The following is a 102,069-nucleotide window of genomic DNA, read 5'->3' as shown; positions in this document are numbered from 1 at the left end:
AGGGCCCGGGGTCAGTAGGGGGCCCCATGAAATGCCCCTGGTACCTTTTATAGGCTTTTTTGGGTGTTCTTTGAGTGTGGGCAAGGACACAGGGGCCCCATGATCCCCTATTGCCCAGGGGCCCCATGACTTGTCAGTCCACCCCTGGCGTACACAACTTAAGACATCAGATTCAGACTTTGCGAAGGAAAATTTACAAAAAGGACAAACTTCAAATATTTTTTCGTCCTTGAATAGAACTAATGATTTTCATGTAATGTGTACTGTGTACGGTTTTCATACAAGAAAAATCAGTCACAAAAGACTGCGCATGCGCATCAGAAATAAAAAACGGAGAAAAAAACCCGCTTTGTCATACAAGAATTTTCAGACATTAGTTCCATCCTTGGTTTCAACTTGCTTGTGAAACATCAAGGAAAACCGGACAATCGTTCACCTGACTTTCTTATAGTCTGTACCCACCATTAGACCAGGCCCTTTCTGAGTATTTTTTGCTGGAAAATTAATTAGAACCCCCAAATATTATAGATTTTTTGAAAGCGGAGGCTCTAGAGCAGGGGTCTCCAAACTTCTCAAACAAAGGGCCAGCATACTGTGCTTCAGACTTTAGGAGGGGAGGGGGGGGATTGTGGCCAGTGGGGGTAGAAAATGTCCCTGGCCCATCATCAATGAGAATAAACATGGCCCCAGGGTTGGTGGTCATAGGAGAATAAGTAATGTCCCATCATTAGTATTAGTGGAAGGAATAATACCGCATCATTGGTATCATCTGCTACTAGTCATCCGCAGTCGCTGAGAGTTCCCGTTGCTCCACTGCTAGAATTAGCCGGCCGCTGCGTCCTCAGCCAGCCTGCATCCTGGTCATATAGACTACCCACCCTCCAGCTAGCACTGCAGACCTGCCAGGCACTCGTGCCACTCCTAGCTCTCGTGCTCCCTGTCTGCTCTACCAGGGCACCGAGCAGGAGGTGTAAGAGGACGTCTTTATCTCCACGTCAGGCTCAACCACCAGGTACGTGACATAGAGGTACAGACAAGGCAGACGACAGGGTACCTAGAATATTCATCCAATCATCAGACACCTTCAGAGGGGACCAGAGAGCTTGCGCACCTGCTGCCACGTTCTGTGCCTACACTGGGGGAACAGAGGACAGAGAGACTGAGCCACTGGAAAGGGAAACCAGAGAGTGACCTGAATGCTGACAGATTGAACCTCTCTATGGATACAGATTTGCTGAGCTCAGGACTGGAGTTGCCCCAGGAGCAGACATCTGATCAGAGGGGCTATTGCTGCTTGTGTCACTGTGGGGCATTGCTGCTATTAATTTATTGCTGCTAGAAGAGACTGAGCTCATAGTGACCAACCACATATCTAGCAGCCTTATCAACTGCATGCAGGCTTTACTGGGACTGTACGTAAGTGCACCACCATAAACACTGGGCCTCAACACTAGCAGACTGAAGAATTAAAGCAAAGGATGGCCCCCTCAGCTGTCTCATAAGAACTTTACTTTTCCAGAGTAATAAGTACCTCTGTAGGAAGGTCTGAGATAGCATAACAAGTCATACAGAGTGCACGCTAAGCAACATAGTATATTGGTTGCAGGGAAGGCATTGAAGTATTGATTCCAGTTGCTATTACCATTTATCTATACCATTGTTTATTGCTGATTGCAAGTTATCAGGTATAGATCAATTAGACCATATAGATCTAAACTGTTATAAAATAATGGTCACATTATCTAGTGCAGCGGTATTGAATTAAAATTCAAGGAGGTCCGGTCACTAAAATTTTCTTCCAAATCCCAAGTTTCTGCTATGACTCAGAAAGATTGTAGTCTGAATAGCTGCATCAATAAAAAGGACATCCATATTTCAAGTAAAAGAAAACAGCACCTTCTGACTTAATTAACTAAAGGCATCAATTCGAAAAAGTGCACAAATTATCCTCTGTTTTTTTCCCGTGCAAAAACTTCTACCTTCCCTGGCTATTATTATTATACAGTTATTTATACAGTTTGCGCAGTGCTTTACAATATAATGGGAGACAATACAGTTCAATACAAGAGGGATAGGAGGGCCCTGCTCCTCAGAGCTTACAATCTAGGAGGGAGGGGCTAGTGGTACAAAAGGTAGTAACTGTGGGGGATGGACTGGTAGGAAGAGTAGAAGATTCCATTATTAGCTGAGGGTAGGATAGGCTTCCATGAAGAGATAGGTTTTCAGAGATCACCTAAAAGTGAGCAGAGTAGGCGATAGTCTGATAAATTGGGGTAGAGAATTCCAGAGGATGGGGGAAGCTCTGGAGAAGTCCTGGAGATGAGCATGGGAGAAGGAGACAAGGGAGCTTGAGAGCAGGAGGTTGTGCAAGGATCGGAGAGTACGGTTTGGGCGATATTTGGAGACAAGATTGGTGATGTAATTTGGGGCGGAGTTATAAATGGCTTTATACGCTATTGTTAATGTTTTGAATTGTATCTGTTGGGCAATGGGAAGCCAGTGGAGGGAATTGTCAGAGAGGGGTGGCTGACATGGAATGGTTAGTAAGGTGGATGAGTCTGGCAGCAGCATTCATCACAGACTGAAGAGGGGATAGCCTGCGATTAGGTAGGCCAATGAGGAGGGAGTTACAATAGTCAAGGCGATAGATAACAAGGGAGTGAATAAGTTGCTTAGTAGTTTCTGGGGTTAGGAACGGGCGTATCTTGGAGATGTTGTGGAGGTGAAGTCTACAAGATTTAGACAGCGATTGGATTTGGGGCTGAAAGGACAGATGGGAGTCTAGGATTACACCTAGCACCCTGGTATGAGGGGAGGGACTGATGATTGTGTTATTGATCGTGATGGAGAAGTCAGGGGACGGGGCACGGGCTGGAGGGAATACTAAGAGCTCAGTTTTGGAAAGATTGAGTTTGAGGAAGTGGAATGACATCCATGCCGATATGTCACTTAGTAGGTTAGTAATGCTAGAGGAGACTGAAGGGGTGAGGTGAGGGGTAGAAAGATAGATTTGTGTGTCATCAGCATAGAGATGGTACTTAAAGCCTTGGGAGTTTATCAAGTGACCAAGGGAGGAGGTGTAGATGGAGAAGACGAACGGAACCTTGAGGGACCCCTACAGAAAGAGGAAGTGCAGAGGAGGAGCCAGAGTTATAGGTAACGCTGAAGGAGCGCTGTGATAGGTAGGAGAAGAACCAGGAGAGAGCAGAGTCTCGGAGGCCAAGAGAGTGGAGTTTTTTGAGAAGGAGGGGTTGGTCAACCGTATCAAAAGCCGCAGAGAGGTCACGTAGTAAGAGGATAGAATAGTGGCCATTGGTTTTAGCTGTTAGTAGATCATTAGTGAGTTTTAGTAGGGCAGTTTCAGTGGAGTGTAGTGAGCAAAAGCCGGACTGTAAAGGGTCAAGAAGGTTGTTGTCAGTGAGGTAGGAGCACAGGCGATTGTAGACTAAGCGTTCTAAGAGTTCAGAGGTAAATGGCAGCAGGGAGATGGGTCTTAAGTTGTTCGGGTTGGTGGGATCCAGGGAGGGCTTTTTAAGTATGGGAGTGATGTGTGCATGCTTTAGAGGGGAGGGGAAGGCACCAGTAGAGAGGGAGAGATTGAAGATGTGAGTGAGGGAGCATAGGATGGAAGAAGAGAGTGACCGTAGTTAGAGAAATGGGCTTTTGATTGTCATGCCAGTAGTTTAAATCTTGGCTTAAATTGAGTTACTGCCATCCTCATGCATATACAGTTGTGTTCAAAATAATAGCAGTGTGTTGAAAAAAGTGAATAAAGCTCAAAATCCTTCTAATAGCTTTTATTTCCATACACACAAATGCATTGGGAACACTACACATTCTATTCCAAATCAAAACATGAAGAAAAATATATCAAATTTGTGTTGTTCCTCTAAAAAAAATTGAAGAAAAGTGAATATTAGACTGTTAAAAAAATAGCAGTGTTTGTATTCTTCTTTACAAACTCAAACATTCACTATATAAACTGAAAAATGTTTGAAGATTTTGCTTTCCTTTGAATCACTTAATTAATATTTAGTTGTATAAGCACTGTTTCTGAGAACTGCTGTACATCTGTGTTGCATGGAGTCACCCAACTTCTGGCACCTGTGAACAGGTATTCCAGCCCAGGGTGATTGGACTACATTCCACAGTTCTTTTCTATTTCTTGGTTTTGCCTCAGAAACTGCATTTTTGATGTCACCCCACAAGTTTTCTATTGGATTAAGATCTGGGGATTGGGCTGGCCACTCCATAACGTCAATCTTGTTGGTCTGGAACCAAGATGTTGCACGTTTACTGGTGTGTTTGGGGTCGTTGTCTTGTTGGAACACCCATTTCAAGGGTATTTCCTCTTCAGCATAAGGCAGCATGACCTCTACAAGTATTCTGATGTATTCAAACTGATCCATGATCCCTGGTATGCGATAAATAGGCCCAACACCGTAGTATGAGAAACATCCCCATATCATGATGCTTGCGCAACCATGCTTCACTGTCTTCACAGTGTACTGTGGCTTTAATTCAGTGTTTGGGGGTCGTCTGACAAACTGTCTCCGGCCACTAGACCCAAAAAGAACAATCTTACTTTCATCAGTCCACAAAATGTTGCGCCATTTCTCTTTAGGCCAGTCAATGTGCTCTTTGGCAAATTGTAACCTCTTCAGCACATGTCTTTTTTTCAACAGTGGGACTTTGCGGGGGCTTCTTGCAGATAGCTTGGCTTCACATAGGCGTCTAATTGTAACAGTACTCACAGGTAACTTTAGACCTTATTTGTTCTTCCTGGAGCTGATTGTTGGCTGACTCCTTGCCATTTTGGCTATTCTTCTATACATTTGAATGGTAGTTTTTCACTTTCTTCCACGTCTTTCAGGTTTTAGTTGCCATTTTAAAGCATTTGCGATCATTTTAGCTGAGCAGCCTATCATTTTCTGCACTTATTTATATGTTTTCCCCTCTCCAATCAACTTTTTAATCAAGTTACGCTGTTCTTCTGAACAATGTCTGGAACGACCCATTTTCCTCAGAGAGAAATGCACTGTAACCAGCATGTACAACATTTGCTGCCTTCCTTCCTTAAATAAGGGCAATAATTGCCACGTGTTTTTCAAATAATGAATGACCTCACTAATAGAACTCCACACTGCTATTATTTTGAACATGCCCCTTTAAATTAGTGATTCAATTACACAGAATCAGCAGCATGCATGTCATGACTGTTGGGTCTGTTGGATTTCTATTACTCTACTACACCTGCTAGTAAATTATTTGCCATGTAGAAATATCATTTCTACCAAAAACAGTGATTGATCAGGTTAGTGATGTCTGACTGCTAATATTTTGAACACAACTGTATGTAGGTGCTCATTGGTGAGCCTGGAAAGTTACTTAGTTTTAATAACGTTCAGAGTGGAGAAGGCTGACTCACAGCTGTACATAGATCCAAACATTTTGCTTTCTGACTTTTGGGTTGTACTAAGAAAGCTGTACTTCTTTTCAAATGGACCAAAAGTGTCCCAATACACTGCCTTTATTCAGCCATCTAATGTTGTGCAGTGAAAGGTCATTTGCATTTGCCTCAAAGATGTTGATGGGATGAGGATACCCTGAGGAAGTTGGGGAGTTTCACCATTTTGTCCATTATATCTGCAAACATTTCTGATTGAATGGCACATAAGACAGTCTGGTGAATGATGCAGTGATAAGCTTTAAGGTCAGGGTTGTCCTCTTTCAGCCGTGCCACAGCTCCACTCTCCTTTCCTACCATGGCAGGGGCACAATTTCTGGAGACTAAGACCACCTTTTTGTGATCTATCCTCTTTCTCAGAATCTCCTTATTAATGGCCTCATATACTGTATGTCTTGTCCTCTTGTATGTGTCCGAAGTGATGTTACACCTAACAGGTCCTCACAGACTTCTTTTGTTTGTGAAAAAGTCTTAAATACACCAAAATCTGGGCATTATCAGTTATATCTGTTGATTCATCAATGGCTAAAGAAAAGTATACTGCGCTCTGAATAGCTGCATCAAGCTGTGTCAATACATCCTCTCCTAATATTTCAGTCTTTTTTGTTGCTGTTGAAGATGACAATGGGATTTGGTTGATGTTTTCACACAGCTCATCTTATTGTTTACCCTCAAGTAAAGTTTCAGCAACGGCATTCAAGCACTCCTTTACAAACGTATCATTGGTAAATGGTCTTTCGTGTTGCCCCAAAATCCATGCTACTTTAAGTGAACATTCATTTGCATGCTGCTGGGCTGTAAATGAATGTGAAAGGACTTTAGTGGATATATCATACTGGGCTCTCAGTTCAGTTATTTTACGTGCCCTCACCTCAGAATGCTGCAGATATGTTTGCCCAAATGAACCATGTTTTGTTTCATGGTGGTCACTTCACATTGCTACTTTTTTTTATCGCCACAGTTTCACACCATATGAGACAAACTGGTTTTAAATGTCCCGTAGGAAGAATGAACATATATTGGTCTGTCCATTCATCTTTGAAGGCTTAGTTTTCAACATCTACTTTCCTTTTTTTTGGCGCAAGCCATGCACTCTGGTGCTTTTGTTAGTGTTTCCTCTACACAATCTGGTAAATGTAAATGTGTTCTCCCTTACATCAGGTGCCCCTACTATAGTAATTCATAACATTGGGTTCCCAATTAGATTGCCCCTTAACATAACATGTTCCCATCGGAGTGCCCCTTAAAATAAAATGTACAAATCAGTGTGCTCCCTGTAAATCTCTTTGAAGTACACACACACCATACCTTGAAGGCAGGCAGGGAGCTGCAGGGGGTGGGAGTTGCACTTAGAACCTTGCTGGAGGGGGCTGGGTGAGCCAATGAAAATAGGCGAAAACTGGTACCCGGAAGGCGATCCATTCAAAGATGACAGGGGCCAGTGGGGAGTTCTGGGACACTGCACAGCACTCTGGATAGGTGACTGTAGTTCTACTTTAATGGCACCCCCAGTCATCAGCACCCCCCGCATGGTTCTGCAGCATCATACTGTTCCATGCAGCACATTTTTAAAAAAAGAGGGTCAGGATGTCTTTCTTTTCATTTCTTGCAGGTACAGTAGCCCATTTAAATGAATGGACTGATGTACTTGTGACTTATACGCACAAACACACATGCACGTGTGGCTTAGGCTCCATTCACACCAAGCGGAATGAACAGGCACATTTTTTTTTTCACTTTTCTGTGCATTGTATTTACAGCAGCTGTCTAATTTCAGTGGGCTGCTTTATGTGCAAAAAACATACAAAAAAGGGGCATGCACCATTTAAAAAATGTCGCTGCACCAAGCTGCATGCTACTGCGGTACCATGTGTTTTGGTGTGCATATGTTTGAAAGATAAATGGGGGTGCTATTAGGAATGAATGGCACCACTGCACATCTGTAAAGGGGCAGTTCTTTCAATGCACTGGTGTGAAAAAAGCCTAAAAGTGGAATGAAGGTCCACAGTACTTCCCTCTACTCAACAGTCCAAGGTCCCTCACTGGCATCTTCTACTCAGCTTCTTCCAGATATTGGGCTGCACTGTCTTCTTTGGATGGCACGAGATGACAATCTGTGCCAGAATGCAAACTGAGCTGCACATGCCCAGTCCAGTACAATGTAAAGAGGACAGTGAGCAGGTAGGTAGGTTTGTTTTATTCATTGCAAATCTCTTCTACCATAAAGAGCCAGCCTGCCCACAGTTTAATAAACAAAAATATCTGATGAGCACCTTGATAATTCATTGAGAATTGCTACTACATCCATTGAACCAGATATTGATGCATTAGGTTGTCAAAAACTTATTGTTAGTATATTTTATGTGTGACCCAAGACAATTCCTCTTCTTCCAATGTGACCCAGGAATGTCAAAAGGTTGGACACCCTCTGATGAATACAAATGATTAATCCCAAACAACTCTCATGTAGTACTATTCCCTTAGGAGTCGCTGAGTTTTGGGCCCCCTACAGCTCTGCACAGCCAGGCAACATACATTTTCTTTCACACAGTGCATTGAGAGACAGTGAACACTCCTTGAGCTTGGTTTTGGGATTTTATTAAGGGGTTTAAAACTTGGATGGGGTTGCAGGGTGTATAAGATGCCCAAAGAAACTGCATACTTGAGAACAAACTCCTTAGCAACTATGTACAGATGTGGACAAAAATAGTCTCTCCTTTGAGTGCATTCCAGCTCCTCAGACCCCAGATGAGTCATCCTCTTCACCCAACTGTACTGAGGGTATTCCCTGGGCAAGGGGGACCAGAAACTGCCAATTTAGCACAGCAGCCACGGCTGAGAAGCTAGTTGGGTTTTCCACCTGAATGTTCTCTCCCCTTATCCAGCCCAGGGGTTGTAAGAGTACTCACACTGTCCTCTCCTGCTAGCTTAATGGATTGGAGGCTGCCTTCAGGCCTTTCACTGGGCTGACTCCCTCCCTGCTGCTCAAGATATCCTCCCTTGGAGACGGTGGTACAGTGGAAATCCTCTTGTCCAGCACCTACCTACAGGTAGGCCCCTTCTCTAGGCCCTCTTTCCAGGCTCCACACTCTATCCTCTCACTCCATCTTCCACCCGACACTCCCAGGACTGTGATTTTTAAGGGTTGCTTTGGTCACCATGCCCAGCCTCCTACCAGAGTATTGGCCAAGATCCCTTAAGCATGCAAATCTGAGCTTCCTCCCCTCCTCAAGAAAGCTCCCAGGTTTTTGGGCAGGTGGGAGGGCTCCAGAGGCGCTGACCTTAAAACCTTCCTAGCCTGTCCTGAGGTGAACTCCTGCCTCACTCACAGGCCGACGCATCTCAGGCTGCTACTCAGCCTCTGCCTGGAAAAAGAAAAAAAATGACTGCTATCTATCTAAGCTAGAGGGCGTTACACTTATATAAATTCAAATACATAACCAATTCATACATCTTATCTTGTGAAATTCTTGTGAAAACACATATGAATATGCTGCAAGTGCACAGATATGAATTTTGCTCACTGTCCCATCATTAAAGGTTCATCATGACTTTCAGGAATGTTCCTTTGATTACCTAATCATTAGTGGGGCCAAACAGATGTTCGTTTTTGACCTCAGAGGACCAGAATGAAAATGTTCTCTCCAATTAAATTTCTAACAATGTATGTGGTTTTTGTTCAGTACAGTCATTTTGCTCCAAAATTGATTAAAAGCAAACTACATAAATTTTGAAACAATTTTGAACCACATTTGTCAAGTCATCGATTGTACTGTAATGTACATTCGTAAGAACGCTGGTTCGAAAAAGGCCAGCTTAAGATAAACATTTTTTTCAAAATGTTTGTTTTTCCTTTATATAGTAAAAATTTTTAAATTTTATGGTGATTAAATGACACAAAAGAAAGCTCTAATTGTTCTTAAAATATGATATAAATGTATTTGGATAAAGTGTTGCATGACTGGGCAATTTTCAGCCAATGTATCACAGTTTTAAATACTGAAAAATGGCCTGGAAAGGAAGGGGGTTCAACATGCAGGCCTTCAAGTGCCCGCATGTTAATTGCCAAAGTGTTACACAGCACCTTTCCTCCAACCTCAGGCCTCAGTAAGGCGATTAAGCCCGTCATCTGCGCAGAGCTGCTGGCAGGTGCATCCAGCTGCACAGACACAATTGCATGTCAAAGTTTGACTTACAGGCAGGAGTGGATGCATAGATCTGAACACAGAGACCGCGATTGTGACGTGATTGTGTTCATGGAGCCGCTACATGTGCATCCACTTCTATGGGCACCTGCATTCAGCTCTGAGATTGGATGAACATGCACCTGCCATCAACTCTGCATGGAGGATGGGCCTTATTATCTGTCTGAATGAGCCTCTAAATTATTGCATTTGATTTTGTTTGTGTTTTTTTTAAGGCAGTATAAGAGAAAAGTAGCAATTAAAAAAGACACTTGTGGATTTAACCAATCATTTTAATCATTCTTCATGATCTACATAACTGGGGGCATAGCAGAGGTGTGTCCTTTGCATACAATGTGCAATAAAAGGTGTCCCTCTTTCCCACTTAATAAAGGTGGAAGGTATATCCCTGGCTATATTACGTTTTATTTATTGGTTTGAAAAAAACAAAACAAAAAACAAACTAGAAAAACGGAGTGTCCAAAAAATACATGTATATACGTATACCTTAATCACACTGAATTTGTGGTTCATCTAAAAGGAAATCTCCAATCACAGCTGATCACAATGTAAACATTATCTGCAGCACTTTCCTCACATGCTGTCACAGTGTGAGGAGCAGAGACCCCGTAACCAGCAAGTGTTACAGGGTACATTATGAGTGCAGCCCCATCATTGCCAATCAATGCTGCCTATAACTGCCCATCAGTACCACCGATCAGTGCTGCCTATCAGTGCCACCTTCAGTGCCCATCCGTACAACCTTATCACTGAAGGAGAAACAGTACTTATTTGCAAAATTTTATAACAGAAAAAAAAAAAAACTTTTTTTTTCAAAAATGTTTTTCTTGTTTAGTAAAATATAAAAACCCAGTGGTGATTAAATACCACCAAAAGAAAGCTCTATTTGTGTGAAAAAAAATTATAAAAATTTTATATGGGTATAATGTTGCATGACAGTGCAATTGGCTCTGAATATTCTTTCTACATTTTATACAAAAATGTGTGACAAATTAAATCTTCAAAAGACCCATCATGCCAGTAAAAAAATACACTTGGGTGTTTGTTTTTCATGATGTGGTAAATTTGTAGGGGTTTCTACTGTCCTCACAGACAAAATTTTTCACAGTACGCTTACCAGCTAGCCTGAAAAACACAAAACAAACCCCCCACCCAACCCCCTCACCCAAAAAAAAAAGTCTCCAAGCTGGAGCATATACAGCAGTGGATAAATTAAAATGGAACTTTACCCGTAACAACTTGTTAAAAAATAATATTCTTTAGCAAGGAACATACATTCCACATTAATAATTATGCCACCAATATTAGTGTGTGTTGTAAAGTGCCTCCACCATTGCTCCTGTATCTTCTTGCTGCAGGCTGCCATTTTGCTGAAGTCCAAAGCCTAAATTTGAGGATATGAGCATTGTAGAGTTATGCTTGTTTATTGCACATGTTTAAACAAAAACCAATAGCCCTGTGTAAAAGATAGTGTATTTATCAGAGCCTGAAGCAGCAGTAAATATTTTGTCTGTCAGCACATCGGCCTTTACATTTTGGCAGTGTAAAAAAAAAATAGAGGGCAAAGGAACATGTGCCAAGCAGGGTGAGAGTGTATTACTAGATATTAAACAGTATAGGTACTTAATTTTAAAGAAGTTTTGGATATATCTTTCTAATTATACTTACCTATGTGGATGCAGCATCAATCCGGTGCTGCATCTGTCCAGCTCTAAGGCTGAGAACTGAGCGATCAGACACCGCTGATCGCTCAGTTCTCCCTGACGCTCTGAGTAGAGAGAGGTGACTGTCAGTCACTGCCATCAGTTCTGCCCCCCTCCCCTGCAAACCCCCACACCCCAAATGCTCACTGGAGTGCTGGGCTGTGGAGGGGGCAGGAGAGGCAGGTTCAGGCTCTCAGCGGATCACTGAGAGGCTGAGGCAGGTGCTAGTACAGGCTTCTGGGTGGATCCCAACTATATGGTCGTGCTTTCTCCCCAGCCTGGACTGACTGTGACATCGGCGCACAGTGGACTTTAGCTCACCATCAGCTGAAACCGGGTCACAGAACTGCACTCCTGTGATCCATAGGAGAAGTACAGCCAAACAAGCTTTGGCTGTACTTCTTTAATGTTTTATATATCTAGACCTGCAAAAGAGGGCAGTCTGAAGTGATCTAGCAGGGCTTAATTTTCTGACTAAAGTTCCACTGCTAGGGCAGGCTTACCTGGAGGGAGCCCACTTCTCCTCAAAGGCAAAGGGAAGACCAGCAACGGCACAATAGCAGCTGAAGGCATCCAATGTGCCCCAACACCTAATCCGGCAAACAAGCTACAGAAAAGATGGCAACCACTCCAACTTATAACTAGCCTTTGCAGTAAGGTGATACTTGACATAGGTACTGTGGCTCCGAGATATATTTGCAAATGTATGCAACGAATCCCTCTGTTTGACAGAGTCAATTTGGTTTGTTGGCAGGCCAACTGGTAAGTGTTCTGGGAAATGTTTGTGTTTGTGATGTGCATTGCCCTTCCATGTGCACCTTACTGCAAAGACTAGTTAAAACTTGGAGTGGTTGCCATATTTTTGTATAGCTTATTCCCATGGTCCCAGCCCACCAGGGCCTCCAAAATTTAATAAATAGTCAGAAAATTAAATGTGTAATTTAAACCCCTAGGAAGACTGAAGGTGATTCTTGTATTTTGGACACTTATATGGAGCTATATATATGTGGTATTCCCATACTCAGGAGGAATAGAAGAATGCATTTTGGGGTGTATTCTAAGTATGTCCATGCTTAGTATCTAATTAATTTACAACATTGTGTACAAAAAAAATAATTTTAATTTTCTTTTCACATTTTCCAAAAGCTTGTGAAAAAAAAAACAAACTTCAAAAGACTCCTCATGCCTTCTAAAATGTAGTAATTTTGAGGGTGTTTCTAGTGTCCTGGCATTCCAGGGCCTCCAAACATGTAATAGGTAGCCAGATAAAAAATATCCCAAAAACTCAAAATTCATCATAAATTCAGGCCAAAATGTATTCTGCTACATGTTTTTGGTTAAAAATTCCCAATAAGTGTATATTGATTGCTTTGTGTGAAAGTTATAGCGTCTACAAACTATGGTATAGATTCTGGAATTTACACGGCTTTTACTTTCTGACTGCCTGTCACATTTATTGAGGAGCTAAAATACCAGGATAGTACAAACACCCCCAAATGACCCCTTTTTGGAAAGTAGACACCCTAAGCTATCTGCTGAGAGGCACATTGAGTTCATGGAAGATATTTTTTTTCCCACAAGTTTTTGGAAAATGACAAACTTTTTCTTTTGTTTTTTATTACACAAAGTTGTAATTTAAATTATATATTTCTCACACAAGCTATGGGTATATGTGGAATTACATCCTAAAATACATTCTGCTACTTCTACCAAGTATGGGGATACCACATGTGTGACTTTTTGGGAGCCTAGCTACATACAGTACAGGAGCCTGAAATCCAATGACCACTTTGAAAGCATGAAGGTACATAACTTCCTCATTTCACTTCCTCACTACCCATCACGGTTTCGAAGGCCCTGAAATGCCAGGATAGCACCAACCCCCCCCCCCCAAAAAAAAAAATAAATTCCCCTTTTTAGAAAGAAAACACCCCAAGGATTTTAAAAAGAGGCATGGTGAGTATTTCCTACCAGGAAATGCAAAATCGCCTATATATATACAGTTGTGGCCAAAATTATTCAACCCCCACTGAAATTGAGTGTTTTGGCCAGTTTGACATTGCTTTTGATCATTCAGTCATCTTGCTTACATTTACATTAAAGAGGCACTTGTAGGTCAGACAAATATAACATAACAGTTATAATGAAATAACCACAAATGTCTTTTCTGTGCTCACAGCATTATCAGTTTTATTCAACCCCCAAGTGACATTCAATCTTAGTACTTAGTACAGCATCCTTTTACAGTTATAACAGCTTTTAAACGTGAAGCATAGCTTGACACAAGTGTCTTGCAGCGATCTACGGGTATCTTCGCCCATTCTTCATGGGCAAAGGCCTCCAGTTCAGTCACATTCTTAGGCTTGCGCACTGCAACTGCTTTCTTTAAGTCCCACCAGAGGTTCTCAATCGGATTTAAGTCTGGTGACTGCGATGGCCACTCCAAAATGTTCCAGCCTTTCCTCTGCAACCATGCTCTAGTGGACTTGGAGGTATGCTTGGGATCATTGTCCTGTTGAAAGGTCCAACGTCTCCCAAGCCTCAGGTGTGTGACGGACTGCATCACGTTTCCATCCAATATCTCCTGGTACTGAAGAGAATTCATGGTACCTTGCACACGCTGAAGCTTCCCTGTACCTGCAGAAGCAAAACAGCCCCAAAGCATGATTGACCCTCCACCATGCTTCACAGTAGGCAAGGTGTTCTTTTCATCATAGGCCTTGTTCTTCCTCCTCCAAACATAGCGTTGATCCATGGGCCCAAACAGTTCTAATTTTGTTTCATCAGTCCACAGAACACTATCCCACAACTTTTGTGGTTTGTCCACATGGCTTTTGGCATACTGCAGTCGACTCTTCTTATTCTTTGGAGACAGCAAGGGGGTACGCCTGGGAGTTCTGGCACGGAGGCCTTCATTACGCAGTGTGCGTCTTATTGTCTGGGCTGAAACTTCTGTACCCACATCTGACAAATCTTTTCTCAGTTCCTCAGCAGTCACACGGGGACTTCTCTCCACTCTACGCTTCAGGTAGCGCACAGCAGTCGAAGTCAGCATCTTCTTTCTGCCACGACCAGGTAGCGTTTCAACAGTGCCCTTTGCCTTGAATTTGCGAATGATGCTTCCTAAGGTGTCTCTTGGTATGTTTAACATCTTTGCAATCTTCTTATAGCCATTGCCCTTCCTGTGAAGAGAAATCACCTCTTCTCTTGTCTTCCTGGACCATTCTCTTGCCTTCACCATGTTTGTAACCACACCAGTAAATGTCTAGAAGGAGCTGAGTATCACAGTCATTTTAAAGCTGCCTAATTGGTGCTTATTATGCTTGATTGCTGCTCGGTGACATCCACAGGTGTTTTCAATACCTGATGGAAAGCACCTGTATGAACCTCTGTTCTTCAGAGTGGTAGTCTTTAAGGGGTTGAATAATTGTGGCAATGAAGAAACCACATAAGAACCATTTACTACTGTATTACATAAACAATTGATGTCATTTTAGTTGCATTTGGGTAGTTACAACGTCCTTGTAGGATTTGATTCTGAATACAATTCCAAATGTACACTATAGTCCCTAAACCCCTTTACAGCATTGGGGGTTGAATAATTTTGGCCACAACTGTATATATATATATATATATATATGTGATTTTGCGCAGCGGAGCCACCCTGCCACAGTAAAAGTACTATGGGCGGGTGGTAAGCAGTTAACAGACCAAGCTGTATACAAAAAGTGGTAGTAAGGGGGTTGGGACAAACATGTTTACAATGACGTTCATGGAGCACTTTTCATTGATGCAAGCTATAGTACAGCTTTGATGAACGGAAGAGGAGGGACAGGGTGGCAATACTGAGTTGCAGAGTACAGCTATCACCCACTCACAAACTACAAAGCTTCCTGTGAATGGATGGCAGAGGGGAGGGGCAGAGCAGTTGTCAGAGTGGTGGGCAATCAGTAAAACAGTCAATAAAAGATAATGTTAGCTCTATGGGAAGAGAAATTCAGCCAGTATTGTGTACATGGTTTTTTGCAGGCTTACCTATTTTACAATAGGAGGATAAACCCAACCTAATGCTGTTAGACTGAGTGGATGTCTGCTGAACCGTTCTCAAAATTTTGAATGCTTATTCCCCCTTAAATGGTGGTAAAGTAAACATCTATGGTTGGGAAGATACTGGAGAGTTTAATAAAAGACCACATAGATGAGTTCTTGCTGGAAAAAAATATTTTAAGCAACAGACAGCATGGATTCATGAAAGACAGAAGTTGTCAAACAAATCTGATTTCTTTTTATGAGGAGGTGAGCAAAACCTTGGACAGAGGGGTGGCGGTGGACGTGGTATACTTGGATTTTGCAAAAGCGTTTGACACAGTTCCCGACACATGGCTACTGTGTAAGGCAAAGTCTACGGGCTTGGAAAAATCTGTATGTAAATGGATAAAAAACTGGCTAAAAGTTCGTACTCAAAGAGTAGTGGTTAATGAATCATACTCTGAATGGTCTGGGGTTGTCAGTGGTGTACCCCAAGGTTCAGTGTTGGGACCCTTACTTTTTAATATATTTATAAACAATATAGGGTCTGGGATTAAAAATACCATTTCAGTCTTTGCAGATGACACCAAGCTGTGCAGTGGAATAACGTCCTTACAGGATGTCTCCAATTTACAAGCTGACCTCAATGCACTGTTTAATTGGGCAACTATTTGGCAAATTAGTTTTAATATTGATAAATGTAAATTTATGCACTTGGGAGCAAAGAATATGCATGCATCATACATACTAGGGGGGGTACAACTGGGGGAATCAATGGTGGAGAAGGCTCTGGGAGTCCTGATAGATCATAAGCTTGGCTCTCAATGCCAAGCTGCAGTTTCAAAAGCGAGCAAAATCCTCTCTTGTATTAAAAGAGGTATAGACTCCAGAGAGAGAGAGAGAGAGATCATATTACCCCTGTACAAATCATTAGTAATGCCTCATCTGGAATATGCAGTTCAGTTTTGGGCACCAATTCACAAGAAGAACATTGGGGAACTAGAGAAAGTGCAGAGAAGGGCAACCAAACTGATACGAGGCATGGAGGAGATCAGTTATGAGGAACGATTAAAGAAATTGAATGTATTCTCTCTTGAGAAGAGGAGATTAAGGGGGGATATGATCAACATGTATAAATACATCAGTGGTTCATATAGTAAACTTGGTGTAGAGCTATTCACCTTGAGGTCATCACGGAGGACAAGGGGTACTCTTTACGTCTGGAGGAAAAGAAATGTAATCTCCAAATACGAAAGGTTTCTTCACTGTAAGAGCTGTGAAAATGTGGAATAGACTCGCTCAAGAGTTGGTTCTGGCTAGCTCAGTGGATTGCTTTAAAAAAAGGCCTGGATTCTTTCCTAGATACACAGAATATAAATGGATACTAACATTTATAGGTAAAGTTCATCCAGGGAATATCCGATTGCCTTTCGGGGGATCAAGAATTGTATTTTTTACCCTTCAGGAGCAAATTTGATCATGTTTTGCTGGGGGTGTTTTGCCTTCCTTTGGATCAACTGTGGGTATAGGATTATAACTTTTTTTTTTTATGGTTGAACTATATGGACTTTTGTCTTTTTTCAGCCAGACTAACTATGCAACTATGTAAAGTAGATACAGCCCCATTAGGCCCTGTTAATGTGATTTATGATAGGCTTAAAGTGGTTGTAAAGGCTCAAGGTTTTTTACCAATCCTTACCTGAGCCCCATTGTGATCCATCGATGTGCAGAACAGACTCGGCTGTCCCGAGCCTCTGCCTCCTCATTGGCTGAGACAGGAATGGGAGCCATTGAGGAGAGAGAGAGAGGGGGTGGGGCCAAGTCACGACTCTGTGTGTAAATGGACACACGGAGCAGCAGCTTGGGAACACACCTGCTCGGGTGCCCCCATAGCAAGCTGCTTGCCCGACAGAAAGGAGGAGCCAGGAGCACCGGCAAGGGACCTAAGAAGAGGAGGATCCGGGCTGCTCTGTGCAAAACCACTGCACACAGCAGGCACGTATAACATGTTCAAAATTAAAAAAAAAAATTAACCTTAAGAATCGCTTTAATGCTGGTACAAAATGTCTGACAGAAGCTGCTACAGCGACCAGGCTTTATCAAACGGGCAAGCTGGAAAATCCAGCATCCGATCAGTGCTTGAGCTATGAGCGCTGATCAGTGTTCTGGCAGGGGGGGGGTAGCTAATTCCCTTGTCAGAACACAATAGCTCAGTGGAGAACGTCACACTAACATCGCTTGCTTAGTAAGGTGACCTCTCCACAAAAGTTGTATGGCCAAAGCTTTTTGTCAGAAAAGAATGGAATTATTTGTAACATGTAAAATAATTCCAGATTGGTGAAGGATGTAAACATTGTTTGAACCTGGCCAAGTCAGGCAGTGAGAACGTCTTGTATCTGATATCTTCATTACTATTTAGGAGTTTTATATGGAGGACTGAGGATAGAACACGGGATTCTGTTGACAAATTGATGCCTTGAAACATTTAAATGCTAACATGAGGGGCGTGGCCTGCATTGGCACACTTCACTAGCCTCCTACTCGGCATCCTACACCAATCCATCCCTCAGTCACTTACTGGCACCGTACCACCTCAGCCTACTAGCCCATGTGGCACTGATCTCTGCTGCCCATCGCTTGCATGATGATCCAGGAGGAGGCCGTGGTCTCGGAGTTCAAAGATGGCACCCAACAATCCCTGCAACAGCAGCTGCAATGCAGCGTTGATAAAGCCAAGGATCCTGTTAGTAAAGCTCTCAAGTCTAATAAACAGCCAGGAAAGGAGCCGCCCCTGGACATGTTATATTTTGGCCAGAAGCTCTCTCACTCTGCTGGCCTTTGTACTCCTGAGGCGCACGAGTCCTCCCTCCTCCCTGAGCCTGCAGTGCTAGCTGAAACAATCATACTGGATGGAGCTGAAGAGCAGGCGGGGACACAGGACTCTGTCATAGAGTCCACTGATTTCACCACTGAGGACACCCCACAGCCTACTCACAGTGAGACCCTGCAGACGGTGCATAAATGTGCAGCATCTGTTGATCTGAAGGAACATTTTGGTGGGCTGCGAGAGGAGGTCTCCCTTCTGCACCAGGATTTACAAAAAACCTGGGAGTGCACCACAGCAGTTGAGGTCCATATTAGCAATCTAGAAGACCAGCTCTCCTCTCTTGCTAGAGATGCCAGAACGGCTGCCCAACAGGTCGCCACTGCTATCGACCGTGTGGATGATATTGAAAACCACCTTTTCCGTAACACCGTCCCTATAATGGGGCTGCCGCAGAAGGTAGAAGGCCGCGATCCTACCTCCTTAGTGGAGCAGTGGCTGCTAGAACCAAGCACCTCTCCTTATGGTGGAGAGGGTCCATCTTACACACCTCCAAGGCCATTACCTCCTGGAAATCAACCTAGATCTATGCTGGCCAGGCTACTGAGTTATAAAGACCACAACATTATTCTACACCTTGCCAGAGGAACAGCTAGCATTCAGTATAATGGTATGAAAGTATCCTTCTATCCTGACTTCTCGGCAGAGGTCCAACGTAAAAGGGTGAAATTTAATGATGTGAAACTCTAATATTTGATCTCACTGGAAATTGTAGGCTTGTAAGTTCTGTTTCTGATTTCTACATAGTTCTTCAACATTCTCCTTTTTTATGAAAGAATAGAAAAATTAGGAACAGCCTTTAATAGTCCCACAATGCCATATAATAAGAATTTAAAGCTGAACTTTGGTTTCAATTGCATAGTTATGTTCAACTTGGACCAAAGTAAATATTCATTCTATAGTTGTGATTTCACTGCCCTGCCTCTCCACCTTGTCCAATCAGAGAACATCTTGCATTTATTGACAAAAATACAAGATGTTCTTTGAATTGCGACCATGCTGAGCAAGCTTACACTGGTCCAAGCTGGACCAATATGTAACTATCTAATAAACACCATAGCTGGACTTCAGCTTAATGAAGAATTCCAATCTAAGTCACCAAATAAAAATATAGCCCGCAGACAATAAATATACAAGATTTACCTATTGTATTATTTTTTTGGTAAGCCTTGCTGAATAATATCTATCATATGAGTTAATAAATATTCCTTACTTTCAGAAACTTTGATATACAACCTATTCCTGAGACTGTGATCTCTAACGTGTAACATTTTGTTCAGTTTCAGTAAAAACAAAGTAATTGGTCATACACTGATAAGCTAATTTACATGCAAATACAACAGAAGGGCTAAGGTTACCTAACCTGATACAATCTCTGCATGCAGTTCATCACAGACGTGGAATGGTTTCTCAGCAGTAACATGAAGAGAAAGAAATATACACACAGAGTGAACATTTCAGCTTGCTTTAGGAGATGATATTCAATAGACTTGATTGGAGTAATGCCCCATTTAAGTCAATGGGACAATAATACACAAAACACATCTTGGCTTTAGATTCTTACTGGTTGGGGTGAATAGGTGAATAGGAAAGCCACTTGCTCTAGGGGCACTGGTGTGTGCTTGCTCCCAAGCCCTGCTCTGTGTGTAGAAGACACCCAAAGTGGGGCTCGGCTCCGCCCCCCCCTTCCAATGGCTCCTGCTGCTGTATCTGAGCCAATGAGGAGCAAGAGAGCCAAAGCGCTTGTGCACATTGCTGGATCGAGATCAGGCTCAGGTGAGAATTTATGAGGGGGCTGCAGGGGGAGCTGTATGCAGTAGGATTTAGAATGCAGTAAGGTAAAAATCCTTCAATCTTTACAACCACTTTAAAAACTGAACAAAACAATCCCAGTGTAAACCTATAACTATGCTCTAAATTGCAAATGTACTTATGAAAGAAAAACAGTTTTACTACACACAAGCATTTAAAGATTTTAATTCTTTCTTTACATTTTAATACAGACATTCACCTGTAATTCATGTTAGGTTTTACTGCCTTCATTAACAATCATAAATAAATCTTAGGTAAGTTTTCTACTATATGTGCAAAATCATTCTGCTTTAACATTAGAAGCAATATCATTCACTGATCGATCATTGTAAATGCTGACATAATCCTCCTCTTAGCATGGTTAGTCCTTTAAGCAATTAACATGCTATAAACTATTAATGTAATAGGCGATAGTGTTCTTTAAATTAAAATCTTTTACAATTCTAAAAACATCCTTAAGTCAAAATTTTATGGTAGAAAGTCAGGCTATTTAAGATCTAATCTGCTGATATCAGTTAGCCAGGATGGCAGATTTGGACATGACAGCCCTGCATCCCTGTCAGTGCATATAGTCATTGTATACTTCTTAGACTTTTAATCTGTGCAGTCTGGAAGTTCAGCTTACGCGCCAAATACACATGTATGGTCAAATCAGTGACAGAGAATGTTTAGTGTTTTTGTATACAATATCTTTGTTTGTGTTCAGTGCTCAAATAACAGTGACTGTTAATTTAGAGGAAAAAAAAAAGTTTAAAAAACTACCTTTAAAAAAAAAAAAAGAAAAAAAAAAAAGGAGTTAATATTTCTGTCACTTCCTAAGTCAAACACTGCTCTGTTCAAGTGAAATACCCAAGTGAAGTCTTTGGGGACACTTCCATGAGTGTCCATTTCCTTGGTCCCAAGTACCAAGAGGTTCCTGCTGCCACCCTCTACCTCACACTACAGGAAGTGGATGGTGGCAAGTGCCCGTTTCCCAAAAAACTTCAGCCAGGGATTTTACTTGAACAGAGCGGCAGTCGGCATCATGAGCAGAGGGAGAGCCAAGTATTCACTCTCTGCTTTTTGTGGTAGACTTCTTGGTTTTATTTTTTTACAGACTGGGTTGCATTTAAAAATAACCTCCTTTCAATATATATTTTATTTTCCTTTTAATCATACAAATATGCAATCAAATATGAATGCTCTAACCAAGAGAGTCGTCCACAGCTTGAATTTTGGCTGATTCAGCAAGAATCGGCACACATTCCAGCTGTGAACAATGAGTCCAAATTTCAAATTGAGCTATCGTGCAACAAAGTAGATGAGTAAGGACTCATGTACACGGGGGCATTTGAAAAACTCTTCTCACCACTGGAAACTGACTGCTAGAAAATATAGGTTAAAAAAAAGCCAGTTTAGCTGCGTTTGCATACCGCGTTTGCGTTTAGAAGCATTTTTAAAAGATAACCTCAGGAGACCCTCCCAAATGCCCAGAATGCACTGAAAAATAGTAAATTATTAACTATTTCAGACATTTTGATAGAAATAGAGAAAGCAGAAGCAGAGAGAGCAGTATGTGTTGGGATTACCTGTCTTTTCTGGTTGTATTCACTATGGATCCTATCGTGAGCATAATGCAGCACGTTCTATCATTTTTTCCTTCACACGAAACCTGGAACTGACTGTGCTGGTGTACTAGGTCCATTTAAATACATGTAAAATGCTCTGGACAGCATCTGGATATTGACCTGTCAAAAAAACGCACCTAAACGCAAGCACTTGTAAATACGGTTAACCGTGTTTACACTCATCTACAAGCGTTTGAAAAGCCTGTAAAATCTACTCCTGAATGCAATTTTGGTGCGTTCAAGAAAACGGCTGTAAATGACTATGTGTACATGGACACATAGGTAAACATAAAGGAGAGTTCAGAGGCTGCTGAAAAAAACACTGAACAGCTCCTGAAAGTCAGTTTAGCAGCTGCAGTGTATATGAGCCCTAAAACAAATAAAAAAGGAACTGTCTGCATATGAAAACAAAAAAAATAATCATATGCAATATTTCATACTTACCTGACTAAAATAAAATAAAAAAAATTACATACAAGTTCTTACCATAAAATAAAAAAAAATATATATACAAAACCACTACACAATCCCTTTAAATAAGGATGGAAGACTTAGAAAAGATGGACCTGTGTAGAACCTGCATATTTGTTGATGACATTTGGGATGGCAAAGACGAAGTAAATGATGTTTTACATTTTTCCTTTAGTAAATCAAGCATATCTTGTTATACCTTTATATTGATAAAACATTTCCAGCATGCTACTTCAAATATTATGTATATATGGTGGTAAAATATACACAGACGTATTTACTAGAGTAGTATAAAGTGCAGTAACTGTGCAAAGCACCCTAACTTCTGGCAACCAACGAGCTTGCAGGTTATTGTTTTAAGATGAATGAAAAGGATGTCATAGTACTAGCACATGATCTTTACAATCTGCACTACTTTTTAAACAAGGCTGGCAGTATTTATTGTCTGAATATTTTATGTCACATATTTACATCTGTACATATTGTACAATGAAATCACCATAGGAAACACATCTGAGAGAAAAAAACAGTGCTACATATACTGTACATAAACACTTGACAGAGATACTCTTCATCAACCCAATAGATAAAAGAGAAATCTACAGTATATTCAATGTTCAACAGTACCAAAAGAAACATGTTTTCACCTTTTAGTACATCTGCTATAACACAAACTAAAACTGCTCCTCTCCCTGTAATGAAAGTGGGATCATGGGAACAACAGAAGGTACCTTCCTATGTAGAGAAAAATCTTGGGAACTGAAAGTGGTCTTTAAATCACTCAAAAATAAAAGTTAACCTGACTTGAAAAATGTTAGAATTTAAGACTCATTTTGTGATTACATTTGTATTTCAAAAATACATTACTAATAAACATACAGCAGAGGATCGGTGGATAGTCTGGTGTAAAGCAGAATCTTTTTATTTCCAGCCACCTGCAAAGCAGAGCGGACTCTATCCATGTCCACTCTGCAAAAACTGAGCAGACACAGAGGTGTCATCCACCCGCTCTGCTCTCAATCTGCAGAGGATCTGATGATCGGAACAGAATCTGCCCCGTGTGAAAGGTGAAAAGTTGAATTCCAGCTAAAATGTTTCCTCTCTCAGTTTTGGTTAGTAGGGGGAAAGGGTTAAAGCGTTACTAAACCCAGGACCCTGCATTCACTCTGTTCTCCCACAGTACACAGAACGCGGTAATGCAATTATTTTAGTAAATATAAACTGCTAAATACCTTTTCTCATCAGCAGTTAGAGCAGTCTTGTGACTTCTATCAGTGTCCAGATGACCACTGGTTAAAGCTTGTAGGAGGAGTTTTCATTCTGTTGGAGGAGGATGCAGGACCCCTGACCTCTGTCTGATTGGCCCTGTGCTAATCACGTGCACTCTCCCAAGAAAAAAACACAAATATCTATATTAATACACACTAAACTGAGCATGTGCAGAGTATCTCCACATGATATCTCTTATCACAAGATAAGAGGGGGACGCTGGAAGAAGGGGAGGATCAGAGAAGTCAGGATCAAACTTTTTTTTTACACAGTGCAGAAGATTAACCCCTTAAGTTCCACAGTGAGTATAACAAGCATGCTTTACTGAATACACAGATTGATTTTAGTGTTGTGGGTTTAGTAACACCTGTACTGTATATTAAAACCTAAAACCAAATATATAATGTGTAATAAATTGCAGCCTACCAGTCATTAGATGTGCTGTCTGCATTATTATATAAGTCTTCTATATTTTTTACCTGGGGTCCCTGCCCATAACATACTTCCTGTTATAGGCTGGCAATACTCACTTGCCATACTCTGTCACCCTAGAGCAGGACAACCGTCTTCTCCATAAAAAAGGGAAAGTGTCACTTAGTGTTCAGATAGAGATGAGCTTGGGGTCCCCTGAACTGCTCTTTTCTTACTCCAGTGAGCTGAGGGACATGTCAGACCTGCCCTGCAGCTCGCCTCTTTATGTGAGCTTTGGGTGGGAATGACCCCGTCCGCTGCTCACTGCAGTACAAAGAGCATGAATTTGGAGTTCGGCTAGAGAGGAGTTCAGAGGATGCCAATTAGAGGATGATGAAAACAATGAAACTGATAAGAGCGCAGCACAGGCAGAAAGCACAAGAAGTTATTGGCTGACAAGATTTCTCGCAGAATCAAAGTATTTTTTGCAATAAAAGAAAAAAAAAAAAAAAAACAACACAAAAGGCTTTCAGTTAAAAAGATCAAAAGGGACTATATTTGAGAAGTTATTTGTGTGATTTACATTCACTTCAAAATCTCAGCGTTTTATTTCTCCTTGTGAAGACATTAAGAAAATAAAAATGTGCTAGGTTGGTGTGCCCTCTGTTACTTGTTCTTGGTTAAGGAGCTGGAACCCACTGATGTCCTTAATAACCACTGAGAATGCCTCCCTTAGTTGCCAGCATGATCAAGCTCCTCTTGTGCAGAAGAGATGCTACCACTAGAAGGGGGAGGTGGTAGACAGGGTGGGACAGCAGGGAGCATTGGCTCCCAGAACCTGAGGGGAGGAGGCGTGGGAAGGCCATATCAGATCCACAGCTGGAGCTACTGGTGAGCACCAAGGAGGCTGTGTGCTGGGCACTCTTTACACCCTCGCTGATGGTTAACGAAGCTGGCATGTACTTAATCATCTATTCACTGGTTACTAAGGACACCAGCAAGTGGCAGCTCCTTAGCAACCATCAGCGTGACCCCAAAAATGCACCCTGGGTGCATTTCTGTTACGTTTGCTATTGACTTCAATGGAAGGTACATATTTAGTGTACTATTTAAAAGCACACCAAACGTGCAGCATGAAGGACCTTTCAAACCACAGTGCAAACATAGCTCATAGGATTTAAAGGCAAATAATTTTGCACTTTTGTCCAGCTGGAAAGGTGACGGTAAACGCGCATCATTGTGAAAGGGCCCTTAAGGCTTCTATCATGGCAGTGGGGAGAAATGCTCAATGGAGTTCTCAATTTCACCGCTTTGTGCCTTACAGAACCTAATGGGTGGGGTGGCTTTTTTTGAATCTTATCCTTTAAAACCTTGTAATGAGCGGAAACAAAATAGCATATTTTGGTATTACATTAACTAGCTAGAAAATGAGGTTAAACTTGCCCAGTACAGAATATATGTATGCACCTAGTATTCCACACTAAATCCAGCTATACGTTTTTATATGTATACAATGTAAGTGTATAGAGTCATCAGTAGAAAACAAGAGATTGTATTTAGGGCTTGTTAAATTTAATTATTTTTGCTGGCGATAATCTTGCAAAAGACACTTGGAGAAATAGGTCACTGCTTGTTGGTCCCCAATAAAATGTGTACAGCGAATTTAGAAGAAAAAAAAAAGCACTCAAGCTTTGTTCAGTCAGTCTAACCAATCAAAAATACCCCACAGAGTGAAGTTAAGTGTCTGTGTCAATGGGATTGTAAAATCCGCTTGAAAGAGGTGAAGTGCAGGTAAGGAGGAGGTCAACTGCACATGTCAATGATTTCTGGATGATCTCAGAAACGTCTCAAACAGATGTTAAATTGATGTCATTGACAGAAGTCCAAAGCTTGCTGACACAGGCCCTTTGGGTTTTTAATACTACTTTGGCTTTTGGCTACTTGGTAACTAAACTGTGTTTCTTTAGTTCCACAGATCACCTTGAAGCTGGTAGAATGACTAATGCACAAGCAGACACTGTACTCCTAAAGTGAAAAAAGTGAACCCAAGATGATTTATTGCTGAAAAGAAAGGAAAAATAATCCTCCACATCCAGAAACCTAAATGACAAATACTCAACAAAAAACTGCACCCTTAGGCCTGTGGATGGGTGGGGGAGTCACTCTTGCAAAATCTGATTTATCCAATAGTCTACATTACAGAGAAGCGTTTTATACATAGAATAAAACCAGCAGCAAGTTCCCTGCACCTAATTGCTACCTTTACCCAAATTTTACATCCATTATGAAGTAGTCTCACTCTGCCTGTTTTGTGTCCTTAATTTTCATATTATATGGATTAACAGGAGTCTAACTTCTGCTGCAGCAAATGAGGAGAGACTCCACAGTGATGGAATTAATGGAGTGAAGGTCACACCAAATCTAACTGTCCTGTATTTGGAATCAAATTCCACTGGTCCTCCTCATTCAGCTCTCTTTTTAGTCTGTAATGTAAACCTCTATAAAAGTAAAAAAAAAAAACTATTTATTGATAAAACAAATGCAATAATCACCTCGTGAAACAATGACAAATAAAAGCAGCGTAACAAAATTTTTTTTTTAAATAAAACAATAGCAAAGTGAAAATATGACACACAATATAACACTTCATTAAAAAAAAACAAACCCTTTGATAAAGTTTGGTGATGAAACGTGTCAGAGTCGAGCCGAACGATGTATTCTGTAACGAGGCATCCACCTTACATCCCCCGCCGGAAGTGACGTATTGCTCGCGAGCAATGAGATATATCGGGTGGGACGCTCGCTCCATGTGATATACAGATACCCTTTATGGTTATTGTGGATATTTTGGCATGCTTTCATTTATTTTATGTGAATGCAATACTTTCTACCCAATAAATGTTTTTTAATGGATTCACACTATGAGTTTCCTTTCACATCTTTCCCGATTACGGAGTGTAATAGTTTGGAGGATGTCCCGCCATCATATCAGTCTCTAATGAAGGGCTTGTTGATTGATGATGTGTACTACGATGACACTCACAAGTGCTATTGCCTATCAGGTTTGGATGGGCTACGATATCGGATGAGTGCCACTGAATTGGGGGAGGTTTTCCTCTGGAGCACGTGGTGACATTTGAGTGCATTTTACTCAATCAATTGTCGTTATGTTGTTCACGTGGTGATCTTGGTGGATCAATAAGGACTTTGTAGGTCAACACAATTTTCATTTCTCAGTTGGTGGACTTATGTCAAATGATTTAAATATTTGTGTATATTTATTGAAGTGTTATATTTTGTGTCATATTTTCACTTTGCTATTGTGTTTTATAATTTTTTTTTTAGGCTGCTTTTATTTGTCATTGTTTCATGAGGTGATTATTGGATTATTCACTATTAGGGCAGCTGCATGCTTACACATTTTATGTACATATTTATTTAGGTGAGTGATTTATTGTGCACGTTTTCAGGTGTTCGGTTTTATATATATTCACATCACATTTGCACGGTGAATATATGGTTTATATATTGATTTTGAAGGCTATTGATAAAAAAAAGTTTATACTACACTAAGGGCTCCATTTATAAAGATTTGTAAACAAGATTTACACACCTTTCCCCCAAAACTCACATATTTTTACTTGAATCCTATAAGACAAATGAATGCACCCTGGGTGAAAGCTGTGTGAATCATGTGTGACAAAATGTAAAAACAGACTCCTAAGCCTCCATACTTCAGTGACTGCATTTGATATTTTTTAAATCTAAGTACAATAGTTGTGAAAAAAGCACATGCAGGTTTAACTTCTTCGCGCTGACAATATGCGGCCTCTCGGCAGGTGGGCCTCAACGCTGAGAGGACGCATATATGAATACCAGAATGTAAACAAAGCTGTGCTGAGAGCGTGCGCCCTGCATGCTCCCGGTACAGTTACCGGTGGTTACTAGGAAAGCTACTGATCTCTACTTGCGATTGAGAGCTTTGCGATCATGTGACCGCTGTGACAACCAATAGCAGCGGTAACATCATCAGAAACCCTGCCTCCTGGCATCAGAAACCCCTTAAAGGGCTGGGAGTTACTGGCATTACGGGATTACCCAACACTGCATCATTATTCTTAGTGGTCTGGTGTAAATAGAGGAGTGGCAGGGGTTTTGCCATTTGTCTACATATTTTTTTCTGGACAGTGTCCCTTTTTCATCTCAAAAATTTGGGAGGCATACACACCACTGAAGAATTGAATCACGAATATCGAAAAAATGCTTGGCTTGTACCTTATTCCAGAGACTGACATGATGCTTTATACCTGACAGTCTGATATCCTGCCTTACAACACCCCTCCAGGCATATCAACTTCGAAGTAGCAAAAGGACCAGTAGTGAAGTGTCCAATGTCCAGTGGACCAATTATAGGCACACAGCGGAAAATTTTAGTTTCCTTCAGGTAACGATGGTGAAGTCATACAAAAAAAAAAAAAATTCAATCTGTGTTAAAGCATTAGGGCCTATTCACACGACTGCTTTGTAGCTTGTAGTTCGAAGTTCAAAAATGCTCAACAAACAAAAAACCTATTTTCAATAGCACTTCTTCACATCTGAGCATTCTGTCGCAAGTAGCAAAATGCCTATCGCTCAAAAAAAATACATGAGCTGCTTTTCAGACACAATTGAGCGCTTTTGTCCCCATAGACTTTAATGGAGATGCCTTAAAAGCACAAAATGAGCATTTTTTAGCGTTTTTTCAACCGTTTTGTCACACGTTTTCTGCTCAAACAGCAGCTCTGCACCCCTTCTCCAGCAGCACTACAAACACCTAGTTGAAAAATTCTGCTCCAAAAAAATGCTCAAAAACACTTGAAAAAAACGCTTGAAAACGTGACGCTCAGGTGTGAATGTATCTTTACTGGAGAAACCATAAATATAGTTACAGTTTCATGTATTTGGTAATGAACTTGTTTTGCAATTAATTAAATGCATCTATCCTCATAATGTGAGCCCTGTTTTATTTACAGATTCATTCCCACAATGAAAATAGGAAAAAATACAACAAAATATGCGCAGTTAGACTTTCCCAATGTTATGAGTAATTTGTCTTCAATTGAAACACTATATAAATATTTTATAATTAGTCAAACCTCAAATATTTAGCAAGTAAAACATAGTTCCATGTATAATCATGGAAATCAGGTACATCAGTCATATTTCACAAAAATCCATAACTGCAGATAGGGCAAAGAAGTATGCAGTGATAATTCCTACTGTCATCAGTTTCTAGTCAATGTATAAGCACCTTTCTTGTGAATATTGCTCAAGTCTGCATAATGTATTTCTCAAAAGTAAGCTGCTGTGCTTTTAATGCTGACCCATAAAGAAACTCTAAAATACAAAACTGAAAAGAAAACGCATTTCAGGCAAGACATAAATGGAGCTGCAAACCTCCTATGCTAAGACCAAAGACTACAACAAGCTTGTTTACAAACTGCTGCCACCTTAAAGCGGTATTAAACCCAACATTTTTACTTTCTCCTATATTGTATTTCTTTCTGTGCCATGATGGCAGAGAATAACGTGCCATGATGGTGACTCCTGTGCACATGTGCGGGAGTGACATCCTCACAGCCCTGCCATTAAAGTGGCAGGAGAGCACTAACCTTGGAGGAAGACCAGACAAAGATGGAAGCAACAAGAGCTGTGAGAGCTCAGAGGCGGAGGGCTTGGTTTCACAGGCATGTCTGTCACAATGTGCTACATACTACCACATAATGGCAGAAACCACCTAAGGCCTTATTAAAACAAAAAAGCAGAGTTTAATACTGTTTTAAAATGGGATTATTTCAATGATAAAATGGGAACACCTACCAAAGGTGGCAGGCGAACCTGAAGCTGTTCAGTTTTATCAGTGCAGCTATATAAAGCTAGGAATACTACTGATTGCATTTGTATTTTGGAGACTACAGCCACAATGAAAAATGCAAATGAAAGTCCTGTGGTGACGTTGGACCTGTTTAAAAGTAGGCCTTAAAAAAACAGTTGACAAGCAAAAGTCCTAGAAAGGTGATCCCTATTGGTTAGCATAGTGCATACTTTTTGCTACAATGATTAGTCCTCAAAGTAATTTAGTAATTTCCGGGGCTTTCACCCAGGAGCTTGTTCTCTTTTTGGGGATTAACCTGAATATACCAGTTTAGAATGGATTGATCCCATAAAAGTCCAGCATGTTCTTTAATTAATTAGAAAACAGTCAAATTCATCAAATAGGGTTCCTAGAATCCTTACAGCTAGAATCAGTCTTGCAATTCTTTTAAGTTATAGATACAGGGACACCTAAAACAACTATGCCTAGAAGGTCACTGTTGCTTCTGGCAACATGTACCTAAAAAATGATATAAAAATATTTTGATTTGCAGAAGAAATATTTAGCAAGATTCAGGATGAGACAATATATACTATGATTAGTCTACAAAAAAAAGTGCTATTTAATAAGTTGGCTTCAGAAATTATTAGTGGAGAGCAGACCATTCCTTTAAGAATAACGGCGTTTGTAAACAAAACTTGAGCTCATCAACAAGCAAAAAATGTATAGTAAAAATATAAATAAGTACCTTTAAGCTGAAGAACACTACGAACTAGCTTGACAAAAACCTTGTCCGCAACTTCCTTTGGAATAAATTACTGACCGCTCTGGATTTTATACACAGTGGCCATGCATTCAAACACTGCTCAAACCCTGATCAGGACAATGTGACAAAACTGATCACAGACTAATTAGGACTCATTTACACTTGCTGCTGAGGATGGAAGTGTTAAAAAAAAAAAAAAAACGGCTACTGAGCAGTGGTTTTAGTGCCCCCCTCCCCCCCAAGCTGCAAAGTTAACTGGAAGGGGTATACACGAGCCAGGTTGCGATGCTTTGCTTCATGGCAAAAATTATGCCCCATCAAGGTCAGCAGTCAATACTATTGCCAAAATTGATCCATTCAAGTGAATGGGCCAACACAATTACCCTGCAATTGCATACAATGCACTTCGTGGTGGTGTGAGTATTTAGGGGTTTAAACAGAGGCAACCTATGGCCTCCCACCCACCTGTCAGCTTCCATCTGAAAAGCAATCCACCACGGAACACTTTTCAGAGAGGCGAAGAGGGTTGCCACAAATGTAAACAAGGGCTTAGTGATAGCAGTTTATATTTAAATTTTTGCTAGAAATTGTCTGCTGCACAGCTCAAGTTTATTTAAAACCTAGTTATCTTTTAAGAAAACACAATGCAAACTAGGTTGCTTTTCCCCTTACGAAAATAGTGAAATGAAGTTTGCAGTCCAGGAGTGGTTCGGACCCTAAGAAAAGAAAACAAACTGGATTTATAAATCATCCCCCTTCTCATGTTCTTAATAAACCGATTCAGTGTTGTCCCAAAGGGATGACCTGTTTACAGGAGTAACAGAATGGAGTTCAGCATACAGGGACTATCCAGCATAGACCTGTGGCTGTAATGGAGGGGGCAGACGGTCATCCTCTACATTTTCGGAATCGATAGATGCCAAGGCTTGGGTGCTAGATTTTATGTTTAGTGGGTATTTCTCCACAATGTGCTGCACTTCACGAGTTACGTCATCTGTCCAGTCAATCAGGTCCTTTTCTAACTTCTTGGCTTCTGTCACAATACGCTCCTGCCTCTCAGACAGCTGTGAGAGCAAGTCAAGGTTCCTATGCATCTGTTTCACTCCTGGGCATGTGTCTGCGTCCCAGATGTCAGAATCATGTTTTTTTGGAGAAGCTTGGCCAGACATGTACCTGCTGAACTCTTCTTCGCTTAAGTTCAATGACTGAGCATCCAGCTTCTCAATGAATGCTATTGCACAACACTAAAGAGGAGACACAACAGAGAATGAAAATGTTATTATATTTCATAACAAAGACTATAAACATTTTGGTCATACATACAGTGGTGAAAATAATTATTTGATCCCCTGAAGGTTTGCCCACTTACAAGGAAATGAAAGATCTATAATTTTTATCATAGGTGCATTTTAAATGATACAGACAAAATAACAACCAAAAATCCAGAAAAAACACAATACAAATGCTATAAATGGAGTTGCAGATTAGTGAGTAAAACAAGTATTTGTTCCCTTGCCAACCAACAATAATTCTGGCTCTCACAGACTGGCTATGTGCTCATGTGGTACACAGATTCTTCCTGGTGCTCCTAACGACGAAGTTGTTGTTAGAAGGTGCTCCTAATGACAACTCGTTATGTGTATAAAAGACACCTGTCCACAGAATCTCTTTCTTCCATTCAAACTTTATCACCATGGGAAAGACCAAAGAGCTGTCAAAGGACGTCAGGGACAGGATTATAGACTTGCACAGGGCTGGAATGGGCTACAAGACCATCAGCAAGAAACTTGGTGAGAAGGAGACTGTTGGAGTGATTATTCGCAAATGGAAAAAATACAAAATAACCATCAATCGCCCTCGGTCTAGAGCTCCATGATAGATTTCGCCTCATGGGGTAAGGATGATCATGAGAAAAGTTAGGGATCAGCCCAGAACTACACGGGAGGAGCTTGTGAATGATCTCAAGGCAGTTGGGACCACAGTCACCAAACAAATCATTGGTAACACAATATGCCGCCATGGACTGAAATCCTGCAGCGCCTGCAAGGTTCCCCTCCCCAAGAAAACACATGTAGAGGCCCATCTGAAGTTTGCCTACGAACATCTAAATGATTCAGAGAAGGATTGAGAGAAAGTAATGTGGTCAGATTAGACCAAAATTGAGCACGACTCACTGTGTTTGGAGGAAGAAAAATTCTGACTATGACCCTAAGAACATCCCTACAGTAAAACACGGAGCTGGAAACATTATTCTTTGGGGCAGTTTCTCTGCTAAAAGGTACAAGCTGACTATGCCGCATTGAGGGGCCGATGGATGGGGCAACGTATTGTAAAATCTTGTATGAGAACCTTCTTCCCCCAGAGAACACTAAAGATGGGTCGTGGATGGATCTTCCAGCATAACAATGACCCAAGGCAACAAAGAAGTGGCTCAAGAAGAAGGTCATGGAGTGGCCTAGCCAGTCTCCAGACCTTGATCCTATAGAGAATTTATGGAGACAGCTGAAACTTCGAGTTGCCAAGCGACAACCCAGATACCTTAAAGATTTAGAGAAGATCTGTACAGAAGAGTGGACCAAAATCCCCCCTGAGATGTGTGCAAACTTGGTAATCAACTATAAGAGACTTCTTACCTCTGTGCTTGCCAACAAGGGTTTCTCCAAGTCCTAAATCATGTTTTGCTTGGGTATCCAATACTTATTTAACTGCAACTCAATTTATAACATGTATCGTGTTTTTTGGGGATTTTTGGTTGATATTCTGTATCAATCATTTAAAATACACCTATGATAAAAATTAGAGACTCATATCTTTGTAAAGTGGGAAAACTTAAAAAATCTGCAGGGGATCAAATAATTATTTTCCTCACTGTATTTACCTTCCAAATGCACATACATTCCTATTTTGCCAACGTATTGTGCAGTTTTACCAGATTCTAATGTGCAAATATACAGTCAACTTTGCAAACAACCTCCAAAGTCTTTGTAGCGCCATCAGATCCTATGTGTTGTTAGAGCTGAAGCTCACAGACTACTTGTTTTGCTCTATATCAGGATTAAAGAGGAAAAAAAGGAATGCTTTCAAATAACTCCCTGCAGTCAGCTAAACCACAGAAGTACCTTGCTACGTGTAAAATGATTAAAAGATTTTATCAACTTTTTTTCCTTTAAAATTCATTGCTGTCACATGACCACAAAGGCTCTGAGTTTATACAGACAAGGCGGCTGGTGGATGCATCGGTTTCCTCCTAGCAATGTTATCTCCAGAAGTACCTAGCCAGTGGGCATAAACATTAGGGCTAGAAGGTGCTGGGCCGGGCAGAACAGGTGGGGCGGAAGCAGGGCCAGACGGAGGCATGGCTGGGCAGGACCAGGGTCAGAGCTGAGTGGGACATTGCCTACACAGACAATGGTACTAGGAAGTAAGTGCCTTTGAGCAGCCACACTGCTGTCAGTGAAGCACAGAATTGCTGAATGTCTAGATTAGACAGTTATTTCAAATCAGACAATCAGCAATTACAATAATGAATAGTATAAAAGGTTTTTATATTATGCATACTAATCAAGTGTAAATTTAATTTTTTAACTGGTGTTTCACTTTTATTCCTAAAATATTCAGAACTTTAAAGTGAATCTGTGGTCACTTAAAAAAAAGAGAAAAAAACTGCTGCAGACCACCCCTGGGACCCTAAAGAGCAGGAAATAGTGAAAAGCTCCTTTATTTACTGGTTCTAGCCAACTGGTTCGTGAGACCACTTGGAGTTGCTAACTACACTATGTAAAAGCCCTGTTTAAAGAGTAACTACAGCATCTAAGGCTGGCCAAACATTACACAATTTTCTTGAGAATTTTGCTTTAGATTTACCAAAAACCATATACTATGAGGTCAAAACAAACAAAACTTTCAATTGTACAATTAGGCAGGCCCTTGAACTACATAGTTGAAGGTAAATCTAAAGGAAATTGGGCAAAAATTGGACCGAAAATTGCATAGTGTATGGTCAGCCTAAGTAAAGATTTTTTTTTTTACTTAAGCTGCTTTCACACTAAAGTTTTTGAGGCAAAAAAAAAAAGCGCCTGAAAAGCTCAAGAAAATGCTTCCCTATTTATCTCCATGTATGTTTTCACAGTGTGGCTTTGCGTTTCCGTTGCGGTGCAAAAAATCCTGCTTGCAGCGTTTTTGGAGCATGTTTGTTCAGTTCTCCCAAAACGCCTCTTCCCATTGAAAACAATGGAAACCGCCTCAAAAATGCACTAGAGAAGCGTGTTTGGTGAAGTTTTTCAGTGACATGTTCTTTAAAAAAATGCACTGCAAGCACAGCAAAAGCGCCATAAAAATGCATATGTGTGAAAGTGCCCTAAGGGGTCTAACAAAAGAAAAAATTCTACGTTTCAACAATTTACATCAAAAAGAGGAATTATTACTTGCCAATTCCTGTATCTTGGAGCACAATACAGGACACAGGTAGAGTATTCATAAACCATGGGTTATATGAGAGTACCTTCAGGTGATTGGACACTGGCAAAGCTTCAGAGGGACATGCTCCCTGGGCGCCTCCCCTAACCTACTCCATGAGACCTCAGTTTTGCAGGCAATGGAGAGTTAACCTAGGAATGGAAGGGAGGGTGTCCTGTGTCCTGTACTATACTCCAAAATATGGACTTAATTGTACAGTACAGGGCACAGGCAAAGCATTCATACACCTCGAGACATCCTCAAGCAATGAATAGGAAGAGTAAAAATGAGGCAAGCAGAACTGTGCCAACAGGCCCAAACAAAGATTAGAAGACCCAATCTCACATAAATGGATTACAGAGGCTTGGTGCCAAAATGCTCAGGAAACTCCCACCGATCTGGTGGAATGGGCATGTAAAAGGCTCAGGAGATTTCCCTATGAAAAGTTAAACTCTTGCAATCAGATTATATATCCATCATGCGATGGTGGACCTTGAAGCAGAGTGTCCCTTGAGGGGTCCCAAGGACAGGACAAACAAGGAGTCCATCCGTCTGATTGGAGCAGTAGCCGTGAGATCTATTCTGATGACTCTATTTCCAGCAACATAGAGATTTCTTTTGAATACTTAGGAAAAGGGCATTAAGATGGTAAGACAATGAATGTCCTTGTTGAAGTGAAATACTGAAACCATCTTCAGGAGAAAATAAAAGAATCATGTTTGACTGCCAAGGCTACTTTGGAGGAGAGATCCTCTAGGGCAGTGGTGGCGAACCTATGGCACGTGTACCGCAGCAGGCACGTAGAGCCCTCTCTGTTGGCACGCTAGACAAGTTGTCCCAGCAGCTGAACATCGGATAGCGGCACACATAGGGGCCAATGCACATGCTCAGAAAGGAGTAGTGGCGCCAAGCGATGATGTCACGAGCTGCAACTCATTAGCCACAACTCGTCCAGTCAGTGTGCTGCTTGGACTGGGATCAATGGACTGCGATTTTAGCAGAAGCCCCCACAGGCCCACAAGGTAGGAAATGCAGTCAGATGCCTTTTTTAGAGCAGACCAAAACCTGGTGGTCAGTGGAACTTTACCCCCTCGTGCTGTGGTCAGTGGAACTTTGCCCCCTCGTGCTGTGGTCAGTGGAACTTTGCCCCCTCATGCTGTGGTCAGTGGAACTTTGCCCCCTTTAATTGTGCAAAAGCATGCCAAATGCAAACTTTTACCTTACAATAAAAAGCTGTTTATCACTGAAAGCTCTGTTATTGTTTTTCTTTTAAGACAAAAGATGTTAATGTAGGAGTAGTTTTTTTCTAAACTAAAATCTCAGTATTCAGGTTTAATTGCAGTGTTGGCACTTTGCAATAAATAAGTGGGTTTTGGGTTGCATTTTGGGCACTCGGTCTCTAAAAGCTTCGCCATCACTACTCTAGGGGAATATCACTGATAACTTCAAAGGGTGGTTTCTGCAGGGCAGAGAGAACCAAGTTGAGATCCCAAGGAAGCATGGGATGCAGCATGGGAAGCCTAATATGAAATATGCCTTGAAGAGAGGTCCTTACAAAAGGAGAGTGAAGCTATAGGCCTTTGAAATGGATAAGACTGAAACCTGACCTTTGAGAGAGAACTTGCTTAGTGACAAGTTCTGGTCAAGACCCGTTTACAGGAAGGCCAGAATGCAAGGTACAGAGTAATCTCCTGGATTGAAGGGCCTGTGCTTACACCAGGTAAAAAAGGATTTTCAGGTGCTGTCACAGGATTTTCAGGAGGAAGCTTTGCTTACTTTTAGCAAGGTAGGAATAACAGAATCAGAAATCCCTCCTTTAAAACATGGGTTTCAACTGTCATGCCATTAAAGCGAGTGACTGAGAAGTAGAAAAGAACAGAGGGTCTTAAGATAGCAGATATGGCCTGTTGGGAAGAGATCAGGGGCCATCTGCATAAAGTCCAAGTATACCTGTGTACCAGATTTTTCTGGGCCAGGTTGGTTAATCACTATTTTTCCCTCTTGCTCTATTTTCTTGAGCAGACGAAGTAGGATTTGCACTGGATGGAAAACATAAATTAGCCTGAACTGAGACCAGGGGATTATCAAGGCATCTGAGGCTAGAGCTACAGAATCCCTGGTTCACGCAACAAACAGAGGTAGTTTGTTGTGCCTGGAGGCTAGGATATCCATGTCCAGAATCCCCCATTTGGGACATATCAGATTGAAGACATGTGGATGAATGGCCTATTCCCCTTGATAAAGTATGGTGATTAAATTGTTATGGTGGCAGTTGTCCATTCCTCGGATGTGGATTGCAAAGACTGCAGTACAATGAGTTTCTGTCCATGAGATGATTGGGTGCCCTTTCAGAAGTGGGGTCAAGTGTTGCAGGGTCGACCTGACTGTTCTGAGCTCCAAGATGTTGGTGGGGAACTTGTTTTCCCCCTGTGACCATTTTCCTTGGACTGTTAGGGTTTGGCACACCAGTCTTGGAGACTTGTATCTGTTGTAATAAAGATAGAAAATTCCTTGCTTGGCTGGACAGGAGCATGGGTAAATTGAAAGGAGGAGCCTGCTAGTTGGAGAGGGCGCCCAAGGAATTGCCCAAAAAGGTAGCCTCGAAGAAGGCTACCATTAGGCCTAGAAATCTCATAGGGAATCTCATTGTATTTTTCTTGCATCCCAAATCCCTTGAGCATCTACTGTTAAAAAAAGCACTTTTTCTGGGAAAAAGACTTTTGCTTGGGATTTATCCAGGACCAGACCCAAGTATTCCAGGCGAAAGGGAAGGCTGGTGAGCAGATTTGTTATATTTGATCACCCAGCCAAAGGCCTGGGGCAGATTAAATTGTCTTGTGGACATTTTCTGAGAGCTGCAAGGGAGATGAATCTTTCAAAAGAAGGTGGAATAGAATGAACACCCGTGTTGGGCTTTGGTACCATAAACAGATTTGAGCAGAAGCCTTTTAACCTGTCTTGTGGCAGTAATGGCACAATGTTTCGCTTGGATAACAGGTGCTTAATGGCATTCTGCAAATCTAACAGTGCTTGGGTAGTTTTTGGTTGATTTGAAATAAAAAGAGGTGGGGTGGTAGAGTTTTGAACTCTTTTGTATACCTTTGAAACCACCTATTAAACAATCAGGTTTGGGATGTCTGTGACCCAGAGAAGGGCAAACGGCAACAAAAGTCTCCCACTCCTAGGAGTGAGGGGTACCCCTTCATTGTGAAGAGGGTATTGGGGAAGGCTTTGGGGCCTTTGTTGAAGGTGAAGCCTGATCTAAGCAAGATGTTCTGTGTTTAGTGGAGCTAGGGGCTCCTGAGGTGGGAATTCTGCTGTGTAAGTAACACCTTCCCACTTGTGATCTCTTTGATGAATTGGTCAAGTGCCTCACTGCACAGCAATCTTCCTTGGAAAGGCATACATAGGAGGCACCTCTTGCAGGCAGCTTCAGCTGTCCAAGCTTTTAGCCAAAAGTAATTTGTGCATGTATATGCAGATTAGAGCCACTTTGGAAATGTGTCTCCTGACATGTTCTATAGCATCCAGACAAAAAAAAGCAGAGCAGAATGCAATTGCTGTAATTGCTCTATAAGCGCATGATCCTGAAATACAGGGTCATTTTGGTTGTACTAGAACTATTGTATTAGTCCAATTAGCTGCAGTTTTACATACTGAAATTGCAGAAAGAACTGGCTGCAAGGCCGGTCCTGCAAGATTGAAGAAAGCCTTTGGAAGCGTCTCAAATTTATTACCCACAGAATCTTTGAAAGAAAGAACATCTTCAATAGGTACAGTGATGTTTTCTTAGGACAGAGATGGCATGATCAACCACTTTTTCCATAGGAAAGACTTTGGCAAAGATTTTTGGGAGAGTGAAAATAATTTTAGGAATGACCCAATCGTCGTAAACTGCACATTCTACCTGTTCATTAACAGATGTTAATGTTTTGTAGACTTCTGTAGGTCTCTTTATACTTGTAGAGGCACGGCAAGATGGAGGATAGTCAAGTTACACAATGCCAAGGCATTTGCAGACAGAGGCAATGAGCTAAGGCATAAGGAATAAACTATTCTATCTCAGGGAGTATAAGAAGACAAGTGGCCAAGGTGAGTGGCCAAAGCAACATTATGGGCTGTCCCCATTGTTACAGCTCCCAAGCTTTTCCTGAGAATGTGTCAATCTGGATACACTACTTCTACAGTATATTGGCATTAGAAGACAGTGAGGGTTTGATTGTAGAACCCAAAGATAAAATAATAAACTAGTTAAGCTAAGGGAAATTTTCGCAGCAAAGGAGAAAAGGTCAAATCACCTTCAAACAGTAGCATAAAACTGAGGACTCAGAGTGGGGAAGGGTTGGGGAGGCACTTGGAGACGTGTCCTCTAAAGCTTTGATAGTGTCCAATCATCTGAGGGTACACTCCTATAACCCATTGTGTATGAATTTTCTGCCTGTGTTCTGTATGATTAAGTGAAATGGTTTGCTCTTTTAACTCTGATTCCTGAATGAGACCATCTGCTTCATTATAACCACCTGGTGCACTTTCAGTGTTCAGTGAGGAAGGCAACAGTTTCTGCATCCCTGTAGAGGTGTTTAACATTTAGGGATCATCACACAGACATCTGAGAAAAGCAGTGTGGAAATCACAGAAGCAGGAAACATCATTTCTGGGGGCGTTCTGTACACCAAAAGGAGTACAGAAAGCCTCCAAGTTGCCACATTGCATTGCATTTTCTTTTTTAAAGTTTTAGAATCTTAAGACACCTTCAGATTGAAATGGAACGGTCATTTTTATCAATATTAAATTACAAAATAGCATATGTGGCAATTTTATATGCTCTATTATTTTTTTAATGAATAGGGAATTTCCCTATAAGGTGCATGGAAGGCACATCTTAAAACAAAATCATGTGAAAAGAGAATACAAGGATATCAGAAAGACAGCATACTACACTGCTCACCAGGTTTGTGAAATAGTATCCATCTTCCCCAGTCATCAGTCGACTAGGATTGCAAAATCTAGTGATATACTGAATATTTGACTGAAGACGTGGTGGGTTTGCCTTAAGCACAATGTAGATTAGAGTAGGGAGGAAGTCATCAGCAGAAGCAGGTTCATTCTTTGTAATTCTAATTGCATTAAAGATTTGTTTACTGCACCCAGTAATGCAGGCAAGCTTGTCCCGAGGAATCCGCTTTGAATCCATTTCTATGATATCTGCAGAAATTTAAAGAAAATTATTCTTAATTATAGTTTCCTAAATGCACCATAAAAATCAATAACCACTGTATGCACTGGTCTAAAACTGTCAGGACTCCCACTCTATTTTCAGCTATAAAGAATGTACAAAAGTCTCTCTATAACTGATCAATTCCACAATGCAAGCATCTTCCAAAATAGTGTTAGTCGTCTGGTGCACTGCTAATGGTGCTAGTCTCATCCCTGCATCTTCCTCATGTAGGTCCAGTGCCCTTGGCTACAGTGGATATAAAAAGTCTACACACCCCTGTTAAAAATGTCAGATTTCTATGATGTAAAAAAATGAGACAAAGTTAAATCATTTAAGAACTTTTTCCACCTTTAATGTGACCTACAAACTGTACAACTCAATTGAAAAACAACCTGAAATCTTTTAGTGGGTGGGGAGTAAACATAAAAAAATAAAATAATGTGGTTGCATAAGTGTGCACACCCTCTTATAACTGGGGATGTAGCTGTGCTCAGAATTAAGCAATCACATTCAAAATCATTTGAATAGGAATCAGTACACACCTGCCATCATTTAAAGTGCCTCTGATTAACTCCAAATAAAGTTCATCTGTTCTAGTAGGTCTTTCCTGACATTTTCTTAGTCACATCCTATAGTAAAAGCCATGGTCTGCAGACAGCTTCTAAAGCATTGCAGGGATCTCATCGTTAAAAGGTATCAGTCAGGAGAAGGGTACAAAAGAATTTCCAAGGCATTAGATATACCATGGAACACAGTGAAGACAGTCAAGTGTAGAAAATATGGCGCAACAGTGACATTACCAAGAACTGGACGTCCCTCCAAAATTGATGAAAAGACAAGAAGAAATCTGGTCTGGAAGTCTGCCAAGAGGTCCACAACAACATTAAAGGAGCTGCAGAAATATCTGCCAAGTACTAGCTGTGTGGTACTTGTGACAACAATCTTTCGTATTCATCATATGTCTGGGCTATGGAGTGGCAAGGCGAAAGCCTTTTTTTTTTTACAAAGAAAAACATCCAAGCCCGGCTAAATTTGAAAAAACACATCTGAAGTTCCCAAAAGCATGTGGGAAAATGTGTTATGGTCTGATGAAACCAAGGTTGAACCTTTTGGCCATAAGTGCAAAAACAAACAACACTGCACATCACCAAAAGAACACCATACCTACAGTGAAGCATGGTGGTAGTAGCATCATGCTTTAGGGCTGTTTTTATTCAGCTGGAACTGGGGTCTTAGTCAAGGTAGAGGGAATTAGGAAAAGTTCCAAATACCAGTCAATATTGGCACAAAACCTTAAGGCATCTGCTAGAAAGCTAAACATGAAGAGGAACTTCATCTTTTAGCATGACAACGACCCAAAGCATACATCCAAATCAACAAAAGAATGGCTTCACCAGAAGAAGATTAAAGTTTTGGAATGGCTGAGCCAGAGCCTAGACCTGAATCCGATCGAACATCTGTGGGGTGATCTGAAGAGGGCTGTGCACAGGAGATGCCCTCGCAATGTGTTTTTGCACGTAAGAGTGGGCAAATACTGCCAAGTCAAGATGCGCCATGCTGGTAGACTCATACGTAAAAAGACTGAGTGCTGGAATAAAATCAAAAGGTGCTTCAAAGTATTAGTATAAGGGCGTTCACACTTATGCAACCATATTATTTTAGTTTTTTATTTTTACTTCCCTCCACCTAAAAGATTTCAGTTTGTTGTTCAAAGGACTTGTACAGTTTATAGGTTACATTAAAAGGTGGAAAAAGTTCTGAAATGATTTTTCTTTGTCTAATTTATTTACATCACATAAAACTGACATTTTAACAGAGGTGTGTAGACTTTTTATATCCACTGTATATAAATATATATGGTCTTTTAATCATTTCCCTCAACCCCTGCATGCAAAGTGATGTGTTAAATACTAACCTCCTTCCCCACTATAGTGATCTTCATTGTGCGGCCCTGTCCAGCTCCACACAGCCTTTCTCCCAAAAACATTCCAGTTGGCTTATCTTCTTAGTGGGCACACATGTCACAGTCTCATTCATTTTATGGGGGACAGACATATCCCTGTCATTCTGCAGCTCTGACACCTTTGCAGCCTAACCCTGAGACATCTCATGAACATTAATTTAAATACTGACCTGTTATAGCCTTTACAACCATATCTGACACTTCAGGAATGTCCTCATTGACTGGAACACATAGCATCTGAAGAGTGACCCAATGTAAGGCCCTGAGGAAATCATCAGAAGCAGAACTTTAAAATACTCTTTAAAATACATCCTGACAAATTGTACATAAGAAACTATTTCCATGAACCTCCAAGAGAGAAACCAATGGAAAGATTTGCTTCACAGCACGACTCTTCCCAATACTAGTTAGTAGAGTAGATTAGGGCAGGCTATCAGTGGGTTGTTAAAGTGGACTTAGTTATATTCCATTATGGTCAGGTAGGTAAAATTATTGTAAAACGTGTTATTTTTTTTTTTTGTCAGGTAGACATACAACGCTCACATTTACTTACAGGCATGAATAGGTTATATCTCTATAAATATGTATCCCTTACTTTCTAGCAGAAACAAGAATAAAGACATTTTCAGGTATTAAACATTTACTTGTATATTAAAAAAAAGCTTGTATACATATAGAGAAAAGACAGATCAGACAGGGGTCAGTTCTTATTGGTGGGTGGAATGGGGAAATATGGAGGGAGGGCTATGGCAGATAACAAAGTTCCCATGTTACAAACAACCAGTGGAATTGCTTTGTATGAAAAAAAAAAATATGCAAAAGAAGTGCGCACAAGGTGTCAATAAATTAACGTGTTTGTTCACCAATGCCAGAAGTCTGCCAAACAAAATAGGGGAGTTGGAAGCTTTGGTGCATGAACAGAACTATGATTTAATTGGTATTGCTGAATCTTGGTTTCATTCTTCACATGACTGGTCCATTAATATTCCTATTATTCAGATATTGGTGTGTGGAGCTGGCAGCTGTGGTCAGCTCACCTGGGTCCCCTCTGTCATGAGCGCCCCTCATACACTGGGAAAGGCATACAGGAAGTCACAGGGTTCCAGATTTACAGCAGCCAATTCCTAAGGTACCTTGTAACCAGGAGAGGGAGCTCAACCTACCTTAACACTTTGGGCAAGAAGGCTCTCTGGACCTAGAGGCATATTACTGCACCCAAGGCTGATGTTCTTACCTGAGAGGGATGACCTATGCGTTTGGCTGATCCGCATGCCTGGTCGATTATCTGGATAAAATTGCATACATGCGCATTTTAAATGCGCGGTCGGTGAGTGCGCATTTTATCTATTTGGTTCCAGTCACCTATCTAATGCTGAGGAGGTCTTCACACAACTTTCTTTTGCAATCACTTTTTAATGTATAAAGGACTCTATGAACTTTTATTTCATCTTATTTTACTTACTTTTATTTACTTGTATCCCTATTAGCATTACAGCGCTGCACTATATTATTATTTATTATTCATGTTATGAGGTCCAGTGATTCCTTGGAGTGTTCCAGCAGCTGATTTTTGAGCGCTCGCTTTACCTATATCCCATTAATATTCCTGGCTATGTTCTCTTTCGGAGAGACAGAGTAAATAGGAAAGGTGGTGGTGTCTGTCTCTATGTGAGAAGTGATCTCAGAGCGAGTGTGAAAGAAGACCTAGTTGATGGAGAGTGTGATGAGGCTGAAGCATTATGGGTGGAACTGCACATGGGGGTGCGTACTACAAAGGTAATCATTGGAGTTTGTTATAGGCCTCCCAGTCTTAATGAGGAGGTGGAGACTCAGCTCCTTGCCCAGATCGAAAGCGCTGCAAGGGCTGGGACAGTGATAATAATGGGGGATTTTAACTACCTGGAAATTGACTGGAGTAATGGTACTGCAGGAAAAGTTAAAGGGCAAAAATTTATAAACCTACTACAGGACAATTTTATGGTACAGTTCATAGAGGCCATAATTAGGATTGATGCTCTGCTGGACCTGATAATCTCAAACCATGCAGAACTCATTACTAATGTCCATATAAAAGAACATCTGGGTAGCGTGACCATACTATGATTTCATTTATTGTTAAATGTAAACAGCAAGCACATACGGGAAAGATAAAAACGCTCAATTTTAAGAGAGCTAATTTTCCAAGGCTGAAAGCTGCTCTCCAAGACTTAGACTGGGAGGGAATATTGGCATCGATGAACACAATACAGAAATGGGAGCTCTTCAAAAAAGACTGTATGTGAACACTCTACAAAATATATTCCCATGGGCAACAAGCTTAAAAGGCTAAAAATCAAACCTGTGGCTTACGGACAAAGTTAAAAAAGCTATAGAAATAAATAAAAAAGCTATAGAAATAATAATAATAATATAAAAATAATAAGAAAAGTGCTTTTATTAAATATAAAAATTCAGGAACGCTATCATTGTTTAAACATTACAAAGAATATAACAGAATATGCAAAAAGAAAATAAAGGCCGTAAAAATGGAAAACGAACGACAAATTGCAAAAGATAGCAGGACAAACCCCCAAAAAGTCTTCAAATATATTAATAGTAAAAAGGTCAGGTCCGAGCATGTGGGCCCTTTACAAAATAATCTAGATAGGGTGACTGGGGATAAAGAGAAGGTAAATTTATTAAATACCTTCTTTAGCATGGGGGAGTTCTTGTCCATAATGGGCATGTTATTGACACAGCTCCAGATGATCCACATTGGCTCACAAGTGATATGATCCAGAAATATTTTGACAGAATAAAGGTGAATGAAGCACCTGGACCGGATGGCATACACCCACGGGTCCTTAAAGAATTGAGCTCGGTCATTTCAAAGCCATTGTTTCTAAATTTTAGGGACTCTTTAAATGACTGGCATAGTACTATTGGATTGGCAAAAGGCCAATGTGATGCCTATCTTTAAAAGTGGTCAAAATCTTTACCAAGTAATTATAGACCTGTTAGTTTAACTTCTATAGTTGGGAAGATACTGGAGAGTTTAATAAAAGACCACATAGATGTGTTCTTACTGGAAAAAAAAATTTTATGCAACAGACAGCATGGATTCATGAAAGACAGAAGTTGTCAAACAAATCTGATTTCTTTTTATGAGGAGGTGAGCAAAACCTTGGACAGAGGGGTGGCGGTGGACGTGGTATACTTGGATTTTGCAAAAGCGTTTGACACAGTTCCCCACACACGGCTAATGTGTAAGGTAAAGTCTACAGGCTTGGAAAAATCCATATGTAAATTGATAGAAAACTGGCTAAAAGATCGTATTAAGATAGTGGTTAATGATTCATACTCTGAATGATCTAGGGTTGTCAGTGTTGTACCCCAAGTTTCAGTGTTGGGAACCTTACTTTTTAATATATTTATAAATGATATAGGGTCTGGGATTAAAAATACCATTTCAGTCTTTGCAGATAACACCAAGCTGTGCAGTGGAATAACTTGCATGCATCATACATACTAGGGGGGTACAACTGGGGGAATCAATGGTGGAGAAGATCACAGGCTTAATAATGGCATGCAATGCCAAGCTGCGGTTTCTAAAGAAAGCAAAATCCTCTCTTGTATTAAAAGAGAAGGGGGATCAGGAATTAATTTTTTCCCCTGCAGGAGCAAACTGGATCATGCTTTGCGGTTTTTTTTGCCTTCCTCTGGATCGAATCTGGGTGTAGGATCATAACTTTTTTTTTTTTTTAATGGTTGAAATAAAGAAATACAATCATAGATTACAATCTTAAAACAAAAAAACATAAACTGATTTTTTTTAGCACTCTGGATGGGTGCTGCCCCGTTATCTCTGTTGCTGTGGGAATAAGCCACAGTCAGCTTTATGACCAGCACTGAGATAGCATAAGAAAATCCCTATTGGTTCCTACAGACATTTTACCAATCTGCCAAGGGATTGATTGAACACTGCATTCCTATCCACACGAAATGGAATTCCAAATATTCACCTCACCTGATTCTCTTTTGCACAGCCAAATCTTTCTTCTCATCGTCTGTAGTTTCTGGACAGAACACATGCTTGTATAAGCGTGTCATGATAAACTTCTCAATTTGGTCCATTGCCTCTTCCACTTTGTTAGGCGGGACTATTTTTAAAAGTAATAAGAGCAATAAAGAAAAAATTCCAAATACAATTACCATTACAAGTCTAAAGCAAAAAACTGTTAATTACGATGTCTGTATTAAAATGAACGGAATTCTTCCCTTACACACACACAGTACAGAAAAAGATATCTATAATATATATATCTATCTATCTATCATATATATCTATATCTATCTATATATATATACACACACACACACACACACACACACACACACAGGATATCTATCTTACTACACATATGCACAGAATAACCTGTTTTTTAATGTATGCAATGTAAAGAGAGACTGTACGCACTGTCCTCAGTTGGGAATGTATATAATGTACTGTATATGCAGATCATCATCTGATTTCCAATATAACTATCTAATAGGATCAGAAATGTTTTAATACCTCTAATTCCAGAAAAAGCAGGGAAACCTGCTTACCTATATGGTTTACGCATGCAGACATCAGCGCACATCTTTGACATCGGTGCTATACAAGGTAAAGATGCAGCCAAATTGTTTGTTGGAAAAGTACTTGCCAGCATCAATACCTTTGCTTGATATCAGGCCACAATCACACTAACCCATCAATTCAATTGCCAACACATACATGGAAATCAACTGACTAGGAATTACATAGATGTCAAACTTCTTCTGGCAAATCTGTTCATTTCTAGAGCCCTTTGACCACTTAAAGAAGACCATGTTAAAGTATAAACAAAGGCAAAAGTTTTTGTTTAGTTTTAGGTAAAGTGGAGATGGATTAGAACACCTGTCAGGTATTTCTTCCTTCAGGTATTTATTGCTGTGTCCGTTAGGTGATTAGGGACACTGTTACTTGCTTACACTGGTCTGGTGACACTGGGATGCCTGTGGCGAAAATCAGGGATACTGTTGATGGCTTACACTGGTCGTGCTGGTGACACTAGACTGTTGAGGAAGTGATCAGAGACACTGTGGCTTGCTGCACTTGTCAGACAAAACTGTACTAGTGTGGTGGCGATCAGTGACACTGTGGCTTGCAGCACTGGTCACTAATGACCAGTAACACTATGCACTAGTGTGACTAGTGAATAGGAACGCTGTTCCTTGTAAATAGAGACTCTGTAAATTAGATTTCGGCATCAAATGTTAGGAAATGCTCTCAAATCAGATTGGTATGTGAATGAAGACAAAGCAAAATGCAGTCTTTGTGTACATGTGTGATAAATGTGAATGGTCTTATACATATTACAGCCTCCTTAAAGGAAACAATGAGCAGCACAATAATGACATCACCAAATCTCACTCCAATTGCATTGAATCTCACACTGAAGAAATGCTATGATGCTCTATGCACACTCCCATACCAGTGCACTGCTATTTTTAGGAAGGGACTGAAGACTGAAGGTAATTCTTTTTACTGTGTACTGCTTAGGCACAATTTTTTTTAAACAGTAGAGTTTATTATTAGGTTTCAAAATATTTTAGTGCAAATAGACAGATAACATCAGCATATTGCATATGAAAAAGAAGGTACTTTACAACAAAGAGACTGCTTAGACACAATTAACATTTCTAAAATGTTCCCTATGGCATAGCACATTTGCACTTGTTGAGTTCAGTTCTTAGTGTTCATAAATAGAACTAATATATATCAAGTGTCCATAAGCAACTAAACATACACCCGAGTATAAAAGTCCTCATCCTTAAATTAGAGTGAAAGAATAATTAAAATATATGTAAACCCTCATTTTGTAAAACAACCTATTGAGTCTAAAATAGAAATGAACAAAAATATTAATTAGGTTAAAAAAACTAAAATATTATAAATACCTTTTTTCCTTTATTTTTATAAGTGATCACACACCCTCTGTTCTCAGTTGCACAGAGAGCTGTGGGAGAAGAAACAGCAGGGCACTGATCTTCCCAGTTAATGGCTGTGCAGGGGATGTGTGTGTCAGGACTGTCTGATCATTGAAGGAAAGCACACAGAGTTCCCAGCACAATTAGAGAACTGACCATGCTGTGCTCTCATGTCTAGTGTGGTCAGTTTTTGCTAGGAAAGCAGAGGGACTGGCAAGAACACCAGGGATTTCACACAAAGAAAGCAATACAAGAGAGCATGATATTTTTCATACTAGTACATGGCACAGCAGGCACATATTAGGTATAGGACAAAATAAAAAAGTGAGCGCTCTCCCATCAGTAGCCAATGCACCCAAGGTAATCTCAGCAAAACCTTCAAAAATACACATAAATAAAAAGTGCGGCGCTAGTAAATATGAGATCTATGGACACATATATATCTCAGATGATCTAAAAAACATGATGTGGTATATAGCACTAATACATCAGGTAAAATTAATAATAATGTCCAGACAAGTTGTCGCAGGATCCTGCGTAGAAGCTTAATATACCAGGATCAAATAGTAAAATTGCGCACTCACCGGACGCGCTATGGACAAGCGCATATGATATATGACCCCTGGAAATCCCTCATCTAGTGGGGAAGATAGATATCCATCCGGGAGCAGATAATCCTGATGCAGTAGGCAGCTTCCAAATCCAGGAATCCCCCTAAGGCTGGGTAAATTTATGCAGAGCGTGACGTCTTAGCCGCCTGGAGCCACGAGGAGGCCCGGCGGCCATCTTACTTTTTGGGTCAGTCACACTTCACTTATCATTCACTGTTTGAGTGTTTCTGCCCTGTTTTATCCACAATATTTTTTTTAATAAATTCCTTGATTTTACCTACTACACTATGAGGTATTTTTTTGGCTCCTATTGGAGCTAATAAATTTCAGGATATCCTATTACTCACCTTTGCCACCGGAGGGAGTTCCATACTCATAAATTTACCCAGCCTTAAGGGGATTCCTGGATTTGGAAGCTGCCTACTGCATCAGGATTATCTGCTCCCGGATGGATATCTATCTTCCCCACTAGATGAGGGATTTCCAGGGGTCATATATCCTATGCGCTTGTCCATAGCGCGTCCGGTGAGTGCGCAATTTTCCTATTTGATCCTGGTATATTAAGCTTCTACGCAGGATCCTGCGACAACTTGTCTGGACATTATTATTAATTTTACCTGATGTATTAGTGCTATATACCACATCGTGTTTTTTAGATCATCTGAGATATATATATGTGTCCATAGATCTCATATTTACTAGCGCCACACTTTTTATTTATAAACATATTAGGTATATGCATTGTTGGGTTTAGAAACAGCCAAACGAATTTATAGGCTCCTTTAATTTCAAACTGACAAAAAAACAACCTGATTGTGTGCTAGGGGCAACTGACAAGTTCCTTTTCTTTATGTTCACCTTAGGGGCTACTAATCTATTTATCTCTTCAGCTAAAATCAAATGTATTTGTAATAAAGCTTTGTGTGTTAATATCATTATTCAATTCAATGCCAGTGAGTATTTGTCATACCTTTATTAATATGTAAAAAGATAAATAGCCATTTGTATGTAACATTTTAATTAATTCAACCATTTCCATAGTAGTGATGTCGAATTTTGCCTTCAAATTTGTCAAAAAATCTCTATATAGAAATGCTGCTTTAACATGAAAAAAAAAAAACACAAATTGAGTATCACAATGTCGACCTTTTATAAATATGAGCATGTTAAGGAAATTTAAGTGATGTGGTGAAAAAAGGAAAAAAAACTGAAAACAAATAAATAATAAAACACAATCGTGCTTTAGGATTTTGACGTTTACTTATAGTATAAAGGAAACTGGAAACATTAAAAAAACAATAGTTGTAAAGTGCTGAAAAAGAATCTAAAAATTTCCCACAGCAAGTAAACTATTTACATATTTTAAATAACCACATCTGTAGAATAGACTGTTCAGCCTTTACAAATAGGAAGCAAAATGAGTTTATTTTATGTGTAGCATCTCCAGTAAATACACATGGAACAATGGATGGTGACAGAACTGTGATTAGTATCATAAAGAAAACCAATACTGTCCTGCAAACAATAGTGACACAAATTAAGTTGTCAGAAATGTATGAAAAAATTTCAGATGAGCCATGAAAAAACCTTATCTACTTTAAAGGAAGAGAACAAAAAAAATCAATGGGTTTCAAGCTTTAGTGAATGGTGTGTGATGGTTTTTCTAGTTAACACCTGAAAGGACGGGGTTACCTTTCCAATACATCTGCAGTTTGTCTGCTGTGTTCTGGTAAAAATCCTGAGTAAATTCTGATAATTCTTCAATATTGGACTCCTGAGGAGAGAGCAAGAGAGACAATCAACATGTTTCCACAGCAGAATCAAACTTCAATTTCTCATGATACATCTCAGAGATGATGGAATTATTGATTATTGAATGCACAAGAAATGAGCATTTCTTGGGAAAATAATAAACCATTTCTGAAGCAGAAAATTTAGTAAAATGGCACCACCGTGTGGCCTTATGTGGTCAATTCCGACATTTCACTCCTACTCCAAAAGTCATAATTTTTTGCTAGAAAATGACTCAGAACCCTAAAACTAGTGGTGCACTGAAATGAAAATTTTTTTTGGGAAAAAAAAATACACTTTGGTGAATAAAAAACAAAACAAAACAATATATCCCCCAATTTTTTTGTAAAGTATGAAAGATGACGTCACTCAGAGTTAGATACCCAACATGTCATGCTTTAAAATTGCGCACGCCAAACTACGGTACTTAAAAATCTCCATGGATGATGCTTTATAAAGTTCTACAGGTTACCAGTTTCAAGTTACAGGGAAGGTTTATTGATACAATTATTGCTCTGATGTTCGCACCGATACCTACCAAGTGTGGTTTGAACAACGTTTACATATAAGGGCGTGGCTACATATGTGTTCATCACTGTGCACAAACACGAGGAGGGGGGGGCACTTAAAACACTTTTTTTTTTTTCAATACGTTTTTATTAAAATAAATAGATACAATGGTTACTGCTATTATGTGTACTGATGGAAAGACAAAGTCAATGATTCGTGAGTCAAAAGCGTTAATAAGCAACTGGACATTTGTCATGACAAATGTACATCAATCACTTTCTAACAAGAAAAAAACAACACAATATGGATAACAATAAAAAGTCTATACGTCTGTATCGCTAAAACAGGCGTATGTGGGTAAAGTAGCGATTTGTGAACTTCATTATTCAATAGACAAACAAGAAAATATGCAGGAACAGATCTCAGTTCACAGATCATCCCTGCGGGTGAGCCCAGGAACAGAGGGAGAGAATTTTTTTTATTACATTTTTTTTTTTACACTGTCCCTTTAAATTTAAATTTTTTTTTTAAATCACTTTTATCCCCATCACAAGGAATGCAAACATCCCTTGTGATACAAAAAAGCAGTGATAGGCCCCCTTTATGGAGAGATCTGGGGACAAGAATACCACACATATCTCCTCTAAAAAGGTAAAGCATAAAATTTAAAAACAAAAAACAAAAAAAACATTGATCTAGTCAGTGCTTTTAAAAAAAAGAAAATGGCCTTGTTTACATGGCGCCGGAAATGGTCTTCTAAAGGCACAGAGATGAGTGGAGACCATCTTTCCTTCACTGACGTTTATGTCCTGCGCTGGGATCGTTGGATGGGTTCTCAGGTAAGGCTGAGAACAACCGGAAGATGACGACAGCAGGGCTATTTTCAGCACCTGTATCGGTGCCTATTTTCATATCGGATAAAGGCTGATAGAGGTATTTTGGACAGAACAGTTTCGGCTGCTGAAATTTCAGTGAATCCCTACCCAATACATTATATATTTTTATTAGAGTCCCTACACAATAAAATGGTAGGTTTTGCAATTGTTTATGTCATGGAAAAAATTCAGTTCAATGAATTGTAGTACACACAAACACAATACCCCTTTTTTAGTAAAATATAAAATATGATGTTATGCCAAGTAAAAAGATATCCAACATGTCATGCTTTAAAATTGTGTATGCCCGTAGAACAACGCCAAACTATGATACCTAAAAATCTCCATAGGCGACACTTTTTAAGCCTTTACAGGTTACCAGTTTAGAGTTCCACAAGAGGTCCAGTGCTAGAAATATTACACTCGCCATAACATTTGTGGCGATACCTCACATGTGTGGTGCTAACACCGTTTACACAAGCACAGGGGGACGGGGGCAGTTACAAAAAAAAACAGTTTTTATAAATATATATTTTTTTATTTTTACACTGTCCCTTTACATTTTTTTGATCACTTTTCTCACTATCACAAGGAAAGTAAACATCCCTTGTGATAGCAATAAGCAGTGACAGGTATTCTTTACGGAGAGACCTGAGGTCTATTTGACCTCCTCTGCCTTTTAAAGTATCTGATCACACCAATATTGGTGTGATCAGATGCTTTCCCAAGGCAAAATGGCTTTGTTTACATCCTGCAAAACAGAATACTCGTTGCTTCTGGTTTCTAATACCATAGAGATGATTAGGGATGATCAGGTCTATGGTAAGCCAGCGGGGGGGTTTGGGGGTGGACCGCTAGAATTGCATTTACATTACGCAATGCCGTCAGAGAAGCAGGCTGATGATGTCACAAGATCTGACTTAGCCAATCAGAGAAAGCTTAGCATTCGTTAACAGAATACATTGCTTTCTCAGAATGGCTGAGCGCAGCTCCAGCAGACTCTGTTGTGTTCCGAGTCTGAGACAGGAAGATCTCGGATCTGACTGTAATAGTGCTGCATGCTGTATGTAGCCTCAGCTACATATAGTTCATACAGCACAAGCAGTGACCTCAGATACTAGTGAGGGACATAGTTCGTGTGGGCCAGCTTGGCCCACACGAACTATGTAAAATGAAACAAAATATTGAGTTCAGCTTTAAGTGAGTTTCTGCTCATTTACTATTCATTAACAGTCTTGACCAAATTGTATTGGTTTGATTACAGTAGAAAAATGTAGAAGAAAAAAAATAATTCGATTTTTCTGTTGTTCAGGCAAGGGATCCAAAATTTGGCTGAACAGAATGACAGTTTGTTTGCAGGTACAATGGTTCACAACTTGGTATTTTAGCTAAGTATTCAGTTGTTTGACTTCATATACGCTTAATCATCAACGCGCTCCTAGCTCTCATTGTCAAATTTTTTTTTCTTTTTAGGAAAACATATGAAAGAACATAAATGCACGAAAGAACTACAAGGAAAAAAAGCTTTACAGACCTTCTTGTGGTGCACGGCCTCCAGGAAGACTTTGCATTGCTTATACACATCATGTCCCGCTTTGTGATATGTCTTCAAAAATTCAATAAATTCCTTGGACACCCGATCAGTCTCGATGCTGCACTGACGAGTGAGAGAAGGACTGGGAGCTTTCGGTTCTTTCATATCTGCTGTCAACAAGAAAAAGACAGACCTTAAAAAAGTGCACCTGTCATTAACAAATGCCAATGCACTAGTACAAATGGAATAACATACTTTTTCATTTTTGTACTATCATTCTCATGATGGAAGCCAGTTATGATACTTTACCTATTCATTTTTTTAGTAAATGGCCCATACTTTGTTAAAATAGGAAGAAGTACCTGCTAAACCAACCTCACACAGCCATCCATGTAATCATCTCTGAGGAGCAGAAGAAAACTTCCAAAGGCACAGTAAGCATAGCTATACTGCTTAATAGAAAAAGATGGCTGACCTCACAAACACGTGCTCAATACACAAGGAGAAAAAAAATTAAATAAAGTTATTTATATGCAGGTATACTATTTTGGAAAATCTTACTAGGTTGGGAATGCGGTTAAACCTTTTGTGATATAAAGAAAACTAAATTATTCAACACATGCTAATCTATTGTGGAGGTCAGTTCCCAAAATTCCTTTGGTAAAAAAATATTAGTTATATGCTAGGAGTGTAAAAATATAGTTGTTTTGCAGATGACAAACTAACTTACTTTTAACAACCTTATCCATTGTCATCTCCAGTAAAGTAAGTAAACTGATAAAGAGACATAGGGGCCCTCAGCTATGAGGAAAGCTTGGCTGAACTGCTAAAATGAATTTTTCTCTCGTGAAAAGTGATTAATGAGGATATGATCATGTATAAAGGATGATCAGACAGCGCCTTTGAGTACCCTAACTTTTAACACTTGGCCATTCAGCAGATACGCCATTTATCACTACCCTTTGGATGTACTCCTGTAACCAGTTTTCTATCCAGGTACATACACTATCATCAATAACAACAGACCTCAATTTGTAAGTTAAGTGTTTATGGGTACTGTATCAAATACTTTGGTAAATTGGTAATTTGGAAATCTAAATACATTACATCCACATGCCTTCCTCTATCCAGATTACAGCTCACTTTTTTATAAACTTAACAGATTGGGCTGGCAAGAACAATCCTTCATAAATCCATGGTGGTTACTACTAATGATACCATTTTCATCCACAAATTATTGGATATGGTCCCTTATTATCCTCTTCAATAGTGTACATACTATTGATGTTAGGTCATACAAGGAGTGTGCATTTCTTTTGGTGAGACAATCCTCTCTTTTTTGTGAGTGTTAGCGGTCTCATTTCACATTCATATGGGTGTTTCCCTTACCTGCCACAGAATCTTTCCATGCTAAAAATTTAGAATAATGCTTTTGTTAATATGCCAATTAACTGTTTTGGAGAATGCAGTGTTCTTCTATTTCAGATACATATCACCTTAACACACAGAATCAAATACAAAAGGTCACCGCTTTAAAGTTTACATACATCACAAACCTGTGGCTGCTACCAGAATAATTACAGCTACAGAAGACTAGTAGATCAAATAAGCAAAAAAAAAGCTCTACACACTTTTTCCAGTACAAAGTTTAAGCGCTTTGTTCTGAAGAAAGGGTGTCACAAGGAAAGAAGCTATGGAAAAATTACCAGTGGGAATAGAGACAGTAACACAGCATTTCTTGGTAGAACATGGAATGGTTATAAACTATGTCAGGTATTTCTAGCTGTGTTTTCCTGTCCTAGGGACAGTGATTTTCTTGATTTTTTGCTCTCATGTACCAGGAACAAGCATTAGGAAGCAATTACTCTAATGGGACTGCATATAACAATAAATCCTGACAGAAGTGCAAACGATTCCACACTCAAATCAAAATTAAATAAAGTGGCTGGAACTGGACTTAAAAAGATACATAGACATTATATGTTGTTCATCTGATTCCTGCCAGATAGACAGATCTAAAGAACACTGGGCTTCTGAGAAGCATTCCAAAGAATTCTGGTACCCCTTAAAGTGGAACTCAAGGCTAACAGGTAACTGCCGTTTAAATACCTACATATGCATAGTATTACCTTTCAAAGGATTTATATTTCTTTTCTGACTGTTCTGTAATTCATAGAGCTCTAAACCACCCCAAAAACACCTTTATTTCCCGATTTAGCTTTCCCATTTTCTGCATCACCTCTCCATCTCCAGTGTGTGTACTTAATAATAATCACATCATCACTTCCGTCCAATGAGCAGGGATGTGACCTAGAAAGCTGTAAAGAAGATAATGGTTTTCTAGCTATACAGTATGGCAGAGGCACAGAAGCCTGTTAGCAAACTGACAGCCTTGTAATCTGTAATGGACACAAGGATCAGGCGCACAGGAAGAGAAGATAGAGCAGAGTGTTGAGACTCAAACTGATTACTTCACTCATTCCCATTGTGAATTTTGAGGATTAATTTCTCCACAGTGTCTGCAGCTACAGAGGTCAGTAAGAAATTGTTTTAAAGTCAAATCACTGCTTGTTAAATCAGTATTAAACCCAAAAGCAAACATTTGTTATATTGCAGTTTACCAATTCTCAGATGTGGTAGCTGTATTACTTTCCTACTTAGGCTTGCTTCTATTTTCATCTGGTGATCTGGTCAATAAGTCTTTTGTTTTTCAACAGAAAAGCTCTCTTGTAGTTACAGAGATGAGAGAGACCACTTAACACTGACAGTGGTGCTTACAATGATCAGCTTTCATGTAAAACATTTGTCCCAAAAGGAAAAAAAACAGTTTGCTGTAACTGAATATAATGTATTAGCTGAAGTTCCACTTCAATTTGTTACTGTATTTAACTTTGGTAACACTTCTTACACTACCCTCCCCCAAGACTGACAATGCTGCTGTTCAAATCTCCTCCCTGTGCTCCATGCAGAGTAAAATCTATATACCACAGGAGGTATGTTACTGGCCAGATCACCGGGGGAAAACAAAGGGAAAAAGCCTAATAAACTAATAAAGCCACCACATCTAAGGATTGGTAAGCTGCAATATATTACGTTTTGGGTGTAATACTGTTTTAAAGCAGAACTTTCATGAGCATTAAAAATTTAAATACAAGCCCATACATTCATGTATAAATAACTGTTCCTCCAGGAAAATGCTGATAGACTGTGAAGACAATCCACGATTACATTTTTCCCATTGCTGCCTGTCTGCTTCTCTTATTTGTGGGCACACCTATTGTTCAGACAGAGCTCAGTTGCTACTACCGCTGTTCAGTAAGGACTCCAGTTTGGAGCGCCTGTGGGGAGCAATGATGTTATTTACATTGACTATTCCCCTAAGCTGCCTACAGTAATGTTCTCTCCCCTCTGCTATGACTGCCATAACGAATTGTGGCACCCAATTCCCCTGTTGAAACCCCTATTTCTATCACTGTGGCTCAGTTGAATCAGCCACTGGGCAATCCAGAATCATATACAGTTGTGTTCAAAATAATAGCAGTGTGTTGAAAAAAGTGAATAAAGCTCAAAATCCTTCCAATAGCTTTTCTTTCCATCCACACAAATGCACTGGGAACACTACACATTCTATTCCAAATCACAACATGAAGAAAAATATATCAAATTTGTGTTGTTCCTCTAAAAAAAAATTTAAGAAAAGTGAATATTAGACTGTTCAAAAAAATAGCAGTGTTTGTATTCTTCTTTACAAACTCAAACATTCACTATATAAACTGAAAAATGTTTGAAGATTTTGCTTTCCTTTGAATCACTTAATGAATATTTAGTTGTATAAGCACTGTTTCTGAGAACTGCTGTACATCTGTGCTGCATGGAGTCAACCAACTTCTGGCACCTGTGAACAGGTATTCCAGCCCAGGATGATTGGACTACATTCCACAGTTCTTCTCTATTTCTTGGTTTTGCCTCAGAAACTGCATTTTTGATGTCACCCCACAAGTTTTCTATTGGATTAAGATCTGGGGATTGGGCTGGCCACTCCATAAAGTCAATCTTGTTGGTCTGGAACCAAGATGTTGCATGTTTACTGGTGTTTTTGGGGTCGTTGTCTTGTTGGAACACCCATTTCAAGGGCATTTCCTCTTCAGCATGAGGCAGCATGACCTCTTCAAGTATTCTGATGTATTCAAACTGATCCATGATCCCTGGTATGCGATAAATAGGCCCAACAGCATAGTATGAGAAACATTCCCATATCATGATGCTTGCGAAACCATGCTTCACTGTCTTCACAGTGTACTGTGGCCTGAATTCAGTGTTTGGGGGTCGTCTGACAAACTGCCTCCGGCCACTAGACCCAAAAAGAAAAATTTTACTTTCATCAGTCCACAAAATGTTGCGCCATTTCTCTTTAGGCCAGTCAATGTGCTCTTTGGCAAATTGAAACCTCTTCTGCACATATCTTTTTTTCAACAGTGGGACTTTGCGGGGGCTTCTTGCAGATAGCTTGGCTTCACATAGGCGTCTTCTAATTGTAACAGTACTCACAGGTAACTTTAGACCTTCTCTGATCTTCCTGGAGCTGATTGTTGGCTGAGTCCTTGCCATTTTGGCTATTCGTCTATCCATTCGAATGGTAGTTTTTCGCTTTCTTCCACGTCTTTCAGGTTTTGGTTGCCATTTTAAAGCATTTGCGATCATTTTAGTTGAGCAGCCTATCATTTTCTGCACTTCTTTATATGTTTTCCCCTCTCCAATCAACTTTTTAATCAAGTACGCTGTTCTTCTGAACAATGTCTGGAACGACCCATTTTCCTCAGAATTTCAGAGAGAAATGCACTGTAACCAGCATGTACAACATTTGCTGCCTTCCTTCCTTAAATAAGGGCAATAATTGCCACCTGTTTTTCAAAGAATGAATGACCTCACTAATAGAACTCCACACTGCTATTATTTTGAACATGCCCCTTTCAATTAGTGATTCAATTACACAGAATCAGCAGCATTTCTATTACTCTACTACACCTGCTAGTAAATTATTTGCCATGTAGAAATATAATTTCTACCAAAAACAGTGATTGATCAGGTTAGTGATGTCTGACTGCTATTATTTTGAACACAACTGTATGTTTGCATTATGATAGTGGTTCAGGCTGTACAGCGCCATTGGTTTCCACTGTGCTGTGACAGGAACACTGACACAAAGAATGAGAATGATGCTGTGTGACCCAACCTTCTACATCCTAGCATTCGGGGGAGAGGTTGATCAAGCTGGGCCACAGTGAGGTAAACAGGGATTTTAACAGGGGAACCTAGCAAAGGGGAGCCAGGTCTATGTGTCTGGAGGACAAGAGAGCTTACTGGCAAGCTATATGACATGCCAACAGTCCTAGCAATGGCACTTGTCTTGGACAAGCGAATGAAGCAATCAATCATAGCTCATTTGTACTTCATATCCGTGTTGGTGCGGGTTAGGTGGGGTGCCCTGTCCAACTATGCAGCTTACGTAAAAAAGCATGGAATACAACAAGACAAAGTACTACATATAAATTGTTCCTTGGAGGACAGGAGATAATATGGAAAGGAAAAAAAAAAGAAATGAGAAAACAGTTGCATGTCCTCAGTGTCATATAAGTTATTTTTTAATTGCATAAAAAGATTACTTGACAGGTACCTTAAACATTTTTTGTGCAGGCTACAGAGCCAAGAGACAAGTCCTCATGCACACTGGACACTTTTACAGTGGCTATTTTTGGCATTTGGGTTTTTTCCACAGCCAGTAAACTCCCCTGCATGTTATTCTAGGTGTCCATGCACACATACGCTTTAATCAGCATTTTTTGGCTGGAAAAAAAAAACCAGAACTAGTGGGCTTCTAGAGTTTTTTAGCTGTACAAATGCTCTAACACTGGTAAAATGCAGAAAACTGGTGTTTTTGGGCGTTTTTATTAAACAAAAATTGAATTAATTTTTTTTTGTGTAAAAAAACGCTAAAAAAACACAAACGCGGAAAAAACAAGGCTAAACGCGAAAGCAAAAATGCTAAAAAAAATGCGGAAAAACTTGCATTTGTAATGTGACTTTATACAGCTAACGCTACCAGCGGTTTTTAAAACACCCAGTGTGCATTAGGACTAAAAGGAAAAATATTAACAGTGCTCATACCTATTACATAAGCTGGCTCTATGTATTGTTTGTGACAAATACAGGAAATAGGTGATAGAATTACACTACTTAAAATGATATAAAACACACAGTTAAATGGAACACACACACAAGGAATTATGCACCCACCTCTTAGCTTGTCACAAAGCACTTGCAAACCAGTAGAGGCAAAATGAAGTTAAATATGACAATGAACGTAGTTAAAAACATACAGAATGGTTAGAACATATAAATGATTTTATGAAGTAAAATGAAAAAACAAAACAAGTTAAAGCAAACAATGAAAGAAGACAACAAAAATCTAGAAGCACACATGCAACAGACACTGCACACAGTAAATGCAAGGTCACAAAACACACCATCCTAACGGGCTGGTTGCAGGTACGGAAATCGCATCTGTTACTGCACCCACAACCAAATTGTACTGCTCTTATGAGACACACAAGGCTGACATTCATTCTGAATGGCATCCCAAAGTCGCAGCCCGCAACGCATTTGCGGGTGTGGGAACCACAGGGAGATCGCATGGCCAAAAAGACCATGCAAGTTCCCAATGGCCATGTTTTTAAAAAGGTGAATGCAGTTTTTGTTTTGCGGAAACCACAGGCAAGGCAGTCCATTCAAATGCAAATTTGAATGCAGATCACCTTGAAAATTGCTGCAGATCTATCCTCCCTCTTCTCTGTGCAGAGCTTCTGGGCGAATCAGAGTGATTCCAATTAGTTAGCACAGAGCATCACTCTAACGCACCCGGTCAGGACTGCACAGAGATAAGGGAGAAGAACATGGATTTCAAATCCCTGGACTACTACAATGGTTGCAAGGGCACCAACAGTTCAACACCCACAGAGGTTGAGTACAGCAGGACCAGGGGGTGGAGTGAGGAAAGTGTATGGTGTTGACAGTTTCATTTTTTTTCTAAAAAGGTAAGCTAACCCTTTAAAGTGATCTAAAGCCTTAAGGCTTTTCACCTTAATGGATTCTATGCATTAATGTGAAAATCTATGCTGCAGGGTCCCAGGCCCCCCTTATACTTACCTGAGCTTGATCCAATTCAGTGATGTACACAAGAGCAGCAGCATTTTCCACTGTCTCCCTCCTCCCTGGGAAGACTGGTAATCAAACGCATTGCCTAGCAAGCGGAGGGTGTGGCTGAGCTCACATAAGTGCCCCCATGGAAAGCGGCTTTCCATGGGGAACCCACCGAAGAAGAGGGGCCTAGAGCACCGGCAGGGGACTCCAGAAGAGGATCGGGGCTGCTCTGTGGAAAACCCTTGCACAGAGCAGGTAAGTATACCATGTTTGTTAATTTAAAAGGAAAAAAAAAAGAAAGTGTAATGTCACTGTAAGGACAGCTAAAAAGATCAATGATGCCATGTTGCTGGCTCTGACAAGTTAAATGACAAGTCATGCAGCCACAGCTCAAGGAACCCCTAGCAACCTCTGGAGGAACCCCCGAGTTTCAAGGAATCCTGAATGAGAAAGGTTGGTCTACTATAAACTTTAAATTGTGGATAACACAACTATAAAAACCATATGTACTTTACCACTTACTTTTGGGCACATAAACTTTGCTCCATGAGCAACAGGAAGGGAACCTACTTTATGGCATAAGTGCTCAACCATTTAATATGCAATGGTTGCTTATATCACCATGCCATTTTCTGGAGCTACACTTGTTATTCTCTGAAGATCAAGCCAACATAATTATGGATCTTGCAACATATTTGAAGCCGGCAGGCATTGCATCTGACTGAATCCTGAGAGAGCAAAAATGAGTGCTTGTGGAAAATCAGTGAGTCACAAGGAAGGAATACACGTGGAACATATACACACAAAAAGATGGATTAGGGTTAAAGGGAGATTAGTTATCAAAGCTTAGAGCTACTGAGAAGCACTTAAACTAAAACTAATAACGAGCAGTTACACCTGATCATATACAGCCCACTTATAGCTGTATTCCAGATCAAGAGGAGATTCTAGCTTGATAATAAAGCAGCGGCAGAGATCAAACACTGTCTCTTCAACTCAGTGCAGCTCAGTTCCACATAATCGAGAGAAACATTACAGTCAGAACACCCTAGAGAGATGTTTAACAATTACAGTAGTCATACCAATACTAAAGATGCATAATTCAGATTCCCCCGTGTTATAACCAAAGCAAAACAGAACCACTGCTGCTTAGTGTAGAGAGAAGAGTTGAGCATATCAGACAGACTCCAGTCTACAGTATAAAAGGCTAGGATGTACTGAAGCAAGCAGACAGTACTGACTAAGCTGTGTTACCTTCAGCTGGGGAGGCCAGCTCCCAGGAAGGGACAAAAAGACCCTTCAAGTCCCTGAGAATATCAGCACTGCGCTCCCTCCCTCCTGCCTGCGCCGGCTTAACAGACTTTTCTTCAATGTCTGAGGAATATTCAGCATCAAACCAGGTGGCAAATTGGGTTCAAAACAAAAGAGGGTAGAAATAAGGAAAAAAATTCAAATTATTAAATGATATAAGCTTGAAAAGGAAAACAAACTCTGTTTAGCAGTAAGCATACCATGCAAAAACTACAAAGGTCTGCCACCTTCAGATGACTTCATTTTGTTGGTTTATATGAGCTCTCCTGCAATATTTATTAAAGCACACCTGCAGTATAGTAGTGTACATGATGCTGTGTGAAGAGGGTCAAAAGGAAGGAAAAACTGTGCTGCTTCTTAAGGCCCGTTCCACACTCTGCCAGGAGTCCGCTGATTCCCACTCAGCAGGCAGATGGCTCGTGTATGTCCACTCTGCTTATGCAGAGCGAACATAGACACAGCCTCCTCTCCTCTATGGGCGGTTGATGTAAACAAGCAGCCTGTCCATTTACACCTGACAGCCATCCGATGTGCTAGATGGAAGGTCACCGAATACCCATCCTTCTGTTTTTAGTGGCTCAGATGTAGGCGGGTGTAAACGGACACATATCCATTTACAACCACTGCTCCACAGAGAAGAGTGGAGGATCCAATCGAGTCCGCCTGAAAAACTAAGAGGCGGACCCGATCGGTCCACTCGTATGAAAAGGCCTTAAGGGCAAATTCATACTAAAAAGCTGTTAAATCGCAGAGTAGTTGAAGCAATTCACAGCTGCAGCCACTCTGAATTCTCAGCTGTGCTAGGGGGCAGGGTAGTGCATATCACATGGCTCCCTTCTTTTGTACCAGCTTTATTTGAAGTGTACAAAATGTACACTTTATTCACTGCAGCTGCGCTGCCCAAGATTGCAATGTGATTCGGTCTGGTGCACTGCAAAAAAATGCAGAATGTCTGCACTCTAGCGCAGCATGTCTGCATTCTAACGCAGCACTAGGCTGTGTTGCAGTGTGAATGGGACACACAGGAAACAACTGTTTCCTGTGTGTCCCTTGCGGTAAAAGAGGGTTTACAACACGGTGAAACGCTTCTAACCGCATATAGTGTGAATTGGCCCTTAGTGATGAAGATACAGCGTACATTTGATGTATTGTGTTGAATCCCAGCTGTAATACTGTGCATCTCCCTAATATTTATATGTTGCCACAACAGTTCCCTCATAACCTGACCACCTTGGAGCTGCCAAGGTAAAATGCACATGAAATCAATCAGGGCAAATACAGGAGGTGAGCTTTATGTGTATGGGAGATATTGCCTAACATAACCTTTAAAGTATATTTCCACTTTTACAGTCAAATTTGAGAAAAGCCCACTATACTGTATGACTGTTACATGTTCTCATTGATGAACAGCAGAGCAGAATAATGGTAAAGGTTTGGGACTGTGGGATAATTTTTGAAAATGGGGTTATTCCCAAAACCAAAAGTGTAATAAATTGCAGCTTACCAATCATTAGATGTGGTGGTTGCATTAGTTTTCTTTTCTTAGACTTTTTTCCTTCTGTTTTCACCTGGTGATTTGGCCAGTAACACACCACCTGTATTAAGAGTGCCCACACTCTGGATGAAGGAGCACAGGGAGCACCTTTGGACAGCAACATTGTCTTTCTGGGGGAAGGGGAGATGTACTAGCAGATTTAAATACACTAGCAAATTGAAGCCAAATTCCAGCTAATACTTTATAAGCAGTTACTGTTTCTGCACTTAAAAAAAAAAAAAAATCAATGTGCTAGGAAGGTTTTTCTTGTACTGTGCTGCTGGAAAAATACAGAATGTCAAACTTCAGTCTATTTAAAGAAGCACTTGAAGTCAGCCCTCTAAAGTCACCCCTCCCCATTTCTGCCAACTTTCACCTAACTATGCATGGCCTGTAGTCACTCTCTACATTTTAAATTCTTAGGCTCCCACACATTGGGAAAAAAACATTGATTTACAAGCTCTGATCCACACTGGAATGCAGAATAGAGAGACTAAGAAGTCCAAATATAGCTACAAATGAAGACTGCACTGCAAACAACTTCCTAACTGTAAAGTATTTTTCTGGCAGGATATGCAAAGTAATATACTAGTATAAGATAAAAAGGGGAACTGAAAGTGCTGAATTCTAGGTTAAAGTGGACCTGTCATTCTGTTGCAAATAAGATGTTGCAAAGAAGAATGCGAGAGAGAAGAGGGATTCTGCTCTTTTGCCTTTAGGAAGAATTTAATTGTATTTGAGAAGGTTTAGGCCACAGGTTCTGTACCATTAAGCCTCAACCCCCTTTACATAGTTTAGAAGGCTGAAAAAAGACATAGGTCCATCCAATTCAACCTTTGTATGTACAGGTGTGTGATTTTTATTTTCTAACTGTGGAAGGGAGTTCCAAACTTTTACTGCTGTACAATAAAGAACACTTTCAGTAAATAGTAATAATAATCTTGAGCTGGTGACGGGGGCAAAGAGAAGGCAAATTTATTAAATAACTTCTTCAGCTCTGTATATACAAAGCAGCATGGGGGAGACTCTTGTCCATAATGGGAATGGTATCGTCTCAGTCCAAGATGATCCACATTGGCTCACAATGAATATGATCCAAAAATATTTAGACAGAATAAAAAGGTGAATAAAGCACCTGGACCGGATGGCTTACATCCACGGGTCCTTAAAGAATTGAGCTCTGTCATTTCAAAGCCATTGTTTCTCATTTTTAGGGACTCTTTAATGACTGGCATAGTACCATTGGATTGGCGTAAGGCCAATGTGGTGCCTATATTTAAAAAGGGACCAAAATCTTTGCCAAACAATTATAGAACTGTTAGTTTAACTTGTATAGTTGGAAAGATACTGCAGAGTTTAATAAAATACCACATAGTTGAGTTCTTGCTGGAAAAAATATTTTAAGCAACAGACAGCATAGATTCATGAAAGACAGAAGTTGTCGAACAAATCTGGTTTCTTTTTATGAAGAGGTGAGAGAACCTTGGACAGAGGGGTGGCTGTGCATGAGCTATACTTGGATTTTGCAAAAGTGTTCGACACAGTTCCCCACACACAGCTAATGTGTAAAATAAAGTCTACAGGCTTGGAAAAATCAGTATGTAAATGGATAGTAAACTGGCTAAAAGATCGTATTCAGAGAGTAGTTGTTAATGGTTCATACTCTGAATGGTCTACGGTTGTTAGTGGTGTACCCCAGGGTTCAGTGTTGGAACCCTTACTTTTTAATATATTTATAAACGATATAGGGTCACTGCTTTGCAGTGGAATAACGTCCTTACAGGATGTCTCCAACTTACAAGCCGACCTCAATGCACTGTTTAATTGGGCAACTATGTGGCAAATGAGGTTTAATGTTGATAAATGTCAAGTTATGCACTTGGGGGCTAAGAATATGCATGCATCATATATACTAGGGGAGAGTACAACTGGGGGAATCAATGGTGGAGAAGGATCTGGGAGTTCAGGTGGATCACAAGCTTAATAATGGCATGCAATGCCAAGCTGCGGTTTCTACAGTGAGCAAAATCCTCTCTTGTATTAAAAGAAGTATAGACTCCAGAGAGAGAGAGATATTATATTACCCCTGTACAAATCAGTAGGACCTCATCTGGAATATGCAGTTCAGTTGTAGGCACCAAATTCACAAAAAGAATATAGGGGATCTGGAGAAAGTACAGAGAAGGGCAACCAAACTGATAAGAGGCATGGAGGAGCTCAGCTATGAGGAAAGATTAGAGGAACTGAATTTATTCTCTCTTGAGAAGAGGAGATTAACCATTTCCCAACGCAGCTACAACGCAGCCATCCAGTTCTGGGAGGGCGTCCATGGACGTCCTCACAGAACGCGCCCCCAGCAGCGCGCACCTAGCGCTGTCGGTGATTAGGTAAAAGGCCTATCACAGCGGACTTTTACCACGTGACCAGCTGTGCCCAATGACACAGCAGATCACAAAGTAAATACAGTTGCCGGTTATCGGCAGCGCTTTCCTCACGCTGTCACAGCATGAGGAAAGTACTGCTGATAACCGGAAAATGCGACAGCGGAGATCTGCACTGATAATCAGGGCACTGATCATCAATGCCGCCCAGCAGTACCAAGCAATGCTACTCAGCAGTGCTGCCCGTCAGCACCCAGCAGGGCCACCCGTCAGTGCCCATTGCTGCATATCAGTGCCTCCTCATCAATGTCCACCAGTGCCACCTCATCAGTGCAACCTCATCAATGCACATCAGTGAAGAAAAATTACCTGTTTGCAAAATTTTTTTTTTTTAATTTTTTGCCCTTTTTTTCTTTACAGTGCACAAAATAAAAACCCCAGTGGCGATTACATACCACCAAAAGAAAGCTCTATTTGTGTGAAAAAAAATGATAAAAATGGGTACAATGTTGCATGGCCACGCAATTGTCAGTCAAAGTGCGACAGCGCTGAAAATTGGACTGGGCAGGAAGGGGGTGAAAGTGCCCGGTAGGCAAGTGGTTAAGGGTGGATATGATCAACATGTATAAATACATCAGTGGTTCATATAGTGAACTCGGTGTAGAGCTATTCACCCTGAGGTCATCACAGAGGACAAGGGAGCACTCTTTACGTCTGGAGGAAAAGAGATTTAATCTCTAAATACGGAAAGGTTTCTTCACAGTAAAAGCTGTGAAAAAGTGGAATAGACTCCCTCAAGAGTTGGTTCTGGCCAGCTCAGTGGATTGTTTTAAAAAAGGCCTGGATTCTTTCCTAGATACACACAATATAACTGGATACTAACTTTTATAGGTACAGTTGATCAAGGGAATATCAGATTGCCTCTCAGGGGGATCAAGAAGGAATTTTTTTACTCCTGCAGGGGCAAATTGGATCATGCTTTGCTGGGTTTTTTGCTTTCCTCTGGATCAACTGTGGGTATGGGATTATAACTATTTTTTTTTTGTTCAACTGGATGGACTTTTGTATTTTTTCAGCCAGACTAACTATGTAACTAATCTGTGGTTAAACTTCCAATCATGGCCATGTGTACTGTTCAGATGATGAACAGTTTATTACTGTTACTGGAGTCATCTTACATACAGTGCACAGCACTTTTGAAAAGTAAGATTTTAATCAATATCTCAATGAACACAAGAACAATTTCCAAAATTTTGACAAAACTGAGTTTTATTGAACATTTGTTTAGCTCACTACATGAAAGTAAGGTTAATAATATAACTTAGGTTACAAAATCATTAGTTTTACTCAAATTAGTAGATGCAAAAATGAATACACCCCACAACAAAAAGTACTACATCTAGTACTTTGTATGACCTCCATGATTTGTAAGGATGGCACCAAGTATTCCAGTCATGGAATGAACAAAGTGGGAGACATATTGCAACATCTACCTTTTTCCATTCTTTAAGAACGACCTCTTTTAGAGCCTGGATGCCGGATGGAGAGTGTTGCTCAACTTGTCTCTTCAGAATTCCCCTTAGGTGTTTGAATGGGTTCAGATCAGGAGACATACTTGGCCACTGAATCACTTTCACCCTGGTCTTCTTCAGAAATTCAACAGCGGCCTTAGATGTGTGTTTTGGATTATTGTCGTGTTGGAAAAGGGCACGACGACCAAGGGCACTGGGTGATGGTAGCATCTTCTCTTTCCATATAGAGCAGTACATCTGTGAATTCATGATACCATCAATGAAATGCAGCTCCCCGAAACCAGCAGCACTCATGCAGTCCCACAAAAGGACACTGCCACCACATTTCACTGTAGGCATCATGCATTTTCCCTTGCACTCCTCACCTTTGCGACACCATACAGTTTTGAAGCCATCAGTTCCAAAAACATTTATCTTGGTCTCATCACTCCAGAGTACAGAGTCCCGGTAGTCGTCTTCTTTTTTAGCATGGGCCCTGGCAATTTCTAGGTGGGCATTTCTGTGCATGGGCTTTAGGAGCGGCTTCTTTTATGAATGGCACCCATGCATGCCATTCTCCTACAATGTACGCCGTATTGTGTCATGGGAAACAATCACCTCAGTCCAGCTTACTACTTCTTTAACTGCAGTGAACTTGCATGGCGATTTTCATCAACCCTTCTCATCAGAAGAAGCTCCTGTCAAGGTGCTAACTTCTGTGAACAGCCTGGACATCTGTGAGATGGTTGCAGTTCCATCTTTGTTAAATGTCCGTATCAATTTTGCTATAGTATTCAGACTAAAGCTTTGCTGATCTTCTTGTAGCCTTTACCTTTCTTGTGTAAAGAAATTAATTTCTTTTTCGGGCCTTGTGACATTTCTCCTCAATGTGGTGCTATTGCAGACAGCATGAAATGGGAGGGGGTTTTCATTAAGTAACACCCTTTTATAATCAACTGTCTGCTGGACACCTGGATATTGAATAATTAGACTCACCTGTAGTTGAATTCTTGTTAATTAGGATTTTGTCTAAAATTTAGCTTTGCTCCTAAGGCTGGCCATACATTATACAATTATCTGGAGATTTTCTGCCCAATTTCCTTTAGATTTACCTTCAACTGTGTAGTGCAAAGGCCTGCCTAATTGGATACAACTGAAAGTGTTGTTTAGGTTTGTCCTCCTATTATATGGTTTTTGGTAAATCTAAACCAAAAATCTCCAGATAATTGTATAATGTATGGCCAGCCTAAGACTTTCTTTGGGATGTATTCATTTTTGCAACATGGTCTTGAATGAATTTGTTAGGAAAAAGACTTTGTGTGTACAAATGAACAAATCTTGTTTGCAATCAATGGGGGTATTTTGTAGTATAGTGTCCCAAAGAAAAATGTTGATTCTGAAAGGAAAGTAAAGGTTTTCTGACAAATCTGTTAGGTACTCATTTATGCTGAGCACTGTATATATGGCCTTTGTAGTCATATGTCCTCTTAAGTTCCTCTTCTCCAGATTGAATAACTGTAATCTATGTAATGGCTTCTCATAGCTGAGGTCCTCCATCCTACTATTAGTTTTGCTACCCTTCGATGAATTCTCTTTTTTCAATTTATTTGGTCTTTATTGTAATTTGTTTTTAAGAAACTACAAAAGGGAATTTATTAAAGTGTTTGTAAAGCCATTGGCTTCCACTGCTGTCAATCACAGCCAATGAGGAAAGAGAGGGGGCGGGGACAAGCTGCGCTGTGACTTATGGGCGCATAGAGCAGGGCTCAGGATCGAGCATGTACCAGTGCCCCCATGGCAAGTGGCTTGCTATTGGGGGCACTGGTCTAAGGGGAGTAGCCAGGAGTGCCAGGGGAGGAGCCAGGAGGATTTGGGCTGCTCTGCGCAGAACCATTGCACAGAGCAAATAAGTATAACATGTTTGTTATTTAAAGAAAAAAAAAAAGAACCTTTAAATATCCCTTTTAAAAGTATAGCTGTTTGCAGACAGCTCTATAATTAACATAACAAACCATACAAAAATGGTACTAAGCTGATATATTAAATGCAGAACTGCTAGAGAAAGGGGTGGGAGGGGTAAGACACAGACAATTGAAGGATAATTAGGGGAGATAGGGTAGGGAGAAAGAAAAATAGGTGGGGTGGGGTAGAGGAGAAAGAATCACATGGAAGCAGTACATATAGGCAGTAGTATAATTTTGCTTTGCATTTTCATATTAGAATAACCGTTGAACATGACATTTTGACTTGCTGTTAGGCACTGGTTGAATTTATTAATTTATGTCACATCAGTCTAATATTATTACACTGTATATGTCTTGCATTTTTAAATCTTTGATGACACACGGGGGAAAATGTACTAAAATTGGTGCACTCAGAATCTAGTGCAGCTGTGCATGGTTGAGCGGCAGCTACAGGCAAAACGACATACCCATACGTCGCTCTGGCTGTGTTAACACGGGGGGGGGGCGCGCAGCGTTCCCACACCCCACGACTGCTGTGTCCGGCGGACACAGCAGAATGAAGATCCGGGTGAATAGGACTTGGTGATCATGTGATCACATGATTACAATGTAAGCAAAGCGGTTATGAATCAATCTCATTCATAACAGCTCTGCTTCTCTTCCTAGTGAGCTGCGATTGGCCTACAGCTGTTACATGATACATGGGGCCAATCACAGCACCCTGTACCATGTGACCAGCTCCAGGCAATCACAGATCACTATCTTGAGATGTTAAAAACCAAACTCATTCATGACAGCATTGTTTGCATTGCAATAAATGATCTTTATTTCTCCTGCAAAGCAAAGTGTTGAAAAAAAATAAAAATCTCTGATCATCCCCCCCACAGTAGTATAATGTTAATATGGTAACATTGTACTATTCTGATAAAAGTATTTAAAAAAAAAAAAATACCATATTGAGAATTAAAAAAAAAATGTAAGGTTTTTTTATTTTTAAACTACTGTTTTGCGGGCGAGCAGTGGCTCTGGGCAAGATTAGCACATTTAACCCTTTGATTGCCCCGTCACCCAGCCAGTGCCATTAGTACGGTGTCAGTATACAGAATGTTTCACTGATCACTGTGTTCCTGCCACTAGCGACATCAGATAGCATCAGGATCAGTAAGTGCCCCTCCCAGCTAGGGTCAGCAAGTGCCCCTCCCAGCTAGGGTCAGCTAGCGTTAGATTGCCTGCCCCGTATCGCACTCACACAATATACTAGTGCCCCTTCGCTGTTTTTTACTGAAGATTTGTACCAATTGATTGTGGGCCAAGGCAATTTATACGCACAGTACATGGCAGCCCACCCAAATTCAGCTCTTGCCAGACAATGCGCATGGAAACCTATCACGGTTTCTGAATTTAAAACTTTTTTGGGCCTAACCCTCAACATGGGCATTACAAAAAAGAATGAACTGCGGTCATATTGGTCCATAAACCCGATTTATCATATGCCCATGTTCTCTGCTGTTACATATATGCCCAACATGGATCAGCAATGTACTGGTACGTTGCTGGACTTTGAGTGATTATACCGGGATGCAGCTACAGGCATCATCCTGGTATCATTTTTTTTTCAGCTGGCGGTCGGCTTTCATGTAAAAGCAATCCTAGTGGCCAATTAGCTGCTGAATCGTTTTTACAAACAGTGGAAAGGGACAACCCCCCTCAAGCCTCCTTCCACAGTTTTCTTGGGCTCTCCTGTCCCACAGGGGAATCCGAAAATGCCTCCGGCAGTTCCGCTGGCTGACCATAGAGCTGATTAGAGACCAAAATGGCTCCAATCATCTCTATGGTCTAAGAGTCCGGAAGCTATGAGCATTTCATAATTTCTGTTTCAATGGACTTTAACAGCGCCATTTGTATATTGGGAAAGCATCTAATCACACTGATCTTGGTGGGATCAGATGATGTAAGGGCAGAGGAGATATCTAGAGTCTAATAGACCCCAGATTTCTCAAAAAAGAATACCTGTCAATGCCTATTGCAGTCACAGGGGTATTTACAATTCTCTGTGATAGCAATAAAAGTGATTGAAAAAAAAATGAAAAGGGAGAGTGTGAAAATAATAAAAAAAATGAAAATAACTAAAGGGGGAAAAAAAAAAAGAAAAAAAGGGGAGCACCCTCGCCCCCTTCCCCCCCGTGTTGACCCTGTGCCGGTATGTAAACAACGGTCTGCACCATGCATGTGAGGTATCGCTGCGAACATCAGATCGAGGGCAGTAATTCAAGCACTAGACCTCCTGTGTAAATATAAACTGGTTACCTGTAAAGGCTTTTAAAGCATCCCTTATCGATATTAAAAATGTATGTACTTTGTCCCCATTGCACAGGCATGCGCAATTTTAAAGAATGCCATGTTTGGTATCTATTTTCTTGGCGTAACATCATCTTTTATATCTCATGAAATAATTGGGCAATATATTGTTTTTGTGCATTAAAATTCTAAAAAGTGTATTTTTCCCAAAAGATTTGTGTTTGAAAAATCGCTGCGCAAATACTGTGCGACGCAAAAAAGTTCAACACCCATCGTTTTATTCTCTAAGGCTTCTGCTTTAAAAAAATATATAATGTTTGGGGGTTCAAAGTAATTTTCTAGCAAAAAAACCTGTTTTTTCATGTGAACAAAAAGTGTCAGAAAAGGCTTGGTCTTCAAGAGTGGGTGATGTGTGGCATAAGCTTCTAATGATGGCCCTAAAATGCCAGGATAGTAGAAGCAACCCCTCCAAATGACCCCTTTTTGCAAAGTAGACACTCCAAGGTATTTGCTAAGAGGCATGGTGAGTATTTTGCAGATCTCATTTGTTACCATGTTTTTGGAAAAGGAAGAAAGAAAACAAAAATGTATTTTTTTTCTTTTTCAAAACACTGACAAAAACGATACCTGTAAAATACTCACCATGCCTCTTATCAAATTCCTATGGGTGTCAACTTTCCGGAAAGGGGTCATTTGGGGAGGGGGGTTGTACTATCCTGGCATTTTAGGGCCAGTGGGGAAGCGATATGAGGAAATATGCCATTTGAAAGCCTGGAGGTGGTTATTGGAGTTTGGGAGCCTGCATTTAGCTAGGCTGCCAAAAAGTATCTCACATGTGGTATCCCCATACTCGGAAGAAGTAGGAGAATGTGTTTTGGGGTTTTATTCCACATATACCTATGGCACACATGAGCAATATATCATTTAACTACTCACCCTGTCAAAAAATAAAAGTCAGCAGCTACAAAAACTGTAGCTGCCGACTTTTAAAAAACAGCCACTTACCTGTCCCTCGGTCCCGCGGTGTGTCCCCTGCAGCCCGTTTCACCGGCCATCCTGTATTCCAGGAGGCCCGGCATCTTCAGTATGAGCACCCGGCTGTGATAGCTTGCGACTTCACAGCTGGGTACCCACTGCGCATGAGCGAATAGCGCTGCGCTTTGTGAATGGTCCTGTAGTCTTCTGGGACCTGTCACGTGTCTCAAAAGACTACAAGGAGGACACCTTCCGCTTCCGATCGCCTAAGCGATCGGACAGGAAGTGGGAGCGGGTACCTGTCAAATTCGGGTACCCACTCCCCCTCTGCCCCCCAAAGGTGCCAATCCTTAATGGGGAGCATTCCTTAAAGCGGAACTTCCCCTTTTGGGTGGAGCTCCGCTTTAAGTGACAACTTAATACCACCAAAAGAAAGCTCTATTTGTGTGAAAAAAAGGACATAAATTTTGTTTGGGTGCAGCACTGCATGACAGCGCAAGCACCAGTTGAAATAGCACAGTGCTGAACAACAAAAAATGACCTGGTCATGAAGGGTGGTAAATCTTCCAGAGGGCAAGTGGTTAAAGGAAGGCTGATACCACTTGTATATTTTATTGAGGTCTTTCCAGGACTTTTGTATCTTTGGACAATTCCAACATATACATATGTGCAAAAGTGAAATTTACAGCCTCACCAACACGTAGTTGGAGGTTCAAATTGAAAGAGATGTGCTCTTAGGAGAGAGCTATACCACCTCGCCAACCGTTTAAAATTCAGCTCTGTTGTTTTGGAATCTACTGAAGAAACGTTATACTTTTGCTTTACATGTTGTCAATAGGGTGGTGTCAAATTCTTGTTCTGATTTCTTCTGACATGGTGGTATTTCTGGGTCAGCAAGGTTACTGAGTATGTTTTATATATGAGAGAGACACAGTGTGTTGGTGTGTTTTGAGAATTAAGAAGAGGTTCCAAGGGCAGCACATTTTTTGTAGACTACAATGGTTTAGACAAGGACTTTAGAAATGGTTTAACTGGGGGCCTTGCCCTGAATCCAAAAGAAATGTGCCCTGTTTATCTCTGAGCTCTTGAAGAGAGCATATAGTGAATGCAGATAACACATCTTGTAATGTCAATACAGTGGAATTATTCCATTTTATGTAAGCTGAGCCAGAGCCAAGTTTCCTGGCGGAAAATAGTCAGTGCCAGTTATAGGCAATAATGGCTTTTAGACTGCTGAAAACCCTTATGTACCGAGTAACAAATTTGGAAAGTACTCTGCGTTGTCATCATGGCACCCAACTTTTAATCAAAGCACCAAAGACCCAATCAATTGATACATGAGATAATCAATACTTGGTAATATCTTTTAAAATCAGGTAAGGATAGCCCAGTCTCATGTTTTGCTTTAGTTAATAAAGCCTAAGAGAATCAAGGGCATTTGCATTTTCAAACAAACTTTATAATGATGGAACTCAGGGATTTAAAGTAGACTGGGGGTAGACTAACTGGGAGCAAATGAAAAGTACAGTGGTTAAAATAAGTATTGAACACGTCACCATTTTTCTCAGTAAATACATTCCTAAAGGTGCTACTGACATGAAATTTTCACATAGGTAACAAGCTATGCAATCCATACATAAAAGGAAACCAAAACAAATAAGTTCAGAAATTAGGTTATGTGTAATAAAATGGAATGACACAGGGCAAAAGTATTGAACACGGTAACTGAAATTTATTTAATACTTCGTACAAAATCCTTTGCTGGTAATGACAGATTCAAGACGCCTCCTGTATGGAGAAACTAGTCACATGCATTGCACTGGTGTAATTTTGGCCCATTCTTCCACACAGTCTTCACATCTTGAAGGTTCCATGGGCCTCTTCTCTGAACTCTGATCTTTACTTCTTTCCATAGATTTTCTATTGGATTCAAGTCAGGTTATTAGCTGGGCCATTCTAGCAGCTTTATTTTCTATCTTTGAAAGCAATTGAGAGTTTCCTTGGCTCTGAGTTTAGGATCACTGTCTTGCTGAAATGTCCACTCTTCTTTCATCTTGATCATCCTGGTAGATGGCAGCAGATTTTTATCAAGAATGTCTTGGAACATTTTTCCATTCATCCTTCCTTCAACGATATGAGGTTTGCCAGTAACGTATGCTGAAAAACAGTCCCACACCATGATGTTCCCACCTCGAAACTATGGTATGATGTTTTTGGGGTGATGTGCAGTGCCATTTGAGCTCCAAACATGGTGTGTATTATGGCATCCAAAGAGTTCAATTTTGGTCTCATCTGACAAGACTATATTCTCCCAATATTTCACAGTCTTGTCTAAATATTGTGCAGAAAATTTTAAACAAGATTCAACATGCTTTTCCTTCAGCAATGAAATCTTGCGTGGTGAGCATGCATACAGGCCATGGTGGCTGAGTGCATTACTTATTGCTTTCTTTGAAATAATTGTACCTGCTAATTCCAGGTCTAATTCCAGGTGTCTCATTACAGCTTGGTAATGAGACACCTTTTTATAGGTCCTCAGTTGAAACTGAACCAGCGAATATTAATTTGCACTGACAAAGGGTGGGATTTCTAATTACTGATAGATTTCAGCTGGTGTCTTGGCTTTCCAAGCCTTTTTGCATCTCCCTTTCTTCATGTGTTCAATACTTTTTCCCTGTGTCATTCCATTTTATTACATACAACTTAATTTCTGAACGTATTTGTTTTGGTTTCTTTGTATGAATGGATTGCATGGATTGTTACTGACATGTGTTGAAATTTTAATGTCAATAGCACCTATAGAAATATATTTTCCTAGAAAAATGGTGACGTGTTCAATACTTATTTTACCCACTGTATATGTTATTTTGGGTAGCATTACCGTTTTTATTAAGTCTATTCTTCCTACCCACGAGATTGACCTAGTTGGCAGTTGATTAAGCTTGTTTTTGCTTGTTTAAACTTGGGTGTCAAAGTAATCCCCAACTACTGAGGTTCTCTGCCCTGCCAGCACAGAACTCTTTCTACTTACACAACTGGGTAAATAGGCTGTGCACTCCAAGTGCAGTTGCTCTAGATCTGAGGGAAACATGCAAGGAAAATAAAAATACATTTTTGCTTGCATGATTGGATGAAAGAAATCAGCAGAGCTTCACCTCATTTCAGAGCTTTCCCTCGGATCTAAAGCAACTGTACTTGCAGTGCACAACCTATTTACCTTTAGTAAATCAACCCCAATGTTTTTCCAGAGGACTGGTGACCGATACAGGACAGCATATTCAAGGTGAGGTCAAACCAATGTTTTATTAAGGGGTAGAATTATTGATTTTTCCCTTAAATGTATGCTCTTTTAGTGCATTATTTTGCTAGCATTGTATGCTATTGATAATCCTTATTTCCAAGACTCCATAGATCCTTTTCCATCATTTATTCTCCCAGGGAGCCCTCCTAATGTCTCAGACACATGGGTTTTTTTTTACCTTAACGTAGAGAATGCATAAAAGGTGAAAATGCTTTTAGAACCACTTTAATTCCAACCTCCACTGTGCATCATTATTAAACAAACTGAACAACACTGGTCCCAGGGCAGAACCCTGGGGTACATCAATTACAACTGAATCATTCAGAGATTGAGCCATTTAACCCCTCTCTCTGGATCGATTCATGTACCCAATTTCCTATCCTTTTAGATAGAATTTCATCAACTCCAACATACCTTATTTTACAGAGTATACATCTAGATTAAATATGTTCACTGGAGTACCACCATCCAATGTCTGACTTACTTTACTATAAAGAGATAACAGGATGGTCTGACAAGAACAGGCTTCCATAAATCCATGCTGGTTGTCAGTTATGATACCTTTATCACAGACAAGCTTCTAAATAGAGTCACTTACTATTCCCTCATACAACTTACATACTATTGATACATGCTACTATGGCAGCTACAGGAGAGTTAGATGTGACAATATAGTTGTAACTCACTAAAGTGCAGAAAAAATTGCTAAAGAGAAAACTGAAGTGAGTAGCCAATGCAATACAAGTTGCATTATTGTACTTGGGGCTGGACAAATCCTAGGTGTGTTAGCAGCAGGACAAATTCTCCAGTATCCAGCTCATAAGCTCACCTTGCTTGTAAGATGAGTGACCTGCATGAGTGCATTGTCAGGAAGAGAAACATGGCACAGATAGCCAGGGAAGCCTCTTACCAGCAGTGCACATGGTGTGGTAGGTCAATTGTCTGAAAGGCGGGTCTGAATGGGGAAGCAATGAATGATTACCGCTGTGGCCAGCTGCTCTAAAGGCGTTAAGGTAATCGCTAATTACCATACCACTGACTATGACACAAAGGAATATGATTGGTATAGCAAGGGAGGTTAGGAGAACCGTAAATTTGGTATATGATTGCTGAGGGATGGGATATGTAAAGAATATTTGAGGGAAGGGCATATTATAAGAACTGTGAAAATGGTTGCTATGGAAAAGGGTGAAGACAACTGTATCTAAGGCCCCTGCGGAGACCATGGAAAACAGATTACATCAGATCAAAGCTGCACTATGCTTAATTTGTACTTCTGGCTCCTAGATTGTTGCTAGATTTGTCTAACCTGACTATAGTGTCAGCTAATCAGCAGTGCGTACTGAAAGGCTTGCACAAAGCTTTTGTGCATATGCTACATTATTTCCCCCACCACCGTTTTACGTCAAGAAAGTTGCTGACTAACATTAGAATCAAGAGCTCAAGAGATTTTCCTCTAGATCTCAGACCACTTCACATGTGAGGAGACTAACTAGGCTTATCTCAGTTAGTCCTGTACAATGACTACCTCTTAACCCTTTCTTCACATCATTATGCTTACTACCAAGTTACAAGTGTGCTTTAGTCTTTTTCCAACAGTAGAATGGAAGAAAAGATACATTTGATTATTTTATGCAGCATGCAATGTAAAATATTACCTTTCTTCTGCACACTTTTGGATGAGGCAGTGAAGAACTTTTTTACTGTGGTAACCTTTCGTGTCTTTTCATTAGATTTCTTTTCTTCAAACTTGGCAAAGCCAAGTGAAGGCTGACCTCCCTGGGCACCCTGGCTGCTGGCATAAGCCTCCTCTTCTTCCCGCTGTAAGCTATAGGAGACACCAAATATCACAAAAGGTCACACATATACATAAACACCAACATTGTGCAGTGTTTGCTAAAATAACATTGACTTATGGATAGCGATTTAAGGATCAGCTCAAATACTGGCAAATCTAACAACCTGCTTGAGTGAAGGTCAACATGACTTTTAAAGTTTACTTTAGAAAGCTAAGAGAAAATGATAGAACAAGTTTTATGACAAAAATATGAAAGGTCCATGCCGCACACTAAAACAATGTCTTGGAGATGGTGAAACACATGCATGTTATTTCACTTTATGTGTAAACATAATTTGTTTCGTGTAATTGTACGTTTTCTCAGGAATAGTAAAGTACAAAGGCAAGAAGTGCACCTACAGCCACCAATCAGAGCCCGTCTCTGAGCAGCAACAAAAGCAGCTTTGACTTGATAACAAGACACAGCACTCCTTTAAAGTATATCTAAAGCTAGTTCCTTTTGTAGTTTTGGATAGAGAATGGTTAAAAACTTTTTTTTTTTACCGAATGTGTCTCACTGGGGATTTTTCCTCTCACCTCCTGTTCCAGAGACAAAACAAGACCTGAAAGGAAATCTCTCTAAAATTAGGCAGAATCCCCTCTTAACCCCCCCCCCCCCCCCAAAATAATTATGAAGATAAGAGGAAAAAAAGATTTGTGGTCCTAAAACATCTTGTCGCAGGTTGACCATGCTGCTCCAAAGATCAAAATGCAAAAAAATAGAGAAAACATGGGACTTTTAAGGTGGCTGTAATGCACGTCAAATTATTCTTAGCTTGTTTTTTTGTTTATAGCATTAAAGAGGTTGTAAACCTTTCCATATATCCAGTGAAGTGATTGGCTTCAGGTGATACACAGAGATTAAACAAATCTTCCTACATGAGTTGTAATTGTTTACCTGCAGCCCTCTTTCCTCAGAAAACAGGGGGCAGAGAGCTTAAATTACAGACTGCAGAGCTCAGTGAGGAGAGCTCTAAAAGACAAGTAGAGGGATGGGACACCCCTTCACACAGCACACAGGATCACAGGCTGTCAATCACAGGCTGTGTGCTGGAAATCCCTCTCATCAGCCTTTTTCTCTTGGGGTCAGAAAAACGTGCCAGAAGTGATTCATGCTGATAGAGGAAAAGGACAGCAGACCAATGACACTTAGTGCTCTTTATTGCAACAATCACACATTACAGAGGGATATGCTTTGTTCATATTTCATGTCTGAAGTTTACAAACATTTTAAGATATGTTCCGTGAAATACTGTTACAGAGCAGCACTGGTGCGCAAAATCACATATATTCATATATCTCTCTAATAGTGGGAAAATAAGGATGTACATTTCAGTTGGGTGCAACACTGCACCTAAATGAAATTTACTTCTTTCTTTTTCCCACAGATAGAGCTTTCTTTCAGTGGTATTTGTTTGCCTGTGCAGTTTTTATTTTTTGCACTATAAATTAAAAAAAGAACAATTTTTGAAAAAAAAATTTTTTTTTTACTTTTTGCTATTAAACATGTCAAGTAAAAAAATTTTAAAAATCAAAATTTGATCATAAATTTAGGCCAAAATGTATTCTGCTACATGTCTGTGCTAAAAAAAAATCCCAATACATGTAAATTGGTTTACATGAAAGTTATAGCGTTTACAAATGGTGGTACAAATACTGGATTTTTTTCCTTTTTTTTTTTTACTAGTATTGGCGGTGATCAGCAGCTTATAGCAGGACTGCGGCGGGCAATCTGACACTGGAGGGAACTGACTTGGTGTCACTGACATTCCCAGTGACACCAATACAGTGATTAGTGCTAATAATAAGGGCTCTCCTTGTGAAAAAGTCCAGGAATTGACGAAACGCGTTGGACACGTGACGTCTGACACACTCACGCGGAAACCGGAAAAGTCATCGTGGCCATTTTGAAAGTGGGGATATGTGTTTTCCTGAAGTCTCCTATTTTTACCCTTATGAGGATTATGGAGGATTGGCCACAGGAGTGATTGAAAGCTGGGAAGTGGTTACTTACTGACCAAGGATATCCTGATAAGCTTGTCATTACTTCCTGAGGGTAATTATTCAATTGCACTAGTTGGAGGTGATCACGGATTACTCACCTTATGAATTGGAGTGTTCACGAATACTGATTTGGTTTATAATTTATATTTTGACTTAGTAATATATATATATATATATATATATATATATATATATATATATATATATATATATATATATATATATATATTTTTTTTTGTATTTTTGTTTTGTGTGCTGTGTTTTTCACTTGTGATTAGAGTGTACACGATATACTGTTTGCATGATACACTTGTTTTTTCACAGCTGAATTTATGTATTTTGGTGCACTTATTATTTGTACAAATACTGTATTTTCACATTTATATTATTTATTTATAAAAGGTAATACACTATTATAGTTTTATTTTTTTGAGGTTCACAAAGAGTGACAGGAGAATTGGAAGCTCAACACTGGATTAAGAAAGCGTTTCTTTTGGACTATTGATTGGACGTATATTTTGGAAATTTTTTTATTTTTATTTTTGAACTTTATTTTTTGTTTATTATTGATTTATTTATGTTGGGGTTGGAATAGGAGTGATTTACATGTGTTTGATAGTCAGGTGGAAGAAAAGGTTGGTTACTATAACTTTACTTTCAAGGGTGAAAGTGTCACTTTTCTGAAAGGGTTTATTAGAGTGGGTATTCACTAAAGAGTAAGGCGTGCTGAGGTACCATTTATTGATTGCCAAGAGAAAGATGAGAGACATGAGACCGAACAATGCAGAAGAGCTGAAGGCCGCTATTGAAGCATCCTGGTCTTCAATAACACCTCAGTAGTGCCACAGGCTGATAGCTTCCATGCCACTCCGCATTAAGGCAGTAATTTCTGCAAAAGGGGCCCAAACCAAGTACTGAGTACATATGCATGCTTATACTTCAGAGGTCCTATATTGTTCTATGTACAATCCTTGTTTTATTGATTGCATGTAATATTCTAATTTTCTGAGATTGTGGATTTGGGGTTTTCATGAGCTGTAAGACATAATCATCACAATTATGACAAATCACGGCTTGAACTATCTTGCTTTGCATGTAATTAGTCTCATATATTAGTTTCCCCTTTTAAGTTGCATTGCTGAAATAAATGCTGAAATAGAATATCGTGCATTGCACGATATTCTAGTTTTTCGAGTTTCACCTGTGTATATATATATACATACACGCGTGATTTTGTGCACCAGTGCTGCCCTGTTGCAGTACTTCTGCTATAGGGCGGTGCGGAACTGGTTAAATAATTGTGTTTTTAATCTATTGATGGTTCGTGTTCACTCCCGATGACTTTACCACCTTAAAAGGCTCATGTTTTCTCTATTTTTTATTTTTATTTCGCATTTTGATGGCTTGAGGGATGGTTTTGCTATATTCTGTGTACCTGTCTACAGCTTTTCTGAACGTTGTTACCTTAGGAAGGAAATTGTTTATAAGCAGCATCACCCAGTAAATATAAATAAAAGGGCAGCACAGAGGCTAAATAGTTAGCACTTCCACCTGGCAGTACTAGGGTCACTGGTTCGAATCCCGGCCACGGCCCCACCTGCCTGGAGTTTGCATGTTCTCCCTGTGCCTGCGTGGGTTTCCTCCAGGTACTTCGGTTTCCTTCCGCACTCCAAAGACATGCTGGTAGGTTAATTGGATCCTGTCTAAATTGGCCCTAGTATGTGTATGTATGAATGTAAGTTAGGGACCTTACATTGTACACCCCTTGAGGGTTAGGGACTGATGTGAAAGTACAATATATACAGTATCTCACAGAAATTAGTACACCCCTCATTTGTGTAAATATTCTATATCTTTTCATGTGACAACACTGAAGAAATGACACTTTTCTACAATGTAAAGTAGTGAGTGTACAGCTTGTATAACAGTGTACATTTGCTGTCCCCTCAAAATAACTCAGGTCTCAGGTGTGAAGAGCGAGCAGGTGTGTTACATTTGGTGCTATCACTCTCACTCTCTCATACTGGTCACTGGAAGTTCAACATGGCACCTCATGGCAAAGAACTCTCTGAGGATCTGAAAAGAATTGTTGCTCTACATAAAGATGGCCTAGGATATAAGAAGATTGCCAAGACCCTGAAACTGAGCTGCAGCACAATGGCCAAGACCATACAGCGGTTTAACAGGACAGGTTCCACTCAGAACAGGCCTCGCCATGGTCGACCAAAGAAGTTGAGTGCACGTGATCAGCATCCTATCCAGAGGTTGTCTTTGGAAAATAGATGTATGAGTGCTGTCAGCATTGCTGCAGAGGTTGAAGGGATGGGGGGTCAGCCAGTCAGTGCTCAGACCATACGCTGCACACTGCATCAAATTGGTCTGCATGGCTGTCGTCCCAGAAGGAAGCCTCTTCTAAAGATGATGCACAAGAAAGCTCCCAAACAGTTTGCTGAAGACAAGCAGACTAAGGACATGGATTACTGGAATCATGTCCTGTAGTCTGATGAGACCAACATAAAATGATTTGGTTCAGATGGAGTCAAGCGTGTGTGGCCGCAACCAGGTGAGGAGTACAAAGACAAGTGTGTCTTGCCTACAGTCAAGCATGGTGGTGGGAGTGTCATGGTCTGGGGCTGCATGAGTACTGCCGGAAGTGGGGAGCTACAGTTTATTGAGGGAACCACGAATGCCAACATGTACTGTGACATACTGTAGCAGAGCATAATCCCCTCCCTTCCGAGACTGGGCCACAGGGCAGTATTCCAACATGATAATGACCCCAAACACACCTCCACGATGACCACTGCCTTGCTAAAGAAGCTGAGGGTAAAGGTGATGGACTGGCCAAGCATGTCTCCAGACCTAAACCCTATTGAGCATCCTCAAATGGAAGGTGGAGGAGTGCAAGGTCTCTAACATCCACCAGCTCTGTGATGTCATGGAGGGGTGGAAGAGGACTCCAGTGGCAACCTGTGAAGCTCTGGTGAACTCCATGCCCAAGAGGGTTAAGGCAGTGCTAGAAAATAATGGTGGCCACACCAAATATTGACACTTTGGGCTCAATTTTGACATTTTCACTTAGGGGTGTACTCACTTTTGTTGACAGCGGTTTAGACATTAATGGCTGTGTGTTGAGTTATTTTGAGGGGACAGCAAATTTACACTGTTATACAAGCTGTACACTCACTACTTTACATTGTAGCAAAGTGTCATTTCTTAACTGTTATCACATGAAAAGAAATAACAAAATATTTACAAAAATGTGAGGGGTGTACTGACTTCTGTGAGATACTGTATGTAAAGCGCTGCGTAAATTGACTGCACTATAAAAATACCTGTAGTAAATAAAAAATAAAGAATAAAGATAGAAAACCAATACAACCTCTGCACACAAGGACCGGTCAGCTGCAATACATTGCATTTTTGTTCTTGGGTTTAGATACAGTATATTGTAAATATTTCTACGCCAAATATGCACACATGATGGAACTTAAAATTTGAATTCACTTAAGTGACTTAACGACTTAGTGAAGAAAATTAAGCATTAACCTTTATGGAAAAACAAACTAAAAACAGACAGAATACCGTTCTGCAAGCTCCCAGTCCTCCTGGATTTGTTTCTGTCGAGCTTTCTGATATTCTTCCCTCCAGCATTTTGAGCAAAACCCTTGCCATGCTGGATTGCCATAGTAACCGCATCCTTTCTTACAGAGGAGTTCTGATTGGTCCACATGGATGGCCCTTCGCTCCGATTTGAGGCTCATCTTTTTGCTGGAGGAAACAAGAATGGACATTGATAGGGTACCAATAATGTTACTCTTTCACAAAAAAGTTGAGATAAAGTGCATTTACATTTCTTTACTAACTAAAAGATTTAAAGCTAAACTTCGGGCACAAGAGCTTTTAACTATATTCCTCAATGGTCAAAAAGGATATAAGTCCAATTTGCGTGGCCTTTGCAAACCCAGTTATCACCTTGTAAAAGCAGAAGTAACACCATCACTGTGCTGTACATTACCTGTGCTGTGAGCAGACCGGTGTGAAGGGGACACAGCAACATCTCCCAATACATGCTGCCTGCAGAAATAATGGTTGGATACAAAAACTAGTTACCCTGCACAGCAGTGACCAGCCATTATTACAGGAAGCTCCTGCACAGGTGCAAAGATTTACACTGGATAACTGCACAGATCTGGAAGAAATACACAAAGTTCCCCAAGATTCAAGTAAGGACGCACAAGACTCTGATATTTTTTACAATAATTTGCCTGTCCTTGAGTTCAGCTTTAAAATATAACTTTTTTCCCCCAGGAATAAAACAAATGGCATTTCAGCATATTAAAGCCCCAAAGGGTTTCTAAAGCTCACACTTTTTATTTGGGACAACCAACATTGAAAACTTCTCTGCTGATCGTTTGCAGTGAGCGCTGGCCCCCTCCCAGGAAGGGTTAAATACTCTTTTAGTCTAGGGAGTTAAGAATAAGCAGTAATACCTTATTCTTCAAAGATGCATGACTAGTTCCCTAAAGCAGCTTCTCTTCACCACACCTCCTGTTGCAGGCTGACACTATCACGTACAATGTAGAACAAGCATTCCTCCATTACAAGTAAGACCACATCCTGGGATGTTGAAGAGCACCTGCTGCTGTGTAATAAGGAATAAGCTAAGCAGAAAAACAAGCATCTAGTCCTTTCAGTGTGTGTGTCTGTTTTGGAGGTGGGGGTGGGAGGATCACTGCAAGGGTAATTTTCACAGCTGGAGTTTAAACTTGCCTTGAGAGATACATGAGCCGCCATATATTATTTATTTCAGGTACTTATACAGTGCCGTCAATTTACGCAGCGCTTTACATACATATATTGTACATTCACATCAGTTCCTAACTCTCAAGGGGCGTACAATCTTTGGTCCCTAACTTACATTCATACATACACATACTAGGGCCAATTTAGACAGGATCCAATTAACCTACCAGCATGTCTTTGGAGTGTGGGAGGAAACCGGAGTACCTGGAGGAAACTCACGCAGTCACAGGGAGAACATGCAAACTCCAGGCAGTTGGTGCCGTGGCTGGGATTCGAACCAACGACCCTAGTACTGCCGGGCGAAAATGCTAACCATTTAGCTACTGTGCTGCCCAGATGACCTCCTTGTTGAAATGCTAGTTGACTGGCTAACACAGGGGTGCTTAACCTCTTGAAGAATGAGAGCCACTTAGGTGATTTAGCACCCAGTCACAGGTTACAATGAAATGGTTCAGAATTTCAAATTTGTTATTTTGAACAGCATAATGAACACTTTCCTCCTGGTGCTGCTGAATACCAGCATGAGGGAAAGGAGAAGAAGACAGCTTTCAGTGGTTGCAGGAGGAAAATGGAGAAGATCTGTACCTACATATGCCACTCCTTCTGTCCAAGTGTAAAACAGAATGTGACAGGGAGGCTGCCTGGGCCCCCTGGAGCATGGGGGGGGGGGGGTCACCATTGTGATCCCTGATGCTACGCCAATGGTTGGAGGATTGGAGGAGGGTGGCAAAAACACATCAGCTATGGGGTTTTACCATCCCCCAAACTGCACGTGTAATTGATCCCTTACTGTCCTGATCCCGTTATAAGGCTGCTAGAGAGCAGTGCAGGACCACTGGGAGGGGACCATTGGCAATAGCAGCCTACACAGGCCTCTCTGATAACTGTTTTTTTATTATTTGAGAGAGCAGTGTTGACACCGAAACATGATTTACAGATCATTTACTACAGGATTTATTCTACTGGCATAGATTCTTGTATTTATTCAGATTACTTGGTTAAATTTTAAGCCGAGTCAAAACATAATTATTAGCATTGGACAGAGAAAGGAAGGGAAGGGTTAGGTCTCCTGTTGGTTTATTAATACTATACTGGGCTCCATTAGAGATTTTACCTTCACTTTCTGTTCTTGTAACAATGGGTTCACCAGACCAAAAGTGAGAGTAAAACTACAAAAGCCAATAGAAATAAAAGTGCCTTTTTTTTTATAGTAAAGTAGGCAAAGGCTAGAACCTCTGTCAGCTTGAAACAATTGTCACCGAGGCAGAGAAGAAAACTTTTGAGTCCCATATAGCAGTATAAGCCAAGAAGAGGGTCTAACCTTTCCCCACTATATTCAAGATACAGAAAAATAAGAGGTTTTGTTTGGACATAAACCAGGTGTGTCCAACCTTTTGACTTTCCTGGTCCACATTGGAAGAAGAGGAATTGTCTAGGGCCACAAATAAAATACACTAACAATAAGGATAGCTGATGAGTAGAAAAACTTGGTCAGATCACAAATGAACGGTCACCGATAAACAGTAGATAACATACATGTCTGAGTAATAAAACTTCCTATTTTTTATTCTAAAAGTAAAATAGGACAACAAAAAACGAGTGCAATATCTTGATAAACTAACACATCAATATCTGGTTTGAGGGATGTAATAGCAATTCTCAATGCATTCTCAAGGTTTTCATCAGATATCTTGGTTCTAATTTTGCCCTTTGCTTCATCCTCGAAAACAGTTGCTCACAAATATATAGGTGCTGCCGAAAACGGATGACATGAATAAGGTGTGATTGTAAAGAGAGGGAGATTTTTATTTGCGAAGATAAATTTTAAAAGTCCAGTAGAGACACTGTCAAATTTTTCTTCAGTCACATGTGTTCCCTAGGTGTAAATGCATTTTTACAAAAAAAAAAAAAAAAAAATCACAAAAAAAATAAATACATTTTTAAGTAAGTTTATGATTTTGTGTTGAGCAGCAAGTTGGACACCCCTGACAAATTGTAAATTGTGTCTTCCCTAGGAGAAACATTCTTTCTATTTTTATAACTAGATCAGCAGTATTAGAATTATCTAAAGCTTCTACTTCTTTTTCATCAGCAGCAGAATCAGGTTGATTTCTTTCAGTCAGCCTTTATACATGAGAAATGAACAAAAGCATTAATCAGATCTCAAGGTTTAACTTAACTTTAACCACTTGCCCACAGGGCACTTGTACCCCCTTCCTGTCCAGGCCAGTTTTCGGCTTTCAGCGCTGTCACACTTTGAATGACAATTGCGCGGTCATGCAACACTGTACCCATATGAAATTTGTATCTTTTTTTGTGACAGAGCTTCAATTTGGTGGTATTTAATCAACTCTGGGTTTTTTATTTTTTCTTAAACAAACCAAAAACCACTGAACATTTAGAAAAAAAAAAGTTTTTTCTTAGTTTTTGTTATAAAATTTTGTAAATAAGTGATATAATTTTTCTCCTTCACTGATGTGCGCTAATGAAGCTGTAGTGATGGGCACTGATAAGCTGCACTGATGGACACTGATAGGCGGCACTGGTAGGTGGCACTGATGAGCTTTGACAGGCATCACTGATGGGCACTGTTAGGCGGCACTGAAAGGCAGCTCAGATGGGCATTGAAATGTGGCATTGATGTGCGATGGGCACTGGCAGGTGGCATGGATGAGCACTAACAGCTGGCACTGATGCACACTGACAGGTGGCACTGCTGGGGCTATACAGATCATCAGGGCACACTGACCATCAGTCCTCTAATGATCTGTGTACATGTCCCCTCCAAGGAATGCCGATTACCGGCTCTCCTCTCCTCTCAAACTGTCAGCGTGACAGCTCGTGAGGAGGGAAATGCCGATAACCAGCATTTCCCTGTTTACATGTGATCAGCTGTGATTGGACACAGCTGATCACATGACCGAGCCGACATCTTCGGCTCTTTCTGGGGATCGGTGATCCGCTATGTCCGAGGGACACAGTGCACTGCCGATCGCCGCGCTGCGTGGTCCGGGAGCCGTGCATGTGCAATTAGAATGGGAGGACGTCATATGCCGTCCTCCCAGAACGAGAACCGCCTTGCGTCCATCATTTTACTATATGGCGGGCGGGAGGCGGTTAAATAATTTGTTTTCATCAATCTGGTCCAAACTATTTACTGCACAGTTGCACCAGCTGTGAGCGCTGTATGAGCTGTATATTCAGTATACATCACTGTGTTCAAGTATCAAGACAAGAAGTTCCGGTCCTGCTCCAGAACAAAATTGAGCTAGGTTGAGTGCTGCTCCTATGAATGAAAACAGTTACCTTTGATTGCGTGAAGTGGAGAGCAGGCTGATGACATCACAGACTCCACCAATAAGTACTCAGTAAAAAGCTCCTAATGGCTGCAATGCGCACAACCCGATTCAATTTTGTTCCAGGAGTGGAATGAGAAGCTCCTGTCCTACTGCCTGAACACAGAGCCGTATACTGCATGTAGCTGAGGCTACACTTTATACAGCTCTTACAGCCGCTGCAACCGTTCGTGAAGGATTTTGGACCAAATTGCTGCTTGCCTTATGTTTTGAAAAAAACAGAAACTTCTCATACAGGAATGTGAAGATTAATCTGCTTAAGGCTGTGTGTACAGGGCAACAAAAGACAACACGAAACTACATGATCAATGTGCATCTTATGCAGGTCGGAAGGTTAACAATGCTGTTAAAGTTGTTGGAAAACATACATTTAAAAAAAACAAACAAACATGTTATATTTACCTGCACTTCTTGGGGTCCCCTGCCAGTGCTCTAGGCGCCTCCTCTTCTCGGAGCGCCACCACAGGAAGTTACTTCCTATGGGGGCACCACTCCAGGCTCGCTCCTGAGCCAAGCTGTGCACATCTATAGGCACATATAGTCCAGCTCAGCCCTGCGCCTTCCTCACAGGATTTGACTAACAGCAGCAGGACCCAATGGTATACAGTGCTCTTGACCAGCCATGTGAGAGAACAGATGCAGCCGGGCCACAGCACTGGATTGATACAGGACTCAGGTAAGTATTTAGGGAGGGGCAGGGGTACACAGAAAGTGGTAGAACATTTTTTACCCTAATGCAGGGAACGCATTTAGGTAAAAAACATTTTACATTTACAACCTCTTCAATAGTCAGAATGCCTCTTCTGTGCCTCTCTCACTTTGCTTCTGGGGCCTGTCTCCATGGCTGAGCTCTGTCAAACAAAATTCCACTGTCTAATGAGTACGTCACCAGGTCCAGTAAAGACTCATTTAGACTGGCAGTATAACCAGGCGGTTGAGTTGTATTTCCCTCCCCCATGGTGCCCCTCTGGGGGTGTGCACACTTTGTGGTCACACTGTTCGTATCCATGGCAAAGATTATCCCCCATTGCATTTGGCAGGAAGAACCACCACTGAACATGACCCACTTAAGTAAATGGGGAAGCACTGCATTCGCACGCAGTGTATGGAGGTGTGTATTTACAGGGTTAAAACAAGCAGGGAGGAGGTAACATATCAAAATCCTCTGAAAAGCATTCCGCTGTGGATCACTTTTCAGAGGTATAAACACTCACTCACTAGACAAAGGGGACAGTAATTGTTGAAGCTCAATGTAAAACTAAACCACAGAGGGAGCCATTTAAAGGAGCCGCCGGCACCTAGCATAGGTCCAGTGGCCATCTTATACTTGTGGATGGTCAGTGTTCTTTCCACTTTGTTTACTATGTATATATCTTTTTAACCACGTGGATTATTTAATAAATTATTCTTTGCAAATTACTACACTATGGGCTACCTTTTGTTTGGCTCATTGGCGAGCTAACATTCACTTGTAGAGCCCACCTTGGATGATACAATGGCAGAGTTACATGTGGCACCATTCCAGAGGAGGGAGCTGTTCCATTACTGGTTGACAAGCGTCTATCCAACCATTAAGGAGGCCTCTGGCTGGATCCTATCTGCACCCACCAAGGGAGACATCTGTAAAGCTGTGTACCACCCAGAGGGAGCATAGCCCGTAAACGGCACAACCTATCCATCCCATCCTGAGAGGGGGACCTCTGTATGTACATGCATATTTAAAGATATGCATCTGGTGAGTGCGTACTTTTACTATACCTTCTTGGCACGCCACTGAAGTTTGAAGTCACCATCAACCCCTGTACCAAGCACTTTGCCACGAACTGTCACATCGTTTATTTGAGATATTTTATTAATTATTTTAGCGCTGCACTTTATTATTATAAACCACAGAGGGGTCCAGAAGAGGCTAATAAAGGTAATAGCATGCATCTTGCATCTGATCTTATGAAGGACTTTTAAAAAGTTATAAAGGAGTTAATTTTCTGCTTTAAAGCTGAACTCTGGAATAAGCAAATATTGTCTAAATACAAGAGCCGTATTGCTACTGAGGAATATATTTACATGAATGTTTTTGTGTCTGCAGTTCAGCTTTAGGCATACTGTACTCTCAACAGTCAAGTGAAAAAGTATGCTGCCATTGGACTTCCTTTTCAATAAGTCCTTATTTTTGTTGTAGCCTATGCAAAAACAGACATCTAGGTGTGGTGTTATGATGACCAACATTTATTTGCGTAACTCACATAAGAAATCCTAGGCAAACAGTGTTTACACAGTGCTACAAGCTAATATTAGAGCCAATGAGGGCTAAAGCACAAAAACAAGTCAGGCAGAAAAAAGACAGACAAGAAAGACAGGAAGCAATCGGCAAGCTGATGAGCCATCACTATGCTAAAGATAATGACAGTTACAGAACTGAAGTCACAAGACATTACAGCTGCCCCCACCTATATATATTCCAACTACAGCTAACCTCTTAGTGTTCTGTGGGCCGTATTTGTGAACAGTCAATAGCCAGCATAGCCCATGACCTGAGCATCTCTATAAAAAAAGAGTCACAGTACAGTGAGGACAGGTCAAAGAAAAACCCCTCAATTTCTGCATAATATGTCATTTTTCCCAAATTTTTCCCTTAAAATGTGTTTCTGTATAAATGGTAACATGCTACTATTTTGTGGTATAACGATCAACATTTTTAAGCTTTATTGGTTAACCACTTGACCTCTGGAAGGTTTTTACCCCCATCATAACCACAGCATTTTTTCCTATTCAGCACTGTGCTACTTTAATTGACAACTGCATGGTCATGCAACATTGTACCCAGATGAAATTCATAGCATTTTTCACACAAATAGAGCTTTCATTTAATGGATTAAATTATTATTATTTTCTTATTATTTGCTTTATAATAAAAAAAAAAGTTGAAAATTAAAAAAAAAACAAAAAAACACGTTTTCCTTTTTTTTTTTTTAAGTTGTAAATTTTTTTGTCACAATTTTTTGGAAAATGAAAAAAATACAATTATTTCCAAATTTTTCTTTTTACATAGTCACCAGTGCAGTACAGCATCATATGACTGGTGTGGCAGTCATCACTGTTTCCTTTTAAAAATGTTTTTTTTTTTTTCTTACTATTTGATCATCAAAGTAGTTCAGTGTCACTATAGTGACACTGTACTACTATGGGGAGGGTAGTGATCAAGGATTTTTTTTTTAACTGATTGCTTGTTACAGCGATCACTGCAACAGCAATTGTTTGAACGTTCATGAATGGCTTTCATTCATGACTTATTGTTTACTATTGTAATGCTGTAATTGGCCCACAGCTATCACATGGTACAGGGTGCTATGATTGGTCCAGGTACCATGTGATCACTGGTGACTGATCACACACAGTAATAAACAATGAGGTCATGAATGGATTCCATTCAGGACTATTGTTTACTATGTGAAGTGATCGCATAGCAATTATGTGGTATCTTGGCCACTCTGCTCCCTGCCTGATGTGGTCTAAGATGCAAAATCTTAGATTGCAGTTCTCTGCAGTTTAGACGTCGAATTGTATTTGGGGGGGGAGCTGTATTTGTTGTCCTAAACACTTCTTTGGCTGCATACTTGTTCATGGGTAGGTGATTCACTAAGACAACCCCATAGAAGATGCGAGTTTCTTGAATACCCCATCAACATGGTTAGTGTTGATAGGGGAAACCTTCCCGCAGCCCTATTGTGTTCCGCAGGTGGGGAGCATTGCCTGCCAGCAGAACACAATGCTAGTGGCTAAAGCCACCAGCAGTAATCACATGCAAAAAATCCAACAAGCTGGTCCATGGATCAAATTCAGTACAACCTGCCCATAGATGGATCAAATCTCGGCCAGTCCCTGATGAACAGACCAAGATTTGATCCATCTATGGCCAACTTAAGTGGTAAAGCAAGGCTAGGGAAGACAGCCTCAGAACTTGCATCTTCAAAATTAAAAAATATGTAATAAATTGGAACAGACACTTTCCGGAGTGTCAATCTCCTTGGTCCCCGAAAACTTTCATTGGTTCTTTTTGCTGACCTCCAGCTTCACAACTGTGTCCTGTAGTCATGTGAAGTCAGCATTAGGAACCTGTGAGAGTTATGTGGTTTTTGACAAAGATGGTACGACAATCTCTTGTGCCCTATAAAACTGTGAGGCCACTTTGGGAAAATAAAGAGGATCATGTCTAAGCACTACCCTGTCCTCTAATACCACCAGGTAGGGTTCCTTGATAGACAGCCTCTGAAGGTTGTCTATCCTCCTTGCCATTGTGATGGCTAAAAGGCAAGGCCAACTTAAAAGAAAAAATCTTAACAGAAATTCGTGCCACTGGATCAAATGGTGGCTTGGTTAAAGCCTCTAACACTAAGGTCGCATTCAAAGGAAAAGTATGTAACTTAAAGTGTTACTAAACCTAGGACCCTGCATTCACTTTATCTGGTCTCCTAAAGTACACAGGACATGGAAACGCAAATTATTTTAGTAAACATAAACTGCTAAATACCTTATCTCATCAGCAGTTAGAGCAGTCTTTTGACTTCTATCAGCGTTCAGCAGAGCACTGGTTAAAGCTTGTAGGAAGAGTTTTCTCTAGAAGGATGCAGAACCCCTGACCTCTGTCTAGGCAGTGCTGACTGGCCCTGTGCTGATCACATGCACTCTCCCAAGAAAAGAAAAAAAAAAAAAAAGAACCTCTCTAGCAATACACACCAATTTGAACATGATATGTCTTACCAGTAGATAAAAGGGGAGCACTGGAAGAAGGGGAGGATCAGAGAAGTCAGGATCAAACAGCCTTTTTACACAATTCAGAGGATTAACCCCTTAGGTTCCACAGTGAGTATAACAAGCATGCTTTACTGCACTGACAGACTGATTTTTACTATTGTGGGTTTAGTAACACTTTAACAGGGGTCACCCTCTCCCTGGCCCCCAGAAACCTCTTAACTAGAGACTCGAGCCTCCGATCCAAACAGCCCGATATAGCCGCCACATGCACCTTTAGGGTGCTTACTGCTATACCTTTATCCACCCCTGTTTGGAGAAAGTCTAGGATCACTGGAACCGAGGGAAGGAAAACCCCTTCCTCCTGATGCCAACTGGAAAAAACTCTCCACACCTTGGTGAATATTTTTCTAGTGACCGGTTTCCTACTGAGAAGAAGAGTGTCTATCACTCTCTCAGAAAACCCCCTTTTTCTAAGGATCTCCCTTTCAAGAGCCACACCGTTAACTGAAAAAACTCCGGATTGGGGTGTAGAGTTGGCCCCTGTAAGAGAAGATCCCTCCTGACTGAGAGATGCTGTGGGTGAGCCACAGCCCACCTCTTCAAAGTGGCGAACTAGGCTCTTCTTGTCCACCATGGGGCCCGCAAGATCAGTCTGCAGCCTGACTGGCCCAACTTCTGAAGTATCCATGGGATCAATGCCAGAGGAGGAAATGCATATACCAGCTCGAAATCCCATTCCTCAGCAAACGTGTCCAGACGTTCGGATCCCTGCTCCCGAACCAGGGAAAAATACCGTCTCACCTTCCTGTTTTTCCTGCAAGCAAAAAGGTCTATCTCCAGGCTGCCAAAATCTTGAATTATCTGAAAAAAAGACCTCGGGATTGAGTTCCCGTGCTCCCTGGTGAACTGTCGGCTGAGAAAATCTGATTTGTCTTGACTGACCCCTTTATGTGGACCGCCAACAATAAAAGGACTCTGCTCTCTGCCCATTCTAGAATCTTCTAAGCTAGGTCCAGAAGATTCCAGTATCTGGTTCCCCCCTGATGATTCAGGTATGCCACTGTTGACATATTGTCTGACAGAATTTGGACTTCTTTTCCTCCGATCTTGTCTGCAAAGGCCTTCAAGGCCTGACCTACTGTCAACAGCTCTCTGCAATTGGAGGAGGTTCCCCTTAGGAGTGGCTCCCACAGGACCTGGGCTTGTTGGTCCTCTAGATGAGCTCCCCAGCCCCACTCGCTTGTGTCCGTGGTTACCCAAACTGGGTCCCACTGCGCTCATGGTCTTCCTTCCCTTCCAGATTCTGGGGCCTGAGCCACCATCCCAGCGGTCTTTACACTCTCTGGTAGGGAAACCCTCTCGTCCAGTGACTCCACTTTCCTGTTCCAAGAGGATAAAAGGAATAATTGAAGCTCCCTTGAATGTAACTATGCCCACTCCACGGCTGGACTATAGACTGTCATGAATCCTAGGACTCTCATGATGTGCCTCCGGGAGCAATCTGAAACCTGTAATAATGCAGAGACTGTTCTCACTACCTTTTCAGTATTGGAGTAAAAAGAGTTTAAGGACTCTAAAGTCCACTACATACCCCAGGAACACCCTGGTTTAGGAGGGAGTCAATGAGAACTTCTCCCGATTGACAATCCAACCCAAAGATTCCAAGGCGAGAATCACCTTTTCCAGGTCTCTCAGGACTTGGTGCCGTGAGACACAGTAGATCGTCAGATCCTCTAGGTATGGGATGAGGGAAACTCCCTGAAGGTGTAAATAGGCTACTACCTCAGCCAAGACCTTGGTGAATATTCTCGGACTGGTCACTAGCCCAAAAGGGAGGGCTCGGAACTGCCAGTGACTGACCCCCTGTTCTGTGAAGATGGCAAAACATAAGAAGGCTTGGTATTGCAGGGTGATGGGAATGTGAAAGTAAGCATCCCTGAGATCCACAGCGGCCATAAAGACTGCTTTAAGCAAATGTTTCTGTACACTGTAGATACTTTCCATATGGAACTTCTTGTACTGCAGGAAACCGTTCAGCCTACGTAGGTTTATGATCAAACGGAATTTCCCTGAAGGTTTCGGGAGCACGAAGACATTGGAATAAAGTCCCCGAAAAAGCTGGTCCATTGGCATGGGAACAATTACCTCCTGATGCATTAAATCCCTGATCCCTCCCAAGAGACCCTCTGGCTTTGACCTGTCTCTGGAGGGATAAGTCAGCACAAAAGGTATCAGGGGGGAGTGAAGAGAATTCCAACTGGTACCCCTGCCTTATCAACTGCAGGATGTACGGGCTCTCCGTAATCTTCCCCTATTGCTGAAGGAACCTGGACAGCCTTCCGCCCACCCTGAAATCTATGTCATTTGGGGTCCTTACTGGTGGGTTTGGAGCCAGAATAAAGGAAGCTTCTTTTCTGTCTCCCTTTGTTGGTCCATTTCCTGTGGGGGTGGGGAGTCCTTCCTAAATCTTTGCTGGCACTGATTAAGGGGGGCACAAAAAACTTCTTTCCCTTATCCTTTTTTGGCCTTGACAGGGAACTTCTTCCCCTTTTCGGCGAACCTCGATAACAACTGATCCAGCCCTGGGCTGAACAGAAAGGAAACCAAAAAGGCAAACTGCAGAGACCAGACTCTTGACGTCTGATCGTCCTCCCAGGTTTTAATCCACACTGCCCTCACTGGGCTTAGTTGAGAAGTGCTGCAGTCTTAGCTGGTGTCCTGACCATCTCCACCGCAGTGTCTGCTAGGTAGGCTACTGCCTTACCAACCACCTCCAAGGAATCCAACACCTCTTCTGACTGGGCTTCCCCTTTTTTCTTGGTACCCAGAGAGACGTGGTCAATTACTCTATGCATCAAAGCATCAGTATTTCTAGCAATGCAGGCGGATGCCAGGGCTGGGGCCATAGCAGCGGCATTGGCATCCCAAGCTCTACAGCATCTCGAACCTACACTTCATCTGATCTCTGAAGTTATCTGAATCCTCAAAGGACAGGACAGACTTTTTAGATACTTGCGATAATGCCGCATCTAACTTGGGAGTTTTGAGTAATCTCTCATCCTCTTCTTCCCAAAAGGGGTGCCGCCTCTTCAACGTCTTTAATTTTAAGGCCTTTCTCTTGGGATCCTTCCACTCTCTTAAGACAATATCTTGAGAGTTTGGTGCACAGGTATCACCCTGGCCTGCGGTCTCACCAATCACCAATCCCCTATACATCTTGTCTTGTGGTGATACCTGTGTTGGTGGTTCTAGGATGTCCTCCGAGTCATAGATAGCCCTTAGGAGCCTTTCCATATTTTCCACGGCAAAAAGTTGTCTACCCAGTCTAGACTGCTCACTAGCCTGGCTAGCACTTTCCAAATCTTCCCCTCTTCCATGTAGCTTTGAACAGAAACCTCTGCCTCCTCTAGGTCTTCCTCATCTGTTACCTGAGACGATGAGGGACCCAACACCCCCCCCCCCCCCCCCACTGTTCCCTGTCCATGTTCCCTCATGTGAAAAAGACCCTTCCCTAGAGGACCGGGCATCCACCTCCCTGGATGTCAGGGCTCTCTTGAAGGATTGTAAGGTGGCTAACATTTCCGTTTGCACCGACAAAAAATCCTTCTTAACTCCCGTGACAACTTGTGGATACTTGTCTGGCCTGGTTTTGCGGGATTTTGTCATTAGAATAACCATACAGTTTTGGAGTGGGGGGCTTTATGTGTCTTGTGGGAGCTCTCCTGGGTGGTTCAACATGGCTCTAAGGAGAGATAAACGGGCCCTGGTTAGCACTGTACTCCTTCCCCCTAAGTATACCTGCAGGAGAGTGGGAAAGCTCTCTACCCCCCCTCCTCTTCCCCATCAGCCGAGTTGGACTCACTGGCTGTGGTCTTCTCACTGGCTGCAGCCACTGCCTCGCTTTCCATCTCAGCAAGGCCTCTTGGAACTGAGACACCTTTGCCAGGCTCCTGGGTCCACACTCCCAAGGGTGATCCCTGGAGGCTCCTGACCGGAGTTTCACAAGGAAACACCGACCGCACTTTACAGCTAACTCCCGCCTTAACTGGAAGTCTGCTGAAAGAGAGGCTTGGACCGCAGCCTCACTCCCGGTCACGCGTCTATACTCCGGGCCTGGTAGATACAGCAGCTCAACCACGGCCGACTGCCTGCCTCCAGACGTTCAGTACTCCGGCCAGCATTCCCCCAGCACCCGCAGGTAACAGCCTTGCAGCCTGGTTCTCCGCCCTGCTGCCACGAATGAGGGAAGAAGGGCGCCTTGATCCCGAAACACCAGGCACACCTCCCTTGTGCCTGGAGACTCCTACTCTCTGGGACCCCTGGAGCTGGTGAGTGAACCCAGTTTGCAACCTGCCCTCCCTGGCTTAACTGCTTAAACCCCGGGGGGCCTTAAGTCTCAAAAAACAACTAATGTTTCATTGCCAGGGAAACACAATCAAGAACTGAGGAGTGGAGGGAAGGGAGGGGAATTTAAACTCCATTGTTGATTGTGTTTCTTGTCAGGTGGAGCTACTCATCTCTCATGTGTGCTGTCCTGGGAGATGACTAGAGAAAATGCCTTGTTGATGTCAGAGGAAAATGGGCAGATGGTTCGAGATGGTAGAAAGGCACCAGTAATTCAAATAACCACTCGTTACAACCAAGGTATGCAGAATACCATCTTTGAACGCACAACATGTCGAACCTTGAAGCAGATGAGCTACAGCCGCAGAAGACCACACCGGGTAGCAAGGTGTACTTAATAAAGTGGCTGGTGAGTGTATATTGTACCAGGCTTTAATAGGGTCTATTTACTTTTGATGTCTCCCCTGCACTCCATTGAAGCCAATGGAGCACAGATTCAGGGCTAAGGGTTGCTTCCTCCCCTTGCAAAATCCTACTGAGACATCCTTTTGTGTGCATTTCCAGGACGAAACTACATGGCGGGTGTTCTGATTCTGCCTGCACAAACACATACAGGCAGGCCAAGATGCCAACATAAAGAAATGACATGGGGCACACGTGATCTAGCACAGGCCATGATGTGACATGCAGTCAGGAGAATAGCAATAATGTTAGGTGTGATCTCTCCCTAACAGGAAGTTCAGTAAAGCGCCACTCAGGAAAGACAATGTTGATAAATACTGAGAAGAACGGGTTTATAAATGTTAAAATACATTTTTTTATTATAATGTACTAAGGGGTAAGGAGATTGTTGTGTTGTTAAAGCAGAACTAAACCCATTCATTTACCGGTCTCCCAGAAGTTACATTCAAAGCATGCCGTGAATTATATCTGTCACAGCTGCTTGTGCCAAAGGAAAGGTCAAGCCATCAAATGTCTGGTGTCATAACTGATCACGTGTGGCACCACGGCAGCTGCAGCTCAAACAGAGGCTAAGATGGCAGCTTCCTTGGGTTTGATTCTGCTTTAAAGTGATTGTAAACCCTCACCTTGTAAAACAACCCAGTTTAACCACTTGTCTACTGAGCACTTATACCCCCTTCTTGCCCAGGCCAATTTTTGGGCTGTCGCACTATGAATGACAATTGCACGGTCATGCAACATTGTGCCTATATGAAATTTTTATCATTTTTTTCACACAAATAGAGCTTTCTTTTGGTGGTATTTAATCTCCACTGGGTGTTTTATTTTTTGTGTTATAAACAAAAAAAATTTAAAAAAATAAAGTTTTTCTTTGTTTCTATGACAAAATTTTGCAAACCGGTAATTTTTCTCCTTCACTGACGTGCGTTGATGAGGCTGCACTGATAGGAAGCACTGATGAGGTGGCACGGATAGGCAGTACTGATAGGAGGCATTGATAGGAAGTACTGATGAGCTGGCACTGATGGGTGGCAATGCAGGGCACAGATGGGCGACACTGATCATCAGTGCTGATCACTTCTCTGACAATTGCCGGTTATTGGCAGTACTTTCCTCATGCTGTGACAGCATGAGAAAAGTACAGCCGATAACTGTATTTACCTGGTGATCTGCTGTGTCATTGGACACAGCTGATCACGTGGTAAAAGGCAGCTGTGATTGGCCATTTACCGTATCACGTGATCAACTGTGTCAGTAGGACACAGCGATCTCTGGCAGAGCCAGGTGCGCGCCGCTGGGGGGCAGGCAGGGGGCGTGTTCTGTAATGATGTCCATGGACATCGTCCCAGAACTAGACAACCACGCTGTAGGCGTCTTTTGCCTATAGCGCAGTAGGGAAGAGGTTAAAGTAGAAATGAAAGGCAAAACATTTGTTTATAGATATAAAAAAACAACAAAAAACAAAATGATTTTAACCACTTGCATACTGGGCACTTTCACCTCCTTCCTGCCCACACCAATTTTCAGCTGTCGCACTTTGAATGACAATTGCGCGGTCATGCAACACTGTACCCATACAAAATCTTCATCATTTTTTTTTTTTTTTTTAGACAGAGCTTTCTTGTGGTGGGTTTTTAATCACCACTGGGTTTTTTTTTTGCTTAACAAATGAAAAAAAAAGACTGAAAATTTTGAAAAATAAAAACATTTTTCTTCTTCACTGATGTGTGCTGATGGGCTGCACTGACATGTGAAGAAAGGACTGCCGATACCCGGCAAGTCTGTTTACAAGATCAGCTGTGATTGGACACAGCTGATTACATGGTAATGGGCCGATGTGATCAGACCTTTACCACGATCTGTGATCAGCTGTGTCTGAAAGACACAGCTGTGACACAGCGCGCCAGATGTGCAATTCCAGGAGGACGTCAATAGACGCACTCCCAGAATTAGCTGACCGTGCTGTAGCTCTTTTGGCCTCTTTCCCTGATTTCTCGGTCAAGATCAATAGCACAACTACCAACCCATTCCCGAATGCCAGAGTGCTAGGGGTAACCCTGGATTCTGAACTATTCTTTCAGGCCCACATCCACTCCCTGTCCAAATCACGCTGCCGCAACATCTCCAGAATATGTCCCTTTTTAACCAATGATATCACAAAGTTCCTAATTAACTTCTGGTTATCTCTCGCCTCAACTACTGCAACTCCCTCCTCATTGGCTTACCTTTACATAGGCTATCCCCCCTTCAGTTCTTCATGAATGCTGCTACCAGGCTTATCCACCTTACCAACCGTTCAGTGTCTGCTACCCCTCTCTGCCAATCCCACCACCGGCTTCCAATCGCCCAAGGAATAAAATTCAACTAACAACAACTTACAAAGCCATCCAAAACTCTGCCCCCAGCTACATCACTAACCTGGTCTCAAAATATCAACCAAACCGCTCTCTTCGATCCTCCCAAGACCTTCTGCTCTCTAGTTCCCGTGTCACCTCCTCCCATGCTCACCTCCAGAACTTCTCCCGAGCTTCTCTAATCCTATGAAACTCCCTACCCCAATCTGTCCGGCTATCTCCTAATCTATCCACCCTTAGACAATCCCTGAACACCCTTCTCTTTAACCACTAGCCTACATAGCACTTTTATCCCCTTCCTGCCCAGGCCAATTTTCAGCTTTCAACGCTGTTGCACTTTGAATGACAATTGCGGGGTCATGCAACACTGTACCCATATGAAATTTTTATAATTTGTTTTAGACAGATAGAGCTTTCTTTTGGTGGTATTTATTCACCTCTGGGTTTTTTATTTTTTGCTAAACAAACCAAAAACAACTGAAATTAAAAACGTTTTTTCTTAGTTTTTGTTTTAAAATTTTGTAAATAAGTGATTTTTCTCCTTCACTGACGTGCGCTAATGAGGCTGCAGTAATGGGCACTGATAGGCTGGACTGATGGGCACTGATGAGGAGGCACTGGTAGGTGGCAGTGATGGGCATTGACAGGCATCACTGATGGGCACTGAAAAGCATCTCTCATATATGGCACTGATTGGCAGCACTGACTGGCATTGATAGGTGGCACTGAAAGGCAGCTCAGATGGGCACTGATATGTGGCATTGATGTGCACTGGTAGGCACTGATATGTGGCACTGGCAGGTGGCATTGATGAGCAATGACAGCTGGCACTGCTGGGGCTACACTGCTGATCAGTGCCCAGATGATCAGTGTACATGTCCCCCCAGGAATGCCGATTACCGGCTCTCCTCTCAAGCTGTCAGCATGACAGCTCGTGAGGAGAGAAAAGCTGATAACCGGCATTTCCCTGTTTACATGTAATCAGCTGTGATTGGACACAGCTGCTCACATGACCGAGCCAACATCTTCGGCTCTTTCCGTTGATCAGTGATCCGCTGTGTCCGAGGGACACAGCGCACCACCAATCGCCGCGCACACGTGGTTAGAGTGGGAGGACATCATATCCTCCCAAAACGAGAGAACCACCTTGCGCCGTCATTACCTTATATGGCAGGCAGGAGGTGGTTAAAGAAGCCTATCCTGCTTCTAACTAGTAAACTGCCTTTTATTTCCTCCATCAGCTCATCACCCACACAGCTACTACCTTATGTACCCCTCACCCCTTCCTCCTAGATTGTAAGCTCTAATGAGCCGGGCCCTCTGTTTCCTCTTGTACCAAATTGTATTGTAACGGTAATGTCTACCTTCGTTTTGTAAAGCGTTGCGCAAATTGTTGGTGCTATATAAATCCTGTGTAATAATATCGCAGTCGGCAAGTTATTAAAATTCATGCCTGCCGTACATTTTGTGTGATCCCCTCAGCATGGGGTATCTCCTGCCACCAACCTGCAGGCCTGATCCTGACATTATTATTATTATACAGCTCTTACAGAGCTTCTACTGCACTCCCTGGATTCCACTGACTGTACACTGCACACAGACATTCCTCACATCACACCATCAGGAAACTCCTCCACTGCAAACCTGGGAGACAACAGCTGGTACTGGGGGCTTCACACATCATGAATGGAGCCCTCAGGCTGGTGCTGCGCTCCTGTGTTATCGGCAGACATACCCCAATGAATAGCAGGCAGGCCTCAGGTGACACTGTGTATGACAACTGCTGGGTGTCACACATAGGCTCCCCTCCCCCACCTCACACTAACAAGCCCCCTCCTCCTATCTTCCACACTCTCACCTCTCTTCGTTTAGGGTAATTTCAGTTCCTGGGACCCTCCTGGCTCTCACCCCGGAGCGACACACAGCCCAGGCCCGGCGTGATGACGTTCCATGACGCCGCGTTCCAAGCCTCGCTGCGAGAAGACACTTCCGCGTATGCGCGTGGAAATGTGTTTCTCCTGGTGTGTTGATGCGGAACAGAAGCTGTCACGTGGTGTAACTCGCATCTGGGTACCAATGAGTAGAAGAGGACTAGAGCGCCCCCTAACGAACTGTAACAGATATAAAGTCCAATCTCATGATTTTCAACAGGGGTGATCAACTCACTTGATACATCACCCCACTGACATCATCAATGACCACATATACTATTCTGTATAATATAGTGCTACAGAAAGCTGCAAGACACTGCAGACA

At 41.1% G+C, this 102,069-nt stretch overlaps 1 protein-coding gene across 3 annotated transcripts; it reads right to left on the bottom strand.

The window, feature by feature from the left end:
- Positions 1–20,249: 20,249 nt before the first annotated feature.
- On the bottom strand, positions 20,250–101,795 carry RABGEF1 (RAB guanine nucleotide exchange factor 1). 3 transcript variants are annotated; one of them, XM_089683800.1, is made up of 10 exons: positions 101,672–101,795; positions 83,325–83,510; positions 77,557–77,726; positions 61,878–61,997; positions 53,427–53,596; positions 50,409–50,490; positions 46,121–46,253; positions 42,285–42,376; positions 39,882–40,138; positions 20,250–31,722 (listed from the first exon to the last, which is right to left on the bottom strand). In XM_089683800.1, exons 2-10 carry the CDS (start codon positions 83,501–83,503, stop codon positions 31,324–31,326), a joined length of 1,602 nt encoding a protein of 533 aa, XP_089539926.1. In that variant the 5' UTR covers positions 83,504–83,510; positions 101,672–101,795; the 3' UTR covers positions 20,250–31,323. The 3 variants fall into 3 exon arrangements, with proteins under 3 accessions (XP_089539926.1, XP_089539927.1, XP_089539925.1); XM_089683801.1 differs by lacking the exon at positions 61,878–61,997 and having other exon boundaries at positions 53,427–53,593; XM_089683799.1 differs by lacking the exon at positions 61,878–61,997 and having other exon boundaries at positions 101,672–101,774.
- Between the last annotated feature and the right edge of the window lie 274 nt (positions 101,796–102,069).

This window comes from Staurois parvus, unplaced genomic scaffold (assembly GCF_062004578.1).
Source record: "Staurois parvus isolate SC_StPar_1 unplaced genomic scaffold, SC_StPar_1.0 ptg000321l, whole genome shotgun sequence".
NCBI classification, from domain to species: Eukaryota; Metazoa; Chordata; class Amphibia; order Anura; family Ranidae; genus Staurois; species Staurois parvus.
This window is presented reverse-complemented; position numbering and strand designations above follow the sequence as displayed.

Bases quoted from the DNA above. Each gene is read 5' to 3' on its own strand.
- RABGEF1 (XM_089683800.1), bottom strand. From the start codon at position 83,503: ATGAGCCTCAAATCGGAGCGAAGGGCCATCCATGTGGACCAATCAGAA. The intron at 77,727-83,324 runs GTATTCTGTCTG...TGTCTCCTATAG, and splicing joins GACTGGGAGCTTGCAGAACG to CTTACAGCGGGAAGAAGAGG. The intron at 46,254-50,408 runs GTAACCCCGTCC...TTTTAAAAATAG, and splicing joins ACTGCAGATGTATTGGAAAG to TCCCGCCTAACAAAGTGGAA.